Below are 114,027 nucleotides of genomic sequence, written 5' to 3' on the forward strand. Positions count from 1 at the left end.
AACTACAGGTGATCATCTCAATTTCATAGCTCCTATAAGCAATACAAAACAGAGAGTTGGGCAAACACAGGCCCCTGGATACCAGAGGTGGGATCAGGTGCCTAGGAGGAGTGAGCATCCTCATGTCGACTGGTCACTCCCGCCCTATATCTTGATCAGGCAAACGGAGTTATAAATGTATCTAGGTAGCATTCCCATTCATTGAGGAATGCATTTGTATTTAGTCCATTTGATCGAGACGGCGGTAGTCTGTAGATTACACACAGATGCGAATGCAAGTCATGCTAGCTCATTCGGAATTCCATATGCTCAAATTGATAAAAATTCGCAGAAAGGTTCATTCCTTATTTAAAAACAACGACAATCCCCCGGCCCCGACGACCCTTGCGACCACACCGTAAAATGTTATGTCTAACTGTCACCTTGATCATATGGATTACCTTGATTATATGTATAAAACAACAAGAACAATAAAACCGCCACGGTGGTCTAGAGGTAGAGCGTTCGCTCGCATGCGGAGGGTCGGGGTTCGAATCTCGGCTGCGACAGACCAAAGTCGTTAAAACAGGTAGTGACAATTCCACCGCCAAACGCTCTGCATCAGGTGTAAATGTTCAGATGTGAATGTCACGAATTTTCGGTGATGACTTTGAAAGTGGACGCCCCGTGTAACAGTAGGTGTGTCATGCTAAAGAACTGTCACTGCTCAATGGCCGTAAGCGCCGCGCATAGGCCTGAAACCCTTCATCGGTATGGACGTCTCCATATGAGTGAAAAATTCTTGAGAGAGACGTTAAACAAGATACAATCAATCAATCAGAACAATAAAAAACAAACTTTATTTAAAGTGGTCTTAGTCTGTTTGACAGCATGTTTGATCAAATTAGAATATCCAATGAGCAAACATCAGATTTAAGAAGATCAAAAATATCTTTCTAATGTAAACTGATATACTATATAACCGATATTCCGTTGATTTCTCTACAAGTTAAAATTGGGGTTTCTTTCAATCGAGCAGTAAGAATTCGCGTAAAATCCCAGACTTAAGGATGTACTCTACATTGTCATAATGGCTCACTTCCTTTTAAAACATGGATGAAAATTTAAATATCAGCAATATTTGCCTATTCATTTCAAATCTCGTCGCCTTGCAGAGTAGCTCAGTAGGTTAGCACGTCGACTACTGTATTGTAGGTCACGGGTTCCAGTCCAGCAGGGGTTTTCATTCTTTTTTTCCAGATTGCTTTCTACTAAATCTGTATTTTTTTTTTACTAAATAAAGTAAATTTGAAAGTTTTTAATTTCAAAATATTGATGTTCATATCCTCCACTTTTCATCCATATCAAATTTCTCTGGTACAGCATACCTCCTTAAGTCTAAGTTTCGATTTAATTTTTTTTCTCTTTAGGTCGGAGCTTGAAGCTAATCGAACATAGTAAATGAATCTGTGACATGATTTCGAGTCGCTCATCGTATAAGTTCGTCAATGCCATATGGATGCTTTGGTACTTACGTAAAATGCATGATTTTTTTGCTTCAAGACATCATAATTATATTCCCTATCCATGCATGAATAATGTTTAGTAATTGAACCGATAGATGTAGACATTGAATTGCACATGACATTAAAATATAGCATTACTAGTAACAATATTTGATAAATAAAAAGAATAATGATTGTAATTCTGTATGATTTCTTACAGTTTCGATGAGTTGTTGAATAGAAGAATGGCATCTAAAGACATGAGGTTACTTGGGCAGGATAATCCCCATCACTTAGATACTTCATATTAGCGACTATATCCGTATATCAAGTACAATCATATTGCAAGTTCCGGCAGGATAGAAACACGTGTAATGATAATAATGATAGCGTTTCCATGGCTGCCAAAATCCGATTTCTTGCGAAAGAGGCCAACTATCACGAACTGAAGTGAAGGAGGACTATGTTGAGTTGAATGGTAAACACATTCATTCATTCGTATTAGATTTCCTTTGTGTGAAGATTATGCAAGATATTCAATAATACATGTAATGCATACGGTTATATTAGATAATACTAGTACATATAATTATATATATATAATAATTTACTAAATTATATTCTACAAATGACAAAATGAAGAACAACAAGAAAGGAGGAACTCAGCAATATTCCATCATCTGGGTGTTCATGTCTCTCAATTCGATACGCAAAAGCTTGTTCTGCGTATGATCAGTTTTTAAATCGAGGCAGGCTACTGACAAACAAGTTGATGTTACAGGGGTTTCAACAGTTTCATGTCAGCATTTCGCAAATTCTATGGTCGTTATAACGATCTAATTTGCCAATATATCTGGCATTGGGTCAAATGCTATCTGACGTGTTTCATACCAATTATTAGGCACTGATTTTGACTGTGAATTACTCCGTTTATCTGAATAAAGTAACCTTTAATCCTGCAATTTTGGCATAAACACTGCCAATACATTGCATGCATTTATCCCCAGCAATACCCCCGTTCTTCACTATTTTTCCAATAACAGATCTCTTTCTCAAAGAAATTTTTAATTGGCAAACATAGCAATTATTGCCATGTATCACGCTACATTGTAGTAAGAGATCTATTAAGTCTCCTTCTATGTAGTCGTTTTTTCAAAGTGGGGGGGGGGGGGATTGTCCTCTCAAAAGATGTTGACAAGCAAAGAAATAGAAATGCAAAATCTGTACTACAATATAACAGACAATAGTCATTGACCAAAAAAATTCAGGGAGGGTATACCCCCCATACCCTCCCCCCCCCCCCCCCCCCCCGATTTTACGTGCCTGTATTCACATTAAAAGAAACAATCACCGCTATTGACACCTTAAAACTACGAAAAACACCTGGAGATGACTTGTTGACAAATGAACACATAATACATGGTGGTAAACTACTTATCTCCTGTCTTCTAAAGTTATTTAACGCAATTGAAAATTGTGGTCATGTCCCCGTCTACTGGAAACGCGGTCTGATAGTTCCGTTATATAAGGGTGGCAATAAACCTAAAGATTCCTGTAACAGTTACAGACCTGTAGCCTTATTGCCTTGTTTTTTTAAGCTTTTTGAAAAAGTTATCTACAATCGTATTACTAAGTATGCTTTACACAAGAAAGATTTTCCCAACACTCAACAGCAAGGTTTCCAGAAAGAATTAGGTTTTCTGAATGCATCGTTCAATTTACATGAAACAATTTTTCATAATTTGGAACAAGGTAGTAATGTTTACGTGGGTTTTCTTGATATTAGCAAAGCGTTTGACACGGTATGGAGGCCTGGTCTTATGTTTAAGATATACGAACTTGGCATTAGGGGTAAATTATGGTCACTTATTAACCAATGTCACCAAAATACAGTGAGTTCAATTATTGTAAACCAAACCCAATCAGATTGGTTTCCTGTTAACCAAGGTGTTAGACAGGGCGGTGTGCTTTCTACCTTTTTGTACCTTGTTTTTATTAATGATCTTATTCATGAACTACAGTCGGGTAGTCTAAATACTGGCGTACTAGATATCCCTAGCAGCTGGCCCTCTTTAGCTGACGACTTGTCATTAATTGGCATACCACCACTATCGCTCCAAACAATGCTGGATATCGCTTACAACTACTCCAGTAAATGGCGATTTACTTTACATTCAATGCGTCCAAATCCTGAGTCTTGCAATTTCGAGCTAAAGGAACAAAGTTAGACAAATTATCGTGGCACTTAGGTCCTTCCAAAGTGACATGCGAACAGTCCTATAACCATCTAGGAATTGTTATTAACCGCAAATGCAAACTCTCGGAAAGAATACAGGAATCTTGCAACAAAGGGCGTAAATCTTACTTCGCACTATCCGATCTTGGTACACAGTTTCTTAGCCCAATGACAATGTCTCATTTGTACAAAACGATCGTACTACCATCAGTGCTTTATGGATGTGAACTCTGGAGCAACATGTCATCTGTTGATAAAGTTCGACTTAACACATTCCAACACTTTATTTGCAAAAACTCCCTTCATTTACCAAAGTTATGCAGGTCAGATATGTGCGAATCACTTTTCAATGTTGTACCCATATGTGCTGAAATTGACGTGCGGAAACTTTTATTCTTTGGAAGATTATGTCGTCTGAATCCAAAAACATTAACGAAGTCAATATTTCTCGCAAGACTATTTTCCTATCTGTACAGTCTCTCCGATGTTCATTCTGGTTTTATTCCCGATATTGTGAAGACTCTCCAATCATATATATGGCACGCCAAATTCACAAAAATGAGCTAAACATAGTTTCACAGTTGATAAACTAGGTTTATCGACTGTAAACTATAGTTTACGGATCGTAAACTATAGTTAACGATTCGTTAACTATAGTTTTCATCCGTAAAACTATATTTAACGGTTGTAAACTATAGTTTACAAATGCTAATCCAAGTTTATCTGTCTTTAAATAAACATTAACAATAGATTTTTCTGATAAATACAGATTCACATTTGTAAACTATAATTTACATTTGTTAACTATAGTTCACAATTGTTAATCCTAGTTTCACAAATTGTGATACTATATTTATCAGATAAACTATGACTTGTAAACCGTAGTTTACAATCGTGAAACCGTATTTATCAGATAAACTATGTTTTGCAATCGCTAATGATTGTTTTCATTGTTAATTATAGTTTACGCTTGTGAAACATAGATTATCTGTTAACTATGGTTTACAAGATGTGAAATATAGATTAACGTCGTAAACTATAGTTTACGGTCCGTAAACTATAGTTTACAGTCGATAAACCTAGTTTATCAACTGTGAAACTATGTTTAGCTCATTTTTGTGAATTTAGCGTGCCATACATATGATCTTGTTTCCCATTTATGGAAATTTCTGGAGGATGGATCCTTCCCTTCGAAGCTGAACTGGAAGAATATGGTACGTGGTAGAGTCATGACCTCGCATCTATCCCAACGTCAAATACGAATGTTGCACGACCGTGAATTTCTTTCCTTTACACAAATTTTCTCGGACTCAAAACCGTCGTCTATCTGGTTTTTAGCAACAACAAAAACTACAAGGAAATTGAACTTTGCAAATTCATATGCAAACTGTGCACCAATACGTGCTCAATGGACCAATTCCAAAATTGCTCTCTTTGTGGAAGGTCTTTCTCTAATGTGTTTCAACATTCCTCTTGTGCATGTCCTGCAACTGCAATTATTAGGAACAATTGGTGGAACGTTATCACAAACTGTTTTGACATACGCCTATGTGCAGAGTTATGTGGATTGACAGAAAATGAAATGTTTCTTGTTCTTCTGGGGCGGTAAACAATACACGAAACCAATAATCAAACCTTCCGCTTACTGAACTTCAATTTTGTTCGAAGCGCAGCTGCGCATTACCAGAGAGCTCTGGCTCAGTTACAGGTATCGCCTCCCTAGCTGTCAGACACCATGCCGTTATCTGCCCCCTATCCATCACATACTTTAAGGGTAGTGTATATATGTTTATTCTTCTATATTCTTTTTGTTTGTATATATATATATATGTATGTTCAAAATGTAATATTCATGTATATGTAATTGTATATTAACTTATATTGCAATATCTCCACATGGAGGAAATAAAGAATGAATGAATGAATGAATGTTTGATTTGCTCAGATATTATCATTACAGTTCGATATGCTAAGTTAGTTTTTTTTATACATTTTGATATAACTTTTTAGACGTTGACAGAGGTAGAAATTGAATACAATCTCTACCCAGAGTTGTCGTTCCTTGCTGTCCCGTACACTTATTTGTGAGTGTAAGGAACGATAACTCTAGCTAGAGATTGGTCATAATAGCTGCGGTCAGATCGGTTTGTGAGTGCTACGTGTTAGTTCTGACGAGGCCGTAGAAGTGGGAAGGTGTGTCCTTCCAAACTGTGAAAAAGAAAGACCTGTTTGGTTTTCAGGGGCGTAGCTAGGACTATTTCAATGTGTAGGCCCGAAAGATGAAACCGAAGGTTTCACCGAGGCGCAAAGCGCTGAGGGGGTAGGTGCGGGAGGGGGGTCGCCCCCTCCCACTAGGGGGGGGGGTAGGTGCGGGAGGGGGTCGCCCCCTCCCGCTAGGGGGGTTCGGGGGGTCTCCCCCGAGATAATTTTTAAATATTAAGACTCGTTTTCACTACTCTGAGCATCAAAATGATTGCAATAGACCTTTTATATAAAAAAAATCAGATTTCTGGTATCAAAAATTATAATTCTTGATAAAAATAAATAACTTGTTTTTTTTTCTGATATCAAGAATTTGATTTTTTGATATCAGAATATCATTTTTTGATATCAGGAATTCGAGTTCTTGATATCAGAAAATGATTTTTTGATATCCAAAAATGATTTGTGTTTTCTGATGTCAGAAATTGATTTTTTGATATCAGAAAATAAAGACTCATATAAAACTTCGATCGACTTAATGAATGCTCCCTGTGAGCTTCAGCTTCCCGCCTGAAATTTGTTGCAAACCTGTAGATGCATGTGAGGAATAAATGGTTAATTTAATTCATTATGGCAAATTCTTCCATATCTACAATGGTCAACACTGCTTTGTCCGCGATTCACTATGAAATGAACGGGGTCGATCCTGAAGAAGTGCAAACGAGACCCGAGGAGAATGATGGAGACGCACTGTACAGGAAGATGAAACTATCATTCATATAGGCCTATATATTCCTAAACGGCGTAATGTACCTATCACATTTTCAACACTTCATTTCTACATCTTGAATATGTCCAGAGCTATCAAGAACTCTTATAGAATTCTATCGTTAACAAAAATCTTCAAATTAATCTGAAACATCAACGAATTTGAGAAAGCAAATCGGGCACTGTAAACTGTACTGTTCAGCGATTTTCTACGGGTCAAGGGAGTATTCATTATTTATGAAAAGATTTTTCGACATTTTCTTTTATTTTCTGAGATCAGAAAATATATTTTGTGATATCAAGAAATTAGTTTGAAATCCTGATTTCAGAAAATCATTTTTTGATATCAGAAAATCGATTTTTTTGATATCAGAAATGTGATTTTTTGATATCAGGAATTCGAATTTTTGATATCAGAAATTGTCTTATATTTTTTTATATCAAGAATGTGAATTTCTGATATCAAAAATTATATTTCTTGATATAAGAAAATTTTAATGTATTTTTTGATATCAGAAAATTATATTTTTTGAAATCAAATAATAAAATTTTTGATATCAGAAAATGACTGTTATTATTTGATATCAAGAATTCGAATTTCTGATATCAAAAAATTATTTTTTATTTTCTGATATCAATAAATAGACTTTTTGGTATCAAAAAATTATTTTTTTGATATCAGAAAATACATCAAAAATATTAAAACGGCGCCTCATATAGAACACTATAGCTCAATAACAAGCGTTGCAAACCCAGTTCTTTTTAATTTCCTAATTATCCTTCACTGTAGAAATAAAAAATACAATTCCCAAAAAACTTACATTTTACTCCAAATGTCAGGTGCGAACCTCTTTAAGGCGTAATTTTCCACTTTAAAGATGATCTCCAAAAAATGTCTTTAAAAAACTATGGAAAATAGAAGGGGAGACATCAGTTTTAGTGTGCTAAAACAATTCTTCCTAGTTATCCAATGTTATCCTTGGTATCCACAATTAATGCATATATATCTATAAAGCAGCAATTTTTTGAAACTGTTGAAATTTTAATATTTTTGCCATTTTAACCAGTTTATATGTATTTTTATCATGCTATTTAATGAAAATGTGTGAGTTGTTGATGTCGAAATAAACCTTTGTTTTTGTATGTCTGACATCAAGATTCGGCAATATATATATTTTCTTCGGTTATTGATTAAATTAACCAATATTAAGTGGAAATCCATACAATTTTCTACTTTGAACCATTAATTTTGATAAGTCCCATGAGGGCGGAGCTACCTTTAGTTACAATAAAATATGTTCAACCCATAACATTGTCTTTGTATTAATCGGTGGTAAATAATCGCCACGTTTTAGAATGTTTTTAGACACCCATAACATGCACGGTCTTAAATTTACATTTCTAGGATGAAATTAGGAATGCGTCTTGATTTGCGATTGCTATGAAAAAATTGTCTGTGTCATCATCTTTCCACATTTTAGTACTTTTTAATTTTTATTTATTTTATTTTTTTTTGGATAATTCATATGTATTTATCATCCAAAACTGTGTCGAGAATGGGTTGTCTGCTGAGAAGATGTTTCTTAAATACTAATATAAACCGTAGCTGCCGAACCGCATGCTCCACTTGGGTCCCCAGATTTCAAGTTCTTTTACATTCATGTAGTGGTACTTGGGTTGTGAGGAAGTGGTCGTTTTCCATTAGATGACAAATATGCATGGAAATAACTATTTTTCTGGAACCTCATTCCAGTGAACTTTAGAAACTGTAAAAGGGCATTTTTCCGGAACTTTTTTTTATTTGTAGAAGAGATCTTGGCTACAGACATATTTAGTACAAATGTACAGTACATGCATCATATCTTAGACTTGTTGCTATTTGACCTAAATTTCTATTTGTTTTGTAGAGACATTTTTGTATTGTTACAACCATTTTCGACTCTGTAAAACATGACAGGCCATGCCAATGATGCCACAACTCATCGTCAAACAATCCTACCAAAGTCCAATAGTTTCAAAAGCAGATGAAATATTACAATTTGTAAAATATTCGAATACCATACACATGTTCATGAAATAGTAAACCCCCATATATTTGTTTGCAAATTACAAAACCCCCTTATGTACGTTTGTGAAATAGTATAACACGCTATATACATACCCGAGAGGATTCACCCTACGAAGAAGAAAAAAAAATAATAAAAAGGGAGATTATTTTTTTTTATCACAAATTTGCTAAATGGTGAAAAGTATAACATTCAAAGGACTTGCAACACATTTAAGAAAAAAATAATTATATATACAGATAGATAGGTAGATAGATATAAACCAAGATGTGAATTTTTAAAGACATGTTCCCTAAGCTGGCTGCAAAATACCCAAAAGACTTGGCATTGTTTACCGAATATTTCTGTCGCATGGTTACAATATCTCGTTCCCTTTCAAATGTGCGCCAGAGGTGATTTGCAGTTAAACGGTGGAAGAAGGCACGATGGCTGCGGTGTTCATCTGTATATTGGTGGGCCTTTCTTTGGCTTCTGGAGAAATTACACAGCTGCAGATGACCAACTGTGGTAATTATTGCTTAATATTTTGACCATTTTATTACGATGCGTAATATGTTCAAAACAAGGATTTAATCATATTGTACGTATTAAACTATTAATACATGGTAAAGATTAGTTTCATAAAGATTACCTTGAAAAAAAAATTATATCGTGTGCACGACAAAGAAAGCCGACAAGTCACGTTCCATGGTTGGTGACCTTTAACCTTGAATCTTGACCTTAAACCCAATGAATACAGCAGGGACCAAAGACCGTTTATAATATTCAGTTCGAACTTTTGGTAAATATAAAATGCGCGCAATAATTCAGAACTGAAGATATCATTAATTATTTGAAAATATCTTTAATTAAATTGTTGCGCGCATCAAATGAATTGATGATATCTTCAAATAATTGAAGATATCTTCAATTGTTTGAGTTTATGTTAATTTGGTGCTCCATATTGGAAAGGTACATATAGTGTCATTATTTAATCGTACACTGTATTCATATTTTTATATACTTAGATTAAATCTTTTGGTCACTAGAAATGCTTGGTCACCTGAGTGTCATGTTCATGTAACAATAAGAGCTAATTACCAGAGACTTTTTCTGATTCTTACTCCTGCTTTTATGATTTGACGTTGACTAACGCGCAGTCTTGGATTAGTCTTGTGCGAGATAAGTCGTGTGCACGAGATAATATGTCGTGTGATCGAGATAACAAGTCATGCGCACGATATATCATGTCGTGCACAAGAGATATTACGTCGAGCGCACGAGATAATGAGTCGTGCACACGAGATAATAAGTCATGCGCATGATATATTACGTCAAGCGCAATACAATCTTTTTCAGAAAAAAAAAATGTATATTGCGTGTCCTAAATATACCACCGTAAGCATGCATTCAACCATGTAAACCTTTTCAGGTTCGAGTAGTGACATCCAAATTCGACAGGTGTCCGTAACCCCTATGCCGATCCAAGTCCCGGGAGATATCCACCTTTCAGTTGATGGCAGTCTGACAAATTCCATAGGAAGCTCTAAAATGACCCTCTCCATACACAGAAAAACATTTTTAGGCCTGGAAGTTCCAATTCCTTGTCTTCTGCATGTGGGTTCCTGGTGAGTCAGAACTATTGGATAAATAAAGTTTTCGGATCTGATCTATGGATTTTACTTTCCTACGGACATGTTAGTAAAGTCAGCATTTCGTAAATATCACAAATTCATTTTATGCGCACAACAATTCAATTAAAGATCTCTTCAAATAATTAATGATATTTTTCAATTCTGAATTATTGCGCACATTAATTGAATTGTTGATAGTATTGATTGAATTGTTGCTTTCTTCAAATGAATTGATGATATCAACAAATATTGAATTGAAGTGAGCTACAATTCAGCTGAAGAGAGAAACAATTCAATTGATGCGTGCAATTCAATTATAGCGCACACTAATAGAACTATTGCTCTCTTCAATTGATGCGCCGCGGTGGCCGAGAGGTTAGAGCGTTCGCCCCGCATGCGGAAGGCCGGGGTTCGAATGACGGCCGCGACAGACCTAAGTCGTTAAAACTGGTAGTGACAGTTCCATCGCCAAACGCTCGGATGCCACGGGTCCTCGGAAATGACCTTAAAAACGGATGTCCCTTGTCACAGTAGGTGTGGCACGCTAGAGAACCCTCACTGCTCAATGGCCGTATGCGCCGAGCATAGCTCTAAAGAAGCCCTTCACCTGTCTTGGTGACGTCTCCACCAAAAATTCTCGAGCGAGACGTTAAGCAAGATGAGAGAGAGAGAGAGAGAGAGAGAGCAAGCAACTATTATACATTGTAATTATATAGTTACCATCAATTCAGAGTATCCACAATTAATTAATTAATGATCTCTTTAATTGAATTGTTGCTCTCTTAAAATCAAAGTACTGAAAAGCGCTAAGCCGACTTCATGAATTCTGTATGTAATGTTAATGAGCAGGAACAACATTAGTTATTCTTTATTTTCGCATAACTAAGTAGTACATTTTCTGTAAGAAAATAACAAATATGGATTGGAAGCAATGTCCTGAAACTTTTCAACACGTTGAAATATAAATTTTATATGATGTTGTTAAAACAATGGTCACTATGATAATTTTGATCCCACACTAAACTAAAACCCTGTCCTTGGATCATGAAATTTACAATTTTGGTAAAGGACACCTGTTCTTACTACATATCTATAATCAGAATTTAGTATCAATAGCATTACCACCGCTGCGGTGGTCCAGAGGTAAAGTGTTCGCTCTGTATGCGGGCGGTCGGGGTTCGAATCCCGGCCGCGACAGACCTAGTTCGTTAAACAGGTAGTGACAGTTCCATCACTAAACTCTCGGCATCAGGTGTGAATGTCACGGGTCCTCTGAGATGGCCTTTAAAACGGATGGGACATCACAGTAGGTGTGGCACGCTAAAGAACCCTCACTGATCAATGGCCGTAAGCGCCGAACATAGGCCTAAATTTGAAGCCCTTCACCGGTCTTGGTGACGTCTCCATATGAATTAAAAATTATTGAGAAGAACGTTAAACAAGATATAATCAATCAATAGCATTTAAGGCTATGTTATTCAAATATTTGACAAATGAACACTTTATACCCTGTTTAGCTCCCACCCATCTTCCCAAGGCAAGGGTTTCTGATCCGCTCTGCTCCGGTCCCTGGATCATTAAATGCTCTACATGACTATGCATTTTTTTCTCTTACAGATGTGGTGTTATAGAGAAGAACATTTTTGGTAGAAAATGTGAAAACAGTTGTAATGGTAGTTTTCGGTATAAAGTGTTCAATTGTTATTACACAACTAACTTACTGTTGTGTTCCAGTTAAATAGTGTATGAAATATTTTTAGAATACAACTGAAATGAAACAAATCAATAGTTTGATACATATATGTAAGTCACTTATAATAGAAAGGAACAAACAAACTGGACAAAAAAGAAAATTACACATAACCGCATACACTAACAAATGCCACATGTCAAAACACACCAATAATGCAGGATTATGAAACGCTTTACATCCATTTCATTACCTTACCAGAAATCATTTAAATACACACATAAACATGCATCTGTATGACTTGTACTACAGAATCCAGTGCATAATTATCTGTAAATAGCAATCAAACCATGAAAGTGGAATTATTTTTTGTAATCAATAATGAAGTTATTTTCAATTCAAAATCAGGTTGAAGAGAATCTGAATCCAAATAAGTCCGATAAATACATGTATAACTGAAAACAAAATTTAGGAAGTTATTTAGAAAAGATGTTCATCATACATGTGCAATATTACTTTGAAACTGAATACTGCGTCATCAACAAGAGTGGAGATAGCTCATTTTTAACATGAAAGTTAGTGCAAGAGGATATACTAATTCAAATATGATGATGAATTAGACTAACATATAAGCATGGATTTACATTTAGCAATTGTAGTGATTGTTTGTTATACGTAAATCTAAAAAAAAAAACCTCTGTGTAAAAGTTCATATTCATATTGCAAAGGAGACTCACCCGTTTGTCTGAATGAGACATAATACACATTGCTATTGTTTTAATTTTATAAAACAGTTCTTTATATGAAAATGCTAATAACCTTAGCAAAAAACCATAAGATTCGAAGCTTGTGTAGGAGTTCTAATATGAAAAAAAAAACCAACAACGTAACAGAAGTGACTCAATAAATATGCAAGATTTACAACATGTAAATGTAGCTAAATGAGAATCCCAAACTAGGCACTGAAAAGTTACAAAAGTAATTTTCAAACGGTAATGTTCTAGAAATAATGAAGAGGCATCTCACCAAAAAACTAAATGCATCTTTTTTATATGAAAAGATCGTTCAGCGAAAACAAAATGTGGGGACAGGGAACAACGACAGTACATCCATGCCCCTTCCCCTTCTTCATCATTTGTACGTTCGGAAATACATGTAGCATATGCATGTCATTGTCAATTGTTTGTTTGAAGTACGAAAAAATTGAAAACACGATTACTTTTCGGGGTACCTGTAAAGTGCGAAACGAAATCGAAACGAAACGAAATCTACCGAAACGAAAAGAAATCTACCGAAACGAAACGAAACCCACCGAAACGAAACGAAACCTACCGAAACGAAACGAAACAGATTGTATAACCGAACTCTTTTAATTATAATAATTAAAAATGGTATCTTAGGCCCCTGTGAAAGTTACCACATATAAATAAAATTCGCCTCCCCTTTGATGTAGGCTTTCGGCTTGACTGTTACAAAGTTTTAAAAGTTGGAAAGGGGGGAGTAAGCACAAAGTACATATCCGTAGTTGATTAAATGCCATGTACAATTAGTTCGGATTCATACATTTCAGAACCGAGGGTTACAGTCTCAGAGATCTGGGGAAACACACTATACGAGGGGTGGGGTCGCCGACGTTGGATCCGCCTTTGGACATAGATACATTGTTTGAAGAAGCTGGTGTCTGAGAAAATTGAAAGCAGGAAGAGCTCTTAACCTCTTATTTTATCTCTAACTGCTGAGGTGCGAGTACTTTCAATAATGGAAAAACTCTATACATTTGGGATGTTGCTAAGACGGGGAATTGAAAACGGGACGGAAAACGGATTTTTTAAAATGCAATTTGGAAACTGAAAAGGCTTATGAACAAGGGGATTTTAAGCAGAAATCCCAAAGAGAACGGGAGGACATATTCAGAATCCACTTTTTGATATGCTACATACAAATACACAATATCCACATGTATACATATATTTGTCTTTAGAGCAAAAAAACCTGAAACATGTATTTATGCCCAAAATCGGATTCAACGCCGACGACCCCATCCCTCGTTTAGTGTGTTTCCCCAGACCTCTGACCTGTGAGACTGTAACCTTCCGTTCTGAAATTTATGGATCCGAAGCTAATTGCACATGGTATTTATGTACTTTGTGCTTAACCCCCCCCCCCCTTTCCAACTCTTAAAACTTTGTATCAGTCAAGCCGAAAGCCTACATCAAAGGGGAGGCGAATTTTATTTATATGTGTAAACTTTAACAGGTTCCTTAGATACCATTTTCAATTATTATAATTTAAAGAGTTCGATCATACAATCTGTTTCGTTTCGTTTCGGTAGGTTTCGTTTCGTTACGGTGGGTTTCGTTTCGTTTCGGTAGATTTCATTTCGTTTCGGTGGGTTTCGTTTCGTTTCGGTAGATTTCGTTTCGCACTTTACAGGCACCCTTACTTTTCGTTGTATGTAGCGTGCTGTGGACCGCAAACCATTTCACATTCATGCTTGACACAATGGCAATGTTTATCTAACACTTGTTCTAAACATATGTATTTCAGTATACAGCCCTCGTAAAATTCCATGCGGTGTTTTGAATACTTGAAACCGGAGTATTGTCTTCCATAATATAATATAATATAATATAATACATGTATAATGTTGAACCTTTTATCTTTTCCTTGCCCCAAGACTATTATTTTTAGTCTCATTTTTGAAACTAAATCACGAAATCAAATTTGATTGTGTTGACGATGATTCTGAAGAATATCTTGGTCGTTTAGAAATAATGAAGTAAGCTTAAGTTACACCGTTGCATCCTCTAAATTTCTGCATGACCGACTTACATATATGATCGGGGAAGGTGTAAGCAGTTACGCAATATCATCCTTCTGAGACACCGATCTCTGTCCTTCGCTGTCAAAGCATAATCGTGCACAAATTCTTTCTCGTTCACAATGGACGCGGATCAGTTAATTTTTTTTACTGTGTTGCACACATTTTTGCTGCGTCGGACAATTTTACCGAGTCGGAACAACAGCCAAAACACACGTGGAAAACCCTCCTGACTCGTGTATAGCTTAATGACGTGGCTTCTAATTATAGATTGCACCATGCAAATTGATTTCCCTGGCCTCTAAGCGCCATGCGAAGGTAACAATGCAAAGGCACCCTAGCTAAAACGGTTTCATATACATATTCTTATTCAATTTTAGATTTTGAATCACTTTAATTATTACAGACGCATATTCAAATGGGAAATTTAACTGAAGAATGACCTGCATCTGTGTCTCACTTTCCCCAAGGATGAGGACAAAATATCACCCTTTTTATACATATTTTATTCACTGTTCAACGAACTGTATTTCCGGGGGGAAAATGCAACTGCAGATATGAATGTTATCCCCGTGCTAGATCGGTTGCAAAATTACGACTACTTTAAACACGACTTGTTGACTACAGCGATGCATAAATTCGCCTATAGGTGGCGATAAACCGGAAACATGATGACGAAAGCAAAATCCAACTGGCGGCAACAAGCGCTTAAGCTACGCTTAAAACGCTTAAAAATAATGCGCATTGTAAATAATTAAAAGATATCTTCAATTTAATTAAATAAATCATTAATCAAATTATTTGTACCAAGCTCCAAAGGAAAATCTGATGCATCAGTTGATGAGAGCAGTAATTGAATTAATGTGCGAATCAAATTATTGCTTTCATCAATTGAAATCGCGTGCACATCAAACCAATTATTGCTCTCATTGGTTGTGCGCATCAATTTGATTATTGCGCTCAAAGATATCTTCAATTATTTGAGTTTATGATAATTTTGCGCCTTTCGTTCTTCCTGGTTATTAGCGTTGAGATCAAACAGAGGATGCTTTGCTTTCAAAAGGACAAAGAATATACATAACTGATTTTCACTTGCTTATGGGAATGAAAACATGCACTGTCAGTCAGATTATGTCTTCAACTGAACTTCAAATATCAATGGTGGATCCAGGATTTGTTGAAAGGGGGTACTATTCGCTGGGGGTCGCCTGAAGGCCTCCAGTGGGTCCAGGGCGAAGCCAAGAGGTAAAGCCCCCGAAAACTTCAATGTTTTGAGGTTTTTAAGGTTACTACAAAATCTAATTTACCGTATATGATTTCATAACAATACACAAATTCATAGAAAATGTTGACACTAGAAATTTGTCATTCAATTCATACTTTCTAACAAATGAATTCCGTGCATTTACACAATAAACTGTTTACCCCTAATTAAAGCATAATGACTCCGATAACAGCGTGTTACCCCGTGAAAACAAGGCCTATTACAGAGAGTTTAAACCCTATAATAGCGTTTTTACCCCAGGCTTATTACAAAGTATCATAACACTATCACGAAGCGTTTTTGCATATGCGAATAAATAATAACTACTGAAATTGACAGGTTAATTTAAAATATCCGGTAGCTTGTGGAAATGTGCTATATACTGTGTAAAATACACAGGCTAGACCATCGTCGCTAGCCACAGTTACTGAGTCTGGTAGTACCTACCCTACACTACAGATATTTCTATTGATTGTAGAAATATCCCCAAGTTAGAGAGATATTTTTTTACGCTAGGGAGATATCTCTTTAATCAAAAGAGATATCTTTTCAACTAAAATGATATCTCTTTAAACAAGAGATATCTCTTTACGCTAGGGAGATATCTATTTCTTTTTGAGAGATAGCTCTTAAAGCTAGAGATATCTCTCAAAGAGAAAGAGATATCTCTCTAGCGTAAAGATATCTCTCCATCAATGTAAAAAGAGATATATCTAAGTTAGAGAGCTATCTCTTTAAATTTTCAAAAGAGATATCTCTTCAAATTAAACAGATTTTCTACCAGTGATCATAATGACTTCTCCCTGTTCCATCACCATTAATATGATGTAACCTTAATTTTTCAAAATACTTCTAGTATAAAAATGGCGGAAAAGGTTGAAGAGGTGGTTGGGGTAACATTATCAAGTTGCCGAGAGGCTAAACCCAGTCTAGCTCACATATTCTATAAATTTATTGTCTTTGTTTTTTATTACCTGTATACATTTCATATGCGGTAAACGCAAAATCTTCGCCCGGGATTGCAGTGGTAAGATTTGCTTTGGCGGGCTTCCGGTTTAGGGAGAATTCCTTAAGTATTCAAACTAATAAAAAAAATATTGGAAAGAGATATCTCTTTCTCTTCAAAGGATATATCTTTTTCAATGATTAAAGCGATATCTCTTATACTTTGAGAGATATCTCTCTAGGAATTCTTCGAGATATTTCTTTAAGTGAAGGAAATATCTCTCAAAAGTAAAAGAGATATCTCTTTACGTGAAAGAGATATCTCTCAAAGTGAAAGAGATATCTCTAATTGAAAGAGATACCTCTTAAAGTACAAGAGATATCTTTCTAAGTGAAAGAGATCGCTCAAATTGAAAGCGATATCTCTTTTTTCAAAAGACATCTCTTAAAATTAAGATATATCTCTCATTTTAAAGCCATATCTCTTTAAAATAAGAGATAATTCTTTAAAGAGATATCTTATTTTTCGAATAAACAGTAAAAGGGTTTGCCATACTATACAAGCTTGACCTGTTCTCCGAAATCTGCCACTGAGATGTATGGTAAAATGTCTTGTTTCAGTACATACAACGATCTCTGCACAATGGTTGACCAAATGATAACGGAGAACTGGGCAGGGATAATGGGGGGTATAGGCCAACAAGTCAACACTATGCTGAGTAGCGTGGGAGTTAATGCCAGCCAATGTCCACAGACTCCTAAAGAACTTCACATCACCGACTACACCATCACAATCCCCACGATTCCATCCATTCTCAGTTGGTTTGCAGCGGTAATTATTTTTTATACCTGGCGACTATTTATCATACATGTATTATGGTGCATCCTCAGGTGGTGCTTGTCCTGTCTGTCTGTCTGTGGCAAAAACACGAACCTTGATCATATATTTTACACCATGAGGTAGAGCTTTCATAGTTGGCATGTGTATTCCTTGTGTCAAGACATTTCCACTGACACCAAAATCTTTGACCTGGGACGTTAACATTGACCTTTGACCTACTCTTAGAAAATTCGATAAGCCAATTCTTTCAAACCGCAAGAGGTAAGTACATTTTTTTTTATATTTATCATGTGCATTTTAGTGAGAAAACCTTTTCAACAATACCAGATTAGTTGACCTTGTGACCATGACCTTTGACCTAGATTTTGGAAATTTAAAAAAAAAATTTAACCCTGGGCGTAGCGGCTAGGTAGGACTCGGTGTCGCTACAATCTTGAACGATGTGCTAGGCTAGCCCTACGTAGGGATAACAAGCGTTAATTCATACAGTGCGTTCAATATACCTAGATATCTAGCCTAGCACCTATAGGCTAGCCGCTACGATCTTGAACGCAGCCTTGGTCTTTTTGTCATAATAGGTAGAACTTTCATATTGATATATGTATTCCTTGTGGCAAGACATTTCCATTGACACCAAAATTTTTGACCTGGGACATTAACATTGACCTAAAATTCGAATATAAGCCATATCTTTCAAATCGTAAGACTGGTGCTGTTTTTTTGTTTTTGTTTTTATTAAGCATGTGCATTTTTTGTGAGAAGACCTTCCAACGATACCAGATTTGTTGACCTTGATCTAGTTTTTGGAAATAAAAAAAAAAAAAAAAAAAAAACTACGTACATTGTCTTACAGTTCCACTTTGTTGTAATCCAAGAGCATCAGTGTTTCACAAGCCCATCATGTTTTTGAATGGTGGCTTTGGGAGGTACAGTGTAGGGTGGGGGCCACAATAGGGGATCAAAATTTTACATGAGAATACCGGGTATATATACTGTATATAAAATCCTCTCCAGAACCATTGACCATGATAAGTCATTGATATATCATTTAATGTCGTACACCACGTTTTCAGAAATTAAGATAGAATGTAAATATAAAATAAATTTTGTTTTTTCAAATACAGGAGGGTATGAACAGCAATGCTTCATGCAGGCAAAAAAGTGTCACAGTTCATATCTTTGATGCATGTATATTTTTAAAAAAATGGAATCTATTTTTTAAATATACTTTCCAACTGCATCATGATACCATATACATTGTATGTTGTTACGATAAGATATGTATATCATACAGGCTCGTAATCAATACAATCGATCTATTGTGGGATTGTTACGTCTCTACAATGTTTTATCTATTGTGGGATTGTTACGTCTCTACAATGTTTTCATTTCGATGCGTTAGTGATTATATGTGCATTGAATTTTCAGGGCGATTACCATGTCAATGTTAAAGTGAACGAGAATTCTACTGGTAGACTGTTGCTGTGCCTGGACCTCCAGCTCTCAGTAACAGAGCACAAAGACCCAGGCAGTTCAGGCTGGCTGTTAGGTAGACGGAAGAGAAGATCTCAGCACCGAAAATAATCAAGCCAAGATAAAAAGGATCTATGTTATCATTAATATTGGTTGGCAATTTACTTGTTATATAGGAACTTGCAGTGATTCTTGAATAAAAATTACTCTTTTGGTATAATATCTGTAATATCTTTAAGTTCTGCTCGAGTTAAACTGGCTAGAATTTTTCTTCATGCTGTACCATAGTTTCCATACCTGACAGTAGCAAATTTGGGCATTGTTTCAATGTAGTTTTTCATTAATTAGAAGTCAAGACAGTTGACTTGTTTTTGTATTCATCATGCACCTAGAGTTTTAGATGGAAAGAATAGTGTTGAATCATTGATAACAAAACTTGGACACCACCCAATGGGACAACTACTTGCCATACTTCATTCTCTACCCAGAGTTCCGTGCGCTCCTCGCACTTCACCTCTGTCAAAGGCTTTTTACAGAAATCTTGTAAAAGTTTCTTTGATCCAACATTTATGTTTTGGACTAAATATTTAGTCATATTATGATATGTTTTTGGTGCAATCAAATTGATGCTTACTGTAAATTGATTAGAATCGCCGTTTTCTGATCATAAATTTGGAACTACTTCGTAATATGCGTATGAATGTAGGATATACACGTGGTGGAGATTTAAATGTAAACATGGAATCAAAAGTAAGAAAGGCTGTAAAAATACGATAAAACTTGTAAAATAAGAGACAAACAGCTAAATGGTATATATGCACTTATTAAAGTGTCAGTTGGCTATGAAAAGAGCCGGATGTATCACCTGTTGCCTGAACTTTTAAAGAGATAGGAAACCGAGAATGATTGTTTATATCATGTGATTATATTGTCATGTGATTCCAAGCGTTGACAGAGGTGTATGTGAAGCTTGCGTAACGCGCCCTCTGGTGAGAGAATGGCCATACTTAAGCATCAACTTTAAATATTCTGCTATCCTGTAGGTGCCTTCAAGTTATTATTTCCATGAAGTATGACAATTTGAAACTTATATGCAGAGTTTAATGAGGAATACTACACCAGAGAAAACTGTTCAGCATGGAAAGCTTTGGAATTTACCTAATTTAGTAAAAAATACAGTTTTAATAGAAATTAAATTGAATTCTAAAATAAAAAACAAGAGGCCCATCGCTCACCTTGGCCCATATTTAAAGATTTTCCTTATATATTCACATGTAAAACTTTAATCCCCTATTGTGGCCCCAACCTACCCCCAGGGACCATGATTTTAACAATCTTGTATCTGCACTATGTCAAAAAGCTTTCATGTGAATGTGTACTTTCCTGGCCCAGTGGTTCTTGAGAAGATTTTACCTATATATTTGTATGTAAATCTTTGATCCCCAATTGTGGCCCCAACCTACCCCCGGGGGTCATGGTCTTAACAAACTTGAATCTGCACTATGTCAGGAAGCTTTCATGTAAATTTTAGCTCTTCTGGCCTAGTGGTTCTTGAGAAAAAGATTTTTAGATTACCCCATCCTATTTTTGCATTTTTGTGATTATCTCCCATTTGAAGGGGGTATGGTCCTTCATTTGAATAAAGTTGAATCCCTTTCACCCAAGGATGTTTTTCACCAAGTTTCATTGACATTGGGCCCAGTGGTTATGGAGAGGAAGTAGAAAATGTAAAAAGTTTACAGATGGACAGACAGTAAGACAGACGGTGGACAACACGCAATGAGAAAAGCTCACTTGAGCTTTAAGCTCAGGTGAGCTAAAATTAGGCAGACTTGAACCCACAATACACATAATGACAGCAAGACACATTAACCCACTGAGCTATTTTGGCTATTAAAATAAATTTAAAAGAATATAGAATGTATTTATTATTCTATTTGTGTTTTGGAACAGAGTCAGCCATTATGATAATGAGTCGAGATCCTCTTTAAAGCTCTCAATGCATCATAGGGATTTAAAAAAAATTATTGGCAGTTAGCCAATATTACAAACTGCAGCATAGTATGAGGACACATGGGTCTGGTGTATCTCCTGCAAAATTAGTACAGATGACAAAATTTTGAGGTTGGATTTTCGACCCATGAAATTGCACGACAACCATTTAATTTCCTATTCTGGATCATCCTGATGTTTGTATATATTCCCGACAAATGTCTAGATGCTTTGTTATACACATGTATATTTTTTCTTAGTTCAAAGGAAGGTCTCTCAAAATTCTGATATCTAAAAGTGACAAAGACACTGATTGGCTAGTTCAAAAGTGTACTGCCTGCGCCCAGAGAAGTTACTATGAATCAAACTCTAGAGAGTTTATGCATGCATTTTATACTGAATAAATAAAAAAATAGATTGAGTGCTTACAATATCCCTTCCTTTGGAAATGATTTTGGACTCTTCCCAGTGAAGCAATGTCTGTGTCAGTCTCTTATATATCGGTATAGTAAACACTGTAGTCAGCCCAGTATAGCTATAACGTGTATTGTGACTCCCATATGTTCAATCTAACATAGACCAAAAGGACATCATGCCCAAGGACTATCCCTGTCACACACAAGAGCACCTGAGTAGAGAATCTTAAAAGGGCAAAATGAGAGACCCAACAAATATTCGGTTCAAGCCCAGTATTCCGACGGGCCGGTAGTCCGACGGTTCAATATTCCGACGGTCCGATAGTCCGACATGTTGACCATCACCAAAAATTTTAATTAAAAAATTAATTCATGTCAGGCATTATTTTATGGAAATTACCAGAAACCGTCAAAATCGACACGGCCTGATTATAAATCAGACAATCAATTTCTGACCAAAATCATTCAAGTGTGAACCTACGGCGGCGTAGAAAGGCCATATATAAATATATTATTCGTTCGAACGAATTAGTTATTTGTTCGGACGAAATAGAAAATCGTTCGGACAAATTAGCAATTTGTTCGGACGAATTAGCTATTTGTTCGGACAAATTAGCTATTTGTTCGGACGAATTAGCTATTTGTTCGGACATATTAGTAATTCGTTCGGAGGAATTACCGATTTGTTCGGACGAAATAGAAAATCGTTCGGACAAATTAGCAATTTGTTCGGACGAAATAGCTATTTGTTCGGACGAATTACCGATTTGTTCGGACGAAATAGACATTCGTTCGGACAAATTAGCAATTTGTTCGGACAAATTAGTAATTCGTTCGACGAATTAGCTATTTGTTCGGACAAATTGGTAATTTGTTCGGACGAATTTGTTATTAGCTATAAGGCAACGCCAATGCCGTAGTCAAACATCGTAAAGTGTTGGTAGGGGAGCACAAAACTTAGATTGGGGCACATGCTAAAATGGAATTCAATTCCAAAATTTTCCATATAAACGTCATGAAGATGGCGACGGTAACCTAGATAATCACCCCCAACCCCTGAAATAACAAGCTAAATATGGTAGGAATCCCTACACCCTGCTCAGTCTTAAAAGTTTGAAGTAGGCCTCAAGCCCCCCCCCCCCTCCCCCCATTCCCGGGCAAAAGTTTATTGAATGAAAATTTTCTGTATAACGGGGCATAACACAATCAATAAGGAAATCAATTTTTGTATGGGACGATAATAATGCAATTGTGCGCCAATCAGAGCCTATCTTAGTTTTTCAACGCAAATCTGGATATCCGAATTTTATACCAATTTTATGGTATACCTTTCTTTATAGCAAATAACAATTTTTGAACAGAAATTTCTTGCACTAGAATTAAGGGGAGGATGTTATCAAACAACATTTATTATAAAGATGAGGATCTCGTTTGGGGTCCCAGAAGTGTAAGGAGGGGGCACATACAGTAAATACATACTCTTGTCCCCACCCCCTACCTTTGAAAGTGTTAAGGGGCACGAGCAGGCGCGTGGTCTCGTTTTTGAAAGGGGGAAGCTGGGGGCCAGCCAAAAAGGATTGGTGGGGGGGGGGGGGGGGGGGGCAGCCAGACCAAAAAGAGTTTTAACATGTAAAAAAAGAAGAAAGGGAAAAATTTAAAAAAATGGGGAGGGGATCAGGCCCTCCCCTCCCCCCCCCCCCTCCCTGACGAGTATCCGCTGTCAGCCCTCCCTACAAGCCTATAGATATCTGTATATATATATGTATACCTACATGTATCTACATAGCTCTCTATAAAGACACGATGAAAATGTTCCTTAAGTTCAGCATACATACATACAGACAGACACACAGCGAGTAGGAATGAATGAACCCACGGGTGATGGAGAAAGGAACGAAGCGTAGTTAACCATGGGTTTCCGACGATGCCGAAATATATACATGTAGATGTACCTGTAAAGTGCGAAACGAAACGAAATCTTCCGAAACGAAACCCACCGAAACAGATTGTATAACCGAACTCTTTTATTAGAAATGGTATCTTACGCCCCTGTGAAAATTACCACATATAAATAAAATTCGCCTCCCCTTTGATGTAGGCTTTCAGCTTGACTGATACAGTTTTAAAAGCTGGAAAGGGGGGAGGTGGTGAGTAAGCAAAATGTACATATCTGAAGTTGATTAAATACCATGTGCAATTAGTTTCAGATCAATAAATTTCAGAATGGAGAGTTACAGTCTCAGAGGTCTGGTGAAACACACTAAACAAGGGGTGGGGTCGCTGGCGTTGGATCCGCCTTTGGGCATAGATACATTATTTGAAGAAACTGGTGTCTGAGAAATTTGAAAGCAGGAAGAGCTCTTAACCTTTTATTTTATCTCTAACTGCTGAGGTTCGAGTACTTTCAATAATGGAAAAAGTTACATAGTATACCATATTATATGAATGCAATTAGGTAAGATATATATACATGTGCTATTAAAAATTATTATTGATATGTAGTGAGTCTTAATATAACTCTATACATTTGTGGTGTTGCTAAGACGGGGAATTGAAAACGGGACGGAAAACAGAATTTTTTATGCAATAATATCAGGAGGAGGTCAGCATTTTGTAAACTCAGAAGGCTTATGAACAAGGGAAGCAGAAATTACAAAGAGAACGGGAAGACATACTCAGAATCCACCGTTTGATATACTACATACAAATACACAGTATCCACATGTATACATAGATTTGTCTTTAGAGCAAAAAATACTGAAACGTGTATTTATGCCGAATTGTAACCCTCTGTTCTAAAATTTATGGATCCGAAACTAATTGCACATGGTATTCAAATAACTTCGGATATGAACTTTGTGCTTACTCACCCCCTTCCAACTTTTAAAACTTTGTATCTGTCAAGCCGAAAGCTTGCATCAATGGGGAGGCGAATTTTATTTATATGTGGTAACTTTAACAGGGGCTTAATTTTAATTATTATAATTAATAGAGTTCGGTTATACAATCTGTTTCGTCTCGTTTTGGTGGGTTTCGTCTCGTTTCGGTGGGTTACGTTTCGTTAGATTTCGTTTCGCACTTTACAGGTACCCGATGTAGGTCGAACCCGTTCAAAGTTTTCCCACTGTGCGATGTTTTGCTCTTGTGACGTAAAAAAATCGCTCTGGCACACGGCACTTAATCCTGTTTTCTGCTGCCTATTACATAGCGATCTCTTATATATGTGGCCACAAATTATCGGAGTGTCGGACTACCGGACCGTCGGACTATCGGGCCATCGGACTATTGGAATACTGGGCGGTCACCAAATATTCAACTGCTACACATGGTAGTTTTAGACCTCTGCGATACCTTGATTTGCAAAAAATGTAATTATCCATTGTATGCAGAAAATATTGTATGGGACCCAGTGGAAGAGTGACTGAGAATTAAAACTACTTTTTATCCATTCAGGAAAGGTACTGCTGCTTTTGACTAAATATTTATATCTATTGATTGATACAAAAATACACTCCAAGCAACAACAACTTAAAACATGTACAAGTATAACTGTAAAAACGTTTTTACTCAAAGTATTCGAAAAAGATCAATTTAGAATACATGAACTAGTGGTATCATTTCTCCAAAATGCATACTCAATTACATGTAAGCATACTATATTGTTGATTTATAGTACAGTTTATTACAATGACAGAGACCCCTGGAACACATTCTTCTTCTTCCTGTGCAGACACAGTCTGGATCCCATACACTTGTTGTGGTAATATGACACATGTACAATACACTAGGATACTTGTACGTAACATATATAAATATACATGATCATAAAATGTCAAATAAAATATCACAAAGCTGATTGCATATACTCAACTAGTTTCTATCTTCATCAGGAGTATTATGAATTGGTTACACATGTAACAAGGCTACTACTACTACAGGTACCTGTGTGGATTTCTCTCTCCCCCTATATGTATATATAAATAATCTAAATCTTTTACCATTTTATTGCTAGTCAACTCAGTGGTAATCCAAACAGTTTGAAGATTTTAAAAAAGACTTTACAAAATTTTACTATTCTATTCCCATGTAAAACATATTGCTTTCGACTTGATTCGATTTGAACATATGTTATTGCACAAAAATATACAAAGGGATTGGTTACAAGTTCTAGCAACTTAAACAAGAGGCCCATGGGCCACATCGCTCACCTGAGTCACCTTGGTCCATATCAGAAGATTTTCCATATCTATTCGCATGTAAAACCATAGTCCCTATTATGGCCCCAAACCTACCCCTGGAGGCCATGGTTTTTGCAAACTTGAATCTACACTATGTCAGAAAGCTTTCATGTAAATGTGAACTTCTTTGGCCCAATGGTTCTTGAGAAGAAGATTTTTAAAGATTTTCCCTATATATTTGTATGTAAAACTTTGATCCCCTATTGTGGCCCCATCCTACCCCAGGGGGCCATGATTTTAACAAACCTGAATCTGCACTATATCAGAACGCTTTCATATAAATCTCAGCTTTTCTGGCTTTGTGGTTCTGGGAAGAAGATTTTTCCTATATATTTGTATGTAAAACTTTCACCCCCTATTGTGGCCCCATCCGACCCCCGGGGGCCATGATTTTAACAATTTATAATCTGCACTATATCAGGAAGCTTTCATATAAATCTCAGCTTTTCTGGCTCAGTGGTTTTTGAGAAGAAGATTTTTAAAGATTTTTCCTATAAATTTGTATGTAAAACTTTGATGCCCCCTTGAGGCCCCATCCAATCCCCGGGGTCCATGATTTTAACAAACTTGAATCTGCACTATATCAAACAAACAAAAAACCAAAAAAAAAAACAACAAAACAAACAAACAAAAAAACCAACTTTGACCCCTATTGTGGCCCCATCCGATCCCCGGGGGCCATGATTTTAACAATTTAGAATCTGTTCTATATCAGGAACCTTTCATATAAATCTCAGCTTTTCTGGCTCAGTGGTTCTTGGAAAGAAGATTTTTAAAGATTTTTCCTATATATTTGTATGTAAAACTTTGACCCCCTATTGTGGCCCCATCCGACCCCCGGGGGCCATGATTTTAACAATTTAGAATCTGTTCTATATCAGGAAGCTTTCATATAAATCTCAGCTTTTCTGGCTCAGTGGTTCTTGGGAAGAAGATTTTTAAAGATTTTTGCTATATATTTGTATGTAAAACTTTCACCCCCTATTGTGGCCCCATCCGACCCCCGGGGGCCATGATTTTAACAATTTAGAATCTGCACTATATCAGGAAGCTTTCATATAAATCTCAGCTTTTCTGGCTCAGTGGTTCTTGAGAAGAAGATTTTAAAAGATTTTTCCTATATATTTGTATGTAAAACTTTGATCCCCTATTGTGGCTCCATCCGACCCCCGGGGGCCATGATTTTAACAATTTAGAATCTGCATTATATAAGGAAGCTTTCATATAAATCTCAGCTTTTCTGGCTCAGTGGTTCTTGAGAAGAAGATTTTCCCTATATATTTGTATGTAAAACTTTGATCCCCTATTGTGGCCCCATCCGACCCCCGGGGGCCATGATTTTAACAATTTAGAATCTGCATTATATAAGGAAGCTGTCATATAAATTTCATCTTTTCTGGCCCAGTGGTTCTTGAGAAGAAGATTTTTTAATGACCCTACCCTATTTTTACCTTTTCTTGATTATCTCCCCTTGGAAGGTGGCCTGGCCCTTTATTTTAACAATTTAAAATTCCCTTTACCGAAGGATGTTTTGTGCCAACTGTGGTTGAAATTGGCCCAGTGGTTGTTGAGAAGAAGTTGAAAATGTGAAAAGTTTACAGACGGACGGACGGACGCCGGAATACGGGTGATCAGAAAAGCTCACTTGAGCTTTCAGCTCAGGTGAGCTAAAAACTTCAACCACGGCACTGTTCTCATTGTGGGAACCAAAACAACAAATACCAATAAAACACAAGATTGTTCAGAATTTCGCAACTTTAATGAAACAAGTGCCTTGGAATCATGCTTTCAACAAATTGAATTCTTAAATTGCTTTCATATACTATTTATTTCTAAGTTTTATTATTTCTGACCAAGTGGTTCTATAGAGAAAATCTTTAATGATCCCTAGTATTCCTGTTTGACTCTGTTGGTAGGGGACTAATAACAGCCTTCCAATGGCAGGAAGTATGAACTCAAATTTGAACAAATTTGAATATCCAAGCTTGATTAAAAATAATACTATGACTTTGGGAAAGTCAAACATGTTATATTTTAAAAGATTGTTAAAAAGTATTTTTTTTTATTGAGCCTTACGTGTTGGACAAAACATTAGATTGGTGCAAAAACATTTTCAATAGGCCAAACCACCTATAATTTTTTAAGGTTGAACCTGAATAAAACTGAAACATCTAGAAACCCTGTGTAATATATGCATTTACAATTGGCTTTAGATAACTAATTATAAATTAATCATGGATGGAATCAAACTTCATTATTTTCATTAATCAATCAACATATAGTGATCCTTATTTATAACTAGATCTGTTGAAAACTTTAAAAAATTTTGAGGAGTTGAAATTGACAAATCAGTTTGTTATAAAAACATTTGTACTACACATATTCTATCACCTCTCGTGTCGCTTGGGATGTTTCACTTGATGGTTTGCATCATTGAGGTTGAAATATGCAAATCATGGAATTTTAATTGAAGCACAATAACTGTCAAAGCAGTGTTGGAATTCAATTTGTAAAGCACATCTTGTGTACTGGTATATCAATATTAAAGAGTTACATTGTCAATGGTCAAGCTTTGAACAGAAAAGTTCACCATAGCTTATAGGCCAGGTGAGCTAAACTGATAGATACATGTATTACATCTTGCTTCACGAAGAACATAAATCAATATATAACAAACAATTAGGCACTAGCTGCAGAACTGTAACTCTCTGAAAAAATATTGTGATGGAACTGATTCTGTCACAATATATATTTTCAGAGAGCTACAGTTCTGCAGCTAATCAGGTACCAGCCACACACTTCCATAAAGAAAGTGGCACTGAGAAGAAAATTTGTGATGAACAGTCTACAAATTAGTCTCCTTTGATAATTTTGTCAATAATTTCCAACTAATTCTAGGATTTCTGTTTCCATTTCAATGCAAGCTTTTCTTTCATTTTGCGGTTACTGGGGTGGTTGTAACCTAGGAAAACTACACCATGCAGCAGCAAGGGCATATGTGTTTCTGAAACAGAATTCAAAGATACAACAGCTATAAAAAATACCACTTCATATTGTTTTGAAATATTTGCAGTGGAATTTTAACTGCAATAAATGTTTTTATATTAAATCATAATTCTTATACTTTTCTTTACAATAAAATAATCCATTCAAATCGTGTTTGTTGATATATTATTTCAAATCATCAAAACAACATAGTAAATACACAAAAATATAGAGAGTATTACCAGTAGCAGATAAGTTGTACAGTATTTAAATTGAAGTCTTGATTTTTGAAAGTTGAAAGTCCCAGAAGCATGTACATGCATAAGGGTGGGGGCACTAATCAATATCAATACAGTAGAACAAGTAATGATTGCAACAGAGTGCTGTTACGAAAGTCTCCCAAACAAACACCAAGTGAACCGCGAAGAAAATTGCTCTAAGTGACACAGTCCACTTTATGCAAAATGAACAAACTGACTGTTGTTTTTAGACTTGCACTCCTCTTGCAAAACCCTGCAAGTCAATTCCCCTCACTACATATTAATGGAGACACTATACTTTACATATTAAACCTATCCAACCAACTGGAAATTATACGTTTCAAACACTTATTATGAAGATACATTAACCTACATGGATTTTTGATTGTATCTATTAGGACATGTACAATCCTGGAAATTCTTTTAAAACCTTTTTCAGAAATTGTTGAAATTTTTTTGGGCATTTTAGTTTTATCTAGAAATTTGACACAATTTTGGCCATTTCGAGTTTATCATTTTATGTGCCATCCTCAACTATCACTACACACTAAATTTTGTTGAGATCAAACATTATTAAAAAATTGATGTTTTCGGTGGCCATTTTGAAAATTTATAAAATAATCTGAGTTTATAATTTTATGTGTGTCATCCCAATTTTCCAAATTTCATTGTGATCAGAAAATGTTTAATATATATAATCGATGTATATTTGGCAGTTATTTTCAGAATTGGAGTTCACCATTTTATTCCCATCCTCAACTACATATCAATTTCCTGCCATTTTGAATTTTTTTTTGAGTTTTACATTATTTTCCATCCTCAACTACCCCCTACATACAAAATTTCATTGAGATCAGAATACAATCAAAATTTGTAGTCTCATTCAACCAGACGCTCGGCTATCTCCGTAAATCTCCGGATATTTACGGAAAAAGCAGAGCGTCTGGTTGCACGAGACTATCAAAATTTGACAAATTTTTTGACAACCATTTTGAAACTGATGGACATTTTCTAAATTTTGAGTTTACTATTTTATCTGCCATCCTTTGGTTAAAATTATGGTAGCACTCAGGGGCTTAGCATGAAAATGTGACAATGTGACAACAGACAAATTTTGACCATGTTATGGCAGGCATTGGCACACTAATGAACCCTCACTGCTAAGCCCCTGAGCGCTAAACATAGGTCTAAATTCGTGGTACTTCACCTAAAGCTGGTGACGTCTGAATATGGGTGAAAAATTCTCGACGGGACGTAAAACAATCGCTCAACCATTATGTCATGTGCTTTATCATTATGTCATGTGCATTTATCATTATATCATGTGCATTCATCATTTTGTGATGTGCATTTACCACTATGACATGACTTGGGCATTCTGTGATGTGCATTTACCACTATGACATGACTTGGGCATTCTGTGATGTACATTTACCACTATGACATGACTTGTGCATTCTGTGATGTGCATTTACCACTATGCCATGACTTGTGCATTCTGTGATGTGCATTTACCACTATGACATGACTTGGGCATTCTGTGATGTACATTTACCACTATGACATGACTTGTGCATTCTGTGATGTGCATTTACCACTATGACATGACTTGTGCATTCTGTGATGTGCATTTACCACTATGACATGACTTGTGCATTCTGTGATGTGCATTTACCACTATGACATGACTTGTGCATTCTGTGATGTGCATTTACCACTATGACATGACTTGTGCATTCTGTGATGTGCATTTACCACTATGACATGACTTGTGCATTCTGTGATGTACATTTACCACTATGACATGACTTGTGCATTCTGTGATGTACATTTACCACTATGACATGACTTGTGCATTCTGTGATGTGCATTTACCACTATGACATGACTTGTGCATTCTGTGATGTGCATTTACCACTATGACATGACTTGTGCATTATGTGATGTGCATTTACCACTATGACATGACTTGTGCATTCTGTGATGTGCATTTACCACTATGACATGACTTGGGCATTCTGTGATGTGCATTTACCACTATGACAAGACTTGTGCATTCTGTGATGTGCATTTACCACTATGACATGACTTGTGCATTCTGTGATGTACATTTACCACTATGACATGACTTGGGCATTCTGTGATGTGCATTTACCACTATGACAAGACTTGTGCATTCTGTGATGTGCATTTACCACTATGACATGACTTGTGCATTCTGTGATGTGCATTTACCACTATGACATGACTTGTGCATTCTGTGATGTGCAATTACCACTATGACATGACTTGTGCATTCTGTGATGTGCATTTACCACTATGACATGACTTGTGCATTCTGTGATGTACATTTACCACTATGACATGACTTGTGTGCATTCTGTGATGTACATTTACCACTATGACATGACTTGTGCATTTACCACTATGACATGACTTGTGCATTCTGTCATGTGCATTTACCACTATGACATGACTTGTGCATTCTGTCATGTGCATTTACCACTATGACATGACTTGTGCATTCTGTCATGTGCATTTACCACTATGACATGACTTGTGCATTCTGTCATGTGCTTTTCTCATTATGTCATATGTTCACTTATTATGTCATGTGTTTTTTTCATTATGTCATAATTTTGACTTTTCTGGTTTTGTGGTTCTTTAAACACTAAAGTCTATTCTTACTAACTACCCTACAATTATCTCTCATTGAAAAGAAGTAGCACCCCTAAATCTGAACAAACTTGTCATGAATGCCCTTCTCCTTTGGATATTTTGGAGCAAGTTTGGTTGACATTAACCTTTTTTTTCTGGAGAAAAACTTAAAAATATGAAAAGTTAACGATATTGACAAATTTTGATCAAAACTTCAATTGAACTTTAGCTCAGGTGAGCTAAAAAATAAGTGCTGAGGTTTTGTGTGCATTTAACACCATGAAACAGATGACAGGATCCTTACCATTGACTAGGTTTGTGAATTCATTCCATCTGTTTAGGAAGTTCACTTGTTCACCTCTTGACATCACTGTTGGGTTCACTCCACGTTTGAAGCAAGCCTAATTTGGGGCGGAGAAAATACATATATACTAGATATAAATGATTTCATCTATATTGTGTATTGGATGAAAAATATAGCATATTGAAACATTGATAAATTGAAAATAATCCACAGCCTTTGTATGAATAACACAATTTGTAACTATTAAGTATACTTATCATAAAACACTGAATGCTGGTACATCAGATGAGATGAAATATAATCACATTCATGTCATTCACACATGATTAATATACATGTATGATCAAATCCAGTTTTCATATCGAAAATATTCACGACAGCTTTCACAAGAAGGTCATACACAATGTTTCGTAATTTAATATATCGTTTTTGGTGACATTTTGCATATAATTCACTTACACTCTATCTCATTTCTACAAAAAATCTTAGGGTATATTACAATATCTGCTTTAGAGTCAGCATATTTTGCTAGTTCCAGATTGTTACAAGTAAAAATGTAACTTTAGAGAAATGTCAGACACGTCTCGACATGTCTCGAATGTTCTTAAATCTAGATCTTAAACACAGAATTAGAGGTGCAGAACTAAAGTTATGTCTAAGCAATAAAGGAAATTAACATAATCAAGCATATATTTGGCCCTAAATATAAGATGACCATATAATGGGTATTTTCTGAGATTGTCCATGTTTTGTGGATAGGAAAAATATGCAAAAATTACAACTGCAAAATAATCTAAACAAGAGTACTGCAATTGGTACAACATACACCTGTCGGACAGTAAAATTCAACCTGTAAGCACATTATCCACTCTGAATTGATGTCACACACATCCTGAGTAGAAAAGCCTTAAAGTAGTTCATGGTGCACCAATCTATTTGATGTGTTAACTGATTATGTATTTCTCTGAGAGGGAGGTTGCAATATCTGTATCCATGATGAGAAAAAGTCCAGGAATTTTTTTGACCTACTTTCAGTCCTAAAGTAGGTCAAGGTGCACCAATAAGTTGAAATGTGTACTAATTATGTATTTCTCTGAGAGGGAGGTTGTGACAAAATTTCAGGGCAATACCTGTATCCATAACGAAAAAAAATCTGGAAAACCTTTTTGCCTACTTTAAGTTTTAAAGTAGGTCACAGTACACCCATCCAGTGGAAATGTGAACTGATTATGTACTTCTCTGAGAGGGAGTTTGTGACAAAATTTGTGGGCAATATCTGAATTTGTAACGAAAAAAGTCTGGAAATCTGTTTGACCTACTTTTAGTCCTAAAGTAGGTCAAGGACAGACCAATCCAGCTAAAATGCAAACTGAACTTGTATTCCTCCAAGAGGAAGTTTATTACTATACTTCAGGGCAACATCTGTATCTGTAACGAAAAAAATCCGGAAAACTGTTTAACCTACTTTTAGTCCTAAAGTAGGTCATGATGCACCAATCCAGCTGAAATGCATACTCAGTATTACACTTCTTGAGGGAGATATTGTAACCAAATTTCAAAGCTGTACATGCATCTGTTATGGAAAAATTCTGGAAAACATTACCTCTGATGGACAGCTAACCAGACAGATGCACGGATGGTGCTATAACATAATACGTCCTGTCTAATGACGGGTGTATAACAAGATGTGTTTGTTAAACACCGATGCCCATGTATGGTAGCAAAATAATTCATGTACCAACAGAAAGGAATTATCACAAGGAATACACACATGAAATATGAAAGCCTTAAGCTCTAACCATTCAAATGTTTTTCAAAAATAGGTCTAATTCCGAGGTGAAGATCCTGAGGTCAACAATTTTGAAACCAACAGAAAGGTCTTATCACAAGGAAGACAGATGTGAAATATGAAAGTCCCAGCAATATAACTTTTCCAAAGTTATGGTCAAGGTTAAAGTTTTTACAGACAAAATATTGAGTGGACAGCATCTTCCTATATCCAGTTTGACCCTTGACCATGTAACGTACCTCTCAAAATCATTAGAGGTCATGTACTCCTTAGGATGTTCCAGTGTTCCAAGTTTGATATCTGTCAAGCAAAGGGTTCTCAACATATTGAGGAAACAGTATATTCCTATGTCCAGTTTGACCCTTGACCTTTGACCATGTGACCTCAAAATCAATAGATGTCATCTACACCTCTCGATGTACCAGTGTACTAAGTTTGATGTCTGTCAAGGAAGGAGTTCTCAAGATAATGGATGGACAATATCTTCCTATGCTTAGAGTGGATTGACCCTTGACCTTTTGACCTCAAAATCTATAAGGGTCCTCCTCTACACATAAACAACCCACATACGAAATATCATTATGATCAAATGAATGGTTCTCAAGATATTGCTTGAACAACATGTGGTCTTCCGACTGACCGACATACATACCAACCGACTGACAAGTGCAAAGCAATATGCCACTCTTCTTTGAAGGGGGGATAATAATAAAGAAGGACAGACTAATTGATGAATGGACAGATATAGATGAAACCTGTAGTTTTCTCTATTTCATCAGTAGTGGACTAAAGAATTCTTTACTCTATTTTGTGACATTGAATATGAAATGTTGACAAACATGAGGATGTGGAAAAAGTACCTTTTAAAAGTCTTTCAACTGAGATTAACAATGAGCATAATCATATCAAGGGCCCATGAACATGGCTTTGTCATTATATCTACAATTTTTAATATTTCTATATTTAATTTTTGGGAGAATAAAATTCATTTTATGGCTCCATCACGAAATGGCCAGAGCATATAACATTATTTTTTTCTGTCCATCCATGATACTAGTAGCTGTAGCCTTGCTGTATGCTTGCTGATAACACATCCAGATACAGACCGATTGTTCGTTGTTTTACATCCAATTTGGCAATAGAGATGTTATCAGATCAAGATTAAGTTTTGTTCAAATTAATCTGACTTCAATAGAGTTATGGGCATTGGATTTTGTAGACGTCATAGTTTTCTGGAATCTTTTTCAATATCTTTGCAAATATTAACTTGATGTTTGGTATGTTGTTATATAATGGAAAGTTATCTATAAATTAGTGCAAATTTTGTTTCACTTTTGGCACGTTTATGTGGAATTGCAGACAAACAGACACTGAGAGTTTTATAGTGTAAACATGACGAGTGACATTATATTGATCATAGCATTACTTGTTCCTGTCTACCAGCAGGAGCTATCTTGTCTTTTCAATATAACCAGTACTTTACTGTGACCATGATTATGAAAAACAAGTTTTACTGTACAAGCAGTTACAACAACTTACCCATTTCAGCTCTGAATCAGTTAATACTGATGATGTATCTTTTGCCAGCGCTTTGTCAATGAAGAACTGGATTTGTGTATCTTTGGTCATGTTTTTGATTCGAAGTTCATTACAGTGTGCTAGATGCATCTAAAATGAACATGCAACAATAATTATTAAACAGGTACTATCAAACACTTTTAAACATTTGAATACAAGAATTGTTTAAGTAATAATAGGCCCATGGGCCATCACAGTCGCCTCAGTATCACACATCAGGAACATGGGCTGTAACAATCACGTTAGTATCACACATCAGAAACATATGGGCCGTAACTGTCACTTTATTATCACACATCAGTAACATGGGCCATAACAGTCACTTTAGAATCACACATCAGAAACATGGGCCGTCACAGTCACCTTAGTATCACACATCAGAAACATATGGGCCGTAACAGTCACGTTAGTATCACACATCAGACACTTGGGCCGTAACAGTCACTTTAGTATCACACATCAGACACATGGGCCATAACTGTCACGTTAGTATCACACATCAGACACTTGGGCGGTAACTGTCACTTTAGTATCACACATCAGAAACATATGGGCCGTAACAGTCACTTCAGTATCACACATCAGTAACATGGGATGTAACAATCACCTTAGTATCACACTTCAGAAACATGGGCCGTAACTGTCACCTCAGAAACCTGGTTAGAAGTGTTGCATACTCAGTACATCTTTTAAACTCTGAACTAGATGCCATCAACTTTTAGTTATCAAAAGCAATGACTGCAACATCTAATAGAACAGTCAAGACATACAACTTTAATTCAAAGTCTTATGAGAAGGCAATGGTGGCCATGTTGCATTCCATTACTGTATAACAGCACTGGTTTAAGATCTTTACTGGTAAACAAGTCCACTTTCTCTGAATCACCCAATCATTGGTAAATAAATGTTTTGCCTAAAGAGCACTTTTGGTGTGAGCCTCATTAGGTGACTCAACATGATGAAATTTAAAATGTCAAAAGTGTAAGGCAGGTGAACAGAAGGAAGATAATTTGAATGATGAGCTTTAAACCTGTAAAATGTGCTAATCGACTTACTCTGTATCTATATGGTATATTATGCATACTGTATTTTCTGTCTTCAAAGATGTCAGCGACGTGAAGAGCATCATGGGGGCGTATGGTGACTCCGTCTTCAATCTGTCACAGAATTCAGTTACAAGTTGTCATTTAGAACAAATATTTGTATTCTGACTTTGTAAAAATCATAATTTGTACAAAATGGATGTGTACAAATCATATTTTGCCTGCCTATCTTTTGGATAAACTCCACTGCTGCAAAGGCAATATGTTTAAGCTAGATCTATTGTATTTGTCTTGCCCCATGTAAAGAGTTCAACAAAGTAAACATTCAAGTTTTATCGGCAAAATTTGTCATATTTATAATTCTAACATTTTAGTTCCCTTCCTTTGTAAAATAGTCAAGATGTTCTCAACTTGATCTCCAGTTAAGTTGGGTCATTCACTGACCTATTATGACTACAATCCAATACTGCTTACCATTCTTGGTCACCATTCAACTTTTTACCCTTCTCTGAAACTATGCTACCAATTTTGGCATACAGCACCTTTGGGTGCAGTGAATAAAAATTATTAATATCCATAACAGTTGATCAGGCTGTATTTCTTTTAGATAAAAGGGTGGGGTCAAATATTTCAATGTCATCAGATAATCTATTGCCATGTAAACTCTTATCTGCAGAACTGTAGATCTGATCTGTCCCAATATTTTCTCAGAGAGCTACAGTTCTGCAGCTAGCAAATTCTGTGAAACAAAAGAGAATGACAATACATTTATGTGGCTAAAATGAATAGAAACTGGTTCTGGTTGATTAGCTTTGGGAGATTCTATCCAGAGAACTTATAGCCATCAGTTTTCAATTGTTCTCTTATATTCAATACATATTGAAATCAAATATATTTTCATTGATTTGCCCAAAAAAACCCACCTTCAATAGAAGACACAATCACACTAAAAAAATTGATTTTACAATTTCCTCGTAAAAACTTAGGGTATATTACTAGGTAGCATACTTTGATAGATCCTGTAAATATGTAGAGTCAACTTTTGTTTATTACAAAAAGTTGTATAATAAATAGATTTTACTAAGTTAATGTAGCAAAGAAGGGGAGAAAAATCTTTGAATCAATTGGAGATCAAACTCAAGACCCTTGCATTACTTAAGTTAGATGATCTAATTACTGAGCTAACCAGGTAAATTCTAGTACTACCGCAATATAAAATTTTATCCTAATTCGGAAATCATACAAGAACTCTTCATATATCAAGGAGATGAAAACATAGTATTAGAAACAAATGGTGGAAACATCGCGTATGACCTTACATCTACATATATAAGCAACTTCATGCCACAACCTTATTCAAAATTTCTTCTGCAGCTCTCCGGGATGTTTTATGGGAAGGCATTCTTTCCACCTTTAGAGCGAAATCATCGAGAACCTTTTCACAGTAGCTGAGTTTGTGTTCCAGTTTATCCATCTCCACACTTGTCCTCTGTGCATCAGACATGAAGTGAGATGTTAGAAAAATACCTGGCCAAGTAAATCTGGAAACAAGCAAGTCTATGAATAAAAATGATTGTGAAGATCTCTGGCGTACCCAATGTTAATCATATTCCATCAAACTGCCTCAGTAGCCTGATCTCTATCACATAGAGGATTCTCTAGTTATTATACAGATAACATCTAGTCAACTGACTGTCAGACAGATGCAGACAATACGTGTAGAACCATTTTAGGGGTTTTACGCTCTCATCTGAAAACATTAAATTGCTTTCTAAATATGTGTGACTTATACAATTTTATATTATTTTATCAGCACAAGATGAAAATCAAGACCAAAGTCTGTCGGTTTCTGGATATGCCTGATGAAGCAAATCAGGTTTTAACACATTGGACTTCCAAACTTTTACCCCAAGGGGCGTGTGTGCGTGATTTGTTGGTTGCCATATTAAACAAATTATAAACACAGCTAATTATGATGTTTACGGCAAGTTACAGACTCAAGCGCCATCTACCATTAATTCCGATAACGTCTGTTCTTTTTGCATGCCATCTAGTGTCAATTCTGTTAATGATTGTTGATTTTGCATCGGTGATCGTTCATTTTTCAATGTAGTCTGTTGATGTTGTTTTAAGATCGTCTGTTATATATTTTAGTACATTATGGAAAAGTAGTTGTATTGGCATCTGGATAAATGAAGCTTGAATAATCTATGAATGAGAGGCCTGTGGCCCACATAAATCACCTAAGTAGTAGTTGCATATTCCCATTTTTAACTAAACATTCCTTGTTTTGAAGAAACAATTTTGAATAATTAATAGTAGAGAAAACCCTAATGTGGCCCATGAGATCATGCATGTTTAAATAAATTTGAATCTACATTACACAAGAATACTTACTGATTAATCAATACATAGCCATGCACATGGATCTTGAGTAGATCTTTAAAACAATTTTGCAATAAACTTTAAACCTTTATAGTTGACCTGCTCTTGCCCAAAAAGGGTTCATGGTGTGATGTTTGTATACCTAATAAAGATGCTAGCATTTTAATTTGACAAACTGTGTCCTTGCGTTTCTTGGTAAAATGATATAATAATGTAATATTTCTGTATGTTCCTATGTACAACTTTAAACCCCTATTGTAGACCTTGGAGGTCATGGTTGAACAAACTTGAACTTACACTACATGAGGATATCTGCAATTCAATTTGAGAAGCTGTACCATAATAGTTCTTGAGAAGAAGATTTTAAAAGAATTTTCCTATGTAAAAGTTCAAACCCCAGTTGTAGCCCCACCTTTGTCCCAGGGGCCACAGTGTAAACAAAGCCAATCTCAGTAAACGAGGATGTTTGCTTATCAATCCCTTGTTGATTTTGAAAAAAAGCTTTGAAAACAATTTTCCTTTTCATTCCTATATAAAGCCTATTGTGGCCATGTCCTGGATGTTAAAGTGTGAACAAATGTGAAACTATACTACACAAGGATACTTGCATATCAGTTTGACAATTTGTTACCTTGCAGTTCATGAGAAATGTTTTGAAGATTATTCTTACATAACTTTTGTAAAATTTCAAGTACAAACATGGCCCGATCCTGGTTTTTGGAATCATAGTTTGAAGAAACTTTTAAAAATCTTCATTATGTACCGGTAAGGCAAGTTTAGGAATGACTAGTCCTGTGATTCTTGAGAATGTTGTTTTTTTTTTTTTTTTTTTTTTTAGAAAAACCCAAAACCCACTCTATTTTCACTATTTGGTTATCATTTACTTTTGGAAATTTGGAAGAGGTTATGACGCTTTATTTAGATGTGAAAAGTTTATGAACAACAGACAAATAACAGACAAGATTTAGTGAGCTGAAAAGAATACATGCAATCTGTATACGAGGGTTGTCCCAAAATACCGTAGACAAGCAACGTTCTTCAGTAAGGTGAAGTTAAAGAGAAATGAAACTTGTACCATTAAAAGAACATTTAATTTGCAAAAATGATCGGTAAAATATTGTATGCAATTACAGTAAACATGTAAAGTACAAGTATCCTATGTAAGGAAGCCCGGAGGCAGCAAAATGTCAAAACCAGCCAATGTAAAATTATCTCAGTCAATGAGTCATGAGAGGAATAGTATGTTCTAAATTAGTTTCTAAACAAAAATATATACATGTATCAGAATATTCCTTATATATTCTTTAACTTTCCCACTAAAGGAGTATAGCGCACTTGGTATGCAATTTCGCCTACATAAATACTTTTTTCTTGAATATCATTTTTTACAAATATTCTGCTATACAATGTCAGTTTATACTTCTGTTTACCCAAATTACTTAATAAAGATATCTATATGTTGATAGTATCTTTATTTGATGAGCATGAACATCACCGTGATTATATAGAGTATATAGTAGATGTAACGTAATGGGCCTAAAAAATTGCAAACTGTTGCAAAAGGCCATCCTAAACCAGAAATAAACAAGAGGTACTGTGAGCAATGCTCACCAAGAATACCCCCCGCTTACTCCAATCTCCCAAAGGGTGTTGGTAATAGGTAAAACTTCAGTATTATGATCCAAAAGGTATCTAGGAACACAGCATCTCCATGCGATGAAAAAAGCCATTAAAGAATTTAAATGGAAACCATATTGCTACCTCGATGTCCAGTGCGTGTGACCTTTGACCTTTTGACCCCAAAATCGATAGAGAACATCTTCATCCCATGGGTAGTCCATATGTATGATATGGTGACTGTAGGTGGAAAGGATAACGATTTAGAGCCCAGAAACCATATTGCTACTTCGATGTCCAGTGCGCTTGACCTTTGACCTTTTGACTCCAAAATTGATAGGGAACATCTTCATCCCATGGGTAGTCCATATGTATGATATGGTGACTGTAGGTGGAAAGGATAATGCTTTAGAGCCCGGAAACCATATTGCTACTTCGATGTCCAGTGTGCTTGACCTTTGACCTTTTGACCCCAAAATCGATAGGGAACATCTTCATCCCATGGGTAGTCCATATGTATGATATGGTGACTGTAGGTGGAAAGGATAATGCTTTAGAGCCCGGAAACCATTGCGTCTACAGACGGACGGATGGACGGACGGACGGACAACCCGATTCCAGTATACCCCCCCCCAACTTGTTACGGGGGGTATAAATACTGAAATTGTTTTACTTGAGTACGACTGTACATAAGTCCATTTGAGGAAATTTGGTTTAAGGTGGCCCTCTTGTTGAAAAATGGATAAAATATGAAAAAAACGTTCTAAAAATTTACCTTGAGATATAGCAGCCTGTCAAACGTTAAACTTTTAAACTTACATGCCTGGGTGGCCTAGTGGTTTAAGTGCTCGGTAATCTAACACTTAAATTAAACCATACATTCCGAGTTCAAGTCCAATATTTTCCCAATCTATTTTTTCTTTTGTTTTTCATTTTTTGGGTCGTTTTCTTGAAGGGGGGGGGGGGTTATAAATGTGATACATATATTATAACAAATATTAATCATTTTCATCATAACTTCTAATATTTGCAAGTTACGACTTAAAGTAAAGGAATTAATTTTGAGATCACTGTAGTTCCGTTTGTTTACACTAACATGTTCCTGTGTACACAGGATTTTCAAACGTAATGTGGCTGACGAAAAGCTAAACAAATACTACAAGAAAAAGGGCACAAATGCACAGCATGTAATAAGTAAAAATAGGTCAAGGGAGGAAAAGAACTGTTACACAGTTTGACTTCTCAAGAGTAAATATAAAAACTCATGTAGCAACTGTCATATGATATTTAGGCAAAGCTAAACACTCGAATTATCAACCAACGGCAAATGAACTGATGAAATCTATTAAAGGTGCTGCAGTCATGTCAGAAAAAGACAGTCAGTTAAGTAATGCCATATGTAAAAGGGTTGTTGTGTAATATGAATGCACCTATGAAAATATTGTACTGTTCATCATTCCAAATAGGAAAATGGTTTATTGATTAAAGAACGACTCATATAAATGTCAGTAATGATAAACTGCGGCAGTTAGTTATCTTGGTTAACGAAACATCAAAAACATTGGCCTTATATTTAAATATAACACGCCAGTCTATTATTGGAAACCGGTGTTTTCCATTTTCCTTTTCGTCAGCAAATGCGCTATACCTCTTTCTTTATTATGAAATAAATATTAAAGATTCTATGATTTGTTTTACGACAGTGTAGTCTGTAGAGGCATTGCATCAAGAATCATAAATTTTGCCAATAACACAAATTGACACCTACAGAGACTCACAAGAAGCTGAAAGTATCAGAATCGCACAGAAATGTTTTCACACTTTAGTATTCAAAAGGCATAGTATATCCATGGATGGATGACACTAAGGCAGGAAAGAGAGGCCGACCAAAAGAAAACGATGAGAAAATCGAAGACATTCTGAATAACACAAATTGTTAAGACAACAGGAAGTGAAAGAGATAGAAGACACATTACAAATCAGCAAATCATCCATTCATTGGATGCTATCGGAAAACTTAGGGGTGTAGAGGGTATGTGCATGTTGGGTACCTTGGATCGTTAACAAGAGGCCCATGGGCCACATCGCTCACCTGAGTCACCTTGGCTCATATCTAAAGATTTTTCCTATATATTCGCATGTAAAACTTTGATCCCTATTGAGGCCTAAACCTACTCTCAGAGGCCATGATTTTTTCAAAATAGGAGTGTGGACTATGTCAGGAAGCTTTCATGTGAATGTAAACTTTTCTGGCCCAGTGATTTTTCAGAAGAAGATTTTTAATGATTTTCCCTACATATTTGTATGTAACACTTTGATCCCTATTGTGGCCCCATCCTACCCCTGGGGGCCATGATTTTCACAAACTTGAATCTGCACTATGTCAGGAAGCTTTCATATAAATCTCAGTTTTTCTGGTTCAGTGGTTCTTGAGAAAAAGATATTAAAAAATTTTTCCTATATATTTGTATGTAAAACTTTGATCCCCTATTGTGGCCCCATCCAAACCCCGAGGGCCATGATTTTAACAAACTTGAATCTACACTATGTCAGGAAGCTTTCATGTCAATCTCAGCTTTTCTGGTCCAATGGTTCTTGAGAAGAAGATTTTAAAAGATTTTTCCTATATATTTGTATGTAAAAATTTGATCCCCTATTGTGGCCCCATCCAACCCCCAGAGAACATGATTTTAAAAAACTTGAATCTGCACTATGTCAGGAAGCTTTCATGTAATTTTTAGCTTTTCTGGCCCTGTGGTTCTTCTGAAGAAGATTTTTAAATGACCCCACCCTATTTTTGCATATTTGTGATTATCTCCCCTTTGAAAGGGACATGGTCCTTTATTTGAACAAACTTGAAAGCCCTTCACCTAAGGATGCTTTTGACCAAGTTTGGTTGAAATTGGCCCAGAGGTTCTGGAGAAGAAGTCGAAAATGTAAAAAGTTTACAGACAGACGGACAGATGATGGACAACAGGCAATCAGAAAATCTCACTTGAGCTTTCAGCTCAGGTGAGCTAAAAACGAAGAAAAGCAAAGAATTAGCATTCCCTGTAATTTCTTTGGCGACTCCGATCCAGCCAAGAACAATTTTTGGATAGAATCATAATGTTAAATCTATGAAACGCAGCTTCACTATCATGATCCCATGGGAAAGGTAGAATATACTGTTTGAAAAACACCTAGAACACCACCAACTAAAGGGCAAAAGTTTCAAAACCTGTCGGTAAGCGCATGTTTGAAAAATTGAGTGACTGGGATAGGAAATATATTGAGCACGATGGAGAATATTTTGAGAAAGAATAGGAAAGGCACTTCTATGAGTTATGAAAATGTTTTGAATTATATGTCATGTCTATGTTTATGAATTTATAAAATCATAGTACAAAATGCATTCTAAACAAAAGTAAAGGATTTTACTCAACAAGATCTTTGGATTATTTCATATGACGTGAAGAATCTACAACATCATTGTGGCTTGGCTGTAAATTTTTGACATCACATATTGCCCCGCCTAACACTATCATAATAAAACTTGTTTGTTCTATTTATAAACTAGATACACCACTGAAATTTCATAAAAGCACAGGAAGAAAATTTGATACTTTTAACAAAATTGAGCTGAATAATTTTAAAGTTCTGTTCTCTGTTTATGGAATATTGGGACAACCCTCATATCATATCTGTAACTTACAAAATTGGTAAAAATAAAATACTGAATGGCATAGCAATGATTGTAACCACCGGCACCACCTTAATCTTCTGCTGCGATATCTAAAAAATAGATATGAGGTTTGTGAATAAAAGACTGACTACTATGTCATTATAAGCATACAGTTATAAAGTGCTTGAATAAATTCTTACCTCCAAGTAAGCCATGAGTTCTTGTCTGCTGTAAGTGCTCAGTTTCCTACCAGTTCGAATTGCTTTGACTATTTGAACAAATTTTCCAATGTCTCTTTTCACATCTATTGCACCTGAAATGATTTGTAGCATCGATCATATCACTCACCTGCAGCAACTTACTCTAATGAGAAACAAATTTAAAATGATACCTTTCCATGTCCTCCCATCTACCCAGTAGGTCCTTAGGTGTATGATCGAATAAATCTTAGTCTAAGATGTATGAGGTTTACTTGCATATTAATTTGACAATGCATGCAAGGTGATGAGTTTAAGAAGATATTTATTTATAAAGATTTTGTCCGATACAATTATCATCCAATGAAAAACTTTGACTTCTTGATGTAGAATGGAGGATATGGTTTGAAAAACTTGAATCTACTGGACATAATAAGTCCCATAAAAACTTCTTTTTTAATATACACAAATATAAATGTATGTTACATTAAGTGACTGAATTGAATTTTAGCTAAACACATGTGTCCAATAAATCTTTAAAATAAGAGTTACATATGCATCATGTGTCTGTCACCATACCATTTAGTACTTGCATTTGGTACTGGTGTAGTGTTGGGAAGTGTTTTTCCAGAAATTTCAGATAAACGTTTTTGCCCTTTGACACCACATCTTTTGCTCTCTGTACAAATGAACTTGAACTCCTAAATCCAATCATATACATTCCTCTGTGATCATTCTGTGGAGGGCAACATAGTTGTGTGCTGCAAAAAAAAACCCCAGATATAAAAACATCATTATTAGTAATAGGAAATTAGAAAATTTTCCAGATCCATTATTGGAAAGAATCAAAAGACCATAATCAATTAAATCAATAATCAATTGAGCATTCTTATATCATGAAATAACGTTTATGAATGTGATTATATAGTACATTTATTACGAAATAACATTTATGTATAGTATGTTTATGTATGTGATAGTATGTTTATGTATGTGATAGTATGTTTATGGATGTGATAGTAAGTTTATGTATGTGATAGTATGTTTATGTATGTGATAGTATGTTTATGTATGTGATGGTATGTTTATGTATGTGATAGTGTGTTTATGTATGTGATGGTATGTTTATGGATGTGATAGTATGTTTATGTATGTGATAGTATGTTTATGGATGTGATAGTATGTTTATGTATGTGATAGTATGTTTATGTATGTGATGGTATGTTGCACACTTCAAGGCCAGTTTAGATATGATTATTTCTAAAATATTGCTTGACTTGTCTTTATCTGAACATCATTACATTTCATGCTAACTGAAAGCATTTTTTAATAAAATTGATTCACTTTTTTCAACCATTACTGACATGCACTATATAGTAAAAACAAATCACAAAAATTAAAAATCTTTTCAACATCACAAGAGGCCCATGGGCCACATATACAAAGACATGGATTTAAAACTCATAAGTTGAGGACAGTGAATAATGTGCAAAACTTTAACAAATCCTATCAATGTGGCTCTACTCTGATAAGTTTCATCTAGTTCTGAACAAAATGGAATTCACATTACATGAGGATATTTGCATGTAGATTTGAGGTTCTTGAGAGGAAATCTTTAAAAAAAAATTTCACATACATTCCAAAGTAAATTTTAAACCCCTAATGTGGCCACATCTTTGCCTCAAAGGCCATGTAGTGAAAAAAATTAAACAAAATTTCCTTTATGCAACACTCCATTCTATGTATGACTATCATGTCTTCACTGCTGTACTAGACAAGAGGTCAAAATCCAGAGAGAGAGAGAGAGAGAGAGAGAGAGAGAGAGAGAGAGAGAGAGAGAGAGAGAGAGAGAGAGGATGGATGGAGAAAGAGGAGGGAGGAAGAGATGGACCCCTTGTTTGCTCCTAGTAAAAGCAAAATAGCCATAACATTTTAAAGCTGGTAGTTAAGCAGACAAAGCTCATGCACACAATAGAACAGAATTCAGACTAGTGATTAGAAGAAGGTATATTTACACTGCAGGTTGTGGTACCATTATGAGAGGTCACAGTAATGAAACAGAAACTAACATGCTTCATAGAATTTTCAGATAATTTACAGCCCAGAACAAGAGTACCACCAACAGTACATAATACGCCCGTGAAAAGCTGCTAATATAGGGTGTTTTTCTTACACAATGATTTGTAGAACTTGGCTTCAAGTAGTATCAGCAATCATCAGGGTGCAAAATACTTTCTTTGCATCGTAAAAACAAGACAAATCATGTACTCTCTATGTAGTATTTTCACTTGGCATAAGATGTATGTGTACTAAGTTTGATGGTCCTTGCCCCAACAAATTGGTCTGTATCCTGCTACTACGACCTTGACCTTAAGAAACAATAAGCATCCTCCATTTGGCATATAAAGTATTTGTGTACAAAGTTTGACGGTCCTAGCTCCAACAGTTTGGTCTGTATACTGCCTACAAGGTTTTCCTACTAAGTAATACTGTGACCTTGACATTTGACCTTGAAAAATAATAGGCATCTTCCTCTCATTATGGTGATCAAATGTACCAACTTGCAATATCTTGGAGCTTATGGTTTTATTGGTTTGTATCCTGCCTACAAGGTCTTCCTACTGTGATACTGCAACCTTGATCTTTGACCTCTAACCTTGAAAAACAATAGGCATCTTCCTCTCATCATGGTGATCAAGTTGCAATATTCTGGAGGTAACGGTTCAGTTTGTATCCTGCCTACAAGGTTTTCCTACTAAGTAATACTATGACCTTGAACTATGACTTCTGACCTTGAAAAACAATAGGCATCTTTCTCTCATCATGGTGATCATATATAATAAGTTGTCATATCCTGGAGCTTACCGATCAGTTGGTATCCTGCCCACAAGGGTTGCCTACTAGGTTTTCCTTCTACATGATACTATGACCTTGACCTTTGATCTTGAAAAACAATATGCATCTTCCTCTCATCATAGTGATCAAAATATACCAAGTTGTAAAATCCTGGAGCTTACGGTTTGTTCTGTATCCTGCCCACAAGGCCTTGACAGACAGAGAGACATACGGACGGATGACGCCATACCATAATACACCCCAACTTTGACGGGCGTATAAAAATGATACATTTCAAGATTAAAGTTAAGTCCGGCCATGCCATCCAAGGAATTTCAAGTATTCCAGAAAAGAATCTTCAACTTGAAAGTGAGAGACACTTCACAAAATATAAACAATAGAGATACAAAATGTGTAGAGTTACTCGATTAAAAACAAAACAAAAAGTCATGCCGGTATCCAGCATGCCAATTCCGAATTTCCTCGAACGTTGAATGAAAAATTACCTTGCTGAGTGAAGAGAAAATAAAAGCTGTCTAGATAACAACTGTCGGGACAACATAACTAATTATGTGATTTCACCATGTAAAAAGTAAATGTTAAGTTCGACAACAATATTACACTGCACTTTCTGTTTCTCCGATCCTACAATTCAGAATCTAATGTTTTTGTCATTTATAATAAAACGATTACCGAGCTCGATCATAAATTTATTCCGCATTCCCCCTCCCCGTATTCTTAAAGTGTCCAGTCATATAGTTTTAGATGCGTAAAAAATCATTGCTATTAATTTTTTAAATCATGCAGTCACTATTTTGTATCTATACTGCTGCATCATAGAAAATTGTTTACCGGCTTTCATTGGTCTACCGTTTTCACTTTACCTTCATTGTATTCAATGTGGTTTCCGATGTAGGGTATACATGATGATGATAAAATTTAAAAATCTCGAAGTTAGTTACACATGAAACAAATATTGTCAGGCAATGTGATGGGGCAATTTAAAAACTTTAAAACATATTCTGCGAAATTAGTTCAACCAATGGAGAGGAAAATAAAAACTGTTCTTGTAGATATGAGTGGAACAATTCATATTGAAAATGAGGTGGTACCAGGATCTTTGGAAGCACTGAAAAGGCAAGCTGCATTTATGGTAATGGGACTGTTTCTGTTGAAGTCGTTTGGGGGCAGTTCACTCGGGCTACTTGGCAATAAATTTACCTGGTTGATTTTACATATCAGATAAGCTACATGTAGCCCACGATAGTGTGCAGAAATGACACCACTGTTTAGTGTTTTGTAATTAACACATTGATGGAGCTACCATTAGGGAACCATAAGTAAGTTCGTAACCTGAGGGAAATTTTACTTTGCGAGATCTCCACCATTTTTGATGAGGAACTTCTTGGATTGTGACCAAAAGAATTCCAGACAAATGCGCAACTTCATTAGAGCTGGCAGTGCAAGCCAGTGCTTCACACTGAATCGCTATTAAGTTTTGAATTATATAAAAGAGTTTAAGATCATCAAATATATCAGATAAAAAAAGGTTACATGTAAGAGTAGGCCAACTTTGCCACCGTAGGACTTCTTCATAACTTGGGGCATCTTGATTTTCATCGGGGTGTCCCCTTGCAGCAGTTTAGTACAGGTATGGACTGAGGGGGGGGGGGGGGGGGGGGGGGGTGGGGGTGGGGTGGTGTCTGACCTTCTCATCCTCCTGCCACTTCCTACCCTTTTTTTCTGTTGCTCTCCTCCCTTTCCTCTTTCTCCCCCTCATCCTTTTCTCTTTTACTCTATCCCCTCAGTAATAGTAACTTGCCTGTGCATACATAAATACATCTGAACTAATTTATATACACCTAAATTCCAGTCAAGACTAATGCTTAAAAGATGAAGTACTTAGTGAAATAGAGGATCCAATGTTTGTTGATATTTTGGATGAAGGGTTATAAGTCATGCACATTAAATTGTCACTCGTAAGAGTATTTTAATGTAATCAGGATGCTCTTTGTTTAATATGTAAAGTATGTGATAATTATATAACTTGCAAGATAAACATTTTATAAATGAGCATATAGATTATTTGTTCCAAGGATGCTACTGAGTATAAATTTTGTGTTTTAGATATTTATTATAAAGAAGTTTTTCGTGATTTTAATTTCTATGGATTTGGTATGGAATATTTGCAAGTATTTAAATATTATTTCATATATCTCTTGCTGTTGAAGGAATGCCACAAAATTTTTACAAAAATAACAGTCTAATGGTACATATTATTGACTTGTAGGAATGCTGGAAATTTTCTTCCACTTTATTTTGATTAAATTCGTATTGTACCAAATTGTCATACTATAAGAGGAATGACTTTTTGTTTTTAATCAAGAGCTTGTTTCACTTCACAACTACCCATAAACCTGTTTTACTTGACAATCTTTTTTTTGACAGATTAAGGAAAACAGATTTGAACATCAAGTTCGTAACAAATACCACAAAAGAGTCACAAAGGCTGCTTTTGGAGAGGTTGAGGAAAATTGGCTTTGATATCCAACCTTCAGAAATTTTCACATCATTAACAGCTGCAGTAAAATTGATCAAGAAAAATTCCCTACGACCTTTCCTTATAGTAGATGACAGAGCTTTAGATGATTTTGAAGGTAAATAAACTACTACTAAGATAATGACAAAAGTGGTGCTGCTATAACTTAAACAAAATCTTGTTCTTGTGCCTCTAGATATATTTACATAAATGAGTGATTTTGTCCGAAGTGCACTGTACATTACAATTTCACAGGAATTGAAACCAAGGATGAAAATGCCGTAGTGATAGGACTTGCTCCAGAAATGTTTCAGTATAAAACTCTGAATCAGGCATTTAGGTTTGTTGCTGATTCTACAAATAGTTGAAAATTTAAACAATGTTAACAATTTGACTGTAGATTTATATTTCTATCACAAGTGCTTTATTGCAAAATATAGATGTTTGTTAAAAATTTTGTTCAAGGTTATTGGCAGATGGGGCTCCACTCATAGCCATTCATAAAGCACGATATTACAAGACATCCACTGGATTGTCTCTAGGACCAGGTAAGATATTTTTTTTTATATATATATATATAATTTTTTAAGCATACATACAGTATATATATATATACATACATACAGTATATATATATATATATATATATTGACGATCAGATGGAGTTCAATCACATAACATTTATTTCTCTACAGGCTGTTTCGTGAGGGGATGGTTTCCCCTCACTCGTCGGGAGAAAAATGACATCTAACGAAAAACATCCGCGTGGCTGAGAATATGTTACACAGAAACATACTGGATAGTTGCTAAGCATGATTACACACAGGATTGAGTAAATAGAAATTTATGGGAATGACGGCAAGTGCTGACAAGTTCTGAACGCTTATTCAATGAAGATTTTTCGGGATGACATATTATAAAGAATTTCTCTAGAATACAGAGGTTGCACTTTTTTGAAATGGAGAGCGTTATTCTACTTGAACCCGGAACTGAAGAATTCTACTGACAAGAAAGAAACATTTGGCTTCAAATCACGCAAATCTCCCCCGCAAATCAAAGAGCTGAAAACATTTGAGGAGAAGTTGACCAACCTTATAAAGAACGTCGAATTTGAAAACAAGACAAACGAGTTCCAGCGTAAATTGAATGAAGACAAGCGCAGGATCAAAGAGAACCCCAAACTAATTATTAAAGCCGACAAAACATCTAATTACTACGAGCTCACGAATGAAGAATACTCAACCCTCCGTGACAAAAACGTACATAAAACGTACAAGAAATCTACCGGTGGGAAAATAAACGAGATCAACTCTGAAGGGAAGCACATAGCTGAGCAGCTAGGTATCAGCGACAGAACCGAACGTATAGCCGAAAGAGAATGCTTTATAACACTGAAAGATCACAAAGAGAACTTTGAAAACGACCCGAAATGCCGTCTCATCAACCCGACGAAGTCCGAACTCGGAAAAATCAGTAAATCAAATCTACAACGTATTATACAAACAGTAGCGGCAGCCACTAGACACAAATTATGGCGAAAAACTTTATCCGTAGTGGAATGGTTCGACAGTATACCTGACAAGAGTTCATCTTCATTCATCTGTTTTGATATCGTGGACTTTTATCCCAGCATATCTGAGCAATTACTCCACAATGCTCTCAGTTACGCATCGAAGTTCCATCATATTTCCGATGCGGATAGTCACATCATTATGCACACAAAGAAGTCGTTATTACTATGTCAAAACGAACCGTGGGTCAAGAAAGAAGCCAAAGAAAATCTATTCGATATTACCATGGGCTCATACGATGGCGCTGAGTGTTGTGAATTAGTCGGCATCTACCTGCTGTCAGTGATCAAAGCCGAGTTCGGTAGTCTATTAAACGTAGGACTATACAGAGACGACGGACTAGGCGTTACGAAATGCAGCGCACGAGTCACAGAGAAGATAAAACAACGTCTGTGCAAGATATTTGAGGATCATGGTCTCCGTATCACTATAGATGCCAACAAGAAGGTGGTCAACTATTTGGACGTAACGTTGAACTTACATACAAGTAAACATTCCCCGTATTTGAAACCCGGCAACATTCCGCGTTACGTACACTCCGGCAGTAACCACCCGCCTTCCATACTTAAAGCTATACCATCAGGCATCAATCACCGATTGTCATCAATTTCATCGGACAAAGAGGAATTCGTCAAAGCCGCCAGCATATACCAAAAAGCACTTGATGAAAGCGGCTATAAATACAAGCTAACATACGACGAATCAGCCAAAACTAAACAGAACAGCAGAAGAAATCGTTCCCGTAACATCACATGGTTTAACCCCCCATATGATAGTAACGTAAAAACAAACTTGGGTAAACAGTTTCTCAAAATTATAGATGAGTGTTTCCCGATAGGCCATGTTCTACGCCCGATTATCAACAGAAACACTATTAAAATATCATACAGTTGTATGCCATCCATGCAAAATGTAATTGACTCGCATAACGCTTCAATTAAACAAGTGCGCCAGACCGGAGATACATGTAACAGGTGTAATTGCCGAAACAAAGACCAATGCCCGCTCAACGGTGAATGTCGCGCCCACGGAATTGTGTATTTAGCTAGAGTCAGAGCCGATAATGGACAAGAAGAGAGCTACGTGGGACTAGCAGACACCGAGTTCAAATTAAGATACGCCAACCACACTCATTCATTCCGTAATTCCACGAAAAAGAATACCACCGAGCTCAGCAAATTCATATGGACATTAAAAGACAAAAATATTGACTACAAAATCAAGTGGGAAATTTTAGGAAAAACATCATCATACTCAAACATTTCAAAAAAGTGCAACCTCTGTATTCTAGAGAAATTCTTTATAATATGTCATCCCGAAAAATCTTCATTGAATAAGCGTTCAGAACTTGTCAGCACTTGCCGTCATTCCCATAAATTTCTATTTACTCAATCCTGTGTGTAATCATGCTTAGCAACTATCCAGTATGTTTCTGTGTAACATATTCTCAGCCACGCGGATGTTTTTCGTTAGATGTCATTTTTCTCCCGACGAGTGAGGGGAAACCATCCCCTCACGAAACAGCCTGTAGAGAAATAAATGTTATGTGATTGAACTCCATCTGATCGTCAATTTATGTAGCTCCGTGAGGCCACGTCGAGCACTCTAGAAGATTATATCGGAGATTTATCCCAATATATATATATATATATATATATATATATATATATATATATATATATGTACATACATACAGTATATAATATATATATATATATATATATATATATATATATATATATATACACATATACATACAGGACCTGGTAAGATATGTACATGTAATTTTAATTCACTTGTAAAATGCAATATGATTAGTTTACTTGACATTTGTATAGTGTATAAATTGCATTGATATTGGGTTGCTCCATCTTGGGAATGACATTGCAATGTGTTTAGCTTGTCCCCATTTTCTTGCTATGTCATAAAAATTCAATTGTTTTAAAAAAAATTATTAATCAAATTGCAATGAATGCATTCTAAAGAGAATGAAGTTAATTTGCTCTAATTTTCAATGATGTAAAGCAAGTTGGGTCAGCTGGTGTACACCTTTTAATAAAATACTTCATGGTTCATAGTGTAAATTGTTCCAACCTACTTCATATCATATAAAACACTTCACGGTTCATAGTGTAAACTGTTCCAACCTACTTCATATTTGTACAAAATGATTAGAAATTACTTTCATTCCGTAAGTATTTAAAACATGTACATGTATTATTAAAAATGATATACAGTGCTCCCTCGATATATTGCCAACTTTTGTTCATGATGAATTTGGGCAATAAAGTGGGGGTGGCAATATAACGAATTCACTATTACAGACAATTCACTGATCAGTCAAAAGAAATTTGATACCATAAAGTTATGTGGACTCCATCCTGTATAAACACTTAGATTATCTTGAGCAATTCAGCAATTATTAGTAATTAACCCAAATACCTTGTCCAAACCATTGCACTTCAATGCACCTCTATCAAAGTACAGGTGTGATTAATACTGATGGGTGTTAGGTAATTGGCATTATTATCAAGGGTAAACCCTATAACATTTGACCATTTGTTTGTGAAAATCAGTGGCATATGGCATAATGCGGGGTTGGCATTATAACAGGGGTACATGTTAACATGGGAGGAAATCTGTTTATCAAGATTTTTAGGCAATAAGCGGGGGTGGCATTATAACAGGGGGCAATATATCGAGGGAGCACTGTATATCATTTATAATGATAAAATAATTTGTTGCAATATGGCAACTATTATATTGGGACATGTCTGTGAACGATGGTCAGTAATGGTTTTCAATTTTACAGTATCGCACTGAATGGTATGTTTTGGTTTGTATGTGCCTGTTTATTAATTAAATGTACTATGCTCCACCCCCCACCCCCCCCCCCCCCCCCCCCCCCCAACACCACAATGAAATTCGTTTGCCTCAGGGTCAGGGGTTCTGGTGCTAGGATGGGGTTCTGGACTACAATTTTAACTCGCTATTTTTCAAATGTACTCGCATTTTGCGAGTATTTCTCGCTAATTTCGAGCCCTGTACAAGGTATACCATAAATATAAAATTTTTGTGAACTCATTTGAATTTATTTAATATGTATACTGATGTAATTAAATTCATCGAATTTTTATTCTGAAGAATCTTTGGAAATTGCCAAAATTATACACCCTCCAAATAAACTGGCTGTATTAAAGGTATACAGTAAGTGAGTGCATAATACATCACGATAATAGGGAATCATCTATCAAAATTGTGTAGATAAAGAGATGATAAAAGAGTAAAAGGGGGGACAATTTTCAACCATTTGACATACCTTGTAAGGATAGAAGTATATTATGAGGACAAAAATTCTGCCCCTACAGTTATGTCTTCACAAACATGACCCATGGAATGTGAAAAGTTTAGATACAAGGTATTAGATTATTTGGGACAAGTGGTGTGGGGACATATCTTTTCAAAAAAACGTTTACTTTTCACAATTCAAAAGAGAGAATTGGATAAACTTTTACAGGTGTCCCTATAACTACCTAAGACAGTACATTTTTTTGCCTTTACAATAACATGCATGTATTTTCTAAAGACATTGCATGTCCTCATGAAACATGTTTTGTCAGATGGAGAGAAAGAGAGAAAGAAAGATAAATTCTGGATCATTTTATTTTCATCAGGTCCATTTGTAACAGGATTAGAGTATGCAGCAGATTGTAAAGCTGAAGTTGTTGGAAAACCTGAGAAATCTTTTTTCCTGTCAGCTATAGAAGAGTTTAATTGTCAGCCAGATGAATGCATCATGATTGGAGATGTAAGCTCTCTATACACACAGTTTAGACTTATTAATCTGGCACAAAAGATCAGACAAAATTGTCCAGACAAGAAAATCTGTTGGAGGAATAAATTAGTTCCCAAGAAATATCGAGAAGCTGATTGAAGCATCCAAAATTTTTAAATGTGGATTTATGAACCCTGATTGTTCAGTCTGAACAAGTAGATTGATAATGGTCGAACTTTAACAAGAGGCCCATGGGCCACACCGCTCACCTGAGCAGCAGTTCCTAGCTATAAACAAACTTGAGCAAAACTATCATTGCACAAGCAGCTTGGTTCAGAAAAAACTTTTCAAAGGAAACAACTAAAAATTCACTAAACTTGACTAGAAATTCATCAATTTTCATATGCCCTTGTAGATGGGTATGACCTAGCTTCCTTGTTAACAAATTTCAAATTGACAATGGTTGAACTTTAATTAATGTGCAGGGTGAACTATGATCAAGTTAAAACATTTATTCCAAATTCTTGAAAAAAAGACACATTATCTCAATATACACATATAGTTGGGGGTAAAATGGCTAAAATATTGCCAAAATAGTGATAATAATGCTTAGATGAAAATAGAAATATCGTTTAGCAATAGTAATCTAATAGTCAGACTATTTTTAGAATAATTTATAACAATTAACATCTCTTTCTCCTAAATTACATTATGGAGTTACCCAATATACTGTTATGTGTTGTGTATATGACAATTTTATTGTTACATAATCAAACAGTGATTTTTTGAGGCCTATTTTGGGTCCGAATTTCAGCCCTTTCTCCTCCTAAAAATTGCCAATTATTTCCCAATTTAGCATGCATTTTCCCCAATAATAGAATTATGAAAGGAAAACGTATTTGAAAAAAAATAAACATTTGATGTGAATTATATACATAAGACTTAACAATGAGTTATGGGAATGATGATTTGGATAGAATAGTTGAAAATTTTAGAAGCTAGGTTAAAGAGAATTAGATGTGTAAAATAACGATAATATAATGTTTGATATGATTTTAAAACTTATTTACAATAAAATTGATTTTTCCCAATTTGACTGAAATGTCGACAATTTTTCCCCAATTCGAAAGCCATAGGACTCTTGTTAAAAATGTAGAAAAATCACTGTTATTAAAAGACAGTTAGGGAGTCATGCTATCATCGATTTCATTTGCCAAGTCATTTGAAAAGTTTGGAATTAAAGATATTTGTTCATCAAGAGTCTACCCTGTCTCATTACACTGCATTTCTGAGGAATTAGAATGACATTGTCTAAAATAATTAAAGGGTACATATAGTCATTTGGGGGGCAGGGGGTAATAGTTCTGGCAAATAGATTTGTGCATTTGAATTAAGTTATATTGGATGCTTTAAATGTGGACAAAGATCATGTGTCACAAAGTTTGGTGTGGTATAATTACATGCTTCTTAGAATTTGAGGAATATTAATTTTTTATTTAGATAATTACATGTATTTGAAAGTGTATGAATTTTGAATGCTAAAACCTGTCTGTCCATTCTCAGAACAAAATTGTATTTTTTTTTTTATATGCAGTTCATCCTTTTCTTGCCTGTAACTTTCCATTCTTAGAACAAAGGCTTTGTTTTATACCATTTTCACCCCTTTCTTACAGGTATCTGTTCATTCTGTAAAGCTGTCCATCAAGTTAAAAAATATTGGATATTGTTTGCTTAAGAATGGACAAATTCCTACTTACTGGACAGTTTTCTCTGAGCCTTGGCTAAACTAGATTAAGTTTTTAATAGGACTTTGAAAGGTGACTGCCCAGTATTCCGGGGCCGGTATTCCGACGGTCTGATAGTCCGACGGGCCGATATATCAACAAGTAAGATAACTTAATGAGTTTGTATAATTTAATCATTAAATCATATAATAAAATGAATATTGCTGGGGGTTTTTCAGTCAATACGATGATTTAGTCATCTTCAAAGTACAGTATTCACCTCGTCCTTTGGGCTTGGTGAATATTGTACTACTCAGGCGACTTAATCACTGTATTGACCTCAAAAACAGCAATATTTGTATAATGTTACATTTTTGATCAATTTGTTAGTCACTGGTATCTGCTACTTATATTGCAAAAAATTGCATAATAAGGGAAAATTGGTTATAATTCTCATTTTTACTAAGAAATCAGAAAAATGGAAAGTTGTTTTAAAACAGCATTCCTCCTATGTTTCAAACATCAGCTTATACCACAGGCATGTGTTTGAGTAACAGGCATTCTGATAAGTTGGGTCTGGTAATAGTGGGGAGAATGATGTCCTACAGCAGAAAACCGAAAAAGGGGGTTAGTAAAAGTCTTACAAACATACAAATATTTACAGTATTAGCTGACATTATCTTAATATTTATGCTATAAACATTATAAATTTACTAGGAGTGGAATGAACATGTTGTTTCTTGGCTGCATTTCCTAAAAATATCTTCGATATAAACTAGTGTTAACATTTTCTTCATTACGGATGCCATTTAATGGCATGGCACTGTAATTTACAATCTCTGTCGGTTACTTAGTGATATTTTGAGTTTTATTCCAAATTATTTTAGAGGTGATATTTACCAGCATAATATACTTCATTTGTAATATCTTTTTTTAATTGGAGCATATTTCATAACAACTTCTTCTACAATTAAGTCACTTCTTACAAGGTCTTGACTCACCTGGATAACGACACCGGGGCTCTGTTTTTCCTTTGTTTGCTATGTTTGCTTTTTAGGCTTTTTATGCCCCCCTTCAAAGAATTTATTTGCACCTGTCGGTCGGTCGGTAGACCACATGTTGTCTGCTCAATATCTTGAGAACCATTCACTTTATCGTAATGATATTTCATATGTGGGTTGGTTATGAAAAGAAGAGGACCCCTATTGTTTTTCAGGTCAAAGGGTTAAAGGTCAAGGGTCAATCTACTCTGGACATAGGAATATACTGTCAAAGGTCAAACTGGACATAGGAATATATTGACCACTCAATGTCTGGAGAATCCTTTGCTTGACAGACATCAAACTTGGTATACTGGTATATCTTTAGAAGATGACCCCATTTGATTTTGAGGTCACATGGTCAAAGGTCAAACTGGACATAGAAATATACTGTCTGTTCAATATCTTGAGAACCCTTTGCTTGACAGACATCGAACTTGGTACACTGGTACATCTTCAGGAGTTGATGACCCCTATTGATTTTTAGGTCACATGGTCAATCCACTCTTGACATAGGAAGATATTGTCTGCTCAGTATTTTGAATTGATGATACTACTCTCAATTAAATGTTGTGTGTGCGTGTATAACCCTTTTCAATTTTGCACCATGGGGGGCATATGTGTTTTACAAACATCTCTTGTTTTTTTTAAAATTTTACTTTCTGTATGCGACAGCTCATTGTAACAATCATTTTGTTTTGATTGATTATACAGATTAAAACTTACAACACGTGTAGCAGTCTTTCATCATTGACCAAAATATCATTTGCCTCATTATCTTGATAATAATTTCATAGACTACTAAATTCATATTCATACACAAAGACCTAGTCAATTAGATCTCAAAATGATGTAAGAATTTTATCATGCCAGGGAGTAAGACACGGAGAGACTTAAACATAACATTGAATGGCAATAATTGTTTTAAAAAAAAGTTATGTGTTTTGGCCAGATTTCAAAGCAATCCGGTTTAAAGCTTGATGATGTTTGTCCGTCCGTGTAAAAAATTGGTTGAATTTCTCTGCAATGGTAAGGATCATTTACTACATATTTTGCCTGTACTTCATCAGTTAGCATTTTTAATTTCCATAAATACCGTGTTTCTCTGATTTAGTTCATGCTTGAATGATTTTTGATTGTCTGATTTATAATCAGGCCGTGTCGATTTTGGCGGTTTCTGGTATTTTCCATAAAATAATGCCTGACATGAATATATTTTAACTCTATTAATTCAAATTTCTGTTGATGGTCAACACGTCGGACTATCGGACCGTCGGACTATCAAATCATCGGACCATCAGAATACCGACCCGTCGGACTATCAGAATACTGGGCTTGAACCACTTTGAAATAAGACCCTCTTATAGATAGAAATGACCTCGCATGTGATAGCAGTGTAAAGCATTTGTAGATAATTCTATTTATAGGATGTTAGAGATGATGTAGCTGGAGCCCAGGACTGTGGAATGCTGGGAATCCTTGTCAAGACAGGTAGGAATGTATAGTTCTCATAAGGAACAGGATTGATGTGCTAATCATGGCCCCTAAAATTACATAAAAGTACAAAGTCGGCAAATTGTGCAGATAATATTTCAAAGTAGTGAATGCATTTTGTATGCATGACATGTGTATTCAGATGGAATATCTGTCCCATTTGTTAAAAAAACACAAGAAAAAGTTCAGTTTCAACTGGAATATTTGTTTCAGAGGAATTACCACTTACAGTACCTAAAGCTGAAAACAAATGTTTGTTTTTAATTTCCAGGGTGAAAGAAATTTCTAATCAGATTAAGTTCCAGGGTTGGGTAATATTTTCAAAATTCTGGTACAGTGTATTACTATTCCAGAATTGTGAACCTGAAATTGTATAAGATCTTTTAAGTAATTGTGTCTTTACCCTAAAGTAAGAACACTAGATGGAACAGCAAATACAGGTGGTCACATGTTATTTTCATTGTCACAAAGTCTAAAGTTTGCCTTATATATGATAATTCACCTAAAAGTATTTTAAGCATTGCCCTTTATATTTGATCAATATTTTGTGCTTAAAATCAAGGAAAACTGACACTTGTGTTGCTGCAGTGATGAACAGTGCAAGAGACGTGGTCGACCTGGAGCATGATTTGGTATTGTGCCAAGCACTCCAAACTGATTTACATATCACCAACTACAATACAACAGAGCTGATAAGGAAAAAAAAAATCTCTCATTTAAATATATTGTACTGTTCAACTATATAAATACTTTTTTGATACTTCCAAAAAGCCCAGCTTGCTATATTTTTGAATTAATAAGAGACCCATGGGCCACATTGCACACCTTGCCCCTGCTGTTGTGATTTTTAAAAGATTTGTTTCGATCTTTATTCCCATGAAAAATTTTGACCCCATATTGTGATCCCAACCTAGCCCCAAAGGGTCACGACATAACATTGATACAAAGTACTTGAAGATGCTTGCATATTAATATGACTCATCATTTTAAAGATTTTTCCTATTTATTTGTATGTAAAACTTTGATCCCCTATTGTGGCCCCATCTTACTCCTGGGGGCCATGGTTTAAACAAATTTGAATCTACATTATATCAGGTAGCTTTCATGTTAATTAAAAATTTCTGTCCCAATGGTTCCCAAGAAGATTTTAATTAAATTTTTGATAATCTCCCTATTGAAGGGGGTATAGTCCTTCATTTGAACAAACTTCTATCTCCTTTACTCAAGGATTATTTGTACCAAGATTGATCAAAATTGGCCCTGTGGTTCTGGAGAAGATGAAATTGTGAAAAGATGACAACAATGATGATAATATCGACAACTGACGCCAGACGAATTTCTATTACAAAAGGTTACTGGAGTCTTTATATTCATAGGTTACCTGAGTTACTCAAGTGACCTATTGGTCTGCATCCATTGTGTGACATCAGTTAAACATTGAACATTTTTAACTTCTTGCTAACTACCCTTCCAATTCTTTTCAAATTTGGTATGAAGCATCTTTGCTACAAACGGGGTATAAATTGACAAATTTTCAAAAAATCTTCTCTACAACTTCACACTTGTGAGAAAAACTAAATGTATAATCATGTAGAACAGGAAAGCTTCGACTAAAATTGTACATTTCATTATCCCTGGGGTACAGGACTTGGCATGTAGTGTTTAAGTGCAAAACATTTTTAAAAATAATATCTTCTATAATGCTATTGATACTAAATTGAAACTAAATGAATATTTAGAAGGAGGAGGTAGCCCTTTACCAAAATTGTAAATTTCATGATCCCAGGAGAATGGATTCTGGGATATAATGTACCAAAATTGTGAATTTTGCCCCAGGGTTTAAACTCTAGGGTGGGACTGAAATAGTCTTATAATGTTAACATAACATATATTATGTAGTCTTTCATCAATATGCAGAACAGGAAAATTATTGTAGATTTCACAGCCCTTGGGGTAGTGATACTTTTAACTCAAGTGACTGATAAGGCCTGTGGGCCTCTTCTTAATATTTCCTCGATATTTTAGTCCAAATATAGTAGTAACAATGCCTACTTCTTAACCTAACTATGATTAAAATATTGAAAATAAAATAGGAATTACTAGAATTGCCAGTAATTTGAATAAGTCAGAGTATTAAAATATCATATATTAATAATTCATTTTCTCTTCAGGGAAATACAGGACGAAGGATGAAGAAAAAATCGATCCCAAGCCATATATGACTGTCAACAACTTTTCACATGCTGTTGATAGAATTGTCACAAATTTACTACACCAATAAAGTTGTACAATAGACAGTTAACTTCTCATAACATTTATTTTACATGTATTTGTAAAATATACATTGCACTTGTTATATATGGAGCATTATTGATACAATTTTACAATGACAATACATGTACATGTATTCTCATAAACTGACACAATGTACAGCGTAGAGATAAATTACAAGCACCTGCATCTGTTAATATAACTTTGTAAAGCCATGGAGGTCCTCACAGGAAGATATTATTTTCCACGTTTTGTAAAAACATATGGAGAATATTACAATGTATTTCGGAATTAAATAGTCCTCTTTCACGACCGCTTCCACAAGCATGTTTACTTGTCAGCCATTAAAATAGATTTAATGACTTTTGATAAAATGGAATGTTGGCACATTCTGTTCATGGATCATGAACTGGGTAGTAGCTTCACTAAAACCTGGTGAGCTTGATAGGAAAGTTTTCTGTCACCAGATGATTGTCTTGAAACACAATAACTATGTTGATTTCAAAATCTGGAATGAAATTAGAGCATATAATGAACCATGGACCACAGTGCTTGAGTCACCATACATAGATTAAGTTTCTGACACTATGAGGATAAATCTTAACCCTGTGTGAACTGGCAATGGACCCCAGAGTCAAGGTACGAACAAACTTCATTCACAATCTACACTACATTCATGTTAATTTGACACATTGCAATCCTTTGGTTCTTGAAAAGAAAATTTTCTAAAGATCTTTTCTATATATTTCTACATCAAACTTTGAATCCCTATTGAAGTCCTATCCACACTCCAAGGTGTTATGATTTGAACTTGAGGTTAATCGATCCTTGTGTGATGTCATAGGTTTTTGCAAAAATCTTTATCAAATTAAACTTTGCGCATGAAAGAAATATATCTTCAGAGGAATTTTATTTACTACATAAAATAAAAAATTTGGTAAACTATTGATATTGAAAAAGTGTATCTTTTCTATAGATAATCAATCTTTATAATTAAAAAAAAATTTGTCAAGGGCAATAACTCCTATGCTGGTATTTCTCCTACTGCATGTCTATTATGCATGATTTCCCTAATATCCACAATTAATTTATACATATTTATGAATTAACAGTTTTCTTAAACTGTTGACATTTAAAATTTGTCATTTCAACAAGGTTTTATCTACTTTAATTCTTCTGTACAACGAAAATGTGTGATTTTCTGATGTTAACATATACTTCCGGTTTTTTTTAATGTCCGACGTCTTTAAAAATGTGGCAACATACACATTTTCTATGGTTATTGTTTAAATTTAACTATATTGAATGGAAATTGATACAGTTTTTGCACTTTTAACCATTATTATTGATAAGTCACATGAGGATCGATCGACCTTAAATCATTGTACTAGATCGGAAGCTTTCATGCAAAATTTGGCTTTTCATTTAAACAACCCACCCTATTTCACTATTTAAAATTATCTCTTCCTAGAAAGGAGCACAGCACAGTCTCTTAATTCATACAAATTTATTTCCTGTTCCTAAACATAATTGATGCCAAATTTATTTGAAATTGGCCAAATAGTTCAGGAAGAAAATGAGAAAGGTTAACAAAGGCAGATGTGAGACATAGTCCGACCAGAAAAGCTGATTGAGCTCATGGTTCAGGTAAACTAAATACCTTTAATCCTTGTTTAATATTTCAATGTATTTGTATTGTTGCTTATAGCAAATTGAGGGCATACATATACAATGTACCTAGTGTTGCATTTAAACAATACCCAGGAAGGGCAATTTGAAAGGACTGCCAGCATTTTCAGGCTGCACCATATAAAGAGTCTGAATTTAAAACTAAAATGTGCTTACTGAATACAGGGAAATATTCGCCTGTTTTATTTTCGCACCTTTTGCTCTTTTTGTCAGTGGATGAATTTAAGACTAGGCGAAATTGTTTTTCTCTTATCTCTCTTTTTAACACAACTGTGTCTGGGTGAATTTAAAACGGAGTGAAACCGTCAGCAAGTGTAGAAAGTCGAAAATAACACGGGGGCAAAAATAACCCTGTATACAGTATCTTGTATTTCCAGAATGTATCGCAAAAGATTGATATATCATTTGTTATATCTGAACTCAGAACTAGCATTTCTGAAGTTACAAGTGACTCGGTCATCTTCTCTCAAGTATGTATCAAAATTCCGGTTTATGCAGGTTGCCAATATACAAATGATTTCTAGTGTTTAAAGATTCTATATGTGCTGTTATGAAAGTGTAATGACTACAGAAACCTCATCTATAGTAGGGTATTCGTAAGTGCCCACCCCCATCTCATGTATGTTTAAATGGAACAACCCTTACCAACTTTAAAATTATTGGTTGAAAGTGTCGGACATGTGAAGAGTCGGGGAAATATCATAAAGATCGGAATAGGGATCCCACGGCACACATTTCCATCAGCAATCTGAATGTTCTGTATCTCAGTGGCTGTGAAAATAAAAAAAAAAACCATCAGTCTAAAATTTCAAAATGAAACCAACAATCCCAGACCTATTGTGCCTCTTAATATTAGAATATTCTGTACAAGTAAAAAAGGAACTATAAGCATATCTATAATACTCTAATTGCAGAGACCATAATTCCATTAGGAAAAATGAAATGGGGAAAGCATTTTGAAATTTCAGAGTCACAATGGGAAAAGATTTATTCACATCCTTTTCAATATACAAAAAATTCTAAATTGCAATGGTTACGATTTAGAATTAACAACTACATTGTAACTACAAATTCATTCTTATTTAAAATAGGGAAGGTAGACACCAAATTATGTTGTTTATACAAAAATAGTGATGAAACAATTATTCATCTGCTTTGGGATGGTCCAAAGGTACAGGAGCTTCTAAGATCGACGATCCGATCTATCATAACTTTATGTAATACAAAAGGTATCAATTTTACAGTAGATGAAAAAACTTTTATTTTTGGAATCACTAGTTCTAAAGAAATAAGCATTATTCTGTTAATTATCAAATCATAAATATACAGGAAAAGATGTCAGCAACAAAGCTTATCAACCCAGGAACTGCTGATTGATCTTTTAAAAAACACACATAACTACACTTAAGTATACTGCAACTCAACATTGTAAATATGATGAATTTACAAATCAGTGGAATACATGATTTTTCTCTTAGACAGACTCTGATTGGCAGATACACTTACACCTATCATTATCTATATTTTACTTTATATTTTGATCTTGCTCTTTTATATCAACACAACCTAGTTATGATGCATACTTGTATCAAATGATATATTACTTTCTCTCTCTCTCTCTCTCTCTCTCTCTCTCTCTCGTTCACCACCCCTCTCTGTCTATCTCCACCAGTCTTTCTCTCTTCCTACTCCTCGTTTTTCTATCTCTCCCTTGCTTTAATGTATGTATGTGTATGCATTTGTACACTTGTTTGTGACATACATCTCAATAAATTTGTCATCTTTCTCCAAAAAAAAATTAATTAGAGAAAGTGTCAAAAGGAGACTGTAAGATTTATTTTCTGACCAGGGAATGGTTTATTTACATGTTAATCTGCTGCATTACTGAATGTAGGAGTGATTTTGAAGTGTGAGTGTTGGATGTATATGAATGCTTTATAAACACTAACCATCTTTGGCATATCCTTCAGCACATCCACAAGTTTCCACCCGTACGAGTTGAATTTCTATAGACTTGATCGGTGTGTCACATTGCTCAACTACCAGCTAAGGATTGAAGAAAGATATATCTGTATTAACTTTTCCTAATATCTTTTGTGAACATTTTCAAAGAAAGCAGCAAGCACTGAACGGGATTACCTGAACTATTAACTCAACTGACCCTTTTCTTATAAAATGTCTGATGTCTGTTTTGTGTCTCTAGAGACCTTGATAGATTTGACATGGAGTATAGGGTGAAAGGCTTATTTATAACCGTTTTCTAAGAAAAATCCTTAGATTTGTTGATTCGGCAGAGAAAACAAAGATTTTCCAAGCTATTTCTAGTCCTATTATGAGGTCAATAAGACACTGGTATCGTTGCAAATGCAAGTTATATCATGTTTTTACGTATTGACTAATTTCAGCAAACTCAGTAAAAGTGATTGAAAGTAATTTTATAGTTGTGTTTCATTTGTTTTAAATAATTTTTATGTAAAATATCAATCATGTAAAATAATAAAATGTCCAGTCTGACATCTTGAGCTGGCTCGATTCTGAAAACGTGTTTCAATATCGGAGTTATCTTTCTTTCCCCTTCATTCTTATCTGTTTCCTTACAAACTATTTAGATGCTCTTAAATAAAGATACTTTTTCATCTGCAGATGCCATTCTGTTTTAAAACATAGGCTTTAGATAAGTCAATTTGGTAAATTGGATGAGATTAGCGACCTAAAAAAAAAATATTGACCTTATTACCAAAAATTTACAGTACTGTTACGGGAAGCATCCTCCTATTGTCCTTAAGGTTTAAGTTTGTTTACATCACGACCCTTTTGATCAGGATGAGGCCTTAACTGCAGTTCAATTTTACCTAGGAATATTTAGAAATGATCTTTCTTCTAAAAAAACCCAATTATACACTAGAGCAGATTTATCTGTGTTCAAACCATGTATCCCCTCAACACTGGACAAAGGACGTTTGAAAAAGAATAGATAATCATTGAATGTTTACAAGAATATTTTTTAAATTCTCCCCATCAACAACAGGTTTATACAATTTGGCAAAACAACATGCAAGCATTTTCAGGTGTATAGATTCACAGTTGTAGGAATCATGACCCCTTGGGTCGATCTGTCAATAGAAAGCCAAAGGTTACTACAATGTGGAAATCTCTTTTCAGTAGCAAATAATAATTCAAGTTTGCCAAAATAATATCCAAGCACCTTGAGACATGTTGTATTTAACAAGTAAATTTCAGTTTTGAAAATATATGAGGTAATGAACTGTGATGCTACGCCAGCATACTTCATGAAGAACATTTAATTTAGTGCTTTATGGAAAAAATATGCAGTTCAAATTCATAACCTTATGCATTTTCAAAAATTGATTTCATATATTTACATTTTACTTTTATTTCTGTCAGAATTCCCAGCTATTCAAATAGAAGTACTATATTTATCAAGATTCATGCGTGCATTGCTTACATTATTACTGCAGTATATTCATGAGGAAATGGCTATCATTACAATTTGTAAAGATATCAAAGGCAAAAAACATTGGAAATGTAAATATTTATAGTAATCCACTGCCAGGACTTGGCTTACTGTTGTGTCACTATTAATTAAGGTTAATATAATGAGTTTCATCTTTGCATAAGAAGATTTGGTGAGTGATATGGACCATTGTTTCATTGACCCCTGAATTGTTATGCATGTCCATTACCTAAATAAAGTTGGAAGCATAATTAGAGAGCTATTTATCACATTTTTTAAAACTTACCTCTCCTTTGAGTGGTTTTGTGATGCACAACACAGCTGTTTCTAACTTCCCTTTGACCTTGAACTTTGGGACATTCTGTTTCTAAAGTGTAGAATATATAGCTTTTGATTATCATGAAGAAATCTAATGGAACTGTTTTGTAACAGTTAATTCTTTTTTAAACTTTAAAGCTGTTTATGATGAGACACAAAGTTTTGATTTTATGTCGTATCATAATGATGCAAAAGCATAACATCAAATCAAAGTCATGCAAACATTTTGTGACATATTTAATTAACACGAGCAATGCTCACCGCTGCAAAATTCACGTATGCAATATACATGTATTCAGTAATGCTACTTTCAACACTTTCTATTAATATCGGAGAACATTGATAAAATGTTAGTTGAGTTTAGAACCATTTTTTGTCCAAAGAATAGTTTGCTATTTGAGTGTTAACCCTTTCTTTAATTACTACTGCATCACTGAATATTATTAGTATCTGTAAATATTTTAATTACTAAATTATGGCATAATAGTATGTAGCTGTATCTCTTGAATGGATAATATTTCTATAAAATATACACATGGCCCTGTTGAAGGAAAACAATGCAAAATCATATTTTAAATGGGTGGTAAATGATATACAATTTTTGATTTTTATGATTTTTTATTTTTTCCCCCCATTTTCAAGGTGTATATATAATGTTTTAGCTACCCGACAAGTACAATATTCTCCGAGCCCTGAGGGTAGCTAAAGACTGAGGAAATGTCATTACAGTCTTCTCCACTTATACTGAAGTCACTTATACTGAACTATCTGTTATATTGAAGTGAAAATAAATCTCTAGTAACATTATTTATATGGTTATATCAGTTATATAGAACATTGGATGTAATGAACAATTCAATATATCTGGAGTAGACTGTAATTGTCTTACTCTGATGAATAATTCAAAACATCAAAACTGGCTACTAAATGAAATGATACCTGATCGGCCATCTTTGTATAGTTAGACTGCAAGACTTAGTCTAAAGTGATCAGAGATGCAAGTTTTCTTAATTATTATGTAACTACATCATATACATGTAAAATATAGAAACTGGCTACTAGATCATGTAGAAATTACTGGTACTAACATTAATTATACCTGATTGATCATCTCTGAATTGGGTTTGATGTTACTACGCATGGGAGTTAAGGCTAATTATAGGATTCTATGCAAATAAGATTATTGAAATGAATGATATCCATTAAACCTTCCCTTGTACATACTCTGAGCATGTTCATGTAGGTTATATGTGATATGCACTGCGTAGGTCTAACTAAGATGTCACATCATGAGGTTATATGTATTGCTGACTATGGAGGAAAACAAATTATGCCTACAAAAGGACTTCGGTGCAGAAAATACAATAGATAATTTGAGACAATTAATATTAGTATGAGGATAAACAGAATTCTTTACACAATATCGTTATTACTGCACAAATGATACCAGTTCATCACATGAATAATGATTTAAATATTTCAAGTGAAACAATCAACAAAGCGCACAGGCCAGTATAAGTTTCTAAAAATAACGATCAGACAGGGCGATGGACGGGAGTGGGGCAGCAATAATATTGATGCATATTTAATTCCACATTACCTTATGTAAGTATCGCTTACAAATTCTGAGGGTATGCCTTATGCTAGATCGATTCTGTGTAAATTCGATATTTGCACTCTGTGCGATGTCATTGTATGACGTGTTCTCTCCATTATAAGAATTGAGAATGTATTGATTTTGAAATAAAAGAACTTGGTGCTGAGTTTCTTAGATTCTCATTTGCATGGAAAGGACTGGCCTTAACTAACATGTGTGTGATTCATCAATAGTAGTGAAGGGCCTCCGTGGTCAAGTGGTTAGAGCATCACACTCAAAATCACATGGCCTCTCACCTCTGTCGGCGCGGGTTTGAATCCCACTCGCGCCGGTAAGTGAGAAAGTTTCCCAGTTTACTTTCGGAAGGTCGGTGGTCTCTTCCCAGGTACATTGTATCTGGGTTCTCTCTTCCACCAATAAAAAAACTGGGCGCCACCAGATAACTGAAAAAATGTTGAGTGTGGCGGAAAACATCAATCAATCAATACTTATACATAGTAGTTACTTCCGTTCATGATAGAAGTAACCCTTTCTTTGCAGTTATAGTGCTAGACAGTTGAAAGTGAGTAGAGTCACAATTTTTCATTGAATAATCAAAAAATAATAAATCACATCAATTTTGAAATTCCCAATAAATTTTTGGCCCAATGTTGGAAAAATCAAATCAAATCAAAGGCCCGAGCAAGTAACGCAATGTTCTAATTCTCCTCGGTTGTTGGGTCTCAGCCAATCAGAAAGCACAAAATTATTTGAACATATAATAAACCAATTTAAATATTGGGCTTGCCTATAAAACTGCACATTGTGAAAAATTAATGGGTTTTTTTCAGTATGAGCTTACTTCTTTAACATTAGTCAGAGTCTCTGGTGATATCGTAAACTGCACAGGCTTTGACAATGCTTTCTCCTTAGCATCCTGTATGAATGAAAAAAATATATAAATGTTTACCTTAAAACAATATGCTGTAAAGTCACTTATTATATGTGGGGCTTTATTTTGGCAAGAAAATGACATATTTTTTCATGAGGCATATTTTTCGTGGATAACTGAATGGCTTATTCCACGAATTCAAAGCAAAAGTCGCAATAAAGAATTGGGATCAGTATTCCTGAAGCAGGGGCTGGTCACTCTAAATTACTTATAGATGGTTTGCTCTATGATGTCAGTATTGAAAAAAGAATTTTGGTGGAATAATTTCACACACTTGGGTTTAATTTGAGCTGAGCATCATATTAACATTCTAAGAGGTTAGCTTTGAGTAATGCATCTTGTTATGTTTGTAACAGGAAGGGAGAAAATGCAACGGACCAGACCGGGATTTGAACCTGGGCCCCCTGAATCTCTAGTTAGGTGCTCTACCAACTCAGCTAATTGGCGACCAGCGATCGAATCCAGCTGACACTCCTCCCTTCTTAAATGTATTCGCCCTCGAAGACACACAACCCAGATTTTTTTGCCACTGGCAGGACTTTCACCTGCATTCTATGCAGTGTAATGGAGAGAAAACCTGTATTCAATGCAGTGTAATGGAGAGAAAACCTGCATTCAGAATAAGTTGCTATATCCCTTACAATTCTGTAGTCAGGAAATAAATATATCTCTCCTTTTGAAAAATTGTCTGCAGGAAAAGTGTTGCACATCTTTTGAGGTGAAAATGAGACCGCATTTAAAGAAGAAGATTTGGATCTATCAAAAAGTTTGTCTGAATATTTTCCTTCAGTTATTTATATGCCTGTAATTTCATTATCTAATCTCTGTAAGAGACCAATGAAATGCTTGTCTGATAATAACATGAAAATAATGCTTCTCATAACTACCTTATTAGAATATTCTACAATAAATTCACATGACTTCTGCAGATCCTTTGCCAGGAGTGGTCTCTTCATTTCAGCTTTCAGTGAATACTGAAAGTAAACATTGCAATGTTGAATTCAGATACATGCAGGAGTGTATTTCTATGTATCTAGTACCTACTATACACGCATACAATTTCCATAATTGCCACTCACACATCATATAAATGCATTATTACATAAATACACAATATGAAACACATGTAGAAAAAAATCGGAGAGGGCCACATTATTTCAACTAATATACCTGTAGGTCTGTAGTTGATTTATATGTCAGTGAACTTTTCTGTTTTACATATTGTTTATTACATGTATCATAGTTTTACATATGTACCTGTATATTTACAAAGACTCCATGGTAAGTTTCATACAGTTCCTTATTTCCCTTTGGTTTTAATGGAACTTCAAATGGAATTTCAGTTCTCCCACTGGGAAGTTTTCCTGGCTTTGCAATGTCCAAAGAATAGTTGATCAACTGCAATGGCTGTGTTAAAATGAGAATTTGTAGTACATGTACTTAATTTGTGTAATTACCGGTATTCAAAATATCAACAGATTTAGCAATAAACTTTTCAAATCGTTTACAATATTGCAATCGGAGACATACTTTCAGGTGCCAACAATCATCTGAAACCACAAAGTATACAGCTTTATTTTGTATTACTATATGCTTATTCATGATATGTACATATAACTTCTCCTTGGCATTACCCCTTCCTATTCAATTTATGCTGTCAGCTGACAAGCTGGGCATAAATATATAATGTCTCTTCCCCAAAATTCTGTGTTTAAGCTTTAACATTCAGAAAAGAATTTTCAATGATCGACACGAACAAGATTTCAATAGATGATTTATTATCATTTTGAATTATGTGAACATTGTCCAATTCCATCTGATGTTTCAGTTTTAAATGCACTACACATTAACATACTCAGTTTACAACTAGCATAAATTTAAAAACTGGAAGTTATAAATAAAATGTGTTTGTTTAAGAAACCTTCAAACAAACATTAAGTTGTGCTGTTTTTACTTTATCAAATACATGTAATTCATTTATGACCTCAACTTGGGCTCAAGCATCTATACATAATTCAAACACTCATACTGCATAATCTCCACATCACCCTTGCTTGTGTGGGTTCAATCTGTATTCAGTGATGGCATGATTAACTTACTAGTGAATTTTTTTTTTTATCTTTACACAATCTTTTTCAATAAGTGGGCCAAGGGTCAAAATATTACACCAATGAAATATCAAAGGGTCCTCACTCATTATTCAAAAGTTAAAGACTCTGACAAATGGGTCAAAGCTCAATGACAAAGCCAAGTGTAACAACCATTTTTGACCTTTCTATTAAAACTTTAAAGTTTTTGATAAGTTGTTCAAAGGTCATAAAATTACACCAAGATGAAATATCAAAGAGGCTTCAAACATAATTTAAAAGTTTTTGACAAATGGGTCAAATGTCAATATCAAGGTAGGGACTGGTTGGATGAGTCTAACTTGCAAAAGGACTCTCACTTATGATAGTTAAATGTCAGACGTATGGATGACACAGTTCTAGCTAGGATATAAATATATGATATGTCCCTAAATCTTCAATTCTGGGAGCAATGAATGAAAGAAAGCAGTTCTGTATGAAGGATTCCTCATTGACACTCAACAGCTTACTAGTAACTTGTAAATATAGCCATGTATACACATTGTATCTCCTATACTGTAAAATCAACAGGTTATACATGTAGTATATAGTGACCCAAAGTGAATAGACAGAACTGTTCCCTGAATGGAACAAATCTCCATGTGGAACCTGATGTTAAAAGACCCAATGTTTACCTTTAGTGAACTGTGAAATGCAAAGTCCTGATGTTAATGCTTCACTCTTAGGCCAAGTAAAATTAATTAGTAGATTATCATTCCCGCCCGCCCCTCAAAAATCGCCCCGCCCCGATTTTTTTTATTTTTCAAAATTACGATTTCCGGATATTTTTATGTCTGGTCCAGTATCGTAAACGTACTTTGTTTCATTTTGCCTTTTAGAAACCCAAATACACATGTAATTATGATTTATAAAGCCTTTTCTCAATGAGAGAAGGCATTTTCGAGGTCAAGAATACCATGGCGAAAAATAAAAAATAAAATCCTCCCACCTGCCCCATTTATTTGTGAAGTTTGAATGATAATCTACTAATTAATTTTACTTGGCCTTACCTTCAAGGCTTTACTCTTACCTTCAGTGAACTGTAAATGTAAAGTCCTCATTCTTACCTTCAATGAACTGTAAAATGCCTCAAAGAGACCTACACTCTTTGCACTAAGCTGCAGATTCACAGATCCATCCATTATCAAGGTGATCCCTTGGTGAGCAATTTCACTTCTCCCAGCATCTACACATATTACACCCTTCACAAGCTCCTAGTAAAGGATATAATCAAACCTATCATTAAACATTTTCTTGAAATCAAATTCACTCATCTAGCTATTTTAGAAGAATAAATTCACACTATAAACAAGATACCCATGGGCCACATAGCTCACATGCACCACTTTGGCTCTGCTGTTGTGATTTTACAATCTTTTATTCTCATGATTTTTTTTACCCCATATTGAGGACCCAACCTAACCCCACGGTTATGAAATAATCATGATACAGGGTCACGAGGTCAAAAATCATGGTATGAAATGTAAGAGTTTACTACAAAGAATCTATATACAAAATATGGAACCCCTACCTTAAAGATTTCATGAAATATTGCCTTTGTTAACTTTTCTTTAAAGTAGGTCAAAATCCAAAGTTAAAAGATTTTGTACTAAAAGAAAGGTAAGGTCTTGTCACATTAAAGGGACTGGTTCAAGAGTTTTGAAAAAAAAAAAATTTCATTTTTATGTTAAACACTAAAAATATAACTGATGTAATGTTGACAGCCAAAATTTTTACCCTCTGAATGCAAGAATAAAAGCAATATTTTAGCCTTAAATCTGTGTTATGTAAACAAAGACTCGAGTCTTTTCATACATATACAAACAAACTGGTGAAATGTTAATTTGTAATATAAAGCATCTTAATTTTGCATAGTCACAAATTTTAACTGTTAGATGACACATTTTACCCAAAGAATGTTTGAAATGTGAAAGATATGATAAACTTAGATTGATATCCATTTCTTTTAAAAATTTCGTAAACAATAATATACTGCAATCTTTGTTTACAAAACAAATACTAAACTCTCTAAATGAGCTTCTTTGATAATGTAGAACTTTAATTTTTATGTGAAATCTTTTAAACACATTAGACAATAGATTTTGATCATTAAAAGTAAAAAACAAATTTTTGGGGAAAATCATGAATCAGTCCCTTTAAGGAATGCATATATGAAATATGTATCACTCACAGGGGCTCGGTTGTCAGATATTGAAGTTTTGTATTATTTGTTCCAGAATAATAAATTGAAGTTTTGTATGATGACTCATCTTTTTAAAGATTTTTCCTATATATTTGTATGTAAAATTTTGATCCCCTAAGATTTGCAAACTACAAGCCATTCGGGCAACCATTTTCAGGAAATCCACATGCTCGAACTCAATTTCACTTGCCCGAAAAAAAGAAGTAATTATACGCTTGCGAAATCTGAATAATTTTCAAGACAAATCCGGAATAGACCGAGTGAAGATGCGTAATTAATGGGACGAATGACTTTGTTTGGGGCGAGTTATTCTAATTCTATGACTTGAGCATGCGCATAATATTTATTTACTTCCGATTGTCAAATTCCGATGGGTAATTTTTTTATACAAGCCAGTCGGACTTGTTGCCAAGCGGATTTTACAAGTCCGACAGGAAAATCACTGGCTGCGTTCGTTCGGACTACCGCTAATTTCGCAGACTGTCTGAATATCAAAGCTAAATTCCAATGCACAGTATAAAACAAGTTAAATGTGTTCTTAATACTTAAATGCCCCCAAAAGTGCATATACTGATGAAAGGCTATACATAATATAATATATATGTATTAATATTAAACGATATGACTAATTTGGACAGTCCCTCAAATGATAGACAATAATCACTATAATAATTTTGGCTCTACCATAAAACCATGCCCTTACCCCCTAGGATAATGAAATTTACAATTTTGGTAATTTAAAGGACTACCCACTCCTTCTAAATATCTATTTAGTTTCAATTTAGTATCAATAATATTAAAGCAGATATCATTTACATGTTTTGCACATATACACTATATATACCAAGTTTGTCCCTGCCCTGGAGTCAGCTAGAATCTCTACCACGGGGATTATGAAAGTTACAATTTTGGTAGAGGCCTTCCTGCTCTATATCACTATGCATTTAGCTTTTCTTACACATGTGCGGTTGTAATGTAGAGAAGCATAAATTTGAAAAATTGGTCTATTTTTGGCAGTTTTTGCCCCATCATAAAGCCCCAGGGATGCATGAGTATTGAAAATTACAATCTATGTCTCCCTTGTCCAAAAGATACTTCATACCAAATTTGAAAAGAATTGGAATGGTAGTTATAATCAAGAAGTTAAAAATGTTAAATATTTAATGCACGTCAGACGAAGATGGACGCAGACCAACTACAATAGGTCACCTGAGTTTAAACCAAGAGGGTGGGTGGGATGGAATGCCAGTAACATCCCTCTCTAGATCTAACCCTATTGTTACAAGATTTTATACCCCTGGATGATGTACATGTATAAGGCTTAAACTTAACTTTTTATTTAGACTAGAAAAAAATTTGCTTTAAAACACATTTTTATTTCAACCTAGAATATTAAGGTTCTGTTAGAACACGTGCCTATGATATCATCCACATATTGTAGTCCTTTTTTGAAGGAAAGCAACTTATCTGAATTGATAGTATAAAGCTATGATATTCGAAGCTATAGAAATATACAGTAAATGAAGAACTGAAAGTATCCGGTGCCCAAATCATTAAGTGTCCACGTGCACTAGCTTTAAAACATAAAATTCTGCAAAATCATTGCAACAATATTTCCATATAATACGCCTGTCAAATGTCAGGAAATTCCAGTTTATTTGTAAATTCTAAATGGCTTTAATTCTTCACTTTGCAGATTATAAAGCGCAAACTGTCCCAAACCAGGTTATACTTGTATTGTCCCAGAATTAAAGCCAATCATTACGTAAATTTTCTAAACACCGACACTGTATATGATGTTGCTTACAGCCTATTGCATTAATTTCCTGCGTTCAGCAGGTTGGGAACACTTCCCTTACAGCAAGACATTCTTGCGAACATGCGATTCTCCCTCTTTAGTGAGAGTAGATATATCCTGTACAACTGAGAAAAACACCCGAGCAGTATATCTCTTCATAATGTTTCACGTTATATAAGAAAAAAAAGGGCTAAAATGTCAATACTTCTGCAATTATATAAATCAAAACAAAAACACTCATAATGGGTATTGAATTTCAACCTCTTTCCCTCATACGCAACAACATTGATATAAAATTTCTTGACTGTGTTGTAGTTGTCAATTTTATAGCGAGCAAAGGTCACGTAGCAAAGCAACGCGCTCTCTCCATTGATTACACATGTTTAAAAGGAAAATATAGAAACTAATGAAATATTAAACCATACCTATGGAACTTAAAAATTTTGGTCCCAATGGTGTCGATTCGAATACTATCGCACGGACATGTATTTCTCCATTTTGAATTTTGCGTACCCAAGTTCATGTCGTTCTGAGATGTTACATAAAATCCATAAATTAAAGTATGTAAATTTTATCTTCTTAATCATATATATAATCACTTGTTGATTAACGCAAATTGTACAACATTTCCTATGTTTGTGCATTTGCTAAACACTGACGCTGAATATGACGTCACAATGTACTGTTTACATCAGTTGCATAGCGTTTCCCGTGTTCAATGAATAGGCAGATCAAAAATGTCTAAAGTTAGAATACTTTTATTGAGCTCTGTCCTCACATGTTAGGTGCTAATATTTCGGGATATTTTTTGTCCGCTGTTATGGATCTAGATACTAATGCCAATATTTTTTGCTTCGCCCTCAAACACGGTCACGCTGTAAGACATATTAGCTAAGTAGGTAGAAATAGTCTTTGGACTGGACCTGCTTATTTAGCATAGCAGTACGGAATTTGCCATTATTTTCAATCAAGACACCAAAACCCTAACCCTGTTTTTGGTAATGTATACTTTCTCGCTAAAGGCTAGAGGGATAATCGAGTTTTAGCAAGTAGATCTCGCTATAGGGTAAGTGTTCCCAACCTGTTCAATGAATAGTCGGATCAAATGTCTAAAGTGTTACCTAGGATGGTTTGATAGAGCTCTGTCCTCACACCTTACGACAGTTATGAGCTAACTTCGGGATATTATTGTCCTGTTATGGATATAAATACTAATGCCAATGCATTTTGCTTCCCCTCAAACACGGTGACTCCGTAAGACATATCAACATATTGATATGTTTCTGAGTTCACTTACCCCTTCTTTATACACTTTGTTAGCTTTCTTCAATTTGATGTCCAGGGTCGCCATTTTAAAGTCATGTGATCAAAAATCTCCTCCGCTCCTTATATCATTAAAAAGAGAAGAAAATAGGTGGTGTTAAAGTTTAGTATTTAGTCAACTATAGTTGAGATCACTCCATGTGTATGGTTTACAGATCTATAATATGTAACTATTTGGTTTATTATTAGACAAAATATCGATAAAGTATTTTTTATTTGATATAGGTAAATTGCAAGTAGGTTAACCTCCCTCTGGGCTGCGTTCAAGATCGGAGCGGCTTATAGCCTAGGTATTTTGGTCGCACTGTATGAATGAACGCTTATTTTCTTTAAATGTAGGGCTAGTCTATACGTTCGTTCAATTTTATAACACTACGTAGCCGCTACGCTCTTGAACGCACCCCTACAGTTACTTCGGCCTATTACGGTACCCTTCGATGTTAGATGTAATCGTCCGAGGTGTGTCGAGTGATACTCGGCTTGCTCGGCCGAGTAGTTACGATTGGGATTAAATAATTACAAGGGAGACGTAGGTAACAGCTGTAACTACAACGTCGCTAAGGAAATTTACCTGAGTTTTCTCACCTGTTGTTTGAAGTTTGAAAATTATACCCGGTAATTTAGAATACGAAATAGATTCATATAGGATATAATGTTAAGCGATGGCATGTTCATAAAGCAAGAAGTGATCGAGCAAGTTATTTCCAAGTAGATCTACACCTAGAGTTTTTTGTTTTTTCCATTGTTTGATAATTAATTTAGCATGGCTGATGTCGACTTCTTAACAGAACAATTTCCTGATAATGTATCGGTCAGCGATCTGTGTGACTGCGGGTAAGTGATATCCTAATAAGAAATGCATGCTGTACTAATGGCATCAGTATTAATGTACGTGCAATCACAGGAGTCGGCAATTTTATCAATTATTTATGCCCATTTCTCATATTTCTACTTTATTGATAAAATTGCTGACTCCTGTGGTGCAATCTCGATTTATTTTTTAAGGTATATTTTTATACAATGCGGTGAATGCACCTATATATGGTTGTTTTCATTGACATGCATATATATATGTAAGACTCCAAAGTGCGATGGGACTCCAAAGTGCGATGGTCACGCCAAACCCTGATGGTCTGCGCCAAACCCCGATGGTGTGACACGCCAAAGTGCGATGGTCCACACTCATGTGTCAAAGTGCGATGGTCTGACACGCCAAAGTGCGATGGTGTGACACGCCAAAATCCATTGGTTTTTGTAAATGACACAGTGTTTTGGTACAGACTGTACCAACCGTGTGTTGTTTCACTAAAATATCAGTGCAAAATTCATGCATAAAAAATAAGAAGTTCAACCTATTTCGTTGCCATCTAGTTGTCGTGTTAATAAACACAAAGTGTTCCAGCGCGAAATCGTGAAGAATGTTTTGCATTATCGCATATCCCCAGGATTTTATTACGTGTACGCCACAAGTAATAAATGATCATGAATTAAAAGATGTTTGGGCAAAGTAGATAGTTCGACAACAAATTTATCTTGCCGTTCTCACTATCCTCAACAGTGTAAACCTTGCCGTTGCTGTCGTCCATGTTGCATTTATTCGGTTTCATTTTGAAAGACATTGAGAATGACGTCACAGTGACGTCACAAACGTTACTGAACTCCGCACCATATCGGACTTTGGCGTGACCATCGCACTTTGACGTCCGTAATGTTAACAAACCATTGCACTTTGGCGCAGACCATCGCACTTTGGCGTGACCATCGCACTTTGGAGCGACCATCGCACTTCAGAGTCTTACATATATATATATATATATATATACATGTATATATATAAATTATTATCATGTGTGTAACTGTACGGTATAATATGATGCACATTTGCATTTTAGGCCTAATTGTGACTTTTTAAGGTGAGATGTACTGGTGAACTGTGCACCCATGCAGGATAACATCTCCCACCAGCTACCCATTCATCTTTTTAAAAAACAAATGTTGAAGTTTGCATGCTACTCAGACCCACATAAGAATAACACCCCCCCCCCCCCCAATTAAAAAAAAGTGTAAGAATGTAGTAATGTGTTTATATACCTAACCCAACATCCACACACCTTTTGTTACCCTGGCACACACCCATCCCTAACATTCCTTCCCTTTTCCAACTGGTCTGCTTACTTTGAGTGCATGGTGATTGAAAATTAAATCATTTGAATTTCATGATGTTTATATCTCCATCTCTATCTAACCATCATAACTGTATAAATGAGTATTTTTGACAGGGTGTAATAATTGGCACAAATGTGATCTATGAAGTAAGATGAAAATTTAAAAGAAGTCTAAATATAAAATATTTCAGAGGAGATATATTTGAAGTTGGTGTTACTTTTAGTGATCGAAGACAAAAAAAGGTAGAAAATTAAAGTAAGAATTAGGAAAAACAATATGAGATGGTATAAAATGGAGTGGCTGTGTGCTTGATGGTGAATAGAAGCCACCAAGTGTTCTTATCATTATGAATACCTTCTCATATGCTTAGGTATTCTTTTCTGATGATTTATGGCTGATGTGTATTACAATTTTCTCAACAAATTTATGTTCAAACATCCCCATTGCTTTATGACTAAATTGTTTGAACATTCTTGTACAATTTTATTGATAGCCTGTTGAATTTTTTGTTTTATTGGTCTATAGCTATATCTTACTGTGAAGATAATTTAAATCATTGTGTCTGTTGAAGTTTATGGTACTTAGATATAAACTAGTAGACAAATAACAAGATTCATGGTGTCAAATATAGCACACATGCAGGTACAGCTTTCATATCTTATCTAGAATAAACACTTCAGCCATGCTCTCAAGATAGAATTATTTACGTTTTTGAACATGAGGATCTTTATATGTGCCTAGATCTTTTGTGCAAATTTCTTTCTTGCTTTCTACTAAAACTACATTTTTTGATTAAATAAAGTAAATTTAAAAGTTTTGGATTTCAAAATATTGTTCCACATATTTTCCACTTTTCATCCATGTCAAATTTCTCTGGTGTAGCATTCCTCCTTAATCAGTTTTCACTGATTTTCAGGAAATGTAACTCTTCCATGCCCATAACTCCCTACAATGACAAGAACCCTCATCTGATTTGAATATATTTCTATTGAGGGTACCCTCTACTACGATTTTACCAAGTATGAGGAAAATTCAGGGATAAATATTTTTCATGCCACTTTAATCCCATTAAAATACACTAGATTAATTAAGGTGTAAAATGGCGTAAAATGTTAACCGCTGGGTCCAAGGATTTACTGTAGTTAAAAAAGACCTGTTGGGTACATGTGGTAAAAGCCTTATAGTTATGATTTGACTCCACTCTCAAGAAAACATTCACTAATAGATAGAATCAATGGTATGATATTATTTTATTTTTCTTTGAACAGTTTGCACTTGGGATTGATTTAACATTTTATTTTTTTAAATATTCATTTTATTTTTTAAACTATTCATTTTTGAATATCATATGTGTATAATGTTTAATGATATTGTATCTATAATTAACTATCAAGGCAGTATCAGCAGTTGATACTCCTTTTGGGAAAGGATGTGATTGAATGATTTTGACAAAGATACTTCAATCTGTTTTTAATTTTTTTAACCAGGAAACATAAACGCAAGAAACAGAATGTCACTATTCCTCGGAATACATGTCCTTTTCCGACATCAGATTATGCCCAGACTTTCAAGGCGGTGGAGAACCCCCGCCCTCGCTCCAGTAAACGCCCTCCACCTACACCAGGGGTAAGAGATCGACATTCAGCTCCCATGATCTTTTCCACAAACCAGAGAGATGAATTCAAGTCGCATGGTGCTGTGCCAAGGACAAAGCCCATCATTCCGGTAACAGAACTACCTTTCATATTCCTATGTCATTAAAAATGTTCATTCATTCACTTGAACTATCACATCCCTCCATGACCACTTGTCTCAACACATAAGACACAACTAAACACTTGATATGTAGATGAAAGTTGGCATAGAATGGCCGGATTGTATCTCTTTTCTAATTGTATTAATCTCTGTTTTGAATGCATCTATGAAATACTTAGTTATCCTAAGGGAGTACATCTTTATGTTATATAATCTGAGGTATATATAATGTAAAATTTGTATTTGCTTTACAGACATCAGTCTGTTTAAGTCACTATTATTTAAAATGACGTGATGGTCTGTAATCTGTGTTGTGATTTTAAGAATTGTTCAAAACTTCATTTCAAAGCATAGTGGGTTGTCATTGATGCAGTCAAATTTTTTTGGTAATGAGACTTCATATTTAACCACAGGAGGAGAACTATGAACCTGTGAATGCCCCGATTGAAAAGTCCACCTCCTACAACCAAGAGTTCATAGCTAAACAAGCACAACCTGAATATAGACGGATGGAGCCCCGTGGTACAGTCCAAATTCCTGATGCTAAGTTTGATGGGCACACAACCAACAAGGATCACTTCAAGAAATGGGTCACACAACCCACCATACAGTTTCAAGAGCTACCTAGCTTTACAGGTATATGAATCACACTAGAAAATGCTTGAGGACTGCTAGAATACGCTTGACCTCCCATCTGCAGATCTCTTCTCTTGGGAATGTTTGGCATGTACTGTTTCCTCCCACCCCCTCAGGGAAGACATATTGTTTTTTGGCCTGTTTGTCTGTCTCAATGTTTGTAAACACAATTTCTCCTACAATACTGAATGTAGTTGCACAAGACATACTGGCAGGTTTTATCTATGAAATAAATTTTTGGGGCTACATGTATTTGCACTATGAAATGGACTTGGTCATTTTGATATATGGGAGTGTTTGTGAATGCAATGTGTGACTTTCTCAGCTTCAGATTAAAATGGATTGGAATAAAACTTGACAGTACCAATCTAAGTGTAGTAGGCAAGTTTTATATCAGATGTTCATTTTAGGAATATTTTGTTTTGGATATGCATTTGGGAGTTCTAGAGTACCAAATGCTCTTTAAAAAAATGTCAGATGTCCTACTTACATGTAATAAATATGCCAAAAGGTTAGATGAGCATGACTAGTACAATGTAAGTTTACGAACCATCTAAATCATAAGATTTTATTAAAAGAATATCAAGAAAATTCCTTCACTAATTTTGAGTAGCCCCCCCCTTTGCTTTGAAATAAGTGTAGTATGTATAATTTCATGTCACTGAAATATAATTATATTATATTGAGGACAATTGCCAAGTTCAATTAATTATGTAATGCAGGGATTGTAGAAGTTGTATGAATGTACTGTATTTTAAATGTGTCCCACTTTTGATGAGCCACAGAGAGGATATCAGTCATGTTAGTGTAGTACACGTATTTAGGGCTATATGGACTTTAGATTTTGGCTCAGTGGTTAGAACACCTGATTAGTAATGCAGGGGATGCAGGTTTGATTCCCTGTCCAGCTCAAAATTTTCTCCTTCCCAATACTACATTTGGTGCTGTTGACCACCCATAGACTTGCAGGTTGTTCTGCCAGGGGTGAAAGAATCTGCTGGGGGGGGGGGGGGGGGGGGGGGGGGGGGGGGGCTGAAGACAATTTAAGGCGGGAGAAGTGTAATATTTAGGGCTAGCTCAGTGGTTAGAGCACCTGACTAACAATCCAAGGGTCCCAGGTTTGATCACTGGTCCAGCCCAAAATGTTCTCCTTTCCTACACTATATTAGAATAGGACTGGTTTGATTCTGTTTAACAAAATTAAGACTGGAGTAAATCGTCTTTTGTAGGTTCCATTTTGTTTCCGGAGAAAAACAAACTACCACCAAGTGAAACAATGCAACAGTTTAGGGGTGAATTTATCAAAAGACCGGAGGCTGTGCGGTTAGCAGATGCCAATTTAAGAATGGAAGGTACAGTACTTTAAATGTGCATCCATTGTTAATTATAAAAAGAAATACTTACATCGTTTAATTATATACTAAATTATTATGTGACATTTTGAATGAATTAAAAAAGTAAATGCTAATAATGTTTTAGGTGACTTTTTGATGACTACAACAAACAATGATACTTACAAGATGTTCCATGGGGACCACCGGGCAGAACGTATTGTCAAGAAACCCACGCTACATACTTCTAAAAAGCTTGGCAAATTTGAGACGGAAACCCAGAACAGACGGGATTTCCCTGAATATGCAGGTGCTAGACCTGCTAGACTAGCTGAGCCAGCCCCAGAAACTATAGACCTTCGATTTGACAACAAGTATGAATCATTATCTCTTTCACGTTTAAAAAAAACCTGAAAAGCTTGAGGTTTTTGTGGTGCAAAAATTATTATGATATCTATTTTCATTATGTAAAGTAAGTTTTTAAAAACAATTTTGACATTGTGCTTAACACCTTTTAACAGCATATATACAGGAGAAAATTTTGCTTGTGTGTAGATTGAATTATGGAAGTTTTATATTATATGACCATTTCAGGAGAAACTTTCAGACAGAACAACGTGCTATCTATAGGGGTCATGATATAATGCAAAATCCAATGCCCAAACCAATCAGGCATGACTTAGAGGAATACAACCCACCATCTGTAAAATTTGAGACTGAAACATCAAATAAGGTAAGCATGAAACAGTTATTTGTTCAAAAGTCATATTACCATATAACAGCAGGGATTTTCTATACCTATTTGGGAATGGGGCCTGGGCCCTTAGAATTGGGAATTTAACATGATACATGTCAAATGGTAAAGTTTTGATAAGTCACTGTTTGATGCAGGCTTATAAAATGTTTACTAAGCATTTTATTTTGAAAATGTGTGTCAGTAAAAACAAACTAAAAAAGTGCTTTTGTTTTCTGATATTTTCTTGGAAATGTGACCAAGTTTCATTTTGGCTGATTCCATTTTTCTCTCATATAGTTATGCATACAGCCCTATGGCAGTGTTATTTACTTTCTTACGAACATTTAACAAACTCTGTTAAGTTCCTGTTCCATTTTGCTCTGGAGAAGGTTGTCAGATAATACTTGGAATTATGGGTAGACATTATCAGATCTATGGCCGTTTTCTTGTATCCCGATTCCATGTGCATTTCAATCGCAAACACATCTGAACAGTTTTGTATAAAGTTTTAGTGCATTCTGATCCTGAACAATTAAATTACACCATCAAATTTTTGGGAAAAGTATCGATTTTGTAAGAGAATAGGGCCAAAATATGGCCCTAACACTGGGCAGTGGAAAATCCCTGAACAGGTATTTTCTGTGGGTGGAATATTTGTGACTCGATAATTATATTCTGCATTTCCAATTTCTGCACCTGCATTGTACATTGCACCTACAATGTATATATGCCTGTATGTATCTATTTACATATAATGAGATAGTAATTTTTGTGGATTTTTCCAATCTGCAAAAAATGGACAACCACAGAAAATACCTGTTTATATGGTATCTACTGGTATATAACAACCACATTCATCGGAAGTAATTTTACTGCATGACAAATACTTATATGTAAAGGATAATGTTAATGTTTTCTCCTTATTCCAGAGGGACTTTCAACCAATTGATATCACTGCCAATCTAACACACAAAGCAACTGTGCCACATTCAACAATTAGGGTTCCCGATGTAAAATTTGAGAGTAGAACCAGTTTTGGAGAGTTCTTTAAGAACTATGGTCCAGTCAAACGAGAAAGATATGGAGATTTCCACGAAAACCGACCATATATTCCTCCTCAGACAAAATTTGAAGGTGCCAGTACTACAAAATCTACTTATATTCCCAAGAAATGGGAGCCTACCAAACCATTTGTACCAGAAAATAGACCAATAGAAGGTGAAGGTGTAATGGATTTCAACACTGTCCATAAGGAGACGTACCAAAAACCCAAGGTTAAGCCATGTAAAGCAGAAGTATATCTTATCCAGAAAGAACTTCAACGACAGAGAGCATTGGAAGCAAGGGCATTAGTGGCCAAGTGAGCATGAAATTTAACCATTCATGTTCAATGGAGCCATGTTGGATGCCTTTATATTGATTGCAGAACAGTAGCTGATTTCATTTGTTTTTTGTTGCCTTTTGATATACGTAATTTATTTGTAGAGTAACATGTTCACTGGTCTGCAGTTTAACATTCTTGTCTTCATACTTGCAATGTCAATGCTACAAATTTGATACGACAAGGATTCTAATTGAATTATTTTCAATGTGCCTTTTATACTAAAGAACATGCACTACTTTTTTCTTCCACGTGTAATTTTGTGTTGTATCTTATATGAATGTCTTTCATCTTAACATAAAAGTTTCCTATTAATATGTCCGTAATGTGAATTTATATATGAGAAACAGTATTTAATTGTTACATAAATATGTATTTTATGAAGCTCAATAATTTTTTCATTACATTTGATACAATGTATTCATCAGAGTGATAACCATATATGCTTTTTTCAGACTGCTATGTTTTTTATGACTTTATATGTTATGTTTATTTCAAATTTTATCACATTAAATTTTGTTAAAATATACATTGTCATATTGGGTGCAGATGTTCTTCAATATTTCATTGGCAAGCAATATGTGGTTCTAGAAATCTGTTTAATGTTACAATCTTTTAAACAATGTGAATGCATGCCTTAATGAAAAGTTACATGCACACAAAATGAGAATTTAGGCCATTTCTTACTACACTTTCTTGCATCTTTTTGGTAAGAGTGGGCTTTCATTCTTTATTTTTGTCACTGTAAATTTTAAACTGAAATCAAACTGTACACATTTCAATTGACAAAAAAAAAGTCAGTTATAAGACTACATCGCAACTACAAGAAAGGGATTCCTCTATACACAGGACTCACTAAACTCTGAATAAGTGTTTGGGGATGTGTGTAGCAGTGTTATTGAGGCTGAAGAAGCGTCAGTGACATTGAGATTTATTCATTTCAAAATTGAGGATTATCTCCCTCACGCATAGCTCTTATCCTTAGACGAATTTGACTCCACTTTTTTGGCACACTGTTTTTCCCTATAATAGCTCTAAAATTTCAGATTTCAAACATTTCCGTTGAGCATCACTGAAGAGACATTATTTGTCGAAATGCGCATCTGGTGCATCAAAATTGGTACCGTATAAGTTTTTACATTTAGGAGTATTGGTAGGTATTGGTATTCTCGTGAAGCCTAGATTGGAAGGGATGTTGGTATCTCCTTCTACCTAGTGTCTGCGAGAGGTGTTGATATCATCTGCATAGGTACTAGGTTTCAGTAAGGCTCAGTAAATCTGGTGAGCCTAAGTCTCAATGAGGTCTTGTTGACTGGAGAGAAGACAAGCAAACAGTTAACATCCATAGAGAAGGACAGGCAGACCATTTATATATGTTGCGCATATTTGTATATTCTGAAGCGCACCAAGTTCTCCTGAAGGTCAGTTAGACCTATTGTAAATACGTTTTGCATATCTGTATATTTTGAAGTGCACCAAGCTCTCTGAGGTCTGCTACTACACAGACCCGGTCCCACGACATAAGGCAGCCAGATAGTCTGAACCCTTACACGTTACATAGAGTGGCAGCAGTGGGATATAGAGAGGCGCAAGCCATTGACAGATTTTGCGTTAACATCTTGGATGATCTTCAGAGAGAGAGATTACTATAATTGATGCGAAACTCAAGGAGCTGCAACAAAGTTTGGCGCTGAAAGAAGAGTTTGACCATTCCATTCCTACACGCCAGACTACTACAAAGCAGTCATCCTTATATGATTCAGGGATGGAGACCGGATACCCGTCCATGTTTCCAAGACAAAGCGCATCACCAGTCGCAAGTTCATATCCAATGTCCCAAGGTAGTATGCTTAGTATCAGTGATGACAGAGACACCAGACCTAAAGAAACTATGTTTAAAAGACAAACGATTTGATGTCAGGAGTAACGACAGGTAGACCATCAAGAGTTCTCTTCTCCCAAACGAGAAAATCTTGAATGACAGATAAATGATGGGCTGCCCAAAGGAAGGGGTGTACAGATGAAACCAGCCACTTATGATGGAAGGTGAAGATAACGAACAGTGATCAATCTCATAACTCCTATAAGCAATACAAAATAGAGAGTTGGGCAAACACGGACCCCTGGATATACCAGAAGTGGGACCAGGTGCCTAGGAGGAGTTAGCATCCCCTGTCGACCGGTCACATCCGCCGTGAGCCCTATATCTTGACCAGGTAAACGGAATTATCTGTAGTGAAAATCAGTGTGCCGAGAACGGCCTACCAATCGGCATGAAACACGTCAGACAGTATTTGACCCGCTGATAGGTTGTATTGGCAAACTAGATCGTTATAACGACCATAGAATTTGCGAAATGCTGATTTTAAACGAGACTGTTGGAACCCCTGCACCATCAACTTGTTTGTCAGTAGCCTGCTTCGATTTGAAAACTGACCAAACGCAGAACAAGCTCTTGCGTATCGAATCAGTTGAGAGATGTAAACACCATATGCAGGTGATAATGGAATATTGCTACATAAATACAGGAAGTTGACGATGGAGAAGCTGAAATCATCCCGTTTGTCCTAAAGTTGAGTTGTTAGTTTGCTGTTAATATCTACTTTCAATAAATATCGAAGTATGAAGCAGAAGTGGACGACTCTGTGGTGTCTTTTATTTCGAGCTCACTGGAATATATCGCGACATATGAATGAAAATTATTATTGTTAATAGATAAATCGTCGTCGATATATCTAAATGCCGAATTGAAGGCCACAGCAAAGATATTTGTTCTTCCCACGTAGAAGTTCTTGAATAAATTCTGCTTCATAGGAATATAAAAACAGGTCAGCTAACAAAGGAGCACAATTCGTGCCCATGGGAATTCCAACAGACTGTTGTAATATCTGATCACCAAAGACCACGAAGATATTGTCAATGAGGAACTCTAGTATATTTTTTATTTCAACTTCAGAGTACTTGTGCGTGGAATCAGAGTGGTGTTTAACAAAGTAATTTTTTGGATGACTTATCACTAGATAGGAATTTTTGCGTTTTCCATTTTTGTTGAAGAAGCAACTGTCTATGATGTCAAAAAGTCTAGTCTTTAATTTATCGTGAGGAATGGTCTTCAAATAATCAAAGATATCTTCAATTATTTGAGTGTACGTTAATTTGGCGCTCCTTAACCCAGAGTTCTCCAATATTGTATGTATTTGCAATATTGTGCAAATCATGATTTATACGCAAAAATCTTGATTCATATTCGATAATCCTGTAATTCATATGCAGAAATCATGATTTTTATTCGATAATCTTGTAACATGTATTTGTATATGCAAAAATCTTGGTTTATATAGATGAAACTACCATGAATACTATTATATCGTTATAACCTGCTTTTTGTGAAATTTTGGTAATGCTGTTGAAGGAAAATTGCAATTTTCTGGGTTTTGTTTTTGTTTATTGTTTATGTATGTCTCGCATCTTAAAAATCGTGATGACCTATATATTTAAATTGATAATTCATTAGTTTTAAATCTAATGAATTGAAATAAATACACTTTCTATACTTTTATCAGGTAACAATACGAGTATGGAGTTACCTTATTGCCGGCTAATCGGGAGTTAGCTGTCTTTTGCTATTGATATTATAAACCTTTTACCTTATTGTAGTTTTCATATTTGAACCTATTTTTATCTATTACGGTTGATTAATATAGGCAAAAATGACAAAACGATTCGGAATTTTAAACCGAGATGACTTGAAGCGTGGATTAGGAAGAGAGAGGAGCGGATCTTGAACGGAAGAAATCATACAAACCAAACGTATGTTCACATTATAATGTGTTGAAAGTAAGAAATAAAAATTAACCTTATCCTTTGAGGCTTAAAATTCCACTTCTTGCAAACTGTTACTTGACGCTTTTTATTTTTAAAAAATATCAGGTAGTTCTGAAGATCGAATCACGTGATCACATTTTAAAGGGTTAAAGTTTATGAGATATCTTATTTAGTTTATGACATATCTTATACATTTTATGATATATCTCATAAACTGTCAATTATATGAGATATCTTATAAAATATATGAGATATCTTATAAACTTTCTTTTATAATATATCTTATAAAAGTTATAAGATATCTTATGAAGTTTATGAAATATCTTATAAAATGTCATTTACGAGATATTCTATAGAATGTACAAGCTATCTTATAAAATTTATGAGATATCTTATAAAACATAAAAAATCTTATAAAAATAAAATTATGAGATATCTTCTATTTTTTATAAGACATCCCATAAACTTTATGATATATCTTGTTTGATATATAAGATATCTTAAATTTTTAAGAGATATCTTACATAGTTTATCTAGATATCTTATATATATTATGATATATTTTAGCAACTGTAAATTATATGAGATATCTTGTAAGATTTATTAGATATCGTATTGAAAATAGAAGATATCTCATAAATTATATAAGATATCTTTATAGAGGAATAAATGTAAATGTGACGTGCCATATCTGTGGGCATTTAAGTCTTTATACTGCTGCTGAATATTAGACATTAGCTTAATAGATATGCAGAACTGGTTGGTTTTTTGTGTTTTTTTTCTCTCTCTAGATCTCGTTGACCTTGGGCCTAGTGATACTTTTAACTAATGACCGATCAGGCCTGTGGGCCTCTTGGTTTTTTTTTTACTTGTAAAAGTAAGCATCATGAGCTTTCGTATTTAATATACATTGCACATAGAGTTTACATATATTTCTTGAAACTGGCAGAATACATGGCAACAAAAATAACTTGTTGACCATCCTGTAAAGCTTGCTGTAGATATCCTGTAAAGCTTGCTGTAGATATCCTGTAAAGCTTGCTGTAGATATCCTGTAAAGCTTGCTGTAGATATCCTGTAAAGCTTGCTGTAGATATCCTGTAAAGCTTGCTGTAGATATCCTGTAAAGCTTGCTGTAGATTGGATTTTTATAAAAATAAAATGAGAAGAGACCCGATGAGTTTCTATATCAGCAGTACAAGAGGGTTAGAATTCGGTCGTGCCACATATCTGTACTTCAGAACGTCAAATCAGCCATCACCCATTTTATCTGTTCGTGGTTTGAAATTTTATAATAGCTCTCGATATAAACAAGAAGATCAAGTCCTTCATGATGTGATAAGGGTTATGCCACATCACGCAAAGGTGAACGAAAAATACTCAAGTTCTTTCAATCTTCAACTTTTTGATCATCATAAACAAACTTTATTCTTTTAAAAGGGAAATTTATGCATAACACACATTCTGTTTTACTCATTAATATCTTTTTTATTGTTTAAAATAATCTAGAGAAATGAGATCAAAATTAAGCAAGGAATTTCGTGTAGAACTCATCCATTGAATGCAGGTTTTTATTTTGTTTCTCAAAGCTTACTAAATATCAAATATTTTCTTCGTGAATTGAAATTGTCATACAGAAAAGTCGAAGTCGTGATAGGACATCCATAGAGTTGTGCCTAGATCAAAACAAAAATTAATTTAAGATTCATGTGTGCAGTTTGTTTTTTCTGTATTGCTATACATTGCACATTTCCGGAGTGTCTACGTCACGGTCTTGTTCTGAGGACCAGAGTCCGCGACTCATGTCCAAGGTTTCATGACTAAAGGCCTTAGATGGGAATGCACTGTTATGGAAATAGGAACCTAAACAAACACAAACAAACTTCGTGGACAGACAAACATGATCCTTATTTTAATGGATTTTGGGTGTGCTGCTCTCCTTCAAAAGTCTTCGAACACTCACCAGACAGTCACAAAAAACTTATTGGACTTAAAATTCATTTTGTGGAATTCTTGGGATGAAGTAACCTGAGAACGGGCGCCCAGCTCCAAGTCGCTATTCACCCTAACATTTTTACAGCAAATTTATATACAAGGACTGTGATACAAAGAACTACACATAAAGTAGATATGTACTTTATTATTTGCGTTTCAATACTCCTTGGTAAGTATACTAATTTTCATGTTTGTTATGTGATATATATATATATATATATATATATATATATATATATATATGATAAGTCGTTTTTGGCTTTCGAATCTTTATTCCACGTGAAATAAAATTTTGATTAAAATCCCTATTTTTACAGCCCATTTTCTGCAAGATGCAACTTCGCAAACACGTAAGTATTTCCCATCTATTATCAACTTAACAATTCTTTTAAATCGGGTACATTGATTAATCCCCAATCGACGAGGGACGTTAACGGTATGTGTGGCGTATCAAACAGCATTTTATTCGGTGTTAAAAACTACACCAATATTTTGTCATTATTTTATACTTTCAATTTCATCTCTTCTTTTTTCTTTAAAAGTTTGCGGGCATATATCACACGATATATGCCCGTAAACATTCCGGTCCGCAAACATTACGTCACAATCAAATTTCTACGCCGTTAATTTTCATCTTTTACTCAGTTAAACCGATAAAGTTATTGTTAAAAATAAAATTATTGTTAGTTTCTAAATGAAATTGAAAGTATATAATAAAAAGGTTATAGACTTTGTATGGGAAATATGACGACCTCGTTTTTTGTCGCGAACGGACCGAGCTTGCGAACGGACCTCGCAAGCTCGGTCCGTCTACGCGCCATAAAAATCGGTCGTCATATTTTCCCATACAAAGTCTATAACCTATAAGTATGATAAACTATAAAAAATAACCCGATTTGACAATTTCGACAAAGTATATACGGGTATTAAAGAAATACTGGTCTACTCAATGTAAGGAGAAAACGGTGATTTTCTAATGCATATTTACGAAGGAGTGAAGTTTATGGCGGATGTATGCAAACGCGCGAGAAAAATATTACTAGAAACACCATGGGAGATTTACAGTGTGAAGTCGTACTGAATGGTGATTTCATGTTAGACATGAAATCTAACTCCCCTTCCATTGCTCAAAGTGGGGGGTTCTACTCCTTTTTCCGTCTGAATGTCTTCTATAACTGAATGTGTCCCGCCAACAGCGTGCAGGCCTTCCACGCATTCACGTCGCCCTAAAAATGTTGACTTTCGAAATTCCGCGTGCAATGTCACGTGATCATGAATATTTCGAAATGGGGCGTTCAATATTCGACTCAGAGAATACATAATTAAATAGGAAATTAGCTTGATTACTTTTTAATCCGATTGAATTAAATTGCACAATTTGCATAAAGTGTATAACTTGATGCATATAGCTTGATATAAAACACATGTTTTTATTCCTTCGATAATATCCAAATAGCTTTAAATATCGTTTAAAAAAATACAAATACATTATGTACAGGCCACAATTTCTTATTCCTTCCCGAGATGAAATTCATATATGATATATATTTCACTCACATGCCTTTTTTCATTTACATTTACTTTGAAGAAAGCAAATTTATTTGTGAGAACCAGTCCGACCGTCTTTCCTGTTCAAATAATGACGTCATCACAATCAGGTCAATAAATTTTGGAAGAACAAACCCGAGTGTTTGCGGTATGGACCCCAATACATACTGCTACTCCTCTGGAAAGGTCACCGCCAACATCGCTAGGACCTGCAACAGCCAGAACTCGTGTCAGCTAACGGCCTCTGCCGCCAGTCTGGGAGAGGACCCCTGTTCTGGGACCTCCAAGTACCTGGACGTCCAGTACGACTGCAATCCACCGCCAACCACCACCACCACCACAACCACCACTACCACCCCGCCATCCACACAGCCACAATCCAGCTCTGCTCAGTCAGGTTCTATCGCAAGTCCAAATGCAGGTTTGATACACTATATTCCATTCATTTAGGCATGCTTAGTTTAATTAAAATGACTGCTCACCACGCAGCATTCATACCGTGTGAACTGTAAATAGGATCAATTTCTTTTGAAATTCTAAGAAATTCGCGTAATTATTAGTCAGTTAAATTCACTTATTGCTGAAGATAAGGCATCTTCTAGCACAGACAGAGTATGAAAATATAGCCAAATGCGCTTAGATTCAAACCTTCAGGGTATTATTTGTTTGAGAGTTTTACATGTAGTGTTTTAACATCCAGCTATTAACCAACCCCCCCCCCCCCAAGAAAACCCCCACAACAAACACATAGTCATTAGGATGTAAGGGGCGGCCCGTTTGATTTGGAAGTGGTGAGTTAGATCCACATTGTTATGTCTCATAACTTTCATTGATCTTTGATTTCTGATGTAAGTAAATCATAATACATCTTAAATACACTATCGCGAATCCCAGTTACGTACATGATTATAATGTTTCAAATTCGATTTATATGCATAGGAAAAAAAAGTACACAAATATGTACAAAAAAATATGTACATATATTCTCTAAATGGAGAAAACCGTATTACGGATGAGACCGTATTACTGAACTGATTCATCATATATGTAGTTTGAAAAAAGTAATGCTAAACTTACTATGACTTCTTGTATTCTAAATAAGAATTATTTGGAATATAGATAATACCGAGGTCCCGTGTCAGAGCAGTCACGGGTGTACCTTTCAACAAACCCGCCCAGTATCAGCTCCACATGTTCACATTGTTTTCCTATTACGTGATTTTTTAATCATAAAAAAATCTGTTCAAATATTCATTAACATTGGTATGATAACACAGACTTTTATTTTAACTATCATATCTAGAAATAATTTGGTTGAATCATTTGTAGGAGATTGCCAAATTAGATATATTTATCATTAAACATGTACATAAATCTCTTACCCTTAGCTTAATACAGATTATTTTACTGCCATTGTTTCAAAAAGCAGATTATAATATTACATGTAGTGAAAATTCTGTTTGATTTGTCTGAATGACACATCGACATTTCTAAACAATCTTGGTTTTAGAAAAGTGTATAACGGACAATAAACGTTTCAGGTGGTCCACAAGTTTGTCACGAATACCTGATATCAGGAAGTCATGGAATACCTGATAATAAACTGACAGCAACAAGCTCGTGGTCAAATTCTTCCAATCAGGACGGCAAGGCGTACCGCGCAAGACTTTTCAATACCGGATTTAACTTTGGAAATGGAACCTATCTCGTTGGAGGATGGGTGGCAGGTGTCAATGACAAAAACCAATACATTCAGGTACAGTTATTATTTAGCTATTATACGAATAGCTGAAACATGTCAAAGAAAAAAAGGCACCCAAACAATTTACATTTTATCACTGATATATATCTGGATGTCTTCCTGCTTTCTCATTTGTTAATATACACTTCTCTTTATAATTAACAAAACTAGAAATAGGTAAATCTTTGTGAGGTCCTGATAAAGCTAAAGTGATTGATCTGTATATATTTTTTATTTGACCTGGAAAATCTTATTAATCTTTTCAACCCCCAAAAATCACGTTTTCTGTTGATATATATACAGGCGGAGTTCAATTCTGTCAGTGTTATTAGAGGCGTGGTAACACAGGGGCGCAATGTCAACACACAGGACCAGTGTTGTCACCAAAAGGTCACCAAATACAAAGTCCTGTACAGTGTGGATGGAATCACGTACCAGACCATCAAGGATCATAACGGAAATGACGTAGTAAGGACCATTTTGTAAAGCCTGTATGATTTTAAAATGTTTAAGACACCTACAAATACATGTATGTACAAAAGTTTTTTTTTTAAAAATCTTAATTTGTAGGTGTATATAGGAAATACCAAAGACGAAGAACTTGAAATGACAAACATGTTTGGGTGTCCGATTATTGCCAAATACATCCGTATCCAGCCTTTGGATTGGTCAGCCCATATAGCATTGAGATTTGACGTGATTGGCTGCAGGGCAACCACTGGTAAATAGAAAGATGCTTTCTGAGAAAATAGCATTGTTCGCTCTATATGATTAGGCTATAAGTATGAATATTACTTATAATGTACACGAATTTTGAATTTTGTCATCAAAGAATTTTACATGGATAGACATAGTTCAAGTTTTATACTAAATACAGGCTGCTGTATATGCTTGTTTAATAATAATTTTAAAAAAAAACCTTAAAGATCCATATGGACAATGTCCAAATGGGTGGAAGGAAAGACCAGGGTCCAAAACGTGTTACTTGATTACGACCAATCAGGCTCTTGGATGGAGAGAGGCCAGACAGCGATGTAAGCAACAACAAGGCGATTTCGTCAAGATTGATTCCATTCAAGAGAGGGTATGCATATTCTAAACAGTTGCTTACATTTACAATTGATAATTTTCAAAATTAATTTGCGATGAATAGTGGAATAAACCAACTAACATATTTTAAATATCAAATTTTAAAAAATTAACAGATTCATATATTACTCTTTCGAAACCATTTAGCTTGAGAACACTAATATTTCTTGCTGTCTTACTTATACATTCTTTCGTACCCACATATAGGATTGGCTCATTCAGGAAATCAAGCAGCGGGCGTTTACCCAAGTTTGGATTGGTCTAAATAATCTTCCGAGGCGAGATAACAAAAATTTTCATTGGACAGACGGTTCTGCTCTAAATACAAACATTGTGTAAGCATACGTTGGAATTTTAAAGAAAAAAATTGACAACACATATGAACGTCGATGCTATAAAATATGCATTCTAATTGTTTGTACAATATCTTAATCAAAGAAAGATTCACGATGATTTTCTTGGGTTGGTGTAATCATTGTGGGTTGAAAAACTTATATTGTAGCTTATTTTCACTACAACCCGATTCATTTGTATTACGTTTGTAAGCAGTTTTAAACATGGAATTTTATGTATGGGTAAATACAAGTTATGAAAAATTTGCAGACCTTGGAAGACAGGTAATCCCGACAACTATCTTCAAAACGAACACTGTGGAGAGTTCTCCAACGCAGAACTGAATGACATAGACTGTAATACCAAAATCAACTTCATTTGCGAGAAACCAAAGTGTAAGATCCACATTGTCTTCCTTTTCAAAAAAGAAAAGTAAAATATCTTCTTGAAAATAACAACAACAAAACTTATCCTGCAAATATTTGACCTTTTTTGGTTTAGTTTGGACAAATCCTAACTCAGCTACCACCCAGGCTCCACCCAACAGTCAGACTACCACAAACAACGCGGGATCCCAGGGCAGCACAAAGTCTGGATCAACCAGCACGGTGATCTCCCCTACAAAACATACAACACTGAAACCATCCACTCGTAAGTCGCTAAAACCATCTACTCGTAAGTCTCTAAAACCATCCACTTGTAAGTCTCTAGTCATTTTTAAAAGTTCCAATTCCTTTAAAGTTTAAATATTATTTTAAGTCTTGCATAATTTACAGAAACCAAAGTTATTCCAACGTTAGCTGGAGCTAAAGTAGTCAACGGGATACTGTTTACAAGTAAGTTTTTGAAATTATTTTTTATCTAGAACAATTTCGAGCAGATCATTGACCCTATAATATTTCCCCCTTTTCCCACCAAAACTCATTTGTACACAACTATTTCTTCCCGTCCAAAATAGGATAACGTTTGGTTATAAACTTAACTAATCTTGTCAGATATTAGTTTGTACCTGTTTACGAAGTATGTCGAGTTGATAATATGCTACACAAATAACTATATTTCCACATATGTTGATAATAGGCTACACAAATAACTATATTTCCACACATGTTGATAATAGGCTACACAAATAACTATATTTCCACACATGTTGATAATAGGCTACACAAATAACTATATTTCCACACATGAAAGTAAGAGCTGAAAGGAAAGGTTTATTTTTACTTATCGTCGTATATTTATTATCTGCAGCTACTAGAGAAGTAAGTTAGGAGCCCATTTCAATTTTTCAAAATACAAAATTTACATGTAGATACATCTTCACAAGTCAAGGGTTATTGATTCGTTACCTCGCACTAAAGTAACGGATCAACGCTGACTCCTGAAGATCATGTAGGCAATGATTTAGAAATTCTTCCTTTTATCTTATCCTTTAACTAAAAAAAATTGGATGATTTGAATGCAAATTCAATAAAAAGTCTCATGAACGCCTCATGTTTGGTAATCGTCAATAAAGTATTTGAATTTTATCTAGTCTGACGTCATTGTCATAAACCATATTAAGGGTAGGGTGACGTTACAGGAAGAGCAACGAGAGAGAGAGAGAGAGAGAGAGAGAGAGAGAGAGAGAGAGAGAGAGTTTGAATGTTCATGTATTTGAAAATGCTAAAAGTCGCATTAGCATGAAGCGAATAACAAAAAATGCGAATATCATCTAGAATGTCTTCAATATTGGTCCAGTCATTCTAGGGAGGAGTAACATACCGTCATAATGGCTGACCTCCTTTTGAAACACGAATGAAATTGTAAATATATTTGAAATCTAATAGCTTGTAAATATATCTGAAATCTAATAGTTTGTAAATATATCTGAAATCTAATAGCTTGTAAATATATCTGAAATCTAATAGCTGAGTTGGTAAGCCCAGTAGGTTAACATGTCGACTGCTGATCTGCACATCAAGTCTAGCAGGAGTTTTCATCCCCCTTATTACTTTCTGATAAAACTGCATTTTAACTAAATAAAGTAAAGTTGAAAGTTTTCAATTTGAACATATTCTTGTTTTTAGAACTTGTGCCCGATCCCTTTGTAATTATACGACAATAAGATACGTTAAAACAAATACACATCTATATCAGATTTCTCTGTGTTGACTGGTTGACGTCAATTTGTCAACATAACGCCTCACGCCTTACCAATTACCCTTTTCTGATGTCGACAAACTTTTGGACCATTGTTCCCGTCCAAAATTCGACGTCAGGGGAAATAAATGTCAAATTTTTGTTTAAAATTTTGAATTTTATCATCAGTTTAAATTTCAATCAGATTTCGAAATGGTATCCAAACAGTAATTACATAGGAATAATTTCTGCCTGTACATTGAGTAGTAGTTACTTTTACCGTTCAGTTCACGTCACCAGAAAATCTTGGGTATTCATGTAAAAGAGTGGCCCAAAACAATGTCGTTTCAGGTTGGTGTCCTTTCAGTACGAGAGAACTAATATCAAACGACATTGTAGAATGCATCTGTATACACGTATGTGATAAAAGAGCATTCAACAATAAATAAGAGGAAGACAATATTAGTCTTATAATTTATGGCAATATTCTTTCAGCGGGTTGCGGTAACCAGAACGACTGCTATAATCTTGGTATTGGTGATCACCAATACTGTGCTGATTGCCATAGTTACCTGACATGCGCACCCAGTGGCATCTTCGTCAGGCCTTGCCCCTCTAATCTGGAATTTGACAACAACCTCCAGGCATGCGTAGCCAGATCCTGGACATGCAGGAGAGTCGCAGGATAAAAAACTGTCAAATGTATTATCTTACGTTACATTTCTCCAATGTGTGCCTCAGTATCCTTTATACAAACAATCCCAGTGTTGTATTGCACCAGTTTTCCAGTACGAAAAGAATCCGTTGCACATACTTTTAAACATTATCCTCATTTGTTATTGTTTTCATCCTAAGTAATTCAAATAAAATGTTTTGGAAATGACTTTTTCTGTTCTTTTAATAGTATAATTTGATTACAGAATCCCAATATCTTTTCAGTAACAACGTGATGTAGCCCGTGATGTAATAATTATTTTATTTGGAATGGTTTTTGCGACTGAATCAATAACGAAAACGTGAAAAAAGTGAAGATGACCATTAAACAATGATCAATCTAATAATTCCTATAAAGAATACAAAATTAAGAGTAGGGCAAACATGGATCTCCGAACACACCAGAGATGTAACCAGGTGCCTAGCAGAAATAAGCATCCCCTGTTGAATGGTTACACACGCCGTGAGGCCTTCATTTTGATCAGATAAACGGAATAATAGGTAGTCAAAAATAGCATTTAAAGAACAGCCTAACAATTGGTATGAATCACGTCAAACAGCATTCTACCTATAATGACAGGTTGTATTTGTAAATCAGATCGTTATAACGACCATAGAATTTGCGTAATACTGACTTTAAACAAGACTGTTGAAACCCCTCTAACAAACATATTCCACGCGTTTTTCATTCCTAAACCGTTACTATCAGAAATGTGTCCTAGTCGATGCACACTATAAATGTAATTCCACGTGTTTTTCATTCCTAAACCATTACTATCAGAAATGTGCCCTAGTCGATGCACACAATAAATGAACTACATTTTGGATATATCGGGTACAGTATATCAGGCTGCGTAATCAGGCGCATTTAAGAATTCATGTCAGCTTCAAACTAAAATAAACATCTCTGTGTTCCTGCCAAACTTGCCCGACCTTTACACTTAACACGAGGAACATTGCGACTTAGATGACATCCACGCTGTTCCGCCACGTGATAACTCCGTACAACACCCTCATTCTCCTGCAATCCTCATTAAATACTATATACTCGGAATACTTATCCACTACCAATCAGGAACATATTTCACAAAAAGTCATGGTACTAAATATTACCGTCTGTATGGGAAATTAGGTATACTTTTCATTTCAACTTATATATTTGTCATAAATTTGCGATCGTAAAAGATACTGCATTTAACAAATTTCAAAAGGTACTCTTGGTCTCAAGAACGTTCTTAAAATAGGTAAACACGTCAGGAAGTTTACAACGGAGTGTCGTTCTAGGACGACGAGTGACACGTCCCTCTCTTCCACCGAGAGACCGAAAACCCACACCTTACTTCATCATGTCTTATGCATCTTAGTCGGTAACAGCCACATACAGCCCTAATTTTGTTGTTATTGATTTTCCTCATATTCTGTAATTTTCATGTCGAAATATTGTGAAACAAACAACTATGTATTTGTGGTATTCCTTTGCAATATAAATATATACCAAAACTAAATATCTTCATTTTCCAATGAGGTTTTTTGGAGATCAAAGATCATAACGTTTGATGCTGCATCGAAGCAGGGACATCGATCAGATAAATATAATACAAGAAAATTTATCGATATCTCAGAAAGAACGGGTAGGTCATTATCTGAAATAAGAAATATACACCAACACGATCGACTAGGCTTAGTTGTGAAACACCAAAACGATCGGCTAGGCTTAGTCGTGAAACACCAATCCGCGTTACGCCATTCGAAATTCCTACTGTAATTAACTGACCATCTCAAATGCACACTTAAATGTAAAATACGGTCTTTCAGAGTTACGACAAGAGAGGAATTTTTCATGAATTTAAACTGCATAGTATACAATCATGATCATGGAGGAATCATGGCCTGGATTTTTAAGTTTGAGATTTTTCGAGAAATTCGAGCCTGTTTCTGGGTCACCATGTTGATCATCATGGTGAACGGAAGGTGGTTGGTATCATATCTAAAACTGGGGTGAAAACTCCATGAGTTGAAAGAACTTGTGCTGAAAACGTTTGTATAATATGCACTTGTACAATAAATATGTTCAAATCATAAAACTGCCTGTTTGTATCAAAATCAATAATTAAGCCTACTGATAATCAATCGCAGTAATCAAAAACCATTAAAAAAATTTCCCTGGACCATGAAGTAATTCACACGAATTAATCTAAACTGACTGTGATTCACACGAACTAATCTAAACTGACTGTGATTCATACGAATTAATCTAAACTGACTGTGATTCACACGAACTAATCTAAACTGACTGTGATTCATACGAATTAATCTAAACTGACTGTGATTCACACGAACTAATCTAAACTGACTGTGATTCATACGAATTAATCTAAACTGACTGTGATTCACACGAACTAATCTAAACTGATTGTGATTCACACGAATTAATCTAAACTGACTGTGATTCACACGAATTAATCTAAACTGATTGATTCACACGAACTAATCTAAACTGACTGTGATTCACACGAATTAATCTAAACTGATTGATTCACACGAACTAATCTAAACTGACTGTGATTCACACGAACTAATCTAAACTGACTGTGATTCACACGAATTAATCTAAACTGACTGTGATTCATACGAACTAATCTAAACTGACTGTGATTCACACGAATTAATCTAAACTGACTGTGATTCACACGAACTAATCTAAACTGACTGTGATTCACACGAAGTAATCTAAACTGACTGTGATTCACACGAATTAATCTAAACTGACTGTGATTCACACGAACTAATCTAAACTGACTGTGATTCACACGAATTAATCTAAACTGACTGTGATTCACACGAACTAATCTAAACTGACTGTGATTCACACGAATTAATCTAAACTGACTGTGATTCATACGAACTAATCTAAACTGACTGTGATTCACACGAATTAATCTAAACTGACTGTGATTCACACGAACTAATCTAAACTGACTGTTATTCACACGAACTAATCTAAACTGACTGTGATTGACGTCCATACTTCTTGAAACCAAACAACTTCGACTACTGTAACCTAACGTTCTGGTGGTATCAAAGAAAATGTTGTGTTACTTTGTAATTTATTTGTGACGTTTTATACAATAAATTCCAGATTCATTTATAAACTGTTCTCTATCTTATCTACATAACGGAGTTTATGTTATAAATATAGTTTAGAATTCCGGTCAGAAATAATAGGGTCTAATTAGACTGTTAATCGACGACATGCATCCGAAATGTCGGGCTGGTAGTGGACCTTGTAACAATTAATGTAAACATGTGACTTTTGTATATGTTATTATTTGTAACGTCAAGCGCCCGTGGAAGAAAAGGGTATGATAGATTTTAGTAGGTACAATGCAATAAATGATATTATATTATGGAGAGAGAGAGAGAGAGAGAGAGAGAGAGAGAGAGAGATAGAGAGAAATTATTCTGTGTCATGTACCAATGACCACAGTTCAGTCTAAAATGTGACCCGACGAACTACAGAGGGCGATTGAGATTTCGTGATCTGAATTTTTGAATTCAACATCCTCTGAAAATGTTATTTATCGAAGCCATTAAAAAAATTATTTCATCCCACTCCAAAGAAATCAGTGGGTTTGTCATCATTTGTATCACTGTAGTGTTTGTGAGAAGGAGAAAACCGAGGTAAGCAGATGAGTTTTCTTCTTTCCTTTTTCTGCGTTCAAGACCACAATTATTGTGAAATGACAACATTCATTTACCGTTTACTTTGAAATATTTCAGTATATCTCAGAATCCAGTTGTAATCATTGAAAATATAGCTTAATTTTAAGTTAACACCAATTCTACTTTTGGTACATGTATGTTGTCTTGGTTAGAAAACAATATCCCAAGAATGTTGTCATCCATCACCAAGTCGGCCGTGGTCCGTTTGCTCCGAGTATCATGCCTTTTGCTGTCAAATTGGAGACGTACCTTCGAATGAACAATGTGCCGTATTTGGTGTGTAAAATGCATGTACTTTTTAATAAGGAAAAGATAAAACCATATGCAACCAATTTGCTTATTTATTTGGACAACCTTGGGAATGTACACTTGGACAAAGGTTAAGGACCACCCTGTTTATGTGAATGATTCATTTTTCTACTTCGGAAACTTAACTAAGAAATTGTACCAGAATTCAATTGTCTTAAACTTTAGACGTTTGCAAATTTGATTATAAATAATACACCATAAGACAACAAAATTAAACAATAAAATCGAAGCATGTTTATTTTAAAGTACAGTGGTCCTTCACTTTTGGTCAAGCGTATATCATTAAACCTATAAAGAAATATTATGGATATTCCTTAATTCTTTAAGAATGTCCACGATAGCTATCAACGAAGAAGTTCAAAGGGAAAACTGACTTGGATCGAATACAATGGAATGAAAGTTGCCGATTCAGAATTCTCTATAAAATTTATTAACAAGGCCTTTGATGTTGATCCTGACAAACATTTAACCGAAGAAGAAAAGGCTATGGCCTATGCTATGCAAATTATGGTTGAAGAACATACCTATTGGTAAGACATTCTATTTTGTAAACTATCTCTTGGTAAGCCATTCTATATATATGGTATGGTAAGAACATGCATCTTACTTATACATTATATATGTTAAAAACATATTTATCAATAAGACATTCTTCATGGTAGGTACATACATTTGTATATATTGGTATGACATTATATTTGTATATATTGGTATGACATTATATTTGTATAGATTGGTATGACATTACATTTGTATATATTGGTCTGACATTATATTTGTATATATTGGTATGACATTATATTTGTATATATTGGTATGACATTATATTTGTATCTATTGGTATGACATTATATTTGTATAGATTGGTATGACATTATATTTGTATAGATTGGTATGACATTATATTTGTATATATTGGTATGACATTATATTTGTATAGATTGGTATGACATTATATTTGTATATATTGGTATGACATTATATTTGTATAGATTGGTATGACATTATATTTGTATATATTGGTATGACATTATATTTGTATATATTGGTATGACATTATATTTGTATATATTGGTATGACATTATATTTGTATATATTGGTATGGCATTATATTTGTATATATATTGGTATGACATTATATTTGTATATATATTGGTATGACATTATATTTGTATATATTGGTATGACATTATATTTGTATATATTGGTATGACATTATATTTGTATATATTGATATGGCATTATATTTGTATATATATTGGTATGACATTATATTTGTATATATTGGTCTGACATTATATTTGTATATATTGGTATGACATTATATTTGTATCTATTGGTATGACATTATATTTGTATCTATTGGTATGACATTATATTTGTATCTATTGGTATGACATTATATTTGTATATATTGGTCTGACATTATATTTGTATCTATTGGTCTGACATTATATTTGTATATATTGGTCTGACATATTTGTATATATTGGTCTGACATTATATTTGTATATATTGGTCTGACATTATATTTGTATATATTGGTCTGACATATTTGTATATATTGGTATGACATTATATTTGTATATATTGGTATGACATTATATTTGTATATATATTGGTATGACATTATATTTGTATATATTGGTCTGACATATTTGTATATATTGGTCTGACATTATATTTGTATATATTGGTCTGACATTATATTTGTATATATTGGTCTGACATATTTGTGTATATTGGTATGACATTATATTTGTATATATTGGTATGACATTATATTTATATATATATTGGTATGACATTATATTTGTATATATTGGTATGATATTATATTTGCATATATTGGTATGACATTATATTTGTATATGGTATGACATTATATTTGTATATATTGGTATGACATTATATTTGTATATATTGGTATGACATTATATTTGTATATATTGGTCTGACATTATATTTGTATATATTGGTATGACATTATATTTGTATATATTGGTATGACATTATATTTGTATATATTGGTATGACATTATATTTGGCTATGATGGAAGACTACACCTACTGGTAAAACATTCTGTATAAGATATTGTGAGTATAATGATTTACCTCCCCTATATCTACTGACATTCTGAATAAGATATTGTGAGTATAACGATTTACCTCCCCTATATCTACTGGTAAGACGTTCTGTTTAAGATATTGTGAGTATAATGATTTACCTCCCCTATATCTACTGACATTCTGAATAAGATATTGTTAGTATAATGATTTACCTCCCCTATATCTACTGGTAAGACGTTCTGTTTAAGATATTGTGAGTATAATGATTTACCTCCCCTATATCTACTGACATTCTGAATAAGATATTGTTAGTATAATGATTTACCTCCCCTATATCTACTGGTAAGACGTTCTGTTTAAGATATTGTGAGTATAATGATTTACCTCCCCTATATCTACTGACATTCTGAATAAGATATTGTTAGTATAATGATTTACCTCCCCTATATCTACTGGTAAGACGTTCTGTATAAGATATTGTTAGTATGACGATTTACCTCCCCTATATCTACTGACATTCTGTACAATAAGATATTGTGAGTATGACGATTTACGTCCCCTATATCTACTGGTAAGACGTTCTGTATAAGATATTGTGAGTATAATGATTTACCTCCCCTATATCTACTGGTAAGACATTCTGTATAAGATATTGTTAGTATGACGATTTACCTCCCCTATATATACTGGTAAGACGTTCTGTACAAGATATTGTGAGTATAATGATTTACTTCCCCTATATCTACTGGTAAGACATTCTGAATAAGATATTGTGAGTATGACGATTTATCTCCCCTATATCTACTGGTAAGATATTCTGAATAAGATATTGTTAGTATGACGATTTACCTCCCCTATATCTACTGGTAAGACGTTCTGTATAAGATATTGTGAGTATAATGATTTACCTCCCCTATATCTACTGGTAAGACATTCTGAATAAGATATTGTGAGTATGACGATTTACCTCCCCTATATCTACTGACATTCTGAATAAGATATTGTGAGTATAATGATTTACCTCCCCTATATCTACTGGTAAGACGTTCTGTATATGATATTGTTAGTATGACGATTTACCTCCCCTATATCTACTGACATTCTGAATAAGATATTGTTAGTATGACGATTTACCTCCCCTATATCTACTGGTAAGACGTTCTGTATAAGATATTGTTAGTATGACGATTTACCTCCCCTATATATACTGGTAAGACATTCTGTATAAGATATTGTGAGTATAATGATTTACCTCCCCTATATCTACTGGTAAGACGTTCTGTATAAGATATTGTTAGTATGACGATTTACCTCCCCTATATCTACTGACATTCTGAATAAGATATTGTTAGTATGACGATTTACCTCCCCTATATCTACTGATAAGACGTTCTGTATAAGATATTGTTAGTATGACGATTTACCTCCCCTATATATACTGGTAAGACGTTCTGTATAAGATATTGTGAGTATAATGATTTACCTCCCCTATATCTACTGGTAAGACATTCTGTACAATAAGATATTGTGAGTATAATGATTTACCTCCCCTATATCTACTGGTAAGACATTCTGTACAATAAGATATTGTGAGTATAATGATTTACCTCCCCTATATCTACTGGTAAGACATTCTGTACAATAAGATATTGTGAGTATAATGATTTACCTCCCCTATATCTACTGGTAAGACATTCTGTACAATAAGATATTGTGAGTATAATGATTTACCTCCCCTATATCTACTGGTAAGACATTCTGTATAAGATATTGTTAGTATAATGATTTACCTCCCCTATATCTACTGGTAAGACATTCTGTACAATAAGATATTGTTAGTATAATGATTTACCTCCCCTATATCTACTGGTAAGACATTCTGTACAATAAGATATTGTCAGTATAATGATTTACCTCCCCTATATCTACTGGTAAGACATTCTGTATAAGATATTGTTAGTATAATGATTTACCTCCCCTATATCTACTGGTAAGACATTCTGTACAATAAGATATTGTTAGTATGATGGTTTTCGTCCTAGTTGAGAAATTTTCACTTATGTAGAGATGTAACTACAGTGTAGCTTTAGGTTAAGTGTTACAAATTTTGATCTAAGCATGGGGATAACGACCGTACCAGTGTGATATGAGACCTCCGTATCCGACAGACCCGTGAATACCGGGTGCTTAGCGAAGGAACATTCACTACCTATCTTAACGTCTTAAAATTGGCCATGGCACCGAGATCAAGATTCGAACTGGATTGCTCGAAAAAATCTGTCAGAATTTGAGTGAAATAGCAGCCTTAAGTCCAAGTTTCGACTTTAGTTTATTTCGAGATATGCAGATCTCCCGGTGTCGGAGCGAGCGCCCTCACTATCAAACTATCGAGACCGTTTTATATGGTAAAAACAAACATTGGTGAAGAATTCTTAACATAGATATCATTAAACCTACTGCATGGTGTCGCTTTTAATATAAGCTTATTTTCAAAGGAATTTAAAGCTTGATAAGAAAATACAATGACAAATTTACTTGCTGGAATTTTGGCAGGGTACTGAAAATATTGCATAATGACATTATTCAGATGTTAAAGTTAAGCATAGTATACAAGGATAATGACTAGTGTACTTATGAAATATGAAAAGCAGAAAACTTGACAAAACATCAGGTAGCATTTTAAAATTCTTGCATTATTAGATGAAAATGAGTTCACAACTTTTTTATTTTAAAGTCTTGTTTCATAGCCATGATATGGGAAATGGTTGGACACATACAGTGTGTATTTCCTCTTTTATTGACGGAATTCGTGAAATTTTTAAAAGATAACTTCTTTCAACAATTTCAGGGCAGTGACTTTTTTTCGTTGGGTTTACGAGCGGGCAGAGAAAATCAACACATATCTCGGGATTCCCGGTCTACTGCGGTATTTCCTAGTACAAGGACTGACAAAGAAGACGAAGGCCCAGGGCCTAGGCCTTCATTCACCATCCGAAGTTTACAGTATAATGGTGGACGACCTTAGAAGTCTGGCCACATTTCTAGGTACAGTGTACGGGCTTTTCTTGGTGTGGTCCATATTTGTATCAAGTCCTTGGTGTCAAAGCTTTGTTCGATATACGTTAGCTTTAATCTCGATCTACACACAGCTTTTGAGCTTCATGCATCAAGATGAATAAATTAAAAATGTGATTTTTCAATTTTGGCTTCCATCGATCATGGAAAATAATAAGATCAAAATCCTGAATCTTTATCAATTATTGTGATGCTTCAGTGGGTTAAACTTTCTAGCGCGAATATCATTTCCAATACACATTAGGTAATAAAAGATTTCTGATGGGTGAGGAACCTTGTAAGGCAGACTGTGCCATATTTGGTCTACTTTCTCAAATGTACTGGCTATCTTTTGGTGGAGAGAACGAAAGAGCAATTAAAGGTACGCATTCACTTCACATGTATCATCAATCACTCGTAAAGTGGTATATTGTTAAGGAAATAAATATCTCCACTTAGAATCTCAATGAGATTCAGATGATTATTTAGTGCACATGATGTTTAATTTCGCATGATGTAAAACATGAACTTTAGCAAGCTATTAATGTTGTTTTCATTAGAGTTCCCTTGTCTGTGTGATTACTGCGAGAGAATGAAATCCACGTTTTGGCCTGACTGGGACGACTGCATCACACACGGAGGCACAAAAACAGCATCGAATTAAGTCAACGTCTCCAAATCCACAGAACTAAAGATGATATGGGTCCTATTTGGCCACAGAATTGACAGTCGTTCTTTTGTAAATAAAGTGATTTGATTGATTGTATATTGTTTAAAGTCCCTCTCGAAAATTTTTCATTCATATGGAGACGTCACCATTGCCGGTGAAGGGCTACAAAATTTAGGCCTATGCTCGGCGCTCACTGCCTTTGAGCTGGGAGGAATATTTTTAAAACGTGCCACACCTGCTGTGTCACGGGGCCTTGGTTTTTGCAGTCTCATCCAAAGGACCGCCCCATATAGTCACCTTTTACGACAAGCAAGGGGTACTGAAGACCTATTCTATCTAGCCTGGATCCCCGCGGGATGGGTGATATGTGCAAAGAATTCCGATACAACTCTGTTATTTTCAATTTGAACAGGTTTACTTGGCTACATTCAAAATTATGACACCAGAAAGATAACACGCTCCCCATCATATTCAGTATTGCAGTACTACTTCTTTTAAGAGATATGACTTAAAGATTAATTTTTTTGTTCTTTATTATGTTATTGGATATAATGAATTCGCTGTCTCTGGAGGTTCACCATAACTGTGTTTTACTGTAGATTGAAAGTTACTTCTTTTCTATAAGAGAAAGTATTTGCACGACACTTATATATACAAACAATAAGAATATTACAAATACTACTTTCAAGAAATTGACAAGCAACTCATCCCCCCCCCCGCAACGCGGAAGGGGACATAGAAATACCGGCGTCCGTTCGTCCCACTTGACTTTGTGGACGCAACTCCTCAGAAACCGCTCAACGGATTTCGTTCAAATTTTGTAGGATTGTTAGTCACCATATGTAATTGATCATAAATTATTACAAAGTGTCATCATTTTGATTTGACAAATTTTACAGGAGTTATGGTACTTTGTTGAATTTGCAAATATCCACCACAAGTAATAGCGCTGTTTCATTCCTAGTTCTTTATTACTTTAAGCTTGTCATTTCAAACCGCCGCAGCATTTTTTCATCTTTATGTGCCGAAAATCATACAAATGTTGTATATTGTAGGTTTGATGAAATAACTACTGTATCTCTTCAAAACAATATAGCGCTATACAGACTATGTTTTAGTCATCTGATGATGCACCAATGTTAGACGCGGAGACACAGAAAAGCATAGAATTTGAATCTTGTAGAGAAATGATGCGGGGCCATTTCTCTACGTTGAAAAATGACCCCAAAAGCAATTATATATATACAATATTACAATTTCCAATATTTTAAAATGTCTATAGTTATGAAAGAAAAATTAGATTTGTTGATTTTATGATAGTGCAGTATTTGTATGCCTTTCCCCAATTATATACTGATGTCATAATTTAGATCTATGTAGTCCCCTTTCATAACATATGCATGTAAACCTTATTATGGAAATACACCAAAACATTGCTGTCCATGGTAATTTATCAACTTCATTTTAAGATGATTTGTAAAAAAAAAATGATCGATTTCTGTTGGAAGTGAGTCCTTCATCCAGTTCGTCCCAGCCTGTCCATGACGATCGAACATTGTAAATTAAGACTGTTCACCGAGTCACTTAGAAGAACTTTTACATGACTGATATAAATATAACATTTTTCTGTTGGTTGAGGATTATTATCGAACTACAAATAATGTTGACCGTGGGTCATGGAACAAGCGATATTTGTATACAGCTGATTATCTGTCACTATCATTGCAGATAAAAACAACGAATGCAATTGAAAATTTCGAATGACAATGATCACATAAAGGCGATTACCCCGGTACATGTATATTTCTTTATATCATATCTGTACTACACAAAAGATAATGCTCAACTGAATTTATCATTGTTGCGCACATATGTAATCTTAGTATAAAATGTGTGTGATGCGGAAATTTTCCTGCAAATGCCAGATTTTATAATTTCACTATGCGCACAGAGAAGGAGGTTGATGAAAGGTCCTCTTTTGATTAATCGAAGTATTTCTTTTAACATACGCAAGTATTATCCATCGCCCTATATGTGCACATATCAAAATATTGACAGATGTAAGTAAAATTTGAAAGTTTTGGTTAAGAAAGAGCAATCCAAGTAAAATCAGGAGTTTGTTATTTTACTATGTGACGTTTTGGTGCTATTTCGTTTGTATATTTAGAGAGGGTGTTGCCCTCCACATGACTTCGATAGGTAAAAATGTGTCATCTTCTACTTTAATTTCTTTTATAGGCCAAATTTATATGGTAAGTGTACTTTATTCTTTTACCTGGACCTGTGAAATTCTCATTGTGATTCCGTGTCATTTTTTCCACGATATGAGAAGAAAGAAATCGGTTTAAATTCATTTATTCTTTGTTTTTAATGTGACAGTAAATATTGACCTTGAAATCAACAAGGTCTATGTCGTGTGTCATGATTTTCCAGATGCCCTTGCTATGAAATAAAAATTCAACGGGCGTCAATTCGTCATATGTGGGATTGATCTGAACTTATGATATTTTCTATACGACTGACCGTTGAAAAATGATCCGGAGTCAAACTTTCACGACTTTGGAGTCATTTGCAAACGTGGAAAAATGGCCTCGGAAAGAAAGTACTTATATCTGAATATTTTTATGTACTACAATTAATAAATACTAAGTGTTAATCCCTAGTATAGACTGGACCACCTGGATTGGGTGGACCCCCCCCCCCCCCTTCGCTGAGAAAATTATGGTTCTGTGCATGGTATACATGTACGTGGCTACACTTACCCTAACGTACGTGTACAGTAGCAGTCTTCCAACAGTTAAACATGAATATAGCGAACCTCCAGAACCAGAGAAAAATGTTCGTTATAACCGAACTTCGCAATATTCAATACAATTTTCGTTATAATTATCACTTCGCAATAAGCGTGATTTCATTATAAGCGTGTTTTGCTGTATTAACTTTGAAATAACAGGTTATTATCATCATACACACATTAGTCTTCTCCAGGTATTTTCTACATCCGGTTTTATACAGAACTGTTTGTAACAACAGAATTCTTTATCAGATTTTGTTAATTTTGATAGACATATCAAGTGAATTTTGCCAAAACAGTGTGTCCGGCGATAGTCAGCATAGTAACATAGAAGTGTGCGTGCACAACTCCATGATATCTGGTCCCATCTGTCTAGCTGATTCTGAAACGGGATATGAAATTCAAGACGGCACGGACATTTCAGTTGAATGGAAGGTCTTGTTGCAGTTACATAATTGCCTAAAAGCCCTCCGAAACTTTACATCAAAGCATATATATATCAAAGGATTCATGAAATGGTTGATAATTGAAAACCGCCCAAAAATCGTCCATGTTATGAGGGCATTTTTAGGAAAGTTTAAGTAGTTCACATGAGAATAGTCCAAAACGAACAGAACAATTGTTGGAACGAACGATACGATGTAAACAACGACAATCACGGCATACATTACATTAAACCCACAATGGACGCCTGCATGTGTACCTTCGGAATCCCCACAGATCAGCGGCTCACGTTCTGTCTCGGTCACGTAGAAGAGTTTTCTTAATCTTAGTGCAATAAGGGCATACAGAACCACAAGAACAACAAGAATGATCATCATTATCGCACAAATGAAACCCATATACACGAATAGCAAATGGTGATAACGACGAACATTGTGCATGTCAATGTACTTGCATATATTTCCAGAAACGTTTCGTTCTTGAAATTGTATTGAAATTGTTGGAGTTCCAGACAGGGCAAGCCATGGAATCGTGATGACAGCTGAGGCTACCACTGTGGAACAAACTGAAATCCTCCTGCAAAACAACGTCAATTCGCTGCTACGTACATGGCACACTTTTTTGTAACGCTGCACGGCAATGATTAGAAGAAAAGATGCCGATAGAAAGCCAGTGAACATCAGCGAAAAATGAAGCAACCTGCAGCATGTCTCAGACGGGTAGTTGAAAAAGAAATAATTATCCGTTACATTGTAAACTGTCATTGAGAGCGATCCTAACAAGTCCGTGGCGGCCAGGATGGGAATGAAGTACCGATTCCCATTCTTGTCAGCGACTTTACAACAGTACAAGAGAATTACAATGATGTTTCCAACGACACCCAGAATTCCAGCAGTTGTAATGAAAACAGTGTTTGGCAATATTATATTCGCGTACTCTTGAGATAAATTAGCCATGGGCATTAAAATATAGAATGGCACACAATCTACAAAATATGGCTGTATCTCGTTGCAAAGCAATTATTTATATAAATATTTCCAAGAGGTTTTCATAAATAATCTCGTGACTAATGTTTGCCGACACAGACAAGGAAACATCAAACAAAAACACTTGGATCTCTTGTAAAGTTCCGTAGCATAGCAAATTAATGAAAGCGTGTGCCCATCTAGAAAACCTTATATTACGGTGTTTATATCTTTCAACTGATTCGATACGTAAGAGCTTGTACTGCTTGTGATGACTTTTTAAATTGAGACAGGCTACTGACAAACAAGTTGATGTTCCAGGGGTTTCAAGTCTCGCTTAAAGTTAGCCAATACATTGTATCATTCGGTCATATGCTGTCTGACGTGTTTCATACCGATTGTAAAACCGTTCTTGGCACACTGATTTGAATACGGATTACTCCGTTTACCTGAAGACATAGTGCTCACAGCGGGTGTGACCGGTCAACCGCAGATGCTTACTCCTCCAAGGCACCCGATTCCACCTCTGGTATGTCCAGAGGTCCGTGTTTGTCCCATTCTTTATTTTGTATTTCTTGTCAGATTTATGAGACTGATCACTGCTCGTTATCTTCACCTTTCATTTGTTTGATGAAATAGTACATATGTATATAACAGTAACCGTTACTCCCAGTTTTCAAATTTTTCAGTGAGCTCGGAACTCTTGTCGTATGATAAAGATACACTAGTACATGTATATGTTGCCGTTTTTTTATGTTAAATAGTATATTTTTTATGTTTTGTTGATGCAAGACAATTTAAATGAATAAGACACGAGAATTCTGGGACAGATGGAAATAGTTACCCAGAATACGATGCATTACATTTGTGAAGACTGGCGTTACAAGTCAACCTCGTATACACAGAGAAGTAATCTCGTTCCAACCAGATGCTCGGCTGTCTCCTTAAACCCCAACAAGCGAACAAGATCGTAGCGGCTACGTAGGGCTCGGTAGCGCTACGATCTTGAACGATGTGCTAGGCTAACCCTACGTAGGGACAACAAGCGTTAATTCATACAGTGCGTTCAATATACCTAGCAGCTACAATCTTGAACGCAGCCCCGATTATAAGCATCCTCGAGTTAAGGGCTTTCAAGTTTGTTCAAATGAAGACCCATGCCCCTTTCCAAGGGGAGATACATGTAATCACAAATATGTAAAAATAGGATGGAGTCATTTAAAAATCTTCTTCTCAAAAACCCCTGAGCCAGAAGAGCTGAAATTACATGAACGCCTCTTGACATATCATTGGAGATTTTAGTTTGTTGTCTAAAACTTTAAAGAAGGGGAAAATGGGTAATAATAATCTAAATGAAATAGAATAAACAAAAACAAAAAATTATAAAA

At 35.0% G+C, this 114,027-nt stretch overlaps 6 protein-coding genes across 7 annotated transcripts; 4 read left to right on the plus strand and 2 right to left on the minus strand.

Moving 5' to 3' along the window:
* Window positions 1-9,079: 9,079 nt before the first annotated feature.
* Window positions 9,080-19,623, plus strand: LOC125681050 (ganglioside GM2 activator-like). The gene is made up of 4 exons (XM_048920948.2): window positions 9,080-9,263; window positions 10,168-10,363; window positions 17,711-17,921; window positions 19,359-19,623. The coding sequence occupies exons 1-4, from the start codon at window positions 9,182-9,184 to the stop codon at window positions 19,512-19,514; spliced, it is 645 nt and encodes a 214-aa protein (XP_048776905.1). The 5' UTR covers window positions 9,080-9,181; the 3' UTR covers window positions 19,515-19,623.
* A 5,732-nt stretch (window positions 19,624-25,355) lies between these two features.
* LOC125678712 (LETM1 domain-containing protein 1-like) lies at window positions 25,356-48,046 on the minus strand. Its single transcript, XM_048917360.2, has 9 exons — window positions 47,871-48,046; window positions 45,109-45,290; window positions 44,533-44,645; window positions 44,363-44,442; window positions 38,018-38,207; window positions 36,679-36,780; window positions 35,585-35,713; window positions 32,257-32,353; window positions 25,356-29,053 (listed from the first exon to the last, which is right to left on the minus strand). The coding sequence occupies exons 1-9, from the start codon at window positions 47,924-47,926 to the stop codon at window positions 28,944-28,946; spliced, it is 1,059 nt and encodes a 352-aa protein (XP_048773317.2). The 5' UTR covers window positions 47,927-48,046; the 3' UTR covers window positions 25,356-28,943.
* A 205-nt stretch (window positions 48,047-48,251) lies between these two features.
* LOC125678714 (haloacid dehalogenase-like hydrolase domain-containing protein 2) lies at window positions 48,252-61,804 on the plus strand. 2 transcript variants are annotated; one of them, XR_007371585.2, is made up of 8 exons: window positions 48,252-48,501; window positions 49,813-50,021; window positions 50,159-50,243; window positions 50,369-50,451; window positions 55,149-55,282; window positions 59,441-59,504; window positions 60,735-60,858; window positions 61,679-61,804. XR_007371585.2 is itself a non-coding variant. In XM_048917363.2 (7 exons), the coding sequence occupies exons 1-7, from the start codon at window positions 48,329-48,331 to the stop codon at window positions 61,786-61,788; spliced, it is 858 nt and encodes a 285-aa protein (XP_048773320.2). In that variant the 5' UTR covers window positions 48,252-48,328; the 3' UTR covers window positions 61,789-61,804. The 2 variants fall into 2 exon arrangements, 1 of the variants encoding a protein (XP_048773320.2); XM_048917363.2 differs by lacking the exon at window positions 60,735-60,858.
* A 1-nt stretch (window position 61,805) lies between these two features.
* LOC125678713 (vacuolar protein sorting-associated protein 26C-like) lies at window positions 61,806-77,704 on the minus strand. The gene is made up of 9 exons (XM_048917362.2): window positions 77,213-77,704; window positions 72,982-73,128; window positions 71,046-71,195; window positions 70,676-70,762; window positions 69,699-69,773; window positions 67,229-67,309; window positions 65,417-65,513; window positions 64,113-64,238; window positions 61,806-62,286 (listed from the first exon to the last, which is right to left on the minus strand). Exons 1-9 carry the CDS (start codon window positions 77,264-77,266, stop codon window positions 62,204-62,206), a joined length of 900 nt encoding a protein of 299 aa, XP_048773319.1. The 5' UTR covers window positions 77,267-77,704; the 3' UTR covers window positions 61,806-62,203.
* Window positions 77,705-77,777: 73 nt separating this feature from the next.
* On the plus strand, window positions 77,778-98,779 carry LOC125678715 (uncharacterized). Its single transcript, XM_048917364.2, has 17 exons — window positions 77,778-78,072; window positions 80,892-81,129; window positions 81,573-81,795; window positions 83,025-83,147; window positions 83,275-83,500; window positions 83,721-83,859; window positions 84,792-85,222; window positions 92,656-93,032; window positions 94,153-94,367; window positions 94,656-94,820; window positions 94,923-95,073; window positions 95,279-95,436; window positions 95,649-95,776; window positions 96,045-96,169; window positions 96,276-96,425; window positions 96,551-96,610; window positions 98,391-98,779. The coding sequence occupies exons 1-17, from the start codon at window positions 78,002-78,004 to the stop codon at window positions 98,582-98,584; spliced, it is 3,174 nt and encodes a 1,057-aa protein (XP_048773321.2). The 5' UTR covers window positions 77,778-78,001; the 3' UTR covers window positions 98,585-98,779.
* A 3,272-nt stretch (window positions 98,780-102,051) lies between these two features.
* On the plus strand, window positions 102,052-108,528 carry LOC125682269 (failed axon connections homolog). Its single transcript, XM_048922737.2, has 6 exons — window positions 102,052-102,290; window positions 102,485-102,608; window positions 102,969-103,171; window positions 107,561-107,757; window positions 108,032-108,148; window positions 108,327-108,528. Exons 1-6 carry the CDS (start codon window positions 102,181-102,183, stop codon window positions 108,428-108,430), a joined length of 855 nt encoding a protein of 284 aa, XP_048778694.1. The 5' UTR covers window positions 102,052-102,180; the 3' UTR covers window positions 108,431-108,528.
* The last annotated feature ends 5,499 nt before the right edge of the window (window positions 108,529-114,027 follow it).

Source organism: Ostrea edulis, chromosome 2 (assembly GCF_947568905.1).
Source record: "Ostrea edulis chromosome 2, xbOstEdul1.1, whole genome shotgun sequence".
Taxonomy (NCBI): domain Eukaryota; kingdom Metazoa; phylum Mollusca; class Bivalvia; order Ostreida; family Ostreidae; genus Ostrea; species Ostrea edulis.

Bases quoted from the DNA above. Each gene is read 5' to 3' on its own strand.
- LOC125681050 (XM_048920948.2), top strand. From the start codon at position 9,182: ATGGCTGCGGTGTTCATCTGTATATTGGTGGGCCTTTCTTTGGCTTCT. The intron at 10,364-17,710 runs GTGAGTCAGAAC...GTCTTGTTTCAG, and splicing joins CTTCTGCATGTGGGTTCCTG to TACATACAACGATCTCTGCA. The intron at 17,922-19,358 runs GTAATTATTTTT...TTGAATTTTCAG, and splicing joins TTCTCAGTTGGTTTGCAGCG to GGCGATTACCATGTCAATGT.
- LOC125678712 (XM_048917360.2), bottom strand. From the start codon at position 47,926: ATGTTGTCCCGACAGTTGTTATCTAGACAGCTTTTATTTTCTCTTCAC. The intron at 35,714-36,678 runs GTAAGTCGATTA...TGTTCATTTTAG, and splicing joins ATATACCATATAGATACAGA to ATGCATCTAGCACACTGTAA. The intron at 29,054-32,256 runs GTAAGGATCCTG...ATTCTGTTTCAG, and splicing joins ATTCACAAACCTAGTCAATG to AAACACATATGCCCTTGCTG.
- LOC125678714 (XM_048917363.2), top strand. From the start codon at position 48,329: ATGAAACAAATATTGTCAGGCAATGTGATGGGGCAATTTAAAAACTTT. The intron at 48,502-49,812 runs GCAAGCTGCATT...TTTTTTTGACAG, and splicing joins TCTTTGGAAGCACTGAAAAG to ATTAAGGAAAACAGATTTGA. The intron at 50,452-55,148 runs GTAAGATATTTT...TATTTTCATCAG, and splicing joins TGGATTGTCTCTAGGACCAG to GTCCATTTGTAACAGGATTA.
- LOC125678713 (XM_048917362.2), bottom strand. From the start codon at position 77,266: ATGGCGACCCTGGACATCAAATTGAAGAAAGCTAACAAAGTGTATAAA. The intron at 67,310-69,698 runs GTAAGCTCATAC...TCTACACTTTAG, and splicing joins CTCTGACTAATGTTAAAGAA to AAACAGAATGTCCCAAAGTT. The intron at 62,287-64,112 runs GTAAGGGTTGTT...ATTTCATTCCAG, and splicing joins AACCAATAATTTTAAAGTTG to ATTTTGAAATCAACATAGTT.
- LOC125678715 (XM_048917364.2), top strand. From the start codon at position 78,002: ATGGCTGATGTCGACTTCTTAACAGAACAATTTCCTGATAATGTATCG. The intron at 83,860-84,791 runs GTAAGCATGAAA...TCCTTATTCCAG, and splicing joins AGACTGAAACATCAAATAAG to AGGGACTTTCAACCAATTGA. The intron at 95,777-96,044 runs GTAAGCATACGT...AAAAATTTGCAG, and splicing joins GCTCTAAATACAAACATTGT to ACCTTGGAAGACAGGTAATC.
- LOC125682269 (XM_048922737.2), top strand. From the start codon at position 102,181: ATGTTATTTATCGAAGCCATTAAAAAAATTATTTCATCCCACTCCAAA. The intron at 102,291-102,484 runs GTAAGCAGATGA...TGTCTTGGTTAG, and splicing joins GTGAGAAGGAGAAAACCGAG to AAAACAATATCCCAAGAATG. The intron at 102,609-102,968 runs GTGTGTAAAATG...TAATTCTTTAAG, and splicing joins TGAACAATGTGCCGTATTTG to AATGTCCACGATAGCTATCA.